We start from the raw sequence: 137,960 nt of genomic DNA, 5'->3' as shown, positions 1-137,960 counted from the left end.
GATCCATTCACTGTCATTGCACAATGTACAACTACGACAATGAAAAACACGTTTTGCGTCTTACCAGAAGTGCCAAAAAGGCAGTAAAGTGCGAGAGTACAGAATGGTATAAGTGCAGATATAAATATGAATTATGTTGTAAGATATATCAGTATTATCACTATGGACGGTTGAAGTGAATACACTAGATATTACAGTTTGTATAGCACACACAATTGCAGTGTAAATGTAATTGGTGGTGTAATTATACAGTATGGTATATATTCATATTGAACATTTTCATATGTCATATATTGTTTTCTTTTCAGCTCAATGTTATGAGTAAATATTAAGTAAAAATCCAGAAACAATGGTAATAGCTACTTAAGCACCAGTTCTTCAAAACTGTACATAAACACATACTTGAGTAAATATCCATACTGTAATTACCTAGGTATAATTAACACATTCTTGTATCTTCAGCATAACTTTTGAAGTCCCTCGTCTACATAAAAATGTATCCCGAAGTAAATTTTGCCCGCTAAAACACAGTGAACCAAATGAATGACCTTTTTGTTATTAAACAAACAGTCGGTGGTATCTTTTGTAATAAGAAATCACACATACTGTAACTGAAAGGCAGAAAGCTAACCTTAAGCACAGCATAATGCTTTAGCCGATAATCTTTTCATACGGTGGCTGTGAAGTGAGTGTTGATGTTTGTGACATTTCCAACACTGTGTCGTATGACCTTTCATATCACAGAGCCTTTGAACTGCTCCCCACAGTGAATAAAAAAGGAGGGTACAAGTGAGGAAGGAAAGTCAGGGCTTCTCTGACCAGACTCTCCTGCACGACCTGAGCAGACTCTTTGGATCGGGTAAAATACATCATTTTCCTGTGCTCCTTCTGGTGTGAAAAGGGAACTGGTTCCAGTAAGATTGGCTTTGTACTAAAGGCAATGTCAGGGAAGATGTGCAGCAGCAGCAACAGTGTTGTTCAGGCACAAAAGCTGGTGGATCAACTTCAAGTTGAGGCAGGCATGGAGAGAATCAAGGTATGTAAGATCTGAATGTGAGCTTCACATCATCATATATCTAAACGGCACAGTTCATCAGTTATTTAAGTTCGAAATATGTATAGACATGCTCTGTGTCTTCTATTCATCTTACCTCATTACAATGAAAATCCTTGTGAAATGCCACATCATCCCAGCAGATCTCCTAACAGCAGCAGACTTGGTCCGTACTGTCAGGACCACAGGCGAAGTGACCCTCTGCTCACCGGCATCGCTGCCTCGTCAATCCTTTCAAAGATAGAAGACGTGTGTGCTGCTTTGACAGTCCTCAGAAGGATGAGCAACACATGAGACATTGGACCATATGGACTTCTATGTGGGAGTGCAAACACAGTTTCTACTGTCAAAGTTGGAAAAGATAAACCTTTTAGTGTATCCATTTCTTCACTTAAAAGGCTTGAATAATATTGCTCTTGTATAACAGTATAATCGATGCATGGGGCAGTGAACAAATCCAGCCAGGCACTAGATTTCCAGGCCATTTAATATTCTTTCATGTGTTGTAACGAATGCATCAGTCAAGTATTGTGCAAACGATTTATAGTCAGATTTATCCAAACAATTAAATGGTTATACATTGTTACAAACACACACAGACGACATACAGTATCTGGACATACCTACAAAAACAGATCATACTATTAGCACTGCTGAGTGCCTTCAATAAACGGCTTTACAAATACAATCAGTTTCACTGAGCTTTTTTTTTTTGTTTTTTTAAACTAATGCTTTTGGTACAAACGTCAGTTGATGTCAGTCAATGTAAACAGTATAAACTCATTATGCACGCTGTTTAACAAAACATTAAAAAAAGGGAGATTACCTTCTTCCAATGTAGTGTCTTGAAAGCTTTGAGTACTGGCACAAAATGGCAATTAAGTGCATGGGACAAACATCGTAATCCACACTTTCATGTACTTATATATTATGTTTTTTTTTTGTTTGTTTGTTTGTTTGTCCTGACAGTAATGTAATCTAAAAGCTGCATGTCTTATTTACTTTGTAGAGTGATATTATGATAAATACATAATAAGCTGTGTAATATAATATCCATATAATATATAATATCCAAGCAGTTTGACCTCTGTATTACTTATTTATTTATTTATTGCGCTTTTTGATCCCGTTTGTCCCTTCGCTCTTTCCGTAGTACGAGCCTCCCCATGTGTTGTTTACAGAAATGCTAACATCCAATATTCGTCCTCGCTGTGTCTGCTGACATTTGATTATTAATCTAACCACCTCCATCAAACACCGTCTCTCTAAGAAACTGGTATGTTTGTTTTTTTATTATCTCTGCTGACGTTTAAACATGATTAAAGCCAGGCGACTAAACTAGCTCACAGTTAGCTTCAACACCAGACCACGCTGATCCTGCGAATCATGCTTCATATTATTATTATTATTATTTTTATTATTACTCGCCCTTACTTATCACAATATGTACTTAAACTGTGTTGTCAGGGCTTAAACGTTTGGTTTTGGATTCATCTTTATAGGTTTATACGGTGAATTAGCTGTAAAGTTGTTGTTCATGGTAGTTTTCACCTGCTGTACAAAACCAGAGACTGTTTTTGGTGATGACACATTTGCAAAATGATAAAAAAAAAAAAAAAAAACGTGTCTCCACATACAAATTAAGTACAAAAAAGTAAATATGACCTATTTTAAATGAAGCCTAACACAGAAAATAGACAGTGAAGAGGTACAAACACTTTTCTCTGTGATTTATTGGCTCCCTTCAGCCTGGATTACTGGTTAAACTGGATATTCATGGAGATAATTGTGTTTTCTAATCCCCAAAAGAAAACCAGTTCGATTAAAGCTGCAGTAGATAACTTTTTGGCATATTTGCTGGAGCTGTAACTATATCTTGACAGTAGTCATTGAGACAGATGAGGTTCTCCTGGAGCAGTGGTTAGTACTGTACCGGCTTCCTCCCACAGTCCAAAGACATGTACTTAATAGGTTACAGAGACATGCTTGTGCTTGTCCAGTGATGAACTGGCAACTTCTCGCCCTAAGTCAGCTGGGATAGGCGTCAGCCCGCCCATGACCATAGTGAGGATAAGCGGTTACAGAAAGTTTCTTGTATATGGATTTGCATATGTATATAAACCTGATTCTTCTGGTTCTGATTCTGAGGAGGTGTCTTTAATTCATTGTCAATCCTTGTTTGTGCACATGCTGTGCAGCCCTGTCCTCCCATGGGTAAGCTTTAAGACTAGGCCTAAGAGATGAGATGAGGTTTTGCAAATGTTGTCCATCTGGGCTGTGCCAATCCCCAAAGCTCCTCACCCAGTGGCCTTCTGAATATCTTTCGGGATGTTTTCTACAAACTCAGTGGCCAATATTGTTAGATCAGATCTGCTTTTTTCAGCTTTTAAAGCTTCGTCAAGTTCTCCTCTACATGACTGACTGAAAAGATTACATCCACTGTTACTTTATGAGGACTTAACTATGAGTTTTCCTTTTTTTTTTCAGATAAGATGGCAGATCAAGCCCCTTCTGTTGCAATGGAGGCTGTCCTTAAGCCCAGTTGCGATCTCCCAGAGGACATGCCAAAGATCAGAGGCTACGACTTCAACCAGGGGGTTGATCTCCAGGCAGTGCTGAAGTCCTACCTCACCACAGGTTTCCAGGCCAGCAGGTTGGGCTTGGCCATCCAGGAGATCAACCAGATGGTGAGAGGAACGGCTGACACAAAACCTGATTTTGTCATTTACTTCTGATAACCATGTTTGATATTTTAGATTCACTTGTCTCTGAGATTTGTGATTGGGTGAACCAACCCTTTTAAATGATACAGGTTCAGACTGTCGTCTAATGTCTCTGCACCCACAGATAGAGAAGCGTCTTGAGCCAGTGGAGCCAGATGAAGGAAATGAGTGTGACAAGTCTGGTGAATCCAAGTCGGGCTGCACCATCTTTCTGGGTTACACCTCCAACCTCATCAGCTCCGGAGTCAGAGAGAGCATCCGCTACCTGGCAGAGCACAAAATGGTACACATTTATACAATTTTCATAGATCAGTCACAAGTAAAATGATCAACCAGTTTGACTGTTTACTACTCTGTCTTAGGTGGATGTGATCGTAACCACAGCTGGAGGCATAGAGGAAGATCTCATCAAGTGCTTGGCTCACACGTACTTGGGAGACTTCAGCATGCCTGGCAAGGATCTCCGCCAGAGAGGCATCAACAGGTTGGCATTGACTGATGCATAATACTTCTCACAATTTATACTGAGCCTTAAAGTAGTCTGACATTATAGGATATGCATATGTTCATCCACTTTCTGGCTGAGACTTACCTGAGAAGATTTCTACCACTCTTGTGCCTGTACGGTAAATATCTAGTTAGTTATGTTAGCTTAGCACAAACATTGAAAACATGGGAACTGTCTCTGTCCAAAACAAACAATTTCCACCTACCAGAACCTCGAAAGCTCCTTAATTAACATTTATTTCTCTTCTCCTTGTCTCTGCCGGCCGGATGTAGGATAGGAAATCTGTTGGTGCCCAATGACAACTACTGTAAGTTTGAAGACTGGCTGATACCCATCCTGGACCAGATGTTGTTGGAGCAGAACACTGAGGTGGGTGTCTGGGTGGAGGATCCGCAGAGTTGGTACAGTCAGGATGGCCTTTGTAATAAAGTAACATTGTCTAATCCATGTGATTTTTTTACTTTTTTTGTTTCAGGGCACTCGTTGGACTCCCTCCAAGATGATCCACCGGCTTGGCAAGGAGATCAATAATACTGAGTCTGTGTATTACTGGGCGTACAAGGTGAGTGCTGGTTATATTGGTAAAAACGAAACCACCCAAGACACAAAGTCAAAGTGCTTGAAATGATAACGCTGATGAGTTGGAAGTTGGAAGACTAAAGTCACTTTCATTGGCAACCATAGATTCTGTACATCAGTCAGTAAATGTTGATGTTGTTTATGTTCTGTGTCAGAACAACATTCCAGTGTTCAGTCCCGCCCTGACAGACGGCTCCCTGGGCGACATGATCTACTTCCACTCTTTTAAGAACCCTGGCTTGATTTTGGACATAGTAGAAGGTAAAAGTAACAACACTGCTACAGAACAAGATCACCACAGCTGCTGTCTTCGTGTTATCCGTCGGTCATAACATGCATGTGGACTACTATTTCAGATATTCGCAAGTTGAACAGCCAGGCTGTGTTCGCCAAAAGGACAGGAATGATCATCCTGGGAGGAGGACTGGTCAAACATCATATATCCAATGCTAATCTTATGGTAAGGAACGTCATGTGGTCTTTGTTTCTTACTTTCTGTTACTTATACATGATTTCACATCAGGGTTTGTATATAATTCTCTAAAGTTTTGAGAATTTCAGTTCAGGATCAGCAGTACAATCAACATTTACTCAAAAACTGCAGCTTTAAGGTACTTTAATTAAGTGTCATGCTACTTCATACTTCTGTTCCAGCACAACTTAGGGGGAGAAATATATTGATTTAACTGCTTTAGTGGCCACTTACTTTACAGATTAAGATTTTAGGTGCTACATTATGATTAAAAAATATTGCTGTTCACAGATTTACACATGCCTCTATTTGCACAACCAATGTCAGCAAAGCAAAGCTCTTACAACAACGCCATGCGCTTTCTCTCACCGGTGTCCTTCCAGAGAAACGGAGCCGACTATGCTGTGTTTGTGAACACGGGTCAGGAGTTCGATGGTTCTGACTCTGGGGCCAGACCTGATGAAGCCGTATCCTGGGGCAAGATCAGAACAGATGCTAAACCTGTCAAGGTATCGACATTTATCCCAGCAGTATTTACCAGACAAAGACTAATGTCGACATTATGTTCCATTTATTACAAATATGTCCTTAGATTAATTATTTTGAGATATCCCTCCTGCTTCACTTAGTCATTTCACATATTTTCCAGATGCCTTTTTACAGATGCATAATGCACCACAAGTGTTTTCAGATGTGGATTTTCCTTGCTCTCTAATAATGATCGGCTGTCATCAAACACTAACTGTTGCCGTACTCAGCATTATACCAGTATTCATTCATACATCAATTTTCCATAACTGCTTATCCGTATCTTTTTTTTTTTCATCCTTTAATTTTCCACTGTTTAGGTTTATTATGAAAATATGAAATAGATCAGTGTTCACAATGAGCTGTGGTCCCCAGTTTAACCTCAAGGTGGCAGTGTCTGCAGTGTTTGTAACAGTAAGAGTGTGTAACATAAAGTGATACACTGCTCTGTTCTGTGTTCCCAGGTGTATGCAGATGCCTCTTTAGTCTTCCCTCTGATAGTGGCAGAGACCTTCGCTCTCCACACTGACAAGCTGACTGCTGGCAAGAAAACAGATTAAATATTTGCCTCCCTAAATGCTCTGTTGGAAACAACAACCAGCTTTGTTCCTCCGGCACTTCCCTTGTTTGACAAACGGCCGATACAAGTTTGATCTTCTAAACAGTTCTGTTGAAAATACACAGTTATGGCATGGCAACGTAGAGAAGCAACATTACATACAATGCTGTAATTGAAAACCGGGAGTCAGTGGTGAGAGTTTCCTGTCTTAATGGTTTCCATAATAATATTTACTTGATAAGACAAGTACAGTTATTTTCCTATCTGTTCAGATAGGATGGGTAGCATGCTATTGCATGTACCAAAGAGTTTTAGCTGTGTGTGAGTATGCGAGTGTGTATGTGTGACAGAAAGATATTGGATGCATACTTATGAGATATTATTTTATAAGAGTTTCGATTTGTTCAGCTGTGGCATGATACACAGTCTCATAACTTGAATATCAGTTTGTTTTATTGTCCATGCTTTTACCTTTACGCCGCTGTTTCCGGATGAAAGACGTGCCTGTACATCTTTCTTAATAAATCATAAGTGATTTTTTTTTTTTCCTGTTCTAAATGGGTATTTAGTGGACTATCAAAAATAGTCTTTGTGCAGTTGGTGTGTCTGAGAACGCCACAAGGGATCCACGTTGTGACACTTCACATGACTTTGTTTGTGACCTTTTGTTGTATAGATTTTTTTGCATTACTGCTATGATGGAAAATATTATTTATAATATCAAAGTTTGAAGTTCCTTAGTTACATTTGAAATATGTCTAGGAACACAAAGTGAACTACTAGTATCTATGGAAAGAGTTGTGAGCTGTGGCATGATTCATTCAGAAATACACATGGCCACTTTATTAGGTACCGCTACAATCAAAACCTTTTCCATACAAGGAGATTTACAATCCGTTTTTGGTTGCATTATATGGAATGTGTAAATTCTTAATCATGTTTATAATTTGGTTAAAGGTCGTACATTATATTAAGAGGGGATTCTTATATCCTTCTCTTATACATGTATAAAGGAAGTAACATTTGAAACACCTCCAATACAATACAACAACATCACCAACTATGAGCAACATATTTAATTAACACCTCTATGACAGCGTCAACAAACACTACAACATTACAGTGCTCATAAAAGCAAAGTTTATGGGAGAACAGTTGTACTGGATTGCATTAGACTGTACAAATAAAGTGAACACTGTGTATTTATTATATAAACGTTTAAATTTTACAGCTTGTTTTTCTTGTAATTGAGAGACTCAAACATCCTTCTGTAAACTGTGGTTCAGCTTTCAATCTCTATAGATTTACGTTCTTAATAAACAATAAGCAACAGAAAGTTTTAAGCATCTCATTCACATGTACGAGTGGTGGTGAACTCCGCTGTGTGGCGAATGCTGCGTCAGAGCTCCATTAATAATAGCCTCCAGTCACCTTGATACTGTTTGTGAGATCCGCCCCTCTTATCCCCCCCGAGGGCCTCATAAGAGCATCACAACCTATGCTTGTGTGGTTAGTGCTTGCTCAGTTGTGGGGACTTTCTGCTGCCGGCAGAATCAATCACAATCTAGTTACATGATGAAGACATTTCCCATCACGATAGATCAGTCTGCTGTTGTGGGAGTGGATATTTCCTCTGGCTAATCGCTACGCTCATATCCTTTACACATGGTCACTGTTAGATTCAGTTATATTTGGAGACTTTGCAATGGAAATGTGGGTAGATTTTGTACAAATGTGTGTATATAGTATGTTAACTGAAGCCTGATTTTTTTTTTCCGAGAGTTGTTTAAAGTGTCAGGGTGTCCTTTTTCTTTTTTTCTTTTTTTTAGTGGGAACGGTGACCTTTTCTTTTTTGGAAACGGAGATGGAGAAGTGGATTTGGAACTGGGATAAGGTCAACTTTCCCAAAACCTCAGTCCCATGTGTCACACACACACACACACACTCATACACACTCACACAAGTTGGGCGTTCCTCTTTGTACAAACTGCTTTTCCATTCAGTCCTTCTATCATTTCCTATTGGTGGTGGCACTGTGTGAGTGTGTGTTTACCCAGGGCTTGACAGTTAAAAGATTTTTTTTTTTTTAAGGTAATGGTGTATGGATTTTCAACCCTTTAGAAACTTATGTTTGTTCTGTGCTTAATGGAAAGATTACAAGGAGACTGAGCGGGGTGAAAAGAGTGAGATAGAGCCTGTGTGTGTGTCTGTGTGTGTCTTGTATGTGTGTGTGTGTGTGTGTGTGTGTGTGTGTGTGGATGAGCTGTAGTCACGCTATGATAATATTGTGTGGCGTCTGCACAGAGCAGACAGTGTTTGCCCCCTCCTCCTCTGTAGAACAATCAGTACACTGTGTGTGATGTACAGGGACGCAGTCATAATGGCAATTATGTCTTCTCCTGGACAGATTGGCAGCTTTTTTTTTTTTTTATATGGTGAGAACCAAAGAGCCAGACAGGGAGGGAGAAAAAGACAGGGAGGGAGAGGGAGAGTTGACCTGCTGCACAGCTGCAGGGTGGGGTGGATCTTTGGGGAGTGGAGGGAAAAGAAAGGAAATACACAGTGGATAGATTTGTTCCCATTTGCATATTTATATCATAATCGATTACTTTTATTGTTTCAGCTTTGTCTTTTTCACTAAAGTCTCTCTGAACTGTGTCATCAGGACGGTCAGACATCATAATCCATATAATATAAGTGTTGATATATTTGCCCTCAGTTATTTACCTTATTTTGCCTCACAGGGGTGCGTACAGTCCGCTCTACCTTGTCAGCAATGATGCAAAAATGATCATAATCAGTGAGTGTGAGTGACATATGAATTTGCTACGCACTATTCAGCGTCCTTTTTTTTTTTTTTTTTGACAGTGAATCAGTGTTGCAGTCACAGCTGAGGTTATTGGGGCTATGTGCAGCAAAAGTAATGCAAACATTGTTTTTAGGGTTCTTTCTGGTTAATATTCTCCTAAAATTATGCTTATATTCAACATTATTCAAAGTTTTAAGTAGTAGCTAGCAGCAAAAACAGAGGCATCTATCTATCTATCTATCTATCTATCTATCTATCTACACAGATAGTCATGTGTATAAATGCACTAGAACATTGTTTTTAGGGTTCTTTCTGGTTAATATTCTCCTAAAATTATGCTTATATTCAACAGTAGTCAAAGTTTTAAATATGTATATATATATATATATATATATAATATATATATATATATATATATAATATATATATATATATAATATATAATATATAATTATAGAATTTCCCTCATCTGAACCCAAACCCCCACCCTCGTGTGTGTGTGCATATGAGTACTCCTGTCCTGTTGCATCGTCCTTATCTCCACCTCTGTTTACCTGTTGTGTTGCCATGGGAACACCCACCTCGGAAGCCCATTGGCCAACCTGCAGAGGTAGCGGCAGGTGAGAGGGTAAGCGCGTGGGTGGAAGACCGAGGAGGGGCACGTGGAGATATAGAAGGAAAACAGTGGGGCAATAAATGCACAGCCGACGTTGATAAATGGACGAGAGAGGTAAAGGGGTAGGTAGCTTTCACCTCACGCTGCTTTCTCGGAAACAGGAAGTCGTCAGTTCAACCGCCGTCTCCTTTTCTGACGCACCTGGCTGAAGCTGATGACGGCCATGTGTCACGGTTGCTACAGTAACCACGCGGCAAGGACAAACATCCGGATTTCTGCTGACTGCCATTTGATGTCTTACATCAAATTTGTTATAACCACGAAGCGTGATCACCGGCTGCCATGGTGACAGGGAAAATTAAGAGGATGCATTGTGGTTTTTGGTTCTTTTACCTTTGTGACGTGCAGACACCCTGACAACCCTCTCTGATTTTTTTCACAACGCTGAATTATTAATATTTTCAGTGGTTTACAGCCATGCATAGATAAAAAAATGTTGGTATAAAACCAGCGAAGAACATGCTCATGCTTATTACTTCATGTGAACTTTAGGGAAATTCTTTTGTTGCAGCAGCATTACATGTAACCACACAGAACGGGCACACACTATATACAGGCATGAGTTAATAAACTCTTAGGAGGAAGAACATATGGTCCTACCTCTAAAGAAATATATATATACGTAAGAAAAATATACATATGGTCTCTTGTCCAATAACTTGTGCAAATGTGCATTGCATTGAAATGCGATGTTCATAAATCCACTAAAATTCACCTTGGATGTGTGTATGTTTTGCATGCTCTATAAATTTATAATACTATTGTTCATTTCTTACAATTTTCTGCTGTATTTGTGTGTAACGGTGAAAAAACGCACATAATATATTGGTAAAATGGGTAAGGACTGAAAAAACGCACATAATATATTGGTAAAATGGGTAAGGACTGTTTAAACTGTGACAAACTCAACCTGGACTCCAGGGGGTTATTACTGTTCCTGTTGCATTATGTCATGGTGAAACTAGAAGATGAAGCAAATGTAAAAGAGAGCAAGTAAAGGAACAACTGCAACTTTTTTCACATCTCTTGAAGCTCCTCTTCAAAGGAAATGATTTGTTCAGAGCTGTGTTAGCTCTTTCAATACGTGTCGTTATACAACGTTATATCTTACCGTTTCCTGACTTTACAAGAAACAGATTTCAAGAAACGTGCACGGTCTCAACATGGACACTGTATCCATTTCATTTTCAGGAGTCTATGTTAAAAAATTGTATGTAAAATATCATATATAAATAAAAAAGAGGCAAGAATTACAAAATAGAAAAGCATTAAAAACTTTGACCTTTAATAATAAATAATTATTTTGTCGATATATATTTGTATTTTTTGAATTCTCTCATTTATTGATTACTTGATTGCTGTCTCTCAGACCTTCAGCTATGCAAGGTGTGGAAAAACTGTGCAGACTGTGCAGATGTTCATAGGAGGTTAAAAGTCAATGCTGCATATCTGTACTGTGACCTAACTAAAGCAACATGCTGAGAGCTGTTTTTGTGTGTGTTTTTTTTTACAAATAGGCAACCAGGTGCCATGAGATTATGCACACTTTCCTTCCAGCCAAACACAAAAGTCAGCATATTGCACTGATGAACACAAGATGAGAGGAGATACTGGTGCTCGTCAGGGGAAAAAAGCTTGGTATAATCTTTATTTAGAATGAAAACAGGCATTTGATTTTCTGTCCCCGACTTTAACAAGAGAGAAACAAGATAGAAGTATCGGTAAATATGATTTATTCTGTAACTAATGGCACAGTTAAAAAACACAAAGACACTTTTTCATTTTAGTTTTCATATCATTTTAATTTTTAATATTGATGAAAACACACAGTATCAATCAATTTGTTTGTTTTTTTACAAACCTGCAACCAACAAACCCAATACAAAGTGATTTTAGCTTTGAATTGTCCAAAAATAAAAGCTACACATATACAAAAACACGTCAGACCTTATTAAAACGTACTTTAATACATGCAAGGTATCTATTTCAAAGTCTAATCATTTTTTTAAATTCACATTGATGTTGTATGTTTTCATGAAAACTGCTTTTAATGATCTATAAATGCAATAATAGAGCAGGCATACATCCAAGTAAAGTGTTTCATTACAGAACGTGTGGGGGGAAAAAATGCTGCTTAACACAAACATCATCTGCAATCACATTCAGTCAGTTATTTTAAAATCCATATATCTAAATTTGCGCGTACAAATCCAAAACAGGCTACAGTCATCATTAAAGTGAGATGTGTGCATGTGCGTGTGCATGTGTGTGTGTGTGTATATGTGTGTGGAAATGAGACCAGTCCCCTGTTCCTGCTGAACTGAGCCAGCCGACGTCACACACTGATTATCAGCACAGCAGGCACAGGAGACCGACCCAGCAGGGAGCGAGGGGTGGGGAGTCAGGGCAGAGACAAAACACACACACACACACACACACACACACTGGAAAGTTGCACACAAATGCACACACAGTTCAAATAAATAGACACATGCATGCTCATGCAGAAATCAACAAGTGGAAGCATAAAGAAAACGTGAATGCAAGCATAAAGTCAGACATACTTTGCCCCCTCAGAGACCCTGGTCAGCCAGCGATACAAATGACGACATAAGATGACAGATTGCTCGCCCTACAGAAACAGGAGCAGTCTCCAGCGCTAATGAGACAGCTGACATTTAGCAGACACGGACACACTGAAGCTGCACAATTTCAGCTAATTCAACAGATTACCAGTTATTACCAGACGCTTATAGACAGCGATACCTGCTCCTGGCCAAAGTGCACCACCCTTACGCTTTCACAACAGAAAAGTGAGTCATCCGTGAACCACACATGTACTCGGCCTTCAACAGCTGTCAGGGTAGAAGTGATTAGGTGTGAATCTCAAGTCTGGTGGAAAAAGACAGTCAAAGATTCAATCAGTCCAGGAAATGAGAGTCAGCATGTTTTTGCCTCTTTAATGACCACAGTTTTAAAGGAGAAGGTGTTTCTCGATACACAATTTCCAGTTAAAAACTGGCACTGAGCTACTTTGTAGTCACTGTAGCACAAATTTTAACTGGACTCCCATACAACCGTTGAAGGAAAATGCAAATTTGGATTTAGATAAACAGCTGCTGGTGCTAATACACCAAGATAAAATGATTAAATGTAAGCAATGTTTAACACTGTAATGGAAATGTAGCATTTATCAAGTTTGTTTCATGAGAACAGACTTGCTATATCTCAGGAATTTCATATTTTGGGGTCTTTGGAGGATATAAAATAGCGCTAGGTCATCCATATTAAGCACATTATTGCAGTAGATGTCGTCATGCTCATCTGAAGTCTGATGTGAGGAGCGGTGGTTTGATGGAGGTGCAGCCCCTCCCTGACCTTTACTCTTTCCCTGCAGGCTGCAGCCCTGTGGCGGCAGAACTTAACCACTGTGAACATGGCAGACACTCACTGTTCACATGTGGGTTAAGTCCTGCTGCCGCACAGCCAGGTAATAAAAGCATCTCTTCGTGTCCGAGAGCGAAATGGGTGCGTTCATGTGCCGGTATGCAAATTAGAAACAAGGGCGTGACTGTGTGTGAGTTAGCAAATTAGTGTGCATCTGCGTTCGTGAGAACGAGCTTGCTTTCTTCATGTCAGCCATTGGAAATCCCTGGCAATGTGATTCAGTCCTGTAGTCTCAAAAATCACTCTGCCAGGAATTCCCCTGGCCAACAGAGACAACTAGACAGTTTGTGGCGAGGGGAAGACATCAAAGCACACAACAAATAAATACCTTAATAGACCTCCTCCGACATTGAACCCTCTAATATTCAATAATCAAGTAGACAAATTGACCTCTGCGTCAAAGAGTGAGTTTCCACCATAATCCAGTGTGCTACGTCTTTGTCATTCACAGGTCATAGTCACGGTTCTTTCTCAGCCTTGTGTGTGCAGTATGTGCATGGTCCTCGTCAACTCCCAGACTTCCTGTGGCCTCTTATAAAAATAGCTTTTCAATGACAGAATGGAGAATTAGGTTAGAAGGAAGTGGCCAGTCAAGTGGCACTCCCTTTAAAGATGTTTGCCCTGCTCTGTTCTACTTCTGCCCCTTTATCCGTGCCCCTTGTAGAAAAGAAAAAAAAAAAAAAAAAAGCCGTGGACCACTGGACCATATTTCCTCTGCTGCTAAGCTATTGTTAATTCTTGTCAGAAATTATCATAAATTTTCATGTTGTGCAAAGAAACTGATATTGTATTCATACGCCGCCTGTCAAATGATATCTAACACATCCTCCACAAGGTAAGAACGACAAGCACATACACCCCTGGAACAGAACTTATCACTCTGAATTCCTTTTCGTTGAATTTTACTTGTCTGGACAGGGCATATAAACAATTAGAAGTCATTCCAAGCCACAGATCCACACCAAAAGCTCCTTTGCTATCCTCCTCAAGTCTCTTTATTTTCAGCAGCATGAATATATTCCACCATGTACAAGGTATGAGTCAGTGGGACACTTTTGGGGAACTCCAGACTCTAAATAAGTTTTAGCTGTCTGTCTGTTGTCACTGTGGGCCTGCCGGTGAGCTGTGCCAGGGACACAGTGAACTCACTCGAGCTGTATCATTGTTGTCACAAATCTGTTGCAGCCAGGTCTGAGCTTGAGGGTTTGGAAAGAGCTTCCCAAAATAATACTTCTTATTTCATGTATCTTCAAGATGAATATTTTGAATATTACTCAACGAAAGCAGCTCATATTCAAACAGCAAACTTAAAACCCTAACAGAATGAAAAACACCCTGTTTCATTTGCAGATGGTTTCTAGTTTCCTCCAGGCCAATGTTCTTTCTCTCAGTCTGTGGTCCAATCAACCAATAAGACCAGATTATAACCGCAAGAACACACTGTGATTTTGGTGCTACTGGGAAGAAATCGGAAAACTGTTGTTTCTTTCTCTGTCTCTGTCTGTCTGATTACGGTACGCAAAGCATTTTTGAGGCCTCAGCTGAGTTTCATTTTCGGGACAGGCTATCAGAGGTATTATTTTCACAATGGCGCAAAGTTAAAAACATAAAAGTGAACGCGGGTACGCATTATGTTTTAGATTTTAGTCGAAATTCCCCTTTGTTTAAAGAGACCTGCATTATAACCCTTGGTCAGTCTGTCTCCACGTGGTCATAATAAGGCCATCTTAAGAAAGAAGGTCGTTTAAGGTCCCAGCACCCTTCAAAGACGGCGTGCTAACTCCTCTTTAACTGCTCTCCTCCATCAACCTAAAACCCTCTATCCCGCCATCCTTTCATCTGGCAGTGGTTCATCTCGTGTGTTATTTTCTCTGCCTTTTCATCTTTTCCATCGGTTTCTCTCTTCCCCTTCTGCGTTCCCCCCGTCGAACCCGCAGCCGTTAATGTCTATGAGCTCATTCCTTCCCTTCCCCTGTAATGACGGCATTCTGGTTGACGCACGCTGTCCAACACCTCACCTCAAACGCTCACTGCGAGAATCTCTACATGCCTCACTTTTGCATTTGGCCCGTCTTGTTTTTTTGTCCTACGGTGGAGCCAGGCAATCCTGTTGTTACACTCTTCTCAAATTGGATGTTTATCATGGTTAACAATAATCATAAGGTTCTGCCATGTGGGCTGCGACTTATTGGCAGCTCATAATTGTGCCAACGTGTTGCATCCTGATGGAGGCGTAGAATAGGAAAATTAGTATCACTGAGTGACGACGGGCAGCAGATGTATCCTAGTAAAGTCAAAATGTTTTTAGAGAGTGTCTTCATGGCTTACGGCCTTGTGTGTGGGTGCTTTGATGGTTTTAGGGTGTACGCTTTATGCTATGTGTGTGTTCTACTAAGTTTCTATTCGTGCACACGACGTATGGAGGTCCAAGTGTAGACGTGGCCACTGGCTGTTTTCTCAGACCGTCTCTCCCCTTCAGCCAGAGTTCAGAATTGACATTGCCGTTTACACAAGGGCACACAGTTAAGTGGAAAAGCCTCTGTTGAGACAGCTGGATCCCAACCCCTTGTTGTTTCAACATATCTTCTCTCTCACTATGCCCTTGTTTGTGCACACACAGATGCACCAAGAACTGCATACACGTTTGCAGGCCAGACGCAATCTGCCTTTCTGCACATAATATGCCCACTATCAATAAACAAACACAGTTATGTCAGCGGGCTGCCAGGCAAACATGGCATGTGCGTTAGCCGGGTTCTCACCCCGTCCCGTAAAGCAAGAATAGTACAAATACATACTAATCTGACATCATTCACACCTCAGGCTGTGAACCGCTTCACAGAGCAAACAGTGAGCAGGGCAACCCAAAGGCTGGCTCTACACTCAAATTGTGCACTTCATTAATAATCATGTACTGAAGCATATGCCATTTTTGTATCTTTCCATTGCATCAGAGGGATTTCACAGAGCGCAGCTTGTTTCCAACCACGGCTTCATATGAAATCGATACATCTAAGTTTAATGGTTCGAGACATTATGTCAACACTGGAGCACAAGGGTTAAAATAACATCTGAGTTCCCTTCTTAAAGTGTAAATACGCCACATTTGCTTTTCATAATTGCTGTCGTATCCATTACACCTCGCCCTGATGAGTACAGAATGTGCCTCACGTGGGAAGAAAATGAGGAAAAGTAACTTTATTAGCTGGATCACCTGAGTGCAAGAAAGAAGAGATGAGGCGAGCATAGCGTTCCTTCTACAAATAATAATAATATTAATAAACTCAATCATGCAGTGGCAGAACAAGCTAACTTTCAAAGTCCTAGTCCTTTAAGATCTGGTGGATGCTTGCTAAGTCAGCTGCTGTCAGTTTCATAACCCCCAAGGATAAGATCTGCAAAACTGTCCAAAAAAATAAATAAAAAATTGTCGTTAAAAAAAGCAGAACACTTTGAACGCACACACCTTACGTAGTACCACACCCTGGCTCTCTTTCCAGCAGACAGTGTGTGTCTGGGTATGTGTGCGTATGCAAGATTTGTATTTGTTTCATGTTTCGTGTGAGGGTGTAATTATTGTTGAGCCTGTGACATTCAGTGACATTCAAACAAGGACTTGCGCTCTACTATGGGCCTTCTCTGTTGCAGTTTTCCTGAATCAAAGGGGAACGTTCATTGGCTGGCCTGGAATCACTGGAACGCACCACCACATGTGGGACATTAGTCTGAGAATAAAAAAGTATTTCCAGCTCCAGATTGAGAAAAAAAAGAAGAAAAAAAAGAGAAAAGCTCAAAGACTTTTTGGGCTGTAAAGCTAGCCTCAGCAGTGAAGAGCCCAGCCCAAGCCCGTGGTCCGCTCCCTGTAGCCCAATGCGTGTAACCCTATCCTCAGCCTGATTCTTTGCCAAACACCCTTACCACCACCAGCCCTGTACTTAGTGTACAGCCGCCCTGCTGCCACTGAACCACACATGCACAAATGGATGCAGAGACTCCACATACACACACACAGGCACAGACACACACACACACATACACTTTTATTCCACTACGCCACGGTTTCCTGAGCCTGGGCCCATTCCTACAGATTGCTGCTGGGCACACCCACCCACCCCACCAAAGCCAAGGCTTGAGTCGTGGATCCCCACCTTCTCTCCTCCTTCTGTTCCCTCTTTCCTGCATCCATTCATCCGTTTGGCTTTCCCCATTAGGTTTTCCAATATAATGACTCACTGTTAAAGGCAGAATAACAATACGGCCCACCTCCTCTCTCCTCTCTCCCATGTCTTTCAGCGCAGAGGTTATCTGAAGTCAATCGCGTAGAGAGCAACGCAACAGATCCCCCTGTTGGTCTAAATCAACTCATACTTATCTTGTCTTTCCATTATGCTTCAGCGTCATGTTAATCTCCTCCAGCTCCATTTTCGCCTTCCACTGCCCAATTTGGTCTATACCAGCACTCCCAGAAAGGGAACCAGACAGGACGGTGGACAGGGAGACAGAGACAGCCGGCTCTGGACTGCAGCTGAAACTGGGTTAGCTACAGTAGCTGCTGGATTCCCTTCCTTTCATGGAGGTTTGGGAGCTCGCAGACTTACAGGGCCTCTGAACAATGAGAGGAATGTTTGAGCGGCTCCGGCCTCGCTTCAGCACTACCATTACGTCTCTCGGGCTGCTTTTCTAGAACTTTTTATGACCTCTGTTCCCACTCTGTGCTGCCAGCAACTCCCCGCGGAGAGAGGCACAAAAGACTGATTGACATGTAGACAGACAGATGACACACATGGGTAGTTGGATGATATACACATTGTAAGCAGGCAGTTGGAAAAGGAAGGCAGATGAACAGGTAAAGAGGCAAAGACATTTTGCAGTGAGTTTTTTCGGGGTGGAGACATAATCCCTAGATCAAACACACTGTGCGGACAGACTGACAGGCAGGAAGACAGACAGAAATTAAGCCATCCCATTCAAAGGAACTATTTACGTCTGACCTTTGTAATGGAGCCGGTCCACAGTGGCAGACCTCAGATCAGGGGCAATATCACAGTGCCAATATTACAGTACATTTGAACAGCAGGAACACATTACTGTCGCTCCTGATCAACAGGTTGCAGTAGTCAGAATGAAGTGAAGTGCCTCTCTGTGGGAGACCAGTAGTTCAAGACAATAAAACAAACACACACACAAAAAAAAGTAAAAGAAAAGTACAGGTTTGCCTGGTCATAAAGTCATAAAACAGTAAACGGGACAATCAACTTCTGAGAAGTGGCAGACACGATGCTGCACCTACCTGAGACAACAGTTTTTTACTCCTTTCGTCAGTCTCAATTTCACTTTCCTTATGCTCTCCAGTGTCACACTCGAAGTTGAACTCAGCAGTTGTCGTTCCACCTCTCTCTCTCTCTCTCTCCCCCCCTCCTCTGTCTCTCTCTCTCAGTGTTTCTCAGTGTCTCCCACTCTTCGTCTCTCTCGTGGGTCTGTTTCTCCTTCGACTGTGCAGACAGCAGTGTGTCTGGGAGCCAGACAGGGTGCTAGTAAGAGAAAAATAGTGGGCGGGCCCTGCCCTGTGCAGGGGATTCCTTTATGACGATGTCAGAGGAGAGGGGCCCTCCCCTTCCCAGTCTCCTCTCTCTGCCTCCCTTCTCTCCCCTCTCCTCCCCTGTGCATGGCCGTGGCTGCTGCTGGAACACAGGAAAGGGGGCAGGGAGATAATTGGCCGCACAGCTGCTAATAAATGAGCAGAGGCTGTTTGAGTCAATAGCAGGCAGGAAGACGACCAAGCTAAATGTCCAGTGTTTCGGTGGACAAACATACCGAGCTGGTTTTATTACACTGTGCTCAAGATGTTAATATGATATGAGTTGCAAGAAGTTGCATGTTTCAATAATTCCTCCCAGGAGAGAGTGATAATTTCTGACAATAATCAGAGTGTGCACATTTCGCCTGAACACACTGTTAATTCAAACCCATATAAAAGCAGTTCATATGTCAGAACACGCTTTCAGCGCTATTTTGCAAACTTGTTTCAAGATATGACTTTTATCCCGAGAACGAACAAAGCGAGAGAAAGTGAAAAGAAAACACTTTTCATTGAACTGAATAGAGAAAATTATCACTAAAGGTACATAGAAAACATGACACCGAGCTAGGAGTCATATTAACAAGGCCAGAAATAATAATAGAGTTATAGTAACATCAAAAAGAGATTTGAAAGATTGCATATTTAGCTATAGACAAATGAAAGGTGTGGATCTTACTAACTATTTGACATGTATGATACATGCATATGTGTCTATGAGATAGTGTTAGTTGTATCCTTAATAATCGTGAGCTAATGTTGGTGTGAAGTGGTCTCGTCTCTTGTTTTGTTGAAACCTCAAGCTGCTTTTTTATGCTGAGAGAGGGACTTTAACTGGGACAGGGGTGCAGGGTTACAGTTATCTAAGCTAAAAGAAACAACAAACCATGGCTGATTTTTCCAGATCACCCAAAAGCTCGACACTATTTCAATATGGAAATCATTCTCAGCGCAAGAGATCTTTGGGAATGAGTCAACCGATGTGCTTGGAAGTGTAAATTTTTGAGTTCATAGTTCATGTGGGCTGTTGTGGTGACATAATGTCACAATAAGTCATAATAAAGAGATTCTCTTTTTCCTTGTAGTTTACTGATGAAGAATGTAACTCATCAGTAATGATTCACGCAGTGGCAATGGCGGTTTCACGACTCACAGGGAGAAAACGGCAGAAACGAATGCACGTCATGCTCTTTGACTTCTTGTGTCTGCGAGGTGTTTTGGTCCAAGCTTGGTTTGATCTGCACCTGTCAAACACAGGACCCCCCCGCCCCTTACAAACACACAAAGACACAGTAACGTGAGCTTCAGAGAGGGGCTATTAGAGGCTTTATGACTTCCCCTTCTTCCCCTGAAGCCTTTGGGTGTGTGTTAGCGGCGAAGTCCCGCACAGACAACCTCGCCCCTGTGAGAGCGGACGTCACACATTCCAAACACGCACACACACACATACACACACTTGTGCGTCTCTTAGCAACACACACACACACTCGGAGCTTAGTGAAATGACTATGCCAGTAAGACACATGACCACGACACGTCGTTTATCTTCAGATGGGACAATGTTTTGTTTATGGACCTCAGTTTCTATGTTGTCTTCACAGGGGATTTACAACTTTGCATAACAGCCGGAGTTGGAATGAAGTGTAATGAACACCCTAACTTTTGTCGTTAGTTAGCGAAAGATTATGTGTGGTATGAATGAACTTTGTTATTACAGAGTGGAGTACAGCTTCATAAATTTCTTTTTCCCCACTCTGTCCTCCTCCTCGTCTTTCTTTCTATCGCTCTTTATGCATATGTGTGTGTGTGTATCTGTCTATTCATGTCACATAAAGGCTCTCTGAGCATCTACAGTCAGATGAGCTGAAATATCTTAACGACAGTTAACTGGGTCATCTATGCGATTAAAAAAAAGAAAAGAAAAAAAAGTCCGCCTCCATTCTAAGGTCTAAACCTCAATGCGTGCCGTGCACACTCCCCACAATTAGATGACAATTAGCATAGCCACACGCAACACCCCAGTACTGTAATGACTGACAGGACAAAAGCTACTCATCCAGAGAACTTGATGAACTTTCAGTTTAAACCAATACCACATCAGCCTGGGTGAAATGTGATCCAAATAAACTCGGTGTGAAGGAGGCCATATCTCGCAACCTTCCCTCTGATGCCAATTTATTGAGAGCAGACTCTGGTTTGCAATGTTCTGCAATGATCCCTGCTGGCAGTGTGGGCAGCGGTATCTGGAAAATAGTGCTGAAAGACAGTTGTGCTTCTTCTTTTATCGAAGGCAATACTGTTCTTTATGGCTCTGTGAAACATTATCAGCTCTATATAAAGTATAGTGATATAAGCATGGTTGTAAATGTTCCCGCTGGACGTATGTACGTGTGTGTGTGTGTGTCTGTCCATTTTCAAAAGATAACAGTGATATACCAATGTGTATATTTGCACTTGTGTGAATTTTGTCTACACTATATGTGTTCATGTGTATAGTAAGTCATTCAATGACCTCTAATCTCACTAGAGCTCCAGTGGGTGAATTTGTCTTTTCATGAGTCATATAATAGTTAATTGTTCATAGACAAATATGTTCTATAGTATGGGGTCAGAGTACAGACCTGTATGGGTACAGTATGTGTCTGTCTGCATGCCTATTTCAAAACATGTTTTTTTCTTCTGTGCTGTACATTCTTAGTTTTTCATGCATTTCAATATATAATGTGAAAATGTGTGTTTATGTAACTTGCGTGTACCGCATACATGTGTAGATATGCGTACGTCAACTATTCACACGGGAAATTCGGCCGACTGACCATCTTAGAAAGTGAGTCAGACTACAGTAAACGACTGTAATCAGGGCCACAGGGTCTGAGAGTAGAAAAAAATCTACTTACGTTTGGTTGTCATGGTGAGTCAGATCCAATTATGCAACAAGCAGTGGAAAATGGGTTTTGGAGAAAGAAAGAAATGCAGGAGAACGAAAGAAACTACTATCTGTGACAGATGATCTGTGAGGTATCAACGATACCATTATTTAACCAGACGTGTTGGCTGTGAAAGCACTCTTATTAACAGTAACAGGGAAAGCCACACTAAACACACATATTCACATTTAAAAGTTTGACAGTGTTCCTCTGCTTTTGAGGCCCTGCTGATGCCCAAGGAAAACGAAAACTTCTTACAGGCAAGGAGGGCAGTACATGTTTGTGTCCGCTTCCCCTGCGCAACGCAATCTGGGCACCTTCATTACATGGAAGTCCAAATATCTTTCTGAACTTAGCCTGCTTGTAGGATGAAGATTGTAAAAAAAAATGATATTTTACATTTTATTGAGCGAGGATTCCTTTATTGAGTCTCTTTAAATCTCTGTAATGCAACTCAATGGAATAGTATGGTTTACAGACATACAAAGTCTTGACGTCACCTTCAGGCTACCCTCTGTTTTAAATGTCAAGCAAACTCTCATTCAACATTGGTTTCATTGTTTGTTTCTGGAAAAAAAAAATGTTATTAATGCATAATGGCATTCATGCAAAAGTTCAACGATTATTAACTACTACACGTCTCATTTTACTTATTCTAACTTTCTTGCTTCGATATCCACGATATCCATCAGCACACTTTTATGAAGATAATCCGTCTAAAAACTTCTACGACAATCAAAAATGGACTAACCCTTTTTTTGTGGAGTTGGGACGTTTAACCCATGATGGCGTTGGGCTTGTCTGTTAACAAACAGACAAACTGAAATATTTAATAAACGTCTACGTTAGATTGTTCTTAAAATAATAATCATCTGTATCCACAGAGTACACAACACAACACAACACGACTGTTTCAAGGTGAATGAGATTTACTTACTTCTGGATCAGAAACGTCCATAAAACAATAATTACATTTATTATATATAGATGTAAATCGTTCTGTATGATGCACTGCATTTCTGAGTTTGCTCAGTCCCAGTTTCACTCTTACTCTCTACTGTATTGTATATAAATAGGAGCTAAGTATCTTAAGTAGGGGTGTTGGCCCTGATAACAGTATTTAGGGTTGCTGGAGAGGACTCAGCCTGCAACCTTTCAGCTACATGTAGGTGGCCTCTTGAATTAACCTGTCAGTCCATCATCCCTCTCCTGCTCCTCTTCAACTCCACCCTGAATTCAGCAGCCTCGAGCAAACCCCCACCCCGTTCCCACTCTTCCCGGCCTCCATCAACCCACTGATTCAGTCCTGGGACATTTGAGGTCATAACTTTTTTACACCACCTCATCCATGCTGGACCATGTCACTGGCAACCAGTCCAGAAGAGTGGTCATAAAGTCCACCCAAAGACCAGCACATCTTAACCCGAGCTCAAAACCGGCCAGCTCGGAGGCTCCATGGATCCACTTGACTTTGACTAGTCTGCCCTTATTTTCTCTTTCCTAAGCTCTCTCTCTCTCTCTCTGTCTCTCTCTCTCTCTCCCCCCCTCCCTCTCGCTCCCTCTCTGGTATTTATGTGTTGGCAGTTGCCGTGGAGACAAGACACACAAACACTGTGGCGGTAGACAGGAAGTGCTGCGGAACCACAATGGCGTCACTGCGGCTCTGTGCTCGCTCTCCTCTCTCTCTCTCTCTCTCTCTCTCTCTCTCTCTCTCTCCGTCTGCTCCAGCCAGCATGCATGCTATTATCCTTAGCAAGCTGTATGGAGACCACACTGCTCTCTCTTTCTCTCTGTTCTCTCATTTCTCTCATTATTATTAGCATTGCTTTTTCAGCTGTGTCTCTCTTGTTACTCTCTCTCTCTCTCTTTCTCTCACTTCAACTTTATACCCACATTAGCTGCTTTAGTATTTGGAAAAATCTCTGTCTGATTTGCGGTGTCTGGAATGCCTGGTGCTGGTTGATGTGCTGAAAAGCTGTCGGGCATCGAGAGTTTTTCAATGTTCGACCTGTCTACAGGGCGTTCACTGTCAAGAAGCTACTCCCCTGTTTCAAAACTGGGTCAAGAATGTGTGTGTGTGTGTTTTGTGAGAGGCCTGTGAGGGTGAAAAAACATCATCGTGTGTTGGATTTGTTGTTTTTGTACAGCAAAACAGAAATGTATCCGATTACAAGCATACTTCATGGGTACTTTGTATATGATGATGGAGTGAGCGAGTAAAAGAGGCAGATATAGCGAGAGCGGAGAGAATAAAAGGAATGTGTGTGGTCCTATTGCAGACTCTTACATCAGACTGGCATTAGTGTACAGTACACATCCCTCCTGTTCTCCCTCTGTCTTTTTTACACACCCTAACTCTAAATATACTCCTCTGGAAAAACCCCTTGAGAAGATACCGCCCTCTCCCACTCACATGCTAAAAATATCCATCCACGACCACCTTTACAACACCCACCCCCCCCCATCCTTGCTCGCTTTTCTTTCTGTCCGCATGATTCCTGTCCGTCTAACTTGTTTACGTCTTGCACTCAACATCATTTCATTATCTCACCCCGGCAACTAAACTCTTTTATGTGATGTGACTCCTTTCCCCACTACTCCTTAACCTCCCTTTTTTTGATATCCTCCTTCCAAACCCCCAAGGCCGCTTGGCATTTCTGCTGACATAGGCAGCCAGCGAGCCAGCCAGCCAGCCAGCCAGCCATCCCTCCATCAAGGCAGCCAATCAAACATACAGCCAACCAGTCTGTTGACCAACCAGCTGACCACCCAGCTGGCCAGATGAAGAGCAGTCCAGCTATCAGGGAAACTTGGTGAACAGATGAGTTCTCAGGGCACACAAACACAGAAAAGAAAAAGAACGGGATGTTCTTAAAGCGAGTTCACAGAAAAGGAGCGAGCAAGACAAGGAACGGGAAGCAAAGATTAAAAACAAATATATATATTATAATAAAATAAGTATCCGATCATAGCATCTTGTGTCTTCAGAAGTGAACTATAGATAGATGCATTTGTGGTTTTCAATTTGAGGAACTGAGCGTAATGTACATGCAGGACTGTAATCTTCCCTGCGTGTATGTGGTGGTCAACGAGAGAGGAAGCCTATCTGAGGCCATATGGTGTTTCTGTTCCTCTGTTCAACCGTTGACATCATCTGTGACACATGGCCGGGTGACTTCCTCCGTCTCATTAATCACTTGTGTGTTAACAGGCGCACACACTCTCCTCAATTCCTTTACCCTTTACAGCTTCGCCCCACATTCCGCTCTCCCTTGTTAGCTTCCCGGCTCCGACATCAACCTCTAACGCTCTCCCCAGCTGGCCTGCCCACTTAGCAGTAACCTTTGACCCCCCCCCCCAACATAAAACCTCCACGCCATGCTTTCTCCACTTGCTGCTACTCACCTGCTGTATGTGCAGGGTGGAGGGGTGAGAGATGGAGGGATGTTTTGAAAAAAAAAAGTGAGCTTTTTTTTATTATCAAGAAAGGCATCTTGATTTTACCTGGAGGGTAGTTCAAAGTGGAGAGTGTGTGAGATGAAACACCTTGTGTTAGTTGTGAAACTCCCAAAAAAAAAAAAAAGTAGACGTGAAACAATAAACGGCCGTTGGAAGACAGGTGATTTCTAGTGCGTTATCTCTACGGAGATAAAACTGAAAAGGAGGATCATCAACAGCAGACTCTGATTGGCTGTTTTGAGGTGAAAGTCGGTCACTGGAGAGGTACAGAGAGTGATTGAAAGTAGGGGAAAGTTGCACACCAAGACAGAAAGATATACTGACTTGTTCTTTTTGAATAAATTAGGACTTTATTCTCGCTTCATTTGCGCTAAAACTTGCAGCTCATTAAATGGAACCGAATAAAAGATTAGAAGAAAAAACACAGAGGAGACACAGACGGAGAGAGAGAGTCATAAAGCCACTCAGTGGAAGTTAGTTGTCGGCTTTGTGAGGTGGAGCGGTGAGAACGTGCAGTATATCAATTTTTATGATTCTGGAAAAACACACCGATACATCTCTGCAGGAAAAAAAAAAAAAAAAAGGGGGTCTACATGGCGGTCTGCTGTCCAAGATGGAGGAGTGGGGGAATTCTCACTCACACACAAAAGAGCCACTATGTCAGGGTCAACGGTAGCCAAAACACACATTTAGGATGTGATGAGCAATGGTCTGTCACTGTATGTAAATCACTCCTTGGTGTCAATAAAGTTATCTCAACCACCTAAAGGACTCCTCCACTGAAACAAGTCTGTGGGGAAAAAAAAGCCATCAGTCAGACGGGACAGAGATGACGAATACAAGAATAATCTATGTGACTAACTCCGTAGTTAAATCAAGCCCTCTAAAAAGCTTTGATGAATTTTTTCCCCCCGGTTGGTCGCCCAAAAAAGGTCTGAAATCTGCAAAAAAAGAGAAGAAAACTCTCTTTTGCAAAACCAGGTGGCCTTCCTAAATGTGTGGGCGTCAGACAATAAATAGGTGGTTTAGCAAGTTAAGCCAAGGTGTGCACAAACTGGGTGTGTCTGTGTGTGTGTTTCCGCTACCCCCACCCATGTGAAAGGTGCTCTTGGGAGAGGGTATGCGCCTGCACTCGTGCCCTCTGGCTATTTCGGATTCCCTCCATTTTGGCGCACGAGGCCTCTCCGTCTTTACGTCTTTCATCTTTCTCTCTCTTGCAACTCTTTCCTTTTGTTTGTTTCTTTCTTGATTTCTCTCGGACTTATCCAACTCGTTCCCCTCTCTTTTCTTTTTTCCTGCCCTCTCTGTGCTTGTTGGTGTAGCTGTCCTTATTTGGCTTCCCTTTGAGTGAGTGGGAGTGTGAGTATGAATGTGACTGTGTGTGTGTGTGTGTGTGTGTGTGTGTGTGTGTGTGTTTCCTCCTGACTGTGAGTCACTGCTTGTCTGACTCACAAGCGCTAACAAAAACATACAGTTGCCATGGCGACACGCTCACCTCCCCCTCCTCTTCCCCATCTCTCTCTCACTCTCTCAGCCTCTGGTTTCTCTCTTCTTGTGGGCACCGCTGCATCCCAGGCAGCCCTGGCACTGTTGCCTAGGTGGCTTTGGTGGGATAGTGGTGGTAAGGTGGGATACTTAACAGGATCGGGAGGATTCAGAGACATAAACACAGAATAAAAGTAAGGCTGAAAAAGCACAGGTGAAAACTTAAATTAAAGTCCAGGAGCCTGCAGAAACCTAGGGTGCGAGACAAGCAATCATCTATCATCAATAGTAAGTAGAAATGCCTGCATTAGCTGAGACAGGCAAACCAGAAAGTGCCCACCTGTGGCTCTATTCTCTGCTTCTGTTCTCTTGCTTTTACTGCTCTGAAATTGCAGACTGCTTTGAACTGGGTCCCTCCTTTGAAGTGCTGGCGTCACCGCTCGGCCTTGCCATAACCTCCAGGGAGCTTGATAATGTGCACACGTGTGGCATTACATTTCGACAAAGATCAGGTAGGGCACTGGATGTACCTACAGCCTCACGCTACTGTTTGGCTTACTTCCTGGATGCTAAATGCTGATGGTACGCCACCTAGTGGACATATGCACATTTATTTATTTATTTTCTTCATAATTACTGGCCCACATGTGAACCACACTCTCTGTGATGACACTGAATGACCCCACTGGTCATAGAAATATTTCACATGTCCACGTTGTGAGCAGTTCCAACCAAAGAGATGTCTCCGTGTTGGTTTCATTAAAATAACCAAGGCCCGAAAGATGTAAAATCACTCAACATTTCACACAAATACAGCTAAAATCATAAAAGTACAAAACACAAGCACACTTTTCTTTTTCTTTGTTTTCTACCTCATCAGATTTATCAAGTCACACTTTGGAGAGGTCTTATGTTAGCAACCACTGGACTGAACTTTCAGGCTGTATATAATCTACAGTAGTTATAGTGTATACTATCTCCACCTTATGCATTTACGATAGTGAAATCCTGCGTACACATTAATGAATAATGTCATATACACTGTTGCCCCTAAAGTTGGAATAAAATATTTTTACCTCTTCTCATTCGTGACAATGTGATTTATTCTTGATAGATAAAGTCATATCTTCTCAAAACCTTATTAATCATATCACAGTGAAAATTAAACCACAATTAATCTGCTGTGTATAAATAGGAATAAAAAGAGGAATGTGTGTGAAAACAAAATTATTCCAACTTTATGGGCAACAAAAGAGCCATTTTAAACTTTTACCTTAACCTTAACTTATACATAAACTGTTTTTTGTGAATTACTTTTAATGGAGTATTATTTATATTATTATAATGTGGAGCATCTTCTTCCACCACTGTCTATCTAAGAATAAACGCACACAAACTGAGTGAAGACACAGACAGGAAAAAAAATATATAACCACATCAAAACAGAACAATGGGGATACACATAAAAGTACAGACACACGCTTGTGTCCGATGCACATGCATACACACACGCACACAAATACACGTTTGACCTTTCTTTGACCTTTGTGTGGCCTGAGAGCTCTCAGCGGCAGCTGGCTGGTGGAGAATTCTGAGAACAGCCTGAAACTGAAACTGTACACTGGCATAATCCTCAGCGAGGGACAGAGAGCGCGGGGACTGAGCGGGACAAAGAGAGGAAACCGGAGCAAATGACTGTAGTAGCATAAAGTGAAAGTAAATAAGTAACGCTTAGAGCTTGTGGAGCAAAAACAAAATACAGAGAACAGAGAACAGAATTTCATGTATACTCAGAAATAATTGCCATTGTCACACTTTATTGAAAAAATGCAACCTGCCATATATACTGTAAGCTTTTACTGTATATACATCAGCCATGGTAACATAGAGTTTTTTTTTTTGCTGCGACTGTCAGAACATACAGAGTGAGCTTGACTGCACACACACGCACACACACACACACCATCACACACACACAGTGAACAGACTGACGTTCAAAGACGAATCAAGACACTTCTGTTAGTGTGTGAATGCAAGTAATTGTGTGAATAGGTACAAAAAAAAAGAAAAAACATACACATACATTTCTCTGATTTGCAGTCCAACAACACATTGCTTGGATTGCAGCACTGTATACCTTCTCTGCACACACACACACACACACACACACATTGTGCTCCAAATGTGTGCGAGCATATGTATGACAGCTGTCCCTGTATGTGTAATAATCCTCTGTAAGCTCCATGGCTCCCACAGTCTCTTTTGCTAGATCCTCCAGAGCATCTCTGACCTCACTGTGTTCTCCTCCTGCACCTCCCTCCATTCCCGCGTCCCCTGCCACCACCCCCCACAACCTGGTAACACTCATGTCGTGGCCGATCACATCCCTTTGCCTCAAATATGTTAGCTGCACTTTGGAGCCTTCCATTCTTTCCTGGCCCTTGTCCTTGTTTAATTAATTCCTATGTCATTTGGGGAGAAATACTCTTCTGGTGGAAAGATGAGAAGATGCCACTCTCCTGAGTGTATGGTAAATGTGAAACTACTGTGACCGCTTAAAGCAGAAACAGTTTGCCCGTCTACCTATCAGCACCTCTAAAGCTTGCTAACACTTTATATCTTGTTTTAATTTGTAAAAAAAAATTACAATTAGCTGTGAGGGTTACGTCATGCTCTTAGCTGTTGTCAGGCATCCACTGAAGACTCTAAGAAGTTACTGTTCCTAAGAAATAGTCTGACACAACCCCAAATACAACGGCCTGGATAAACATGTACTCTGTTCAGTTTAAGTACCAAAACAGGCTCCATTTGTGGTGTAAGTTTGCCCTCTGCTGTACACATCAAGCTTCCTCCAATGACTAATTCATCATGCCTTTTGCCCTGAGAAATCTTCCTTTCTTCCACGCTCCACTTTCCGTTATTTACTGTATGTAATGTTAGTGGTGTTTCCCCTTTTGTTATGCACGTGTGCACCGGAGCACTTTGGGAAAAGAGGTTAGTAATGCACTTATTACGACTGAGAATAACAAGTAACATGGATTCTTTTTGAATGAAGCAGGGCTAATCTGACGATCAGTTAATTCACTCGGTGTAAAAAGTACAGATACATGTAGGATACATTACACGCAACCAGTACACACAGCCTTTCTTTCCTCCGTCTCTGGTTGTTATCAAAGCATCTGCATAGACCGGAGGTGGAGGGTCTCAACTCTTTCACAGTGATCTTCGGCCAAATTTAGGCTTCCTCTGACAGATGGGCCAAAACTCCCACAAAAGTCCACAATCATTAATGTCACAGTGTCCATAAAACTCTTTAAAATGCAGTCCATGATGATGGGATACTGTTTTTTTTTTGTTTTTGTTTTTTTAATAGTTGTTTATACTTTTTAAATATAAAAATAACTGTCTCCTGCATGTGCTTGAATCGAGTCTCTAGGAGTAGGGAGAATGGGGTGATTAAAGTGAGAGGGGGGGGGGTTTAGGCAAATGTGAAAACGTGTTTGCAACACAGTGCATGTATGTGAAGCGTTTTAATATGCTCCTCCTTCAGAACAGTGGGATTTTAGCAAGGTATACACAGTTTTTGCAGTTTGTCAGCACTTTGAAGCAGGAAAAAAAACATCTGTTAAAGAGTCTCTGAAGTGGCTTAAAAAGCAAAATCCATTGTACAACTTATTCCTTTTGTCACTTTTAATTCCATGAACAAAATATCTTCTGTTGTATGAGGATTCTTGGTTCTTTCTCTAAGAAAAAACATGATCTGTGTAGTAAGAAGGGCGCTCTCCCACAACACAAACTGGTCCACACAGAGGGGCTGCAAAGAGCTCATATCTCTGTCCTTTGGTATATGAAGTGTCCTCCGAGGGGAACGTCTCAAAAGTTGCTAAACAGCTCGTATTTCTTCATCCAGGTCATCTGCGGTGCCTTCTTCTTTTCTTTGGCATGGACCTTCATCTTTTCTTCTGCTGCTGTAGCACTCAGGCCCAACTCAGCAAACGGGTCCATCAGCCGGCCGACGTCATCATCCGCCAGCTAGACAGGAGATAACATTAAAGATGGAAAGAGAGACAGAAAGGTTGAGGGTACTGACTTTCATGTGACAGACCAAAGAAACATAGCACCCTACATGACTGCCTACACCCACCTGTGTACTGTTGCCCTGGCTGCTGAGGTCAGAGTGTGTAGACCTGATGGATTGCGAGGTGGAGCTGCCGTTGATCTGAAGGTTGGTGGAGCCGTTGGATATGGACGGACCATCGTAATCTGCACACAGAAGCCCACAGATTGCTGTATTATACTCAAGTATAGTCTTTATACATAGCTCATATCCAAAGGAATGGGATCTCATTCAACAAGTAGGTGCCTTGCAAGGTTTGTTGTAATTTATTTTATGGTCTGACAAAGTTAAGTTAATTCAGTTAAGTTAATAAGCTAAGTTAATTGAGTAATCAGTGGAGAGTTGAGAACGATCTGAGCAAAACAGTGAGACAAACAAACAAGTAGAAACACTTTAATATCCTAGTCATTTCTTAGGAAGTATTTCAGAAAGAACAATAATCTGCTACTAATTAATTAAGGGAAAATTGAGACATTGGTTACTTTCAGTTTATTGTTTGTGTGACCTTTTAAAATTTTAGTCAGCTGAACAACAACAAAAGATTACACTTATGGAAAATAAAGTTTGCATAAATAAATGAAGGAAGAATAATGTGGCTGTTTTCCAAGCAAACTGCTTCTAAACCAATTAACTAGACTGTAAAATAACTGAATTAGCAGAACTAATTTGGTTATTTTAATCACATTTTTCTAATAATTAGCTTCACATTACATCGTACTTCCTAGGAACCTTAATGGACCTCTGAAATAGGTCACCCTAGTGAAGTTATTGACAACCTCATTCAAGATTCAAGACTCATAATGGCACATGATGTTTGTTTTTTTTAACCTTCTGTTAGTGCAGTCCTACCTCTGAGATGGCTGACTGTGGGGATAACACCCCTCCGTTTGAAGTTCTCATCTGTATCCGGGTCCACCACCAACAACCAGGTCTCATCCCCGCCTTTCTTTATGAAGGCCACCACCTCTGCATGCCGCATGCTCTCGATGTTCACACCATTTACCTGGAGAGCGCAAAGACAAGAAGAGACGGGCTCTTGGTAGGACGGAAGGAGTTTTTTTTTTTGACTGTTAAAGCTCTTGACGCCCCATCAGTATTTGTGTGTATGTGTGCAAAAAAAAATACACAGGTAAAAGTTCACTAAACACGAGAAACAATCCCATTTCAACCTTTATTTTATAACCAGATAACATGAACAATGCCAAAACACGTGGGCTTGGTCAGTTCGTATTATTTCTGCATAAACAACCACATTTTCCAACAGAAATCTCTCCATGTCAGTGGATTAGTAGAGTTACATTCACGTTTGTTCTCAATGAACCTACTGCCCCCATTACTCATTGTTGACATACTGTGTATACAATGCTGAGAGCTGGAGTGTTACCTGATTCATCCAGTAGGTGGAGCAGTGGAACAACATACGATTACACACTGTTCAACCCGACCCTCAGGACGCTTGCACGACTTTACACAATGTTTCTCAAACTCTTGTGATTAATCGTGAATAATTTGTGATTATTCACAGCTGTGCATGCAGCTGTAGACGTTTTTAATTTACCACATAAAAGACTTCCTGATAAGGACTACAAGAATCAGGAAACATCAGAAACAGCTGAAAAGAGGGACACATGTGACCGACCATCTATGTGACAATGCTTCTACACCTAGCCAGCAAAACACAATAGCCTGTTATTGCTCTTATCTAGACGTGCATTTGGAGGCCTTCATTTCAACAGCTCTGTCTAGACCTTGGCTTCTCTGAGGCAGGTAGCCTCGCATCATGCCAAGTTAGTGTTGGTACACAATCAATTATTGATGTCTCTCCTGGGCTCCGGCTATAGTGTTGGTTTCAAGTGTCAGAGTCCTGAGGGGGAATTTGTTTAAAATTCACTGCTTATGACAAGATGGTGAAAAGAATGAGCTTTTTGCTCTCAAGTGTGCGTGAGGAAAACGGGATGAAAATACATGTGGAAAATAGGACTGTGGGCAATTAACTGCAATGAGGCCAAACATTCAAATGTAACAGGTGGGAAAGGAAGAGAAAACAAGAGAGTGGAAGGAAGACAACACTGTTTTAAATGAGTTGAAAGAAGAGGAATCAACAGATGGAAAGTGTGAACCTCTACTCTCTTTCATATCAGAAATCTCTAATCTAGCCTTTCTTTCCAGGACCTATGACAGGCAGACAGACAGACAGACAGACAGACAGGCTGATATGAAAAAACAGATCAGTCAGTCAGGGACACAGACAGACAGTTCGATACAGAGAGAACAAACATCTCTGTATGCGGCCAAACAACAGGTGTTGTGTCACGTTTCACATCCCTTCATTAACAGTCCATCCCACACAAGACAATACACTCTGCTCTCTGCCTGCTGGGCTAATTAATACATGCTGTAGGAACAGTACAGAGGCTTAATTCTCATGGGACTATTCCTCAGGGAACCTCTTGATAATAGTTTGTGTGTCATAGTCACGGAGGGTCCAGTCACCTGAAGATCACTGCAAGACTTGAAGATGATTTTGATGTTGACATGAACTTAAGCCAGGACAAGCTGTTATAGACAGAAGCTCGATTCAACAAAAGCACGGCCTATTTGTTGGCTCAAATTTTAGTGGATAAATTAGTGGAAATTTAATGTTCCCAAAACAGCTGCCATGTTCTTCCAGTGGAAAGAGTGAGTGGTACATTTGCAAAATCAAGATTAGAAAAGTGCCATGGCGATGTTTCAGTAAAGAACACCATTTCTTTGTTCAAAATATAGCTATAGGCACTTGCGAAAATAAATCTCTCCTCATTGTTAGTGTCCCTAAATTAAATACCTGTTGGCCTCAGCCTGACCACAGTAAGACTATGAGTCTACAGGCATGTTAGCGGCTCTGTGAGGCACAGTGGTGCTTTGACCTAAATGTTAACATGCTGACAGCGATGACAGAAAACTTGCTTGGTAGTCTTAGTTTTCTTAGTATCTTAGTTCAGTGCTTGCTGAAAACAAAATACAGCTCAGGCTGATGGGAATGTCGTGAGTTTTGCAGGCATTTCGTGATATTTTAAAGTATCAGACAAGCTGAAATTTAGACTTAATGATGGCAGAGGAATCACAAAGTGATGGCATTTCATCACGAGGGTGACATGAATGTGTATGTGCAAGATCTTACAACAAACATTGTTGGGACATTTCACTTTAAACTCATTGTAGTGGACCTAAAGGTAGCACTAGAAGAAAGGTCAGGGATCACCAAAACCATGACCAGTTGGTGATGCATAAGATCAGCAAAGTCAGTTCATCCTTTGAGGATCATCAATGACAATCCATCCCATAACTGCTGAGGTGTTTCACCCTGCACAAAACTATTGGAAAAGTGTGTTTGGTGCACTTTTATATATATATATTATTTGATGCCATCCTCAAGTGAGGTCCAGACTACGCACTGTTGACTGTCGAGACTGATGAGGCGTTCACCAGTGTCTGCCAAAACATCGGCAGAAAGCCGAGCTCTCACCATAGCCATTTATAACGTTGGCTGCTGATACACCTCCAGTGTAATGGGGCATGGTGAGAGAAAAAGACAGAGCGAGAGAATGAGAGAGAGAGGGGGAGAGGGAGAGAGAGCTGTCATGGTTGTTCACCTTCCTAACAAGCTGCTGACAGATAACACAAGCGCTGTCTTGATGCATGGTCAGAGACGGTTGCAATTATCAGCATGTACGCACACACACACACACACACAACAGCAGCCAACGAACTCAAGAGGGGCTCAGATTTTTCAGTCCGAACAAAACTAAAACACTGACAAAGTTGCATGAAATTACATATTTGGTAGAACATTTCAAGTCTATAACGTTTACCTGACAGCATCCCACAGGAAATTAAAGATAATTGCAGTATAGAAACAGTGCAAAGAGTGCTTATTTTTATTATAAATCAATCTGTCAGTTATTATCAGCAGCAAGTCTTCACATTGGAGAAGGTGCAATCAAGAAATGTTTGGGTTATGTTTAAAAATTTGATTAAAAAAATAGTTAAAGTTACTTTCCTGTCAATCGACTACATTTTAGCTCAAACCTTAGCAGATATCGTTGTATATTCATATATTTGCTTTGGCAATGAGGACACATCATGCAAATAAAACTCCTTTAACTGAACTCTGTTTGACCTGACGCTGTCTCGAGTACCTTCCAACTTCATTAACGTGTGTGCATGTAAATGTGATCCTCAATTTATGTCTCCATGGAGAGATGGAGCGACTGTTACTGTCATCGGTGACCTGCAACAGGATGTTCCCACACACTCTCACTAGCCATCTAGTGTTCCAGTGGTGCAAGAGTACATCAGCATCTTCTAATGCCAAGACTGCCGCTGAAGTGTAATCAACAACATTTAGCCTCTTTCAGACTTTGACTTTGATGAACAACAATGAACAACTGGAGCTTAGTGGTGCTGGTTACACTTACAGTAACACACTGATGCTTAACCACGTTGTGTTCCATTAATAATGTATTTACTGTCAACCATTTTGCTTGTCATTTCTGAGAGTTAGATGAGAAGATTGAGATCACTCATATCTTTATGGTACATATGTGGTAGTTGGTTAGTTTAGCACAAAGACTGCAAACAGGGTAAAAAAAAAAAACAGTTATCCTGACTCCTGGAAGTGTCTGATTGTAGGCAAGACGCACATATTTAGACACATGACCCCCCATAAAACAGCCAGTGGTTCAATCCAATTGCTTTTTGTTCAACAAATTAGATATAATATGTTAATATCCAATTGCTTTTTGTTCAACAAATTAGATATAATATGTTAATTAGTGAGTTTTTGTACACTTTGCACACAGCCAGACTAGCTGCTAACTCGGGCTACATACACCTGTCTACCTTACAAAGAATATTATTGATCAAGATCTTCACATCTAACTCTTGGTAAGAAAATACATATGTTTCCTATTTCACAAAACTGCTGTGTTAATGTTTTCTGTGTTTGATTTTCTACAAAATAACTGACCATTGACTGTACGATTGTACCATATTTAACAGGTTTTCAACAGAGTCACCATGCAACATTTAAATTCGCCTTCAGGAACAAAAACCCAACGAAAAACATAAATATTATTTTGTTGGGTCATTTCGTCATGAACATAGATGGGACCAATAGCTGCCTGGATGGTCTGAAACATGTGAAACCACCAATATGTTCCGTTACATTTTGGGGGGTCCTAAATGAACTCTGTTTAACCTTACTATCAGACCCTATTGGAATCCTGTTTGGCCTGCTCTGGACCCTGATGTACAGCCAGTGAGGACAAAGGTCATGGGAATAAGGGGTGAATGTTGTGTGTTTACACTCAGATAAAAAACTGCATATAATAAAAAATAATATTACTGTGAGCATGTATTTTCTCTCTCTCTCTGAGGAGAAAGTTGACTGGACATCCACGCTCTTTCTCGCCCATTCCCTTCCCCTTTTCAATTAATGCTGCTTATCTTCTCTTTTATCCAACACACAGTCTCCCTGCCTCCATTTCTCTCTATGCTTTATACGAAGAGACATACATAAACACACACTTCTCCTTCCCTCCTCCCTCATGTCTCTCTCCCTGTCAGCCCCTGCGATCAGACTGATTTATAACTACGTCTCCTCTCCCCTATGACCGGCCTCTTCCCTCTCTCCAGTTTGACACACAGAGAAGATTAAGTCCAGGTTTCAGGTCCTGTTATCGTTAGAAAACAGAGGCCCTGACACTAGACACGAGTGTGACTCCTGCCATTTTAATCACAGCTGTGACCAAGTATGTAGATGGGGTCACATCTGTATTCAATCAGCAGTGGGGGAAAATAAACTTAAGACCATGATAACAGCATTTAAAAAAATTACACAATTGATAAGGTATGTGCTACCTTTTTGGACCAATATAAAAATGTAAAAAATATTCCCTCTATTTGACTGTTTTGTGTTTAAATAAACACAAATATATATTACTTCCAATAGCAGCCAATAGCTACTTTCCCTAGAAAGGGGTAGGTAGTTCTGTGTGTTGGTGTGTCATGGAGTAAATGCTCAAGAGAAAGACACCTAAGCGTGCATATAGATGTACTTGGATGTAATAGATTGAATGTTTTTGTGGGCTAATGTGCAAAATAAGTGAGTGTAGGCACACAGAAACAAGCACAAACAGTACAAACACACCTACAAAGATCCATAATAACCACACAAGCTTTACAAGAGGCCTCTCGAGCGATTATCTCACGCCCGGTCAATCATACTATTCTCTGACAAGTACCAGACTAACCCAGAATCATTTATCAATAATCACCTCATTAGCATGTGTACATGTTTCACAATCTCATCATCCCTCTGCCCAGCTCCGCTGCGTCACACATTGAAACACTCACATACTATTCACTCAATGCTTGACGTTATTCAACCCAAATTCTTTCTCGCTTATCGCCACCACTACGGAGGTCCTGCTTTCACCCCATTAACTTCTTATTAAGTAAAGACATAAACCATTTAATTACTCCACCCACCCAGAAAGATTCTGTATCCATTTCTGTCTCATAAATATCTGTATTTCTATCACTGTTAAGACCTTTCTGTGTTAAATAGTTTTTCATCCTCCTACCTCAACCAGCCTGTCCTGTGGCCGGAGCCCAGCGTGGTCTGCAGGTGATCCTGGGTCTAGGGAGCGGATGTACTGTCCAGGCCGGGATCGTTCACTGTGGAGGTTGAAACCGTAGCCCATCTCGGACCGCACTAGGTGGCACAGGCGTGGAACGAGCTCGGATGGGTCAACTTGGGGTTGTGACTGGGGCTGGGCTTGGGTTTGAGCTTCAACCTGGGCAAGAGCCTCCTGGAAGAGAATGAGGAAAGAGTGTACAGTCACCAGGTGGACATCATAACCCTTTTGCTTGGTCCTCTGGATAAAGTTTAAACCAAAACTGATTTTAAGCACAAGTTTTAAGATGTTTAGATGGTGCAGGAGGTGTTATGTGCAGAGCATGTGGACACAGATCTGATCTTTTAAGCCTGTACATTTTATAAAATCTATTGTGTCACTTCAAGGCACTATTATTGTCATTTTACCAAATCATACCTGATGTATAATGCCGTGAATGAGATAAAACAGTTTGAAAAAAATGGAATTTATCTGTAAAACATTCTGTTGGCTGCAGATTTATTGTCCTTTTTATGTTTCCGTTCATATTGTGGAACAGGTGTGCCATTTCATTATAAATCGTGTTACATTCTGTCCATTTGCAGCGCATCACTGACACTTCTAACAGCCTGGACGAAGACATTTATAGAAGCTGTATAATTGCGCCTGGAGCTCACAGTGTGATCACACTGATTTACCACCTACACACCAAAAAAAAAAAGTGCACCGAGAGAGGTGATAGCATGGTGGCTTGCTCTGTAACCTCAGCTCATATTAGAGGTAGAGTGGGTGTCTAATGAGTCTAGATAAAACACACTTGCTGCATGCATAGGACAGGTCTGCAATCATATTACGCAACATGAGAAGTCTATTGTTTCCACTGTATATGTGAAGCTCCCATCATGGTCCGGCTTGTGCCTGCTAAAAATACATATGGAGTATGTGGGCAGGGTGACAGAGAGAGACAGAGGAGAGAGAGAGAGAGAGAGTGTGTGTAGAGAGGAGAAGATGGTTTATGATTTATTCTGACAGAAAGAAAGAGGACAGTCAAAAAAGCTTATTATTGCAAATACAGCTTTCAGTTCTACCCCTTGGCTGTAAAGAAATAACACAAATGTATAATTTAATTTCAGGCACTGAATTCTTTAGGGTAGCCGTGATCCTGGCAGCTTGCCCTGAGAAGGAGAATAACAACAAGTCTCATGAATCCTTCCAGATCCTGGTTGGAAAAAGGAAGCGCCTGGGTTGGGCAGCAGGCGTAGATCTTACAAGGGAGAGAGAAAAATATATAAAATCGAATGTATTAGCATCACAGGATCTGGAGAAAAATGACAGGAAGGGAGGGAGAGAGCGCGCGGGGGAGGGATAGAAAATTAGACGCAGTGACAAGGATTGAGGAAGAGAGTTCAAGAAAAGAAACAGTCAAGTTAAGAGTGTGCAGAAAAAAAAACACAACATGCAGATAAACAGTAATAAAGAGCGGTACAGAAAAATCAGGATGACAGAAGTTTCCAGTTAGCGATGGCGGGGAGGAAAAGAGTTGCAGTGGAACTCCTCTAACGTAAACAGTGAGAGTAACACAGCTGGGAGTCATTATGTGGGGGAGACGCAAGTGTCTGCCAATCTAACCTCGGACTGCCTCTTAATGCCTGTCCGCACCCCACTAATGACCCCCTGGGGCCTGTGCCATCTCTTGGAAGTCTTTTAAAGTTGGTGCACATTTTGGACACTGTAGATTTGGTCTTTTCGTGTGGTGTGTCAAAAGTGTACAAGCTTAATTGTGACGATGCGTGTGTCCTCTGCTGTTTACTCATAGTGGCTGTGATGTCTGAAAGTGTAAGGGACTCCTAAGTTTGAAAGATGTCAGTCAAAAGAGGCTCGGAGTCTCTACGCAACCTCGACAAACCGAGAAGGACATCAAGTGAAACGCGGTCACCGTGTTTGTTTGAACTGCGGGTGTTGAAAAGTTCATGGTTTTTGTGAAAAATATTTTGATGAGACAGAGAGAGAGAGAGAGAATGACATGTAATGTTTTCCCCATTTGTCAGCAAACTAGTTTGTGATCAGGAAAGTGCGCAGTTATCAGCATTGGACATTTTTTCCTCAAAAGTTCCAATGGGAGTGTTAGGAACTCCTGGGAAAACACAATGTCCATGTTTTGTTCCATGACCATGAACGTTCCTGCAGCGCCGCTCAAAACAAGTTCAATGGAAAATTCCGCAATAAATCAGGCTTTCGCTTTTCTATAAGGAAAGCAATATGGAATATTTCACACCCCCACAACAGAACATTATGGCGTTTGATGGCTGAACACAACACACACACACACTAATGCACACACACACACACACACGCATACGTCCGGACCTCAGCGTCCGCACTGTAACACACTGAGAGGATGTGCTGTCAAAGGGACGAGTGCCATCCCATGAATTCCTTTAGTTTCCTGCCACAATCAGCCTTTGTTTCTGTCAGTTTCTGTGAGTGCATGTGTGGGAGAGAGACATGTACACACAAGACAACACTGTTTGACTCTGTGGTTGGTTTTTTTTTTGTGTTTTTTTTTTTTTTTTCTTAATATAGTGCAACATGAACTGTAAAGAAATTCTCACCACATGCTTTAGTTACTGTTGCTGTCTATCATGACTTTCACACGGCACATAGGGAGTTAATGACCAGGGCAGATTTACCACTTCAAATTGTTGGTAATGTTAATTGCATTAATTAGTTTAAGTAAGCAGGAGCTTTTGAACAAAGTGACATGGTGGGACAAGAAAGACAGAGTTTAAACCTTATTGTTGGTATTTTCACACATTATGTTTCACTTTTAATGTTACAAGAGACGTTCTGGATGTAGTCAGCCAGATATACCAATGTTTATGCTTATTTTAGAGCATACAAACAATATTTAATCTATTCATAACACTTTTTTGTTGTATTTCTGGTTTCGCAAAGGTTAAAAGAAACCACAGTCCCTCTCAGGGTATCGCTCTTTCTATATGCTCATTGTTTCAACATGTGAAGAAATCCAAAGCTTGACAGACCTGCTGTACCAAGTAGCTGAGGTTGCTAAGTTATGACTGGACAATCACTGCTCAGTGGAAAGTATAAGCAAATGGTCGACTGAAAGGTTTAGTGATTAAAAATAACACTTTGAGTATTAGTCAAGTGAAAAACAAGCCTATTTTCTCTCTTCTACACTTTCTTTTACACTTTTGTGATTGGATTGATTTGGATCTTAGATTTTACCTTTAATACTGTGAGATACGAGTTATCATCAGGCAACCATTTAATGTATTAAATAGTAGTAATTAGTTCACATGTTTAATTTGCTGTGCGCACACAGACGCATGTGTGTATTTCCCTCTGCATGCGACCACTGGCAGTGGCGTTGGCAGTTGATGAAACCAGATCGCAGCTTGTTGAATAATTGAGCGGTGGCCTACTCCGATAGATGGATCGTGACCACTGTTAACCCTTTCACAGCCAAGGATAATTTGGCTCACTGCTGACCCACAATGCGATGAAGTGTGTTCGGGCATGCATGCATGTGTTTGTGTTTATGCGGGCTATTATGCATGTCTTTGACATCCAGAAACTTTAAATCCAGTCTGTGTGTGTGTGCGTGCGTGCGTGTAAGGCATTTTGTTAACAATGCTTTCACTTGCATGCTTCCAATAGGGGATTATAGTTAATTCAATATCTCCATTCTAATAAATCAGGAGGTCAAGTTTCCTTTAAGCCCTGAGACAAAAGTATGCAGTTTTTCCTGTTGAGCTTGGTTTGCTGATGCAGATGTGGATAGGTGTGACGTGACCTAGAGTGCCAACATTTTATATCTTGAAACTATATTCAGTTTAACGTGTGTGTATGCAAATACGCTCACCATTGTGGTTGCTTGACCTATTCACCAACTAAAATGACTACAATTATCGATGCAAGTGCTTGGTGAATCAAAAGATTGGATATTGGATAAATTGGGAAACTGACCAAGTCAACGAATGGACAGTAAGCCACTGTGCCAAACCATTTTGAGGAAAAATCCAATCTACAGTTAAACTAAAAGGCCATTCATCAGTTTTTGTTCCATGGCTCTGATGTATTATTTATGACTTTCCATAACTCGACCAGAGTTCTTCCATGACCTAAAAACTGTACCCCAGTTTGTTAATGTTATTTCTCAGCTTGGAAATTTTTTTTACTGGAGTTGACAGCCTGTTTTCCAGTAGAAATTATCACAAGCCCACACTGTTAAAACTTTCACTGTATGGAACAAATCAGCTAGAGTTAGCTCACGCTAACTAAAAAAAAAATCAGTTATCGACACGATGCTTCGGTTGACGTCTGAAATCAAATCAAATTGATTTGAATTACATGAATTTAGCTAAGCCCTGCCCTCTTTAGTTACTGTTAAAAGCCATAGCAACAGTAACTAAGGGTAGGCCTTAATTAACAATGGTGTGTCGGACTTTCACAGTGTCATTAGTGACTGATGTGTCAAAGAATGTTTGTTTTATTACACGTCTTGCTGATATCACATGTAACATGAACTATCAATGTTTTCAAGTTGTGAGGGTACAGTACATCAAACACTACTTTCCTTGATTTACATGCTGTAACGGTGATAAAAAGACAAGATCATTGAAGGACCCACAAAGGGACATTTCCTGGTAGCAGCAGGAAGGCCTGGAGGCTGTCGCCCTGAAGCCAGGAGTTAATCTGTGATGGCTATAAAATCGAATTACACATGGTGTGCTGAATGGAAACATTGCTGATGTTGCATGATGCCCGTGTACAAACAACAGTAACACGCGGGACCTTGCTTTCCTGACGTCATGGTTGACAACCAATTACCAAGAGGACAACAGTGGAACCAGTATAGCCAGTTCCATCGTTCAGGGAGAAGAGGTGTAGCATTTTTGAGTTTTCAAAAGAAACACATGGACTACATATCTTATCAGCAGATTTCACTGAGGTTAACTCTCTGTGTTTGTGTGACAGGATGATGCACAGACTTGCTTTTCAGAACAGTTACCAAAACCCATATGAGGATCATTTAAAATGTATTTACCGAATTAAGAAAATTGCTCTGTGTCTGATATTATGGCCACTGCGGCTCTACCCTCAAACTGTGAGTGTGTATGTGTGTGTGTGTGTGTGTGTGTGTGTGTGTGTGTGTGTATTTGCCCCACATGCAGCTGCTTAAAGTGTTGCTCAATCAGAGAGGAAAAAGAGCAGAGCTGGCCAGTTCACTGTGGGCGAGAAAGAGAGAGGAGTGGGAAGGGAAATGACAGGCAGCTGGAGGAAAGCAGAGAGGGATTTGGAGCTTATAAAAATGAAAATGAAGGAAGGGGGACACAGGAGAAAAGACAAACAGGGGTAAACAACAGAAGAGAGAAGGGCCCAGCGAGATAAGGAGAAATAGGGCAGAGAGAGGAGATGATGTACAGCATGTGGAGGAGAGGAAATAAGGCAGCGCTAGAGAGAGCAGAGAGAACATGAGAACACGAGGACTGGCCAGAGATCTCGATAACCAACAGTTGTTTTCTTTTTTTGTCATGGTGTATTGCGTAACAGCGCTGTGATACCAAGGCTAGCTGTGTGTGCTTGTGTGTCCAGCTCTGCTCTACCAGGACAAGACCTGCTGAGATCTGCTTACAATGTCCCCTGCTCTGCTGCAGTGTGTGTGTGTGTGCGTGTGTTACCTGCTGTTTAAGTGTTTCCTGAGGTCATAACTCAGGAGTAAGTGAAAGGGAGAGAGGAGGTAAAAAAAACAACAACAACAACAGTGAATTCACCTCCTGGAAAAAAGATGGAGAGATAAAAGTATGGAGCGACAAGATCAGGCTGGAAAACTGATATACCGCATTAGTCATGGAGAATGTTGTCATAGTGATGGCGACCACAGATCTGAGATGTAAAGTTGGACTCAAATTCAGTGGATTGAAACAATAGTTTGACGAGAGCTCACTGTGAAGATTGATGCCATTTTCATCTGTATAAGGCAGGGGGTTTAGAGAGTCCATGTTTACCCCCTTCGAAGGAAGTCCTAAAAACTGTAATACCTCGAGTGGCTGCTTGAGGCTGGCTGCAGAAGTGACTCAACTTCACAGCAGCACAAGAAGCAGTACATCCAACATCACATATTTTTGGCTTCAGAAACCTACGGGTGACGTCAGATTTTAATGTCATCAGTCATCAGCGCTGATGAATATGGTCAATTCATGATCAACTGGATCCCTCTTCCTTCTTCTTCTTTGTATTTTATAACACACTTTGCAACTTTGTGCTTTATTATATTTTGCAAGAATGGCCGCAGTCTTTGACAATTTGCAGTTCATGACTGTCACTTGACTTACTGATGAAAATATCCGATAAAGAAGGTCTGGATGTGAACGTTTTTTTTGTCATTTAACAGCTGTTCTAGATGCCTTGAGCTCAGCTGTCGGAGTGAATGAAAAACTGCAGCGCCGAAGCTGAAATTTGCTACAAACCTCTCGAGTGCAAACATATTGTAAAAGGTGTCATGGTTCGAGGCTAAAAGAGAGAGAGAGCACAGATGAGATCATGATGGATTTGAAGGCACTCAGCTTGATTCATTACACAATTAGCTCCAAACAATATGATGCTGATTACACTCTGCCTGCCCACAAAGTGTCATTTCATGCTGTAAGGACGGCTATATTTCAAAGCAAACAGTTCAATTCTCCCAATTTTACAACATGTGTGATTTAAAAAACATGGAGCCTCGGTGATGCCAAAAATAATATTTGACTAAACATATTTTTGTCCTTTGAGAAGCTTGACTAAAAGTCACAATGGACATTGCACTACTTATACCACACACATTAAAATGTGTCCCTTGAGGGTGTCAAAGCTTGAACTCCCTTACTGAGTGTAATATTATAAGATGTATTGTAATATTTTGTTTCAGTGACCCGAACATCCACTTGCTCTGTCATAGATCTTACACCGAAACAATGAAATGAAGGAAAACTGAAAACTTCTGGAGAGCCCTTTGATAAAAAGTGGAATCAAATGTGTAAAAACACACTGTAAGTGTGCACAGTACACTACATTTGCTCTGCAAAACAGGAGAATACATGCAACAACCACCGGTGTGACTCCTTAATGGTGCTACTGTACTGCTAACTGCATCAAATTCAATCAAATGTGTCTTGTAGTTGGCTGGTATTTCTTGGCACTGGCTGTTCTCAGGTCAGCTGTGGCTGTTAACCGGCTGTGGGTGGAACTGATGAATGAGTGTCAGTAAGGATCTGCACAACATGCTACATACAAGTGTTTGTACAGATCACATATTTCAGGAAAGAAATTCTTGTTTGTGTTTTTATTGTTTTCACTGTAGTCTTCTATCAATAGCCTCAGATGACTGCTCGAGTTTAAACCTGAAACAACCATATTTAAGACTAAATAAGAGCATCATCTAGCCGGTTTTTCATTTGTGACTCGATGCCATGACTGCTTTGGCAACACACATGGTGTTTGTGCATGTTACCCTGATACGGCCTTTCTGCAAGAGAGAGAGAGAGAGAGAGAGAGCTCTGTTTTAGTTTCCATGAGAACCTGCTCTAGGAAGTTTATTGAATTTTCCTGGACCTATTTCATGCTACAGTATCTGATGGACACCGCTATAAGGAAAAATGACTGTTCCCTTCATCGATCCATAATGAATGTGTTTTTCAGCCTGCGTGCAGTGTCACAGTGAGAGCATATCATGGGGAGGTTAGTGAAACTATGCAAAGACAGGACAGGAAGAGAGACAGAGAGGAGGGAAACCAGCAGGTGTTTCGAACCTCTTTCATACATTGTCTCCATCTGTCTCTCACGATCTTTCTACACTCCATTCTTCCCTAAGCTCCTGTTTGTTCTGTGCAGCACACGTCCACCCTCCATGTCATGGTATTTCCTGACTTCTTTCGGGTCCAAATTCTCGTTCCCTTTCTGTCCCTCTCTTATCTTTGACTCATGCATGTGGCGAATTTCTGCACATTTGCATTTAAATGTCAATTCTGTGTGGGCTGCTGGCGATGCTGATATATCCAACAGTTGTGCTGCTGTGTGTGTCAGAGACGAGGGAGTGAGCTTTTAAAGGCGAATGCAGCTATTCTCTCTCCTTCTTCTTCTTCTTCTCTTCTCTGGTTATTTAAATCTATTCATTGGAAAATGCTGACAGATGTTTTTTTTCTTTCTCCTCCCATTAATTTCTTGGCAGTTTTTCATTCTGTTTGTTTTTCATGTGTTTGTAATAGGACATCAGTTGATGTTGGTGATGTAATGCGTGTGTGCGTGTGTCCACACCCTTGTTATCAGTGTGTGACAGATATCCCTCGTCGCTTTTAAGAGTAAGCAAGAGAGGAGTGCGATCGAGACAGAAAATCTGAAGAGTATAATAAGGTGTCAGTGTTTTGTTTTTTTGTCCGTGTAAGAAATGTGTCCGTATGAAGTAATGTGTCAACCTTATACAGTTATGTAAGACGGTTCTTACATACTGATTTTCCTGTTTTTTTTGATGAATGTATTTGGGTTTTGGACTGTAAGGCTAGATCATACTAGCTCACTTTGATCTCTGGAAAACTGCATATGTGATATCATGGAGACACAAACATGCTCTGTGGGGAAGGCCTCATAGATGACATCAGGCCAGAGCGTTACATAGTTCTGTGTGTGTGAAAGAGCAGATGGACATAAATTTCTCTCTCCCCACTCTCCTAAACATAATGAATCAATTAGAGGGGATTCCTGTCTGCTGCGATGCCACGCACATCCTCTCTCATACTTCAACACACGCTTCACACATCGAAAACCTCCTCCTTTAATTGTGTTAAGTGCATCTATAGAATTCATCTATACATCAAAATCTCTCTCCCATCACATTTACTCGATTCCCACAATCAGAGAAAAGGATTAAAACTGATCCAAGATGCTGATGCGCGAGCTGGGTGAAACACAGCAGGGCCAGTGGGACATTAGAAACAAACGCCTGAGTGTTTTTTTTCTTAAAGCGCGTGTGAACACTGCGTGGATCGATGTGTGGGAACGTACCCCGGGCTCACAGCTGTGAGTGCAGCAGTGAAGTAGATGCAAACTAAACATGTGAAGTCGACTGGACACGGGTGAATTGGTCAGGAGTGAGAATAACAGGCGAGTGAAGCTGTGGACAAATCTGTGAATCAGCACAGATGTGACAGTGAGGCTGAAGCCGAATGTGCTTGCCAAATCATACACATAATAATAGAATCACGCTGGTTAAGGACAGTAACAATAACAGGGTCTAGTGATGAAGTATTTCTTGCAGCATGCCTCTCAATCTACAATGTTTGTTTCTCTTTTTTTCCCTCTCGCTGTCTCTCTGTCATATTTGTTGGCGGTGCTGTTGTGTGGGCAGCACATCGATCGATCCTCGGCCTGGCTACAGCCGACCTACGCTCCACTGATATTCCTACATCCAACAGCTGTTAAAAGATGAGCTTCAGAAAATGTAGAGAGAGAACAGACATTATTTGTTGGGATACAAAATCTATAAGTTCTAGGAAGTGACCTAATGTTATTATTTTAATGATTTTAATGATTTTAAAAAGAAGTTTTAGACGTCAGTCCCAGATGATTCAAAGATGGCAGGCCTGTTTTCTCATGTTCTGACCCAGTAAAGGCTATACAGAAGTAGTGCAATCTATAAATAATGCTGAAGATTTGGGTCAATTCCTACAATTAGGATTTATGAGGAGGTCAGTAAAGAAATCTTACAGCTTTATAATATGTATAATTATAGTTTGGGGGATAATAATATGCTTTATTTATACAAAACATTTCCATGTAAGGTTATAAAAGTGAGTTTTTAGCACTGAGACGAATTTCAACATTTTAAGCCTGAATGAGAGGACTGCTGGCAGAGTTTTATTGTAGGTCCTGATGTTGAGTTCAGGTACATATCTACACAGAAGATCATATATATATGCTGGAGCCAGACCATGGAGTGATTAGTAAAAACTTTAACATAGGCATGAATAACCACCACTCAGTCACATGACTGAACTACCCTTTTAACTCGACAATCAAACCTTGGAATCGGGAGTAGTTGTTTCAGATCTTATTGATACATAAAGTTTTGTGTCATCAACATAAGAAAAGTTCTGATTATGTATTGATCGGCCAAGTAGAAGCATGTAAATAAAAAAAATTGAGGGGGACTTGAGGAACTCCACAGGTCATAGGAGCAGTGAACTAAGAGCTAGAACATAATTATTTTAAATCTCAGAGAGCGCAGACCTTCCCCACGGAGTTGGCTTTGGTTTTGTTGTATTTGCAGTTACGGGACATTTCTGACTTCCAATGGGTTTGCACATGTGCGAACAAGTCACTCTTTGTTTTGCCTTAAATACTAGTGATACAACTGACCCATCATGCAACGCAGAAAAATAAAAAAAATAATTTGTATTTCTGCCCTTATGATTCAGATCCACTTCTAAATTGAATGGGTTCTTGCGTAGGCCATGTTATACCCTTCCAGCCAACTTCATGAGAATCAGCCAGAAGTTTTTTTGTAATACCCCTGACAGGCAAAGAAAATACAACCTCCTCGATGGAAGTAATTATGTAAGCACTGTAACCTAATCCATGACAGAGGGACAAAAACATTTCCTGTAGAAGTCAAATTATTATTTTTGTTGGTAAACTGAATCTAACGTTTAATGTCTGCAGGGAGACAGTCAGGTCAACGTATTCGGGGTTATCAGAGGCAACATTTGAATATATTAGGGCTGCAAGGAGACACACAGCTGTGTTCTCTCTCTCTCGCACACACACACACACCCACACACATACATTTAATACAATTCACTCAGTTGTTCATTTCTCTCCTACATTACCCACCTCACAAATTCAACCCTTTCTGTTTCTTAATTCCCCAGACGCACACGTCCCTCATTCCCCACTCATGACCCTCACATCCTACAGGCCATGTTTTTACTCTAGGAATTTGGTTTACTCTCTCTCCAACACACACACACACACACAGAATACGGACCCCTGCATCTTGATGTAACACAGTTGGTATTCAAAGAAGGGGGGGTGGCTTGAACACGAGCTCCAGATGTTATGAAGAGGAATTACACACTCACCAACGTGGAGTCACTTAAAGAACAAATGTATCTAAAGTCATATTACATCTGATACCTTACATGGGTTTTATCCATGTCAACTTTACCGCTCCTGTTCAGCCCTCAAAGTTTTAAACACAACAACGCACACTTTGTTTTGGCAAAGCAAGGTAAGACAAGGAACAACCGCAGATGTGTGTGTCCCTTACAGTACGTCTGGCAGGCAGGCAGAAATGAGGCACAGATGATGACACAGACTCGAAGTGCTGACCACCTCCAGACGACTCCTGTGCTGTGTGCTGTTACATTAGAGCTGACAGGCAACATCTTTTTCCTATTATCCTGGGCAAAATGAGAAACCGAGCGAGGGAACAGGACAAAGGAAAAGATGTCAGCCAGTCTGACCTGAGCCATCATCTGTTATAAACTAATGCCCAGAGATGATTGTTTAGGTAGCCGGGCCCAAAGACCACAAACCAGAAGGACATTTAAAGAATAATGTACCAAACATAAAATGAGGACAGTTTGCCTCATCTTGACATTTACTGCTGCTCCCATTTTTCTTCTGTGTATTCTCAGCAAAGACATCTCTTCTGTTGCTCTCTCTCTTTCTCACAGAGCCACGAGTGTTACTATTTGTGTTTATTCAAGCCCCGACCCCATGACCTCAAGTCCTGACCCTTAAAAACTCTGCTCTGCCCGTCCATGGTTTTCTCACGCAGATCTCTCTCACTCAGATAATTCAATTGTAAGCCTTTAACATGCACATGTTCAAGTATTTACAGAAGCTCTCTGTAGGAGGATTATGTGAAAACTGCCGGGACTCTCTTGTGTACTCCGGGCTCCATGTTTGACTTGTTTAGTCTCTGCTCGTGTTTAGAGGGAAAGACGAGTTTGTTAAGGTTTGACCACCTGTGACACACGTGTGTCCTCCTATAGCACATAAACTTGAATCTTCGTGTAAGCACACACACACACACACACCGAATGAACCATGCAATATGCTCTGAATCTTCATATGTCACACAAAACCTTATTACATTCTTGACTGTGCAAGGACACACACAGATGACCACCACCTCCACAAACACCCCCCTCTCTCTCTGACTGTTTTAACAGATGCGTGTGTGTGTGTGTGTGTGTGCTCTACAGGGAGCAGATGATCTCTAGCAAGCCTCTGCAGATCCTACACATGATGTAGTGAAGTTTATTACAACACAAAGGGCTGATCACATGTTGAGTCTGTGAGCTAGCAGCTGCGTCGATCATCTGGACTACTGAAACCGTTTCATACTGATTTGTGTCTCGACTCAGCCAAACCATCACTCTTGGAAAGAGCTCTTGGAAACATTAAAAGTCATAATGGCTATATCAAAGAGAAACTTCATGATTTGTATTCATGTTTGTGCAAAACTGCATCTCTCTTTGTATCTCTTTCCCATCCCCAGACGAGTTAAAAAAAGGTTCTGGTGGGAAAGTGACACCTGACACTTTATCTTGAGCTTAATGACACACCCACATGACACGCCTAAGTGCGCACGTGTGAGTGTATGTGTGAAAGACAAGCTTTAAGACGCGCTGGTGCACTGACACCTCAGGTGTGTGTTGATGTAAGTCAATACATCTCAAAATGAAGTCATAATGTTCTTGTCCTTGAAATGTCTCTTTCTTTCTTTCCTTCCTTTGTTCCTGGAACAGACACTGGCAGACTGCAGCATCACTCGACGCAGTCATTGTGGCTATGAGCAAATGATTGAGCAAGAAAGTTGCAGAAGAAAATAGTTTGAGAGAGAAAAAAGTGACTTGATTGAGCTCATGTCTCAATTTAGAGAGATGGGCTAAGAGCAATATGATATTTCTTGATATGATATGTGTTTTTTTTACACTCTGGGACCTGGTTCAGGTCTTTATTTTTTCAACTTGTCTTTCAGATTTTATATACCATTAACACTATAAACTCTAAAGTGATAGTACATTATACGCACAGTTGTTTTCAAGGGGAAAGTGTACTGATATGCATGCTTATATTAGGGCAACATTTCAAAATAAAAGTTGATTGATGGATAATAACTTTGGTTAAAAGAGGACAGTAGCCAAGGCAATATTTGATGTAACTTTAAACCAAAGGTTTTGGTGAGCAGCACGGAAGGCGAGTCGAAGAGTTGGTCCAGAGTAGCTAAAAAATGAGTGATATGGTCAGTGGTATTTCTCTTCAATGTCAGCCACCGAGTCTCGAGGCCAAACTACAACAACAAAAGAGCTTTTGGCTACGCACAAGCCCCTACACTTACCACACTTATATAAGGTTGTTTTGATCATGGTCAACAGTTATGGCCTATTAAGACCTGAACATTGTATTTTTAACAGCCCAACATGACTCTGCTGTAATTGTCTTGTGTCGGAGACCTTGTTGAAGAAAAGAGAAAAATAAAGAAATGGCTTTTGTTCATGTTTTTTTCAGGTTGTGATACTGAGATTTAAATGCAAGAATGGACAATGGAGAGGGTAAAAACGCAAGATCCATACACACTGCATATTGACTCAAGACATTCTTGTAGACACAAGAATGTTAACACAGATTCAGAGGCCAACAACAACAAAAACCCAGGATGAGTGGCCATAAAACGGGAAAAATACAAGCAGTGTCGTGTAACCTGGGGAACACACACACACACACACACAAACACACAAAACCTGGTCGAATGTGCAAGCGATTAGTGAGCTGCAGAGACGGTTCATGTCCATCAATGTCTCTGCTATGAGCATGAATATGTCTGTGAATGTGTGTGCGGAGAGGCTACAGTGCAAAAATTCCTTTTGCTTTGACAGAGAAGAGAGGATTGAAAAAAAAAACAGAACAAACCGTAAAACATTCTCAAGTTTTGCTGACACAATTTGGCAATCGAGTCTACTGCCACATTTCTAATATTGACTCGCAACAAATGAATGCATTTTACAATTTTGGCAATTACCGCCATTAAAAGTGTTCTAAACGAGTTAATCGCAGTACCTGTTTGCAATGTACCCGTGGATGGACAAGGCAACTAACACTGGATTACTTTGATATAAAAGAAAACATTATGATTCTCAGGCAAGTTCTGGAGTAGTGGTGCCTTCTTTTGGAAGTGCAAGGCACACTTAATATGAAAATATTCATATCATGTCTGTGTGCTCAGATTCAACTGAGCTACAACTCAGAGAAGGAGTGCAAATTTTGGTGGATGTTAAGAGTTTTAAAGTCCTGTGTGCGTGTCACGGTGGCTGCTGCAGCCCCAACTTGTGACCGTGTTGACAAGTGGGCCAAACTATAACTAACTCACTGTCACCTTCACTTCAGGGACTTTTATTGTCCCTGTTTCTCCACTAACTCTCTTGTACTTTTCCTCTACAGTAACATTCGGCCTTCAAATCTGCTCAAAGTGAAATGGAAACAAAACAGTGTTGTACGGCCTCGTTAATGCTGTTCCCTGTCAATCTGCGTTCAGATGTGTACATGCTATTTCACAATCCTCTGCAGAAGGCAATGTGCTGAAAACATATAGTTCACCCAGACATGGCTAAATGTGCAAATACACATATCATAAACCAACATACTACCCCCATACTGTGACTCCACTGGCCTTGCAAACTTTTGCTTTCCCTACTCCCCTGCCCCGCTGAGGGGGGCCCACTTCCTGAACCCCCTTCCAACAAATCTTCATGGTTGTTACTGGCTGCTCTCATTCTTGGGTTTCCTTCAGTCCAAATGCCGTCTGCTCTCTGTCTCTCCATCTCTCCCTCATTCCTGTTCTCCTGCCTTTTCTTAAAAAATAAAAAGAGATGAAGAAGAAATCTGCTGCTGTCAGCAGTCTCGCTCCCTCCTACTGATCTGAACGAGCAAAAACGTAACATGTCGCAGAAAAACGAGTCAACTTTTCCAGCTGTGAAAGATGAACAGATGCCAAGGTAAAGCATCAGAAGACGCAATGAACCTAGATTCTATTTAACCACGATTGTTCACTTGGTGATTAATACTTTCATCGCTGATCAGTCTGTTTTCTCCTCTGCTTTTGTTGTCGTAACTACACCGCATTGATTGCCAAAGCTCCTTGCCAGCCGAATGACTACTATACACTAGAAATAATATGCTGTATCAGTGTCAGTACTGAGTCTGCATATCTGTGCGGGAACAGCTTCCTTTGAGATAGGACAGGAAATAGAGGCTTCCAACTCTTTGCAGACTATTAAGGTATCAATCAAGTGAGATAATAACTCTCACTTAATAATAAGAGGTAGCTTATGGTCAAATCAGTGGTCTACCAGCAGCTACATTCATCCCGCTAAACCTTCTTTCCACTCTTTCATTCTTTAAAATCTGAGAAAAATAGAAAAATGAGAGACCATTAAGCATTTCCCTAAGCTTGAACTGGGAGAATCCGACCCCACCAAGGTCTGGGATTTCTCCCCACAGGTTGCAAAGAGCTAGAGCTGAACAAAGACACACACATTTAAGATTTTAACTGATTGGCCCTGTCACTGCTCTTGTAGAAATAGTGCCTAAGTGCCGTTCACATATTGGCAGGGCAAACCTAAGTGAAAACACATGTTGTGTAAATGCAGAAAGCAGAAGTTGAGCCTGCCTTGTCTCGCTGCTAGGGACTACGTGAAACCAAAGCTGATCAGAACTTCGAGTTCCAGGAGAGACAGAGTGGCCGGAAACACATCCTGTTTTCCATGTCAACGTGGAGCAATCAAACAGTGAATTGAAAAAATGAAAAACCAAAATGTATCAAGTGACTATTGAACATCGGCAACCAACTGTGACAAAAAGCATCTGTAAATAAACAGGGAAGATGAGATGAGGATGGCCTGTAGAAAAAAACATTCCTCTGCAATATCATTTCAAAATAATAGAAAGGCATTTCGGAAAATCTCCCGGCCAGCCGTCTTTATGCAGATCTGCAGAGTCACCGCGTTATAATGCCAGATTCCTAACTTCTGACAAGTGCCACCCTCTGACCTCTCATGTTCTCTTTGACCTCCCAGCACAACATCTGGAACGCTTTCAGCTAGCCATGTTCTTCCCACAGGACACACACACACACACACACACACACATACAAACACTCAGACAGACATACTGTACATGCTGGGAAGGATGTACAGAATGGAAACTTGCATGACATCCACTGATCTAATCTGAATCTGGCAAATCAACCAAAAAACAAGTGTGAAATTTTGTCTCAGCTAAGGAGAAGAATCTGTTTCAAGAGCTGACTCACTACCTGCAATCTGTTTGCTGATGCTTTTAGTATTTTTAACTCTCTGAGGACGCTTTGTGAATATGCATAAAATGTGAATATTTACTGATTCCCTTTGTCTTGTTTGATGTTAAATTGTATCTTGAGGTTTTGGACTGTTGGGACTGTTGACTGGACAAAACAAGTCAACTTAGGCTATTTCTAGTTACTTTATGTTTTGCCAGGTAATCATGATGATAACCAACAAAAAATAATTGTTAGTTGCAGCCCCCCAAAAAACTTAAATATAAGAATGCTAGTCTGACAGATTTACATTTGAGGTTTGTAAGCCTGAAAGCCTACCTCAGTTTAACTTTAACACCAGACAGGTGGTTGGGAGCTCACAGAATAAAGAGATACATTTCAGCAGGAGATAGAAATCACTAAGTTGAACCAACAAAAGCATTACAGAGAACCAAATCTGCAATGTGCAAGAGTGCACATTACATACTTTTACACTCTGTAAGTCGAGAAAGATGATGGTGATGATGATAACAATGATTTTGCTATTACTCTTAATCACACATGTCCTGCCATGGTGGAAGCCCAACTTACCTTCTTTGCAGCTTTAGATGGTGACCTCCTGGTGGGCTTCTGCACCTGGCCGCTCAGCACGACCGGCTGCTTGGACACCGAGCCGTTTTCCCGCTTCTTTCTGGGGGTGGATGGGACCGAGGATGGTGAACGGGAGGGAGAAGCTGGAGGAACGAAAGAAGAAGCAGGTCCGATCCCAGGGACGGCCATGTCCTCTGTGACTGTGAGGCGCAGGTTGCGCAGTCTCTCATACGCTTCAAGGTCCACCACGAGCAACCTGGTCTCATTGTCCACAGCTTTGATCCGCTGTACCACCTAGGAGATGGAGCAGGATGGTATTAAACTTGGTTGTTGTTGTAGTGTCAATGCACAGTAACTCCACATTTTTACTGCAGAAAAACATCACAGAGTGCATCTATAAAACAAACAGTCCAATCACATTAAAAAGAACATTAATTGGTTAATTAGTCTCTTGAGCATCCAGTCAATGATGTGCCTATCAGAGTGGTGATTTATTGCTGAAGTAGTTTGTCAAACATAAATACCAAACATTTGATGGCTCCAGCCTCTAAGATGTGGTAAACCGTTGCCTGAAAATACTAGAAAAATGAATATTTTGGTTCTGACTGTGGGACAAAACAAAACATTTGATGAAAAACGGGTGCTAGAAAACTGTTCCGCTCTCATATCACTGATTTATATGCAATTTATTTTGTAGAACCATCTCTCAACATACTCGACAGGGAAGAGGTGGTCTCTAACAACTAAGATGTAGGCAAACATCATTATCTGACAAACAAAAGCCGCTGATGGGAAAATGATGCCCCATCATCCTTTGTGGTAACCAAAATTAAAAACACGAGGGCAGCAGAATTGTTCTGTAAGCTTCAAACACAATAATCAGCAGGTTTGTTTTTTATCTCCCCTGCAACAAGGTTACAGAGAAACCTAATATACACAGAGGTCATTTGTGCTGATGTTCCTTTGTGTCTGTAATCTTGGGAAAATGACTGTCTGAGCCTGCTGTCTCTACCTGAGTGAATCGAGACCACATGCAAACAACAGTTTATCTGCAGTGACTGAAACATTTAGAAAGTTCTAGGCATTTACAGGACTTGACATGTAAGCATTCACCCGGTCTTCTCATTCTGTCATCTGTCAGCAGTGCAAACCTTCTTTCCAAACAAAGGGACTGTGCAGGTTAGTCACATGAAATAAATCATGTGATTAGAAAAAGCAACTGTGCCAAAGGCAGGCTTATGATAAAAGCAACACTTGGTTTCATGTGGACAGTCTGAAAGGGATAAGAAGTTAAAAATAAAAGTTTCCATATTCTGGAATAACTCATAAGGTGGCGTGGGTGCCTGGATGGCTTGATTACTGGCACGCTGAGTCAGGATGCATGTACCAGCCGGTGTGACCTGTTGATCTACCACTGCCAGGGCAACTAAAGCACGTCCTGTGACATAATTCAGAACTGCAAATATGAATGCACTTGCCTCGTGGTGTGTCTCTTTCTCCACGTTAACCCCATTCACTGCAACCACACGGTCCCCAGCGCGCAATCCAGACGCTTCTGCAGGGGAGCCGGGCTCCACTTTGCGGATGAATTGTCCGCTCTTTCCTTTCTCGCCATGCAAGTGAAATCCATACCCGTTCTCCCCTTTTGTCATGAGACAAATACGTGGTTTCCGATCGCTGGACATTTCCCACTGTCGTTCAAACCTCTTGCAGTTTACAAGAATAATAATTCAAATGGAAAGATGAGAGTTTAGGAGAGCGGACGCAGAGCTAAACTTCCCCAGAGCGAAAACATATCTACCCGATACGCACGCTTTCCCCCATGTTAGAGAAACCCCAAATTCCCCAATGTAAACAACTCCAAGTGCAGTTCAAAAGAAGAAATCCAACTGTGAAAAATGCATGCTAATAGGCAGCAGTCTTTAAAAAACAACAACAACAGCAACGATGCGATCAGTCCTCCAAATCGTGGGTCTTGCGTCAAGCTGAAGCGCACTGCTGGCGACTCCACAACTGATCCGTCGCAGCGCGCAGACTTCAAAGACTTCAGACTTCAAAAGAGCATCATTGGAAATACTGTAGACGTGTTAAAGTCGAAAAGGTCGCCCGGCGCTCAACTCTCTCCTGGACATTTAACAATAACAACTGGTCGGAGAATACGCATGCAGTTATACTGCAGTTTGCGCTGGGTTAGCGCCTTGTGCGCAATAGCACCACCTCCCTCTAGCCTGGATACCTGTTTGTGTCTGTGAGGAAACTGAAATACTTAGGGCAGAGAGACAGAGAGAGAGAGAGAGAGAGAGAGAGGGTTCAACATGACACAATACTGCCACTGAGTGGTTGAAAAGGGTTTGTGTACAAAGTGATGACACACAAAGTTATACTAGAGGAATACAGCGCTCTACACTGAAGTGAGTTTATACCAAGATAACTCATGAAAGAAATGCATGCCATGGCACATTGTGATCACATCTCATTTTTGATCACTGGGAGTCTCTCAATAGTAATTAATTGAAATCTATTAAAGAGTAACTTCGGTGTTGCTTAACCTGGACCTCATTTCCCCGTGTGACTTTAAATTTGGATCACTGATGAGCAGGTTGGAAAAGAGTGAAGTTACTGTTCATGAAACGCACACCCGTGGCCATGGACTGAACCAACTCTAATTGAAATATTAATTGAATCTTTAACTAAGATTAAGGCTTGCTTCTAGTCCGGAGACCAGTCCTTGTTATTTTGGATGCATCATTTACGTCTTTAACAGGTCAGGAAACTGAAACATCTTTATAATTACAAAGTACTAATACTACTGGTGATGATACTGTGGTGGTTGGTCATAACCACATCAATAATCACTTGTATGTACATAATATATAATATATTGACACTAATAGCCAATAATTGAACACAATGTTGCAGTTCCCAACTGTGACCACTGGAGAGCAGTCTATGTACACTTAAACATTTGTGTTATAAGAATATGAGTGTATATAATTAATGAATATATACGGTATATATATATATATATAATATATATATATTATATATTATATATATATATATATATATATATATCAACATATATATGATCGGAGTCTGGCTTGTGGTCCACCTGGATGGGCGACCAGTTTGCCCAAGAGCTCTCCTACATGTCTTGGCACGTGTGGCACATGGACCAACACATTCGGGAAGAGATAGAGTGATAAATTATGTTATTCGTTCACAATGCAAATAGACTTTGTACATATGCCAAGTTGTCAAGGCTACAAATATTTGTTAGTTGTGACAGATCGATTCTCAAAATGGGTTGAGGCTTTCGCGACAAGGAAAGAAGACGCTCGAATAGTTGTTAAGTGTCTGCTAAAAGAGGTGATCCCCAGGTTTGGAGTGCCACAGGGAATAGATAGTGACAGAGGTCCCGCTTTTCTATCGAGAGAATGAGAGAGAATGAATGCAACTATCAAAGATCGGTTGACCAAAACAGTGCTGACAACAGGCCTAAAATGGCCTGATGCACTGCCTATTGTGTTGTATTCCATCCGAAGCGCACCAAGCGCAACAACAGGACTAAGTCCTCATGAGGTGTTAATGGGGAAACCAATGTCCACAGGGATAAGTACCCCTTTGACACCACACAAAAATGAGTTTATGATTAAATATGTAAAAAGACTAACTGAAATTTTGAGAAAATATCATTTTCAGGTAGCTGACAGACTCCCAAAGCCCTCTGAGGAACCAGTTCATCCTTTTAAGGAAGGAGATTTTATATTAATCAAATGTCTGGAAAAAGTGTCTTTGTCTCCCAGGTGGAAAGGTCCCTACCAGGTGTTGCTGACAACTAGGACTGCCCTAAAAGTCGAGGGCAGAGCAGAATGGGTTCACGCCACAAGGTGCAGGTTGGCTCCACCAACCGCTGGCGAAAGACTGCTGAACCCTGGCGAGTAACCGGGAGGTTACTTTTCGTCTTCCTCCTACTGTCCAGGCTTGGACAAGGAGCTGATCGGGGCTTTCTGGATCGTGGAGAGCGGGATGGCTCTCCGACTCCGCAAAGCAAAGAGCAGGGAGGCTCTCCTGCTGAGGACACAGTCGGTGTCATTGACCCCTCACCCCAAAAGGAGGGGCGTTCTTTGCTGAGTGTTCTTGAAAAGGCCAACACTAAGCTCGACTCTGAACGCGAGAACAGTTTGACAGGTTCCTGTCGAAGCTGCAGCAACTTGAGTCTTGACATAACAAAAACACAAGTTGATGATGTTGCTACAAGAGAACCTAAAGGAAAAGTGCTTGAAAAGACTGATACATTTGTATTTCCCGCTCTCTTACGAACTAAACAACCTGTTAATCCTATTGTGTTTGAATGTCCAATTGACAGATGTGATGAGAATGATTGTTATGTTGCTCACCCCTTGATTTTCTCCCAAGGTAAGTGGTCGTGGAAAACGCATGATAAAGCTCTGATTAAGACGGAGTTGAGTGCGTCCAGGTTAATGAAGGATAACATTCACACCTACAATATCTATGATTAAACCTCTGGAGCTGTGGTGTTTCACCAAACTGCAATTGGACCCAGATTGTAAATTGTAGCGCACAGCTGTAAAACCTCTGATGAGGAAAAAACAGATGAAGGTGATAGGTTTCTCTATGCTGGTCATTTTTCTTCCATAAATACACTTGAGGCAGCCAAACCTAAAACAACAAGGCGTGATAGAGGTACAGGTGAAGTTTCTCAAACTCTAGTGCAAAAAACAAATTCGGCCCTCAGTCTAATGTTTGATTATGCTCGCGATCGTAATCTCAGTAACTGTTGGCTATGTCAAAATATGCCTTCGTCCATACACTCACCAATGTCTCATCCAATTCTATTCACTAGAGCGGATTATGAAATGTTCAATTGGAATGATTTGGCCACGAGATTTGAAGATGAAGCAGATGAGTGCTATACTCCTGCCTACCCTGTAGATTCTGCAAAGTATTTACGTAATGCTGAAATTGCCTAATACGTTGCTAAAACAGTTAATGAACAGTACCTACCGAGCGGTTTCAATTATACTACACTTTTTCGCATTATTCATATACAGATGTATGTGAAATTAGGTTTTGAATATAGAGTTTAAATAGTTTTGGCCCAAACAAACTGTTCAAAACCTCTTGGAGATCAGGTGTGTGTTCCCCAACCATATATTGCATTTTTAATGGTAGAGGCCCTAGTTTCTGTGCAGCCGTGGTCCGGTGTTAGGTCCATAGAGTCAGTTCAGATACAGAAACGTAACTGCTCAGTGCCACAACAGACGGAGCGAACTCCACAACGTGATTGCTCAACGTATGTTCCTCCGGTGTTCACCCATGAACTGCAAAATGTTTCTTTGTGTTTTCAGGGAGTAGGAGACGGACCTGATAATTTAGGACAAAGCAGCTGTAATACAGTAGTAAATGTCATTCTGAAATACCCTTTGAGTTGTTTCTGGCGTCTGCTATTTAGCATACATAATTCCCTTGATCAGGGAAGTGAAATCCGCTGAGATTGCTTCGTTATACCCGCCTCCACATAAATATAAAAGAGAAATCTCAACTTCTCAAAAGATAGCCAGCTTCCTCTTGCCTTGGTATGGTATGTATATAACTCAACAGGAGCTTGAATCTCTGTGTAAAGTCCTGGAGAATCATCTCAATGCCTCCAGTAGAGCCAGCTATTATTCCTACTGTGATGCTGGCATGAATAACTCAGGACAGGATAGGTTGTCAATATTCATCTCAATATTAACACAATTATTTCAGATACATTTGTAGTTAATTCATCATAAGTAGTAAATATGCAGGTTTTAAATATGTAAACCTACACCCTTCATCCTTAATGGGCTATAAACATCAGTTCACATCTAATTTAAGGTCATAGCTTTAATGCAATAAAAAACAAACACTCACTCTCAGTTTATTATGCTACAGATCTTCCCGTCCACAGTGATGGCCAGAGAATCATTTCCCCTATGAGCTTCTCTGGGGAACACACACAAATAAATCAGTGTTTTTCTCCTCTGGAGTACTGGCTTGCTCACTATTTATTTTCTCCGTATGCCCACTCGCTGTGTGATGATATAATCTTGATGACTGTTCCATTTATTGCATCAGTTTCCAGCCAATCAGGCGATGAAGGGTAATCCTTCTGGGGACTTCAGTGAATTCAATTTCAGCAGAGATAGCAACAGTGTTATATGTTGATACTGTTCCCGCTTGGAGGTTTAGTTACTTTCTAGATATCCAGAGGAACAAACAAATATATCCTGGTTTGTGATATCTGTTTCCAGCTTTGCGGATGTGAATATTTGATGGTTTTCTGGGTTTCTGTTTTCCTGAGTTTTGGACTTTTGGTTGCGTCACTTTGGGTTCTGTGAAACTGGAAACAGACTTTTATGTACTATTTTGGCATTTTATAGACCAATCTATTATTAAAGAAAGTGGCAGAGTCAAAAAGTCAATTGGCATGGTGCATGTTTCAAGATGCACATCATATTAAATCTGCATGTGGATGCAGTGCATTCCAGCACACATGATTCATAGAGAGAGACAATAACAGCAGATGTTGTGATGTTTCTCTCTGCAGATGTGTTGCCTTCCTTTCTTATTACACATTCTTATTCTGTACTTTGCAAAAGCATTTTCCTGTTTCACAGTGTCTTCCTGCCAAGTTTTGGAACGGCCCAATTCTGACAGATGTTTTTCAGCCACAATGGTATGTGTGTATCGGCTCTAGCCCTACTGTGAACCTGATGATCCTCCCTTCCGACCTTCCCATAAATTGTTGATTAATTATTTGGATGAAATCAGGATCAGTATATTCAAAATTTCCATCGACCCACGCCAGCAGACCAAACAGCAGAAGCCGAAAACTTCTTTGATGCGTCTGTGCCTGAGGCCCCACTTCCTGAAAAGGAAAATAGTCCAGCAAGCATCTACACAGTCTCTTCTATGGTCCATATCCCAGCTCCTCTACATCATCAGAAAGAGAGAAAAGGCAATTCAAGGACAGTCCATTGTCGTCACTGCAGTTGTCCTCCGACGACCACTCAAGCCTTCCCTGCACCACATGTTAGCTAGTCGCTTGCTCTAACCCAGGTTAAATGGTTTGGTGTGAAAAACTAAGAACAAAGCTTTCAAATGATTTATAATTTAGTTTAGCTTTAGGATTTATAGCAAGCATATTCTTTATAACCAGCCAGGTTTCAGTTAGATGAAACAAATCAATATTATAATCTGATATTATTTCATTTACTAATACAACTTTAGAGGACAGAGATCTGTTGTTCAAGAGATTGCATTTAATTCTATTATTTTGCATTATCGCAGTAGTCGGTTTCATTTTGTCAAGCTTCACTCAAAACTTTTAGTCTGAATTGAAGCTATCAGCAGAGTTTTCTGGAGCAAGACCAAACCTCAACCATACCACTTCCGACATCCCTATAAATACCCTACTAACCTTCTGCTCCTCTTTAGTTCTTGTATTCTGCACGCCTCCTGCCAACCCCATATCTTTTTCCAATTATTCCTGTTGTTTCTACTCTCCATAGGGCCTTGGGTGCTACAGTGGATTCCCCACCAAAGCTTCCCCACAACGGACAAAGAAGTAAAGAGTTCAAGCTTCACAATCCTTTCAGCTGTGCAGCTAACCAAACTGAGTCCTGGGATGCCAAGAACCAAACCTGGCAAGAAAGCCCTGTCAAACTAGCAACCGCTGGTTTTGAAGGTTGTGTTCGGTCCCTGGACTGGCCGTGTTGACTAGAAGGTAGATGCTGATTATAGCTCGAACTGCAATGCATAGTAGTGAGGCTGTGATGCAGACTTATTAGCTACTGCAAACTCCAATCAATATCCATGATAAGTTCCTCCCTATCTACCTGTTTTTACAGGAAACATGTAAACCTTTAGAAACAAATAGCACTCTGCTTTTTATTTCATGGTTTGACATTTGGAACACAAGCTTTATGTCAATTACCAGGGTTAAACACACACACACACACACACTGCATATGCATATCAATGAAAAGATTAAACATCAATTATAGCAAGCATCACATTAATCATGTTGAGGGTTTATTATGTTGAGCTCTCAATTTCCTGTTGCACTCCATATCTGTCTATGTTTGTCTCTCTGTACACAGTGTGACAGATATACATAATCAGATATTGGGAAAAGCTTGCCTTCCAGGCTTTGTGCCAGAAAGGCTTTCTGGTTTGTGGAGGGAGCTGGGGTTCATTGATTGACACCTCCTGGATCTGAGCATGGGGTAGGTGGGTGGTAGGGAGGAGCTGTGGTGATACTGTGACCTTTTTTGTTATAGGTAATAAATGGTTTTGTCAGTTAATGTCAACATCTTCTTTCCTTACACACACACACACACACACACACACACACACACACACACTGTTTGTGCGGATATCCTTCCCAGGACGTTCTAGTCACTTCATTGTGGTTAGCCATAACCCAAACCCTGATACTGGTTTTCATTCGGAAAGGGGACCACCTTTCTGACCATCACCTGTGGGGACCACACTTTTGTGAAGTATGAAGAAAATCAACACTGCCATTGCCTAGTTAGCTTATACATGCTTATGCTTATACAAAACATCCCAAGAAATGAATGCCAGTGATTTGGACTTTCTTGTTAACTCTTGCCAACCATTTTTACAGCATATACTCTCTCCTCACGTTCTTGGAAATAATCCTTCTGAAATGTCTGCGCACACAAACACACAGGGTCTTGTTTACAACACCGGGTAGGTATTTGGCTCAGTTGCCCTGTATTTATATGAAGAAGACAGCATCTGCCATCAGGGAAGAATCCCTTCAGGGAAAGTCCAAGTTTAGTTTAGCCTTTGTCAGAGCTTCACCTAAACGGCTCCATGTCAAGCACACAAAACAAAACAAACACACAGGACACACACAGCATCCACAGCAGTCTAAATTATGTATAAGCTCCAGGTTTTTCAGGCATGCAGCACAACAAATGTGTGCTCATTGTAGTTGTTTCCTGATACAGACTAAAATTACAGTTTATTAATTTATCCAGACAGTTGTCTGGCTTTATATATGTGCATCATTTGGTAAAAGTGTGGCAAAGACACAAACATGCTCTCTGCCACATGCTTTTAACAATGTTTAATTGCTACTGACATACCATTGCGTTTCATCCTGTGGCTTTGCTCCCACTGTGGTACATTCAGTTTAACGGAGTCACCAAAATGGGCATTGCTGAGAAGGACACCTGTGTGACGAAAAGGATGCTTTGTCTCCTCAAAACTCCAGCATGTATCATGTTTGATGTCGATTGATGCTATGTGAACAAATATAGACAATGACAGTTTCTAGTCCTAAAACCATCGTTATCATCATCATCATTGGATTACATTAGTAGTCACTGTCCAAAGTCTTTACATCGCTGTGACAGTAAATATTCCTGCTATTATATTAAGCTTGAAGCACTGCATGCAATTTGCTGGTGCAACTGGTGAAACTATCTCTTATACATTATTGAAATAGACAGAGGCAGAGGGAGGAGAAAACACTGTGGGGTGGTGAAGGGCACAGCTCTCAGTTTTAATTAGCCACAAATTGCAACCCCACTCCAACTTTTTTCTTATTTGTACTGATCTCCTCAATGCTTCTCACTCCTCTACATGCAGACATCTGCAGATAAACACACTGCACTGAGCCTTGAAAACTATACACAGTTTCAGAGATTTGATTGGTTTGCTGTATTGCCGCAATGCAACACAGACAAAAAATAAAGGTAATCATTGTAGCCCCTAGCAAGCAAGTAGAAGTATTGCTGAAATGGGTTAAACAAAGTAAAAATATGACATTTCAAAAGCATTGCTTTACTTGTGGTGTCTATTTATAATGGCCAGTCTTCAATCAGGTGCAGCAAAACTTAAAATATACTGCATTTCAGTGAGATAGATGCACATGAGAAACTAAATAGTACCAACTAAATATTGTTTAAATCAGTGATTCTCAACTGGTGGGTCGCGACCCACTTTTGGGTCGCGGACCCGTTCTCAGTGGGTTGCGGGCCTTTGCCTGGGAAAAAAATGTTAAGAACAAAATCCTGTGCTTTTATTTTGAAGTGGATTTTTTATGCCGCGGAGTGCCGTCTATTCACAATCGCCACAGTAGGTAGCGATAAAGCCTTGTAATGTTAATAGACACCCACCAAACTGCACCATCTTTTCATTAAATAAATTTGAGAAGTTGAAAATTTTCCTCAATTTGGGTCACGGCTTGTCCTTTAGGGGTGATGGTGGGTCCCGAAGCCAGACCAGTTGAGAACCACTGGTTTAAATGCCACAGCCTACCTAAGTATTATTACTGACCATGTCCATCCCTTTATGACCACAGTGTACCTATTCTTTCATAGCTACTTCTAGCAGAATAGGGTGCCAAAACCCAACCAAACCCATGGTAGTATATGGGCAGTGATTTGTACACTATAATCCCCAAACTGAGTTTTCTTACATACTTCTTTCAAAAAGACTTTTTTGCTAAATGTACCATAGCGCTTTTCAGTTGTCAGCTGCTTATAGCAACTCTTTTACCCCTACCAAAATAAATACTTAAATTCTTTTCTTCATTGTCACTACACAGTTTGACATATAGTTTATTTAGTGAGACAAAATACTCACACTTCACTATGTCAGCAAACACATCTTGTGTGTTCATAAAGCCAGGTGAGGTCAGATGTCTGATTTATGTCTTCCCAGCAGCACTAGAGCAAAGCAAATAGGATGCATCCCACACTTCTGCCTCTGATCTTGAAAATGAATCAGATTAATTTCCTGGAAGTGAAGATACTGAGCCCAGAGCACAAACATGGAAGTGCATGAACATCAACACCTTGTAAAAGCTGCCCAAAATAATTAAATCAGCATTCACCAATGTAAAATAACTAAAGTGAAGAGAATATTTTACAAAGCCTCTTCGACTGCTCGGTTTGTTTGCACTCTTTGAAGATAATGCGTGTGATAGTTTCAGATCTGATAAAAGTCCCTTACTCATAAAAACATTTGTACAATTTATAGCTGCATCAACTACCAACGCTATCTTTCATTTGTGTGTGTGTGTGCTGACTGGTCAGACATTCAACAAGGCAAGTAAAAAGGTAAAACTGCTGGTCGGGAAGTGCATGATGGAAACCAGATGTGGTTTGTGCAGTAATTAACTTGCAAAATTCAATTTGCTTCACAGAGTTAATTATGGGTACATTATGGGTTGATATTAACTCCATTACAGCAAATGGGGAAGAAATTTTAGAAGTGAGGTCACACAATACATTGGATGACTGTGCAGTAGCAAATATGTCTGTGATTCTCAGGACTGAAGACACTGTTGAAAACTGAATTTCTGGGATTGGGGTTATTAATTTATGTGTTTAGAAATAGATAAAAATGTCATCTATAGTCCATGGCATGGTTACAGGCCAAAATGCCCATTTATTTTTGGTTTCTTTAAATCATGTTTGATATCATGTTACACGGCATCATAATGTTTGTACCAGGACCACCCCAAAAGAGAACTCTGATGAGCTGTGGTTGAGGGTGTCTCTTAGCACCTTGCTCTCTCATTCTTAGTGTGGAGGAGAAACTATGGTGGCCACGAAGAAATGCCTTTCTAGAGCCGTAAATCTTACACACTGGAAGGTTTTTACATAACTTTTTGCATTGTTCAAAGCAAATGTTATCAAAACTGTGTTGCAAGGTTACTGTTTGCCTTCAAGGCAAGGCTACCAAAAGCTGACTTAGCAATACTCAAAAGTCTCACTCAGAGCCAACCTGCATGTGTTGTGGCTAGAAAAAACTGGGGTTACTCACTCTTTTGGGATTATGTGTTGTCTCTGGACTGCTGAGTTTCACATTGTCTTGAACCCGTCAAAAACCACCCAGGGATTTAGCTTTAGCACACAGGACATATTGCATATTTGCATTGCAGTGGAACTGAATGCACTCTCTGCCTATATATATAATAACTAAGGTTTATTAGTTTAATTTCTTACTAAGTCACAATGTGAGTCAACAAGGAAAATGTAACACAAGTGGGTGTATGTGTCTATGCCAACTACTGTACATTAATTATTTATTCAGTTACAAAACAATTCATATTTTCCTTTTCTTGGAAGGATGAAAGCTTTTCATGGCAGATTATTTTTCTCAGAATGACCTGAGAATTAAAAAACAATTCTAGTGTAATGTGCACTTTTCTCTGTTTGATAATAACACTGGTTATTTTGCTTGACATTGAGGTTGATGGAACAAAAGCAGCGTGACCATAAACACCAAGGTAACCAGAAGCCGCAGTAGGCACAGAGTTTGTTTCTACCTCTACACCCAGCCACAAAAACAGGTTGTCAGTAAACAGACATGCTATAAGGGCCAAGAAAGAAATTACAGTATATAGAGACTGTAAATACTGTAAAGACGAGTTTATGGAGCAACAGGAAGAGAGAACATGTTCACAGGCAGAAGGTGATGGATGTAACTAAAGACACATGTGGTACGTGTGTATACCAGGTTATATTTAGTTTAATTTCATGGACTGTATTATATATTCATATATATATATATATCCTTTATATGTTATATAGCGATATAGTACTGTCTGCGCTCTTAGCAACTAAACCCCATTTGAGGAAAGAATTGCTCAGTATATCTCAAAAATGCATAAATGGCCCAAGGCATGGAGCAAATTTGCTGCTGATGCCTGCTTACTTGCTGAAATACATGCAAAAAAAATGTCAACACGTCTGCGTTTTACCCCTTCTAGTGAAGCTGGTAGGTGAAAAGAAGCAGGAGGTGTCATGGTGTATTGTATCTTCCCCAGGCTGTTTTATCAACTGTTGTTGTTTTCTCCGGCCGACCAGTTTAAAGTTTGACACTTTCTCAAAACAAACTGTGTGTGCTAAACAGCTCATTTGCATTATGTATTCATTTATTTAAAGCAGCTATATATCAGATCAAGAACTTAATACTTACTAATACTTCAATTCCACATGTACATTGAAAGAGTTGCACAACCAGTATGGAGATAAAGATCACAAGGACCAATAACCAATAACTCAATGTGCACATGTGAATTTATATAAAAACGGACTTGAAAGAAATCTAACTCCATCCTTAAAATAATGTGCACTCCACACTGTGTTTTTATCAAGGTTGCATTTATTAAAGTATCAGTGAAAGGGTTGCTAGATCATTAATCTGGGGGGAAAACAAACAATTAAACAAAGAAAGTCCCACCACCAATAACAGCAAATTTCAGCTTTGTAGATTTTTTATGTAAATGTTTTGTTTTTTGTGGCAAGCCATGTCTAAAATTATAACACATGATAGATCCAAATCTCTTCCAATGACCTGCCCTGAATAAAAAAAAAGTTATTATTGGTTTTGTTGCCAATGCTGTTGCAATAAAACGACTTCAACTTCATTTACAAAAATATGAAGCCAAATTGGTTTATGCAGAGAGACATTAAAATTTAAGTGTAAAGCTGCCACTGTTCTGTTTCGAATGGAACTAAATGAATTAAAGTGCATCAATCTGAAACATAAACCTCATATCATAATATTGCTCACAATGACAACAAACATCAGTTCTGTTAATGGAATAGATGTACACACAACAGCTTTGTTTCATGCAGGCACATGACAGCAGCCCTACATTGTACTGTGCAGAATGAATGCAGGGTGAACATGCAAAGCAGACTTGATTGTTTATTAATATTTATGATGTCTTCTTCAACAGAATCAGCAAGTTAGCATTTTTCCTATATATGTGGGAATGCCAATGAACTCAAGACTGATATATTTACTGACTTAATGACTTATTATTTCATAATTCACAGTGTTTCTAATACAAATAAATCCCTTGTGTCCTGTAAGGTATCCTTGTTTCCACAGGTCCATCTTACTGGGTAGTTTTAAAAAAGCTCAAACTCACCACAAACATTATTGATTTGGTTTTGCTATGCTTTGGAGATGCTACAGTTGTCCAGCAACTTCCAAATAATGTCAGCAACAAATGTCAAAGCTCATAGTCCAGCAGCTACACGGCGAGTCAGGATATGATGGGTATGTAGCGGAGGTTCATAAAATGATATGCTCCTTTACATCATCATAGCGTCCACTCCAGCAGATGTTTCTTGTCACGTGCGGGAACGTGAGACAGAGGAGATAAATCCACGAGAGGACAATACCTGGCTGCGCTATTTCAAGGCATCTTTCACAGCTTTGTAACATCAGAGTCAAAATGTCACAAGAAGCCTATCAACACTAACAAGCCAAAAGAAAAATAAATGTCATGACCATCAAAAATATTTCAACCAGCTTTACAGTGACCTACAGCTCACTGTGGTTGTAGCAATACAAATTAAATACAGTATATTTTCAAATTAAGGAAAGAAACATAGCTTCACTTAGCAGTTTCAAATAATGGTTGGGGTTATAAATGGCTTGAATATAAGCTTAACGGCCAATATGGTGTAAAAAAAAAAAGAAATTGAGCAGGGTGAAATTACCTGTACTATAATGGCTCACATGGTAAATTCAGCCGACTGCACACTGTTGGCAGTACATACAGGAGTTACTTACGTTTGTGGAGCCTGGCATCCGAAGCCTACAACTGGCCTTACACTTACACTAAACCAGGCTCGCTAATTCTCCCTGTTTCTCATCTTTATGCTAAGATAAGCTATTGCTGTAGCCTTGCAGCCTATTTAATGGACAGAAATTACAGTGGTATCAATCTCCTCATGTAATTCAATACCAGACTGCTAATGAGTAGATTTCAAATGTCAAACTACTGCTGTAACAGATCTTACATCATTACATGAAAGCAAGCTTTGTATAAGGCAGCCAACAGTACAAACTTTTAAAGAATAAACAAAAATGCAGAGGTCTCTGCTATGTGTAGTCTTCTCTCACTACTTTACCCCTCTGGTCTTCTCCACAAATGTCCCAGTCGGAGATGGGGGATCATCAATGGCAATGGCAGGAAACAGATTAATACGAGGTCCAATAAAAGTATCATGTGGTAGCACACTGGTGCATACTGGATTAAAAGACTCATAGCGATGGCTGGCCGTTCACCACTGCTTTTGAAGGCTCATTGTCAAGGTCCCCAATAACTTCCCCCTGGACAGACTGCTGAAACAATACCATAGACAAAGAGATTAGGAATAAGACGTAATTTAACAGTGATTAGATTAACAAAAGAAGACATTGTTTTTATTGTTGTGGTATATAACCTCAGGCTTCATTCTTTCCGGTCTGACATAAAGTGGCCTTCATCTCTGGAGGATACATTTTCACACTAGGGACACAACATTAAAATACTGCCTTCTGGCTTTGGGACCAGCTTGGGTCAGAAACTAGACCTTAATAACTTGGTCTGTGTAGGGCATCAAAAGCTGAAAGCTGCGTTGAAATGTGATAATAAACAATGCGCGTGTCTTTATTAAGAAATTTCATTAATCACATGAATCCTGTTTGTGCCATACCTGAATGCCCTGCATATTTCCATTCGGTGTGTGATTTTTGGGTGTGAAAATGGACTTGTGGTTCTCCTTGGGTGCCTTCTTTCTTCCTCCCATCTGCTCTGCAGTGGCAACACCATTTGGTTTATTGACACAGAGCACCTTCTGGAAGCTCTGCTTGAAGTTATCAGAGAGGAATCCATAGAGAATTGGGTTGGCACAGGAGTTGACATAGGTGAGAATGACCAGGGAGAAGTAGAGTCTGTTAGTAGTTCTGTTCTCGGGGATGACGTGAATCAGGTTGACAATGTTGGTAGTGAAGAAGGGCAGCCAACAAAGTACAAACACCAACACGATGATCACCACCATGCGTGTCACCTTGCGCTCCGATTTACGGCGCTTAGTGCGACCTGCACGCACACCAGCTGACCTCACCTGAAAATGAGATGGCCGATTGAAAAGCATAATTTAAAAAAGGAATTACACACCAATAAAAGCGAGACGACAAATGTATCTGTCTAATTACCTTGATGACGATGAGCAGGTAGCAGAGGCAAATGACAACCAGAGGACCAAAGAAGCCCAGGATGGATGTGTAAAGGATGAAGGCGATGGACCACAATTCATGTGGCTCAGGCCAGGTTATGTTACAGGTGTTGAACTCCTCCTGTACATGTGTGTAGATCATGACTGGCAGCACAATCAGAAAAGATACAACCCACATCATGGTATTGAAAATCTTGGCTACTTGTGGTTTCCGCCATTTGGCACTTCGAATAGGATGGACCACAGCCAGGAAGCGATCGATGCTCATCACCGTCAGGCAAAAGGTGGAGGCGAACTGGCTCATGGTATCAGCAGTCATGTACACTTTGCAGAAGAAATTTCCATATGGCCAGTAGGAAAGCACACTATTAGTGCCCAGAAAGGGAATTCCCAGGATGTAGAGTTCATCCGCCAAGGCTAAGTTGAGGATGTACATGTTGGTTACTGTCTTCATCTTGGCGTAGCGAACCACTACATAGATAACCAGTGTATTACCTAGAAGACCCACAATGAAGACAACGGTGTAGACGACTGCGGTAACCACATCGAAGGGCATTGGCCCGGGCATGTCTGAGATATTTTTGGGAGTGCCATTGCTGGGGTAACTGGAGCTGTCATTGTCAGATATCCACGTCCCATTGTAGTCTTCCATGTTGAAGCAGGGAGTGTTGGTGTCTGTTTGGAGTTGGAAATAGCTTACTAGAGAAAAAAACAGACACACATTTACAATTATTATAAAGCATATTCAACAACAACTCAAGAAAATCATGTTATGTCTATTTTTCACACCATACACACTCACAACAACTCATTGGTGATGTCTGGGCATGATGCCCATATCTACCAGGAGAGAAGAGAGACTTTCCATTGAAGTGTCTGGGCAAGTGGCCAACAAGCCATTTCTCTTAATGGGAAGTTGCACTTTAGAAGAAGACGACATTAGTTAATCAGGTTTTAAAAACTGTCACTGCTGTTGGATTAGATGTCCATAATAAGGGAACAGAAACAGAAATAAAAACCTGCAGCCAAGTGGCACGTAGTCCACACTCTTAAGAGCTGGAGTGATAAATATATATATATATGATATTAACATTTTTACTGTTGAAGTGGGTTTTTGGGCCAAACGTATAGAGCTAAAAGTTACAGATTTTTTGAAATAGTACCCTAGTTTTGTGAATCCCTCCAAGTGTATGCAGATTAACTGCAAGGTTTAACCATACTATATAGCTCTTTAATTCATCACACAAAGATGTGATGATATGAAAGATGAATTAAAAATGTAGTCACATACTGTAGGTTACTAAAGGTTCAGCGGGAGGTACACATAGGGTGACTTTATTGAGTAGTAAGGACATTTGCTGTGACTTTGCTCTTCTGCATTTATGCTCTCAAATTTTTGCTGATATCAGAAAAAATGTTCAAACCTAGTCCACAAAATGCCCCTGGATCCTACAGCCGGTCAAATCTTTTGGTGCATTCAAATAAATGGTCACTTTCCCCTGTACTATAATGCAACAAGCCAGCCAGCATTCACATTTCATTCACATTTGCTTTGTGTTTGGGGAACGTTGGGCATATTTGAGGTGTTTGTCCTTGATGATTGTTAACTAAACTTTTTTTTTAAGGTAGACAATGAATTGTTTATTGATTGAAGAGATATTTGCATACTGCAATCCAATCTATAATAAAAAAATAAAATAATAAATGTATGCACAAAACTGATCCACCACGTACCATGAATATGAAGGAATTCAATAGGCATAAATGTAATATACAATGCATTCTTATATAGCCTGGAATAAGAGCTATCACATCCTTATAATTAAATAATTTATGCTACAGTTGTGACTATTGACAAATACTTTTATTTGTACGTTATTTGTAAGTACTTTTATTTCACTTGAGTATTTCCATTTAATGCTTTATACTTCATTACATCTCAGGGACAAATATTGTACTTTGACAGCTTCAGTTACTAGTTACTTTTCAGATGTCCTAAAAACCATCCATCTCAAAAAGTAGTGTTTTTTTTAAAGTGGATGTTTCTGGTAAACAGAAGGAGTAAGTGTTCATTTATGGGTTGAGAAAACACATTTAGAAACCTACAAACATATTTTAACCTGATATGACGCATTAAACTACCCAACAGTATATAAGGTAAAGGTAGCTCAACCTTAAAATGCAACAATCAGTATATAAGGTAAAGGTAGCTCAACCTTAAAATGCAACAATGTATCACTAAAATTAATCCCAAACATTGCATTTTAATACTATATTTTGCTGATAATACTTATACAATACTTAAACATATTTTAAGCATATTAAGGTTTTGAATTGATACCTTATTGCTTATGTCCTCACCTGTGCCTTGTGGCTGTCCTGAAATAATAATGATACTAATCTCATAACTGTCAGTTGCAACCCGAGGCTGTGAAAATGTGTTGCACAAATAAATGGTTTGACGTGAGGATTCACTGAACCGCGCTTCAAAACACGGGAGTGACGCGCAGCCCACAGCATGTTGTTGAAAACACAAACATTTGAAGCCCCTGTCCCCTTCAGCCTGCATGGGGCTTGACATTTCTGTCCAGCAGACTATCAGCTATAGCCCACAGTCATGAGAGCCATTTGAAGCGTTCAACACGCACGGCTCGTTAAATCTGAGTTGAATAAATAAAACGTTAAGCATCCTACCATTCCACATATAACAACTCTGCTCCACATCCTTTGTTGAGAAATACATGACTAGAATAAGAGATGATAAAAATATATATATATGTCACGGCTATGTCTTTCTCAAAAGAATTTATATTTAATTGCATTTCATAAGCAGGTTATTTTTCTGATAAATGCCGTCACATTAGTAGATGGGATTCATCCTACCTGTGCGCTCCCGTGCGCTTTATCCTCTCCACTATCCCGTGGCGTGATGCGCGTCTCCCGGTGTATTCATGCGGTTTTGGAAGCGTGTACTTTGTCTGAGGTCAGAACCAACTCTGTCGCTCTGTTTCCTCGTCGCTTGAAGGAAAGACCACCTTACACTTGACTTTTCATCCTGAGGCATTTTCTTTATGTCAGCTCGTTCAGATTCCCATGATCAGTGACGCAAAATGAGTTAGTATTATCTTTGATTTTCCAGAAATGTCCAGCCCATAAAGGAAATTCTGCGAATTGAGATAAGGGCTCCAATGATGAGGAGTCACTCATAATGTCGACAACATCGACGCACTGCCAGTATTTATGGGGAAAACGTCACCCCGCCTCTGTATGTTAAAGTCCCACCCATGGGTGCTTGTAATCATCTCACAGCCAAGACCATTTGTTGGTGCAAAAGCTGACATTATTTTCTTTTTTTTCCTGAAGCATTTATAGCTAGAACTTACTGTTTTCCATCCTAAAGTGATACTAACTTTCTTCCAACTGTGTGTGTGAGACAAAGAAGGACACAGAGAGGGATGGGGTAATGCTCAAATCTAGACTGGGGAATAAATCACCTTGATGGTGGCCAGGGGCATCTGAGACCGAGGGAGAGAAATTTGGCTGAAATGGAAAAGGATGGTAGGATGAGAGTGCGCATTGGGGGAGAGATTTGATGGTAATTGTCTGGGAAAGCTGCCTACTTTAAAGCCAGTAACTTCATGTTGTTGTCAACCAGGTCAATGCGGCATTAACAACAGGCTGCGGCACATAGACACACTCACAACAGAGTTTTGGACCTATAGGGAACAGGTACAGTGCAGATGTGTGTCTGTGTGTAATCCATGCACCAACACATAGGTGTAGGTTTACAGCATGTCCCCCATTCCTGCGTTTTCCCATCAGACTACAGCATCAGAGGTCAGGAAAGGACAATGAGAAGTTGTTGACGTTTTATTGCTTACAGTATGAATCCTGTTTGACCGGTCCTTGCGATTTGTGACATTACACTGTAAGTATACACTGCTGCACAGCTTGCCCTGAAGTGACGGTAGTGTGTAGTAGTGTGGCATGGATGGAGGATGAATGCCAGGATAATAATATAGCTTATTTGCACTGTGTTTTCTCCGGTGTGGGCAGTTTTCAAGGTTACACTCGCTATTTCAACAACAAAACAACCAGACACAGTATTAGAAACATGTACTTTCATAGGGCTATTATATTACTCGGTATTAAACTGTACTAAACGATCTGATTAAGTAATCACAGGCTGACAGGGATATTTGATGATTCATGGACCAGCCACAGTGTAGTGAAGATGGTAATCATTTTTTCAAGCCCTCTAAAATGTTTAATGGAAACTAATCCAAAGAACAAACTGTCACAAGTCATCAGTGATTTGAAAACATCAAATATCGCTGTAGATGGGATTATAATAACTTCATGAGACATACTCTGTACACACAAACACACATGCAGCTAATGCAATGCAGAACCAAAAGGAGGTTGCAGGAAATTTGTGTTTGTTTTAAAAGAGCTGCAGTTTTATCTGTAAACCAAGAAAAAGTCACTGTACCTGAAAATCTTTCTTAAATCGTTCAAATCTGGAAGGAATTCTGATACTTCACAGAAGATCAAGCCGGTGTCAGAATTTACAGGACTGAAAGTAAGAGATGAAATCAGCATGGTGCTTTGTTATAGCCCTCCGTCTTTTTCAGATGAGTCACTCTGACTTTGAGCAGTCTGCATGCTCCTCCGGGTCTCCTATATCAAGCTTCCTTCAGATCACAGAGAATGGTGTCTCAGATTTTGCTGGGCTGAAGATGTCAGAAAGCCGTCAGGAATCGATCGGAGAACTCTCTCAAAGTAAAAGGAGTGTGACTGATGTGTGTGGTGTTTGTGGCCCGCAGGAGCTCTCCACCAAGCTGAATCAATACTCCACCTCTGATCCACCGAGAGGAGACAGAAAGGTGTGTGTGGAGGGCAGCGTTGAAAAAAAAAAAGCTGAAACAAATAATGGGAGATGATGTCCAAAGTGGCGACTCTGTGGCTGATGCTGTGTGTCGAGGTCAGAAAGTGAAACAATCATCTCTGTGTGCAGTCACGTGTGCATGTCACTTCTGTCTAACTGATTCTTTTCTGCTTCAAGTCACCTTTGAAAGTCTCATAGTAATTTCATGTAATATCCTTTAATGTAATTATTTCTAATTGGACTATAGGGAAATAACTGTCTTAATGGAGCAAACCACCAGAGCTACTTATATACTTTTTCTAAATATGTTTACTACCTGCTTCAGTCATTAATTGAATTGTGCCAAGGACAGTTGTGTCACTAAAGTTCACTTTTGTTAGAAATGTGCCTGGGGCAGTAATGTAGCTGTTTATGTGCACAGAGACTCCAGGTGGAGCTGTTGACTGCGGTGCACTTGACAAGCATGCTGTAAAATAACAGAGCCTGTGTGTTCCTGTTTGGATGTGTTAGTTTTGTCTACAGTTACAAGATGTTATACTGGAATCAAAGTTTGACCCGCTACTTCTTGATGTAGCTTGCTGTTCCAGTAATTCTGGGGTTTACGGAGTTTTCCAGGTTTCCATATGAACAGATGTTCCAGGATCTTTTTCAGCTATTCAAAGGAGAGTAAATGTTTCCCATCAAACGGGTCTTTCATGAACATTATTTCTGCTCTCACCCAATTTTCTCGCATAGTTACTTTAGAAATGATACAGTGCTCAGCTTTATATGAAATGTTGCTGCAAAAAAGGGAGTTGTCAGTTTATGACCTTTCTTGCAATGACTGCAAAGTAAACACCGAATAAACGTTCAAAGATTTGACCTAACACTGACCTGTGTTTTGTTCCAGCTATTTTAAAACTTTAAGACAATATGAATTAAAAAATTCGCCTGGAAACATGTCCCCTAATTCGGAGACTTTTAAAAGTTGTTGTTCTACTGGCTCTGAAGTCATCTGTGTTCACATTCATGTTTCTTATTTGTTATGCTAATGATTTTTAGTACTTCATATTCCTGCTAACAAAGCCCCTTTGTACTTTGCCCCGAGGTGCAAATGAAAGGAGTTAAATAGGAAAGACCAAAAGGCTATTATTATTTTATTATTAAAGTAAACTGATTTGACACCTGATTCACAACTTGTCAGGACACTATTTTTTAAATAGTTCCAGGGTGGATGAGAGAATGATTTTCTCAAAAAAGATGTTATGTTATTAGCATTTAGGCAACATTTGGTGTTGTGTTGTGACAGCGTCGGCCTGTGTTTGGAGAAAGCAGGCTCAAAATAACCTCTTCAGGAGCCAGGTGAGTGTAAATGAGAGAAAATCTGTTGTAAAAGTGAACATAATGACACATTATACTTATCCCCAAAGGTGAGTAACCATCTTTAAGATATAAATATTGTCTGTCGTCAAATGTACTATTGTTGTTTTATTCTAATAAAATTAAGGATATTATATCTTTGTGAAACTCTTACCACAACTGTTAAATCAGCTCATCTTAGTAATTGGTAATCTGACACTGCCCAGCTGATAATTTATATTATCATACATATGAATATAAATGAACCAAGGTTAGAGTTCTGACAAAGTCATTATCAGTATCATTCCAGACAAGTAGTTGCATTATAAATATGTTTTTGAGTTTCAACACTTAATATGACGTGTTGTTTAAAGGCAGTTGGCTCCAAGCATTAACACTATTTCAAGCAAAGTCAGAGCTGAAGATGCTTTATTTGAAATGATTGGCCACCATTCCATTTATGCCACATCTGATTTGTGACATGATCTTTACAGCGATCATAGAGCGATCATAACAACATATTTCAAAAACAAGTAGCACAACATGTTGTCATAAATTCATTTCTGTTTTATTTTTATTGAGACTATTATCAGCATAATTTGATGCACCAGCTGGACTGTGGTCCTTGCATATGGATAACTGGGTTAACTTGATTTAATTGTCGGTGGTATGACATGACATCTGTTCCTCTAAACTGGCTTAACACCGTGGGTCTGCTGTCAGAGACAGAAAATCCTTCAACGATGGGGTTGAAGGATTTTCTGTCTCTGACAGCATAGTAAGTCAACAGTCCCGTCTTCTATGTATTCAAATATAAAGTGTATTGATCTTTTTTTCCTCCTGACACTGTTGAATTATTGAGAATCAGAATCACTTTTTTTGGTCACACATTGAGGAAGGTTACACCTTGCTCTCAATGTACATACAGATATAGACGAAAATGCATTTTTAAAAAACAAGGAACTTGTGTAATAGTATAATAAAAGATAATGGCCACAAAAAAGGAAGCAGAGCAGGTGTGAGTCCAAGTGACTCATACGATGTTATCACAACTACGGTTATTTCACCTCAGTGGATCACAGCGTGTGGCAAGAATGTTGAAAGCCTGCTCAGATTTCAGGGCCATGGTGTTGCTTCTATGTCAGTGTATAATATTATGCACAGAAAGATTGCCCACACACTCATATGTAATTAGTGTACAGTATTTAAAATATGCCGAGAAAGAATACATCTCTTATTCCCAGTCTGGTTTCAGCTTGCATACTCAGTAAACCCTAAAACTATACTTGTATACAATGTTTCAGACACAACCAACAACTAACAAAATTCTATTTGCATTCATGATAAATTTTTTCACTGTGCTCGGGTGTTTAAAAACTGATAAGTTGCTTTAAATGAGGGTCACACACTTTATAACTTTAAAAGACCATAATGACTACACCACCAGCATAGCGCCAGAACTTGAGGGGTGATGCATCTTGTCAGCTTAGTGATTGTCCCAAAGGGCATCCGCATTATTTTTAGAGGATGAGGATGAAATGCTCTTTTTTTTTTGGAAACAGAAACCTGAGGTGACTTTTAAAATGAGTCATAGGCTGTTTAGTGATAAGGAGCATTAAGATAAAAGACAACCTCATGTTAAGCAGTGTGTCATTTATTAACTGGTATAAATAAAATAATAAAAGTTACTTTTGATTGCCACTGCTTGAGAAATAGCTGGATCATAGGTCCCTGCTGTCCTTAGTTTTCAGATCAGTGAGCACACTGCATTACTTTGGCAGTAAAACAATGTGAATTTTGAGAATCAAGAACAGAGATCAAACATATTTAATTACATTATATTCTAAACCATTTATATACATGTTTATATATCGCTTATAAATGCTAAATAAGGACTGAAAGAGAAGTGTTACCGTTAAAATGTCTGTCACGACTGCTTCATTGGCAGAACCAAATGATTTATTTCTCTCCTGATACCAATTAATAATTGTCCTTGTGTACCAGTCTTCTCATTAGTTTTGCATGAGTCTTTCTTTAGATAACAGAGTGATGGGAAAGTTGGAGGAAGGTCACTGATTTGATTAGAACTTAGACACAATAAAACATAAACAATGTTTACAATGGTTTATGAAAGTCACAGACACTATACAAGGATATAATGGTTGATATAATTATGTGTGTATAATGTATGGCTTGCAAAACTAAAACAACAATAACTTTTCCAACTGCTCTTTAGCTGCAAATCTTGAAATCATAATCTGTGAATTATGCAGTTTAGTTTTATTTAGAATTGTTCACCTGAAGTGGATGAGACAATGTGCAGTACATCTACTGTTTTGCATTTTGTCTCTCATGTAATCAAAGTCAAAGCAGACCCCGCTGTCTGCAGTGTGCTGCTATGTCTGACATGCACCCTTTAGACTAATGACTTAAACGCGGTCCGTCTTTCTGACAGAATGACATGAGAAGAAAAGCAAAATTTCCACGCTTCAGCTGCTCCATTTGATCCGAGTTCACTCACGCAGATTGGTGTGTCAGGTAGCACAATGGCAGGAGGATTACAGGTTAGATTTGGTTGACAATTCCAATTGGTTAAAAAAAGGAAATAATCAATTGACGTCATACTTCCTAGCTTTCAACCCCTGCCCACCACATCGCTGAGGAAGAAAAGAGGCTAAATTAAAGAAAAAAAGAAAGAAAACACCTCGCAACAACTCCATATGCTGCAGCTGCCTGCTGATTAAAGGATTTTCTTCTTCACTTTTCCCACACATCCTTCCAAAGTCTGGAAATATCTTGCTGTCCCTGTCTGTCTCCACCTCTATCTCATCAATCTCTGTCCTTTTACTGGTCTTTTTCTATCTCACCTCTCATTGGCTGCTCTGTTCGCATCATCAGTGTTCATGTCCTCTTTTATTTGTGATACATTTATCACAAAAAGCATGATTTAAATATATGAATACTCCTATTTTCTTCATGTCAAAGTTAGATGAGAAGCTCAATACCACTCTTGAAACTGCACAATAAAATATTGGGAGTGTAGATTAGATTAGATTCAACTTTATTGTCATTGCACAAAGTACAAGTACTGAGACAATGAAATGTAGTTTAGCATCTAACAAGAAGAATAATCTAGTACAGGGATATATAAATAACAGTGGGAAATTGTCAGGGAGTCGAGGGGGACCTAAATTATTTATTATGCATGATGAAAAAAAGAGGTCTGTACGATAAATGTGAAGCTACCTCTGCGAAACAGCTATTTCTTGGCCAGGTGAAGTAACTTTCTGACATATTTACCATAAGATAGTGGTATCAATTTACTCTCTACAAGACATTGAAGCATATTACCCAAAATGGAAACTGCTTCCTTGGATCAACAAGCTGCAGCATCTATAAATGACGAGATGAGCAAGTCATAATTTGACTATAACCCAGTGTAATAAACTAGAATAAGAGCTCAGTATTATTACCTGGACTGTTTGATCACTCTTTGTGTATCAGGATCCAAAGTTCCATCAGGCCATTCCTTATTTTTTATGACAGTGATATTACAGTTTTAATCATTAACTAACTTTACATCCTTTCTAACGAGTCTTAAAGTTTACAGTACGACTCTGGAACAGTTCTATACAAATCCTTTCATATCACTTCAAACCTAGATACATTTTGCTCTCAGTTAGTTTTGATAAGGCAGTGCCTTCACTGGTCACGGACACAGAACACAAGACGTATAGAGTAGGCACTGTCCAGGGTGTAAACAATCCAGTTGAAGATCGTCATAAAGGTGACCACCACCAGTTTTTCCTGGGGACAGGGGACAGCGCCACAGCTGCTATTGTCACGAAAACTATACAGTGGCCATATCACCACAGCTGTTGTATACATCACTGCTGCCAAAATGTTATAGACAATCACTACCTTGTCGAAGGGTAATGGAAAAAAAGAGGCCAGCTGTCCAAGGGAGAGCAGGATTATGAAGATGGCAAAAATGAAGCACAAACAATACACGGCCACGCACCACCTCAGCCCTGGGGTGTGGAACTGTCTGGGCTCCAGGGATGTGTAGATGAGACAGGCGATGAATGTCTCCAGCATCTTCATTATACCAGGCAAAGTGGAGAGGAACCCAATGGTCTCCCCTCTTGGACGAAGGCGAGTTAAAACCACTTCGCCTGCATACACCCCGAAACAGACCCAGGACACCACAGAGGCACCAATCGCGCGATGGCAGTTGTTGCAGGTGAAAAAGGTCGGGTAGATGATGGAAGTTGTAAGGCACATGAGTGTCGCCAGCATAGCGAAGGCAGTGGTGAAATCTTCCCAGGCAAAAGGTAATTTTGCACTGACAGTGCTGAACTCCAGGATGAGGATGAGAAAGGTGAAGAAGAAGCAGAAACACCAGGTGAACATGCACCATGACCAGTAGGAAGATCGAACATATCCCACTGTTGCCACCAGGCTAAAACACATACAAGTTAGGATGGATGACATTATTCGCAAAATGCCCACTGGCTTGGTGAGTGACCGAAAATCCACACTAACCATGGCTGAACAGGATATGTCTGTTTGACCTAAAAATGTTGTTTTGTTTCCAATCAGTCGGTTCCTCTCAGTGTTTGCTCCAGTACAGCAAAGATCCTGACGAACATGTCCATGTAGGCGAGGGCCTGAGGTAGGTGTGTCCTTCGAAAATAAAATTCAAAGTGTGGGTGATGTGTGTTCAAACAGGGCATCCTGAGCTTATCTGTGTAGTTTATGGCCCCTGTTTTACTCCACGGATTGGATACTGGTTGGGTGTTATCATGGTCACCTCACAACGCACACACTGGACTCTGGTCCTCGGCACAGGCCTTGTTTTTAGAAGCTAATCTCCAGCATAATGATGGGGTGTAGGTCACATCCTAAGGAGGATCTTACTCTGTCATTGAGTTCACTTCATTCATCCGTGGTAAGTTAAGTAAGAGTTTGAAGCAATTTTTTTTATGAATTTTATGAAATCACAGCCCCCATGAATCTGCAGAATCTGCCTTAAGACAAAACAGAAGCATGACGTCATTTATTCTGAATTGGATGTTTTATCGTTACTTACTTTCTATCCTGTTCTGTCTTTTCTTTTTACTCTCAAGATTTATTGGTCAGAATTAAAGCCTGGTCTGCTTATCTTAGTGATATCAGCAACAACCGTGAGAAATCTTGTTGCTGATATTATTAAGATAAGCAGACCAGGCTTTAATCCTGACCAATTACTCGCTTGCTTTCATTATATTATTAAATGAAGTATAAACATACAACCTCTACTCATTTTTCTTGCCATTATTAAATGTATCCACACATTTTGTAACAATACGAAGTTTGTTTAAAGAATATTATAGCTATTGTTACTTGCTAGGTCCATACATAATGATAGTTTTTTATTAAGGAATAATCCAAATCAATCCAAACCTCAAAGATATTCTAATTAAAGTGATTAAAAATGTAGAAAAGCAGCAGATTTGCACATTTTTCACTGCTTTTGCTTGAAAAATTACTGAAACCATTAACTGATCATCACTATGTGATTAATGACTCTACATCTACTTATATATCATGCACACAAGTTAACATGTGAGAGTGCGGTCACTTTTGAACATGGGAGTGGAGCTGTGAAACACGTGTGAAAATCGCCTCTGCGTGTTTCACTTTGACACACCTTTGCAAACATTCCTTAAGGAGGACAAGGTGGTTCCCACTGCACCTCTTTAACCATTAAACATATTTTATGATTCATTCATTAAAGTTAATTTGTTAAAAATGTTAAGAAAAACAAATAATACACCCATAAGCATGTACAATAACCTCACATTTTTGTTACATTTTATTCATATTCATGTCATATACATGCTGTATTAAAATAAGGATCAGATGAAAATCATGGAAGATGAAAAAGTGAAAGAGGAGAGACTGGAATTACACTTCTCTGTAGTTTGAATGTAGACAAAGCCATTGTTGCTTCATGTCATTATCATGGCACATAAAAGTTACATTCATTCAGATCAAATCTGCAACAAACAAGAGTGGTGACCGTGAAAACAACAGAGAAATAAAATATGTAGTTACAAATGGGATCTTTGAGTTCCAGACTCATTCCCAACCTATGTTCTGCTGACAAAGAAGACCAGCCTAAAGGAATAAACAGTATCCACAATATAAGCAACAAGGTTGAAACAAGTCATGAAGGAGATCACCACTAAGTGATTCCATTTACACAAAATCCCACCCAGGCCGTAACTCGGGCAGACACTCGGCTTTGGGTTGTTCTGGAAGCTGTACAATGGCCAGATAACCACAGCTGTGATGTACATCAAAACTGCCAACACGTTGCAGCCCGTCAGGACTTTGTCAAATGGTGCAGGGAAGAGAGACAGAAGGCGGCAGATGGTAAAAATAATAACAGTGACGGCAAAAATGAAGCAAATGGAGTAGACAGCGACACACCACTGGAGCCCTGGAAACTTTGTGTACCGGTTCCCGTCCAAGCAGATGAAGATGATGCAGGCTACAAAGGCCTCCAGAACCTTGAGGAGACCTGGAACCGTGGACAGAAATCCACTAATCTCACCAGGTTTAGCACGGATCAGCCCAACTTCAACGGCGTACAGAATGAAGGCCAGACAGGAAGTAACACTGGCACCGATCTGTTTGCCGCAGTTAGAACAAGCGAAGAAGGTAGGATAGATGATGGAAGCTGCGAGCACCTGAGAGAGAAATTAGTGTGAAGTAAGTGTGAAGTTGTGGTCTCAAACATTTTTTTTAAACTGTATTGTATTAATGATTTAACACCAGTAAATGAGCTCAGAGTCAGTATCTGATTATTATCCCCCACATACATGATTAAAGTTCCAATATGAGGCTATTTAAGATGATTAGATGCAGATATAAAATGCTGTTGGTTATCAAAGCTTGTATCCTGTATCAAATGTAGATTTGAATATTCCCAGCGATAGTAATGTTCAGTAGCAGCTATTCACTAATGTACCTCACCAACAATCTGCAACCATGTTTATATGAAAGTATCTGCGGGAAAAGACAAATAACTGCAGAATGAAAATAGCACCCACCATTAGAGTAGCCAGCATGGCAAAAGCACAGGTGAAGTCATCCCAGGAAATGGGCAACTTCGCACTGAGGCTGGTGAATTCCAAGATGAGTATGAGTAAGGTGACGCAGAAGCAGAAGCACCATGTGAACATGCACCACGTCCAGAAGGACAGACTACTGTTCCCCACTGATGCCACCAGGCTGAAAGTGATACAGGTGAAGATCACCTCTAGTATCCTCACAATGCCCACAGGCACTGTCAGTGTCCTGACGTCCAGTGTAACCATGGTGATTGTAATCCTGCGTAGGTTCTGGATAGATAGCCTTTTCACCAGTTGTCTCCTCTATCCTTGATTGTTGTATTTTCAGGCGGAGCCACTCGTGCGGTTAGTGCAGCCTGAATGTCTATGATGGACAGAGGAAGTCCGGTGCATGTAGATCCTCTGGCCACTCCTTTGTAGTTATATGGAGTGATTGGTAGGGGGGGAAGTTGTCCGTTGTTCACCTCCATTTGCTTATCAGTTATGTGGCATAAGGCTTGGTCAATAAGAGCTCTGATTATGACAGCAGTTATGTGTCACAGGAACAGCACATTATGACACAGGCATCCGACCTCTAATTCATTACACATGCATTATGTTTGCTAACTTAGTGGCGTGTCCACCCATCAATATTTCAAGTCTGTAAATGTTTTACTGGCAGCTTTAGAGGTAGGCCTTAGTACTACAGTAGAAAATGTTTGTCTTTTACTAGAGAATGTAGGTGTGGGATACTGCAAAGGAAACACAAGATCTTCAAGGTCTTCAAGGTCTTGGCCATTAACGCGCTGACTCACCTCATAAAGGTGATACATTACTGTTAATAATCAAAACCAGTCTACTGCCAAATCTTACAGACTATTAACAACTAACACACACATTAAGTGAGTCAGGATGTTATCTTAGATAAAACAATTGGTTTGTGTTGTGCAGGTATACAATGGAGACATGTAGATTAGCCTGATAAACAGACCTGGAGGAAGGAGAGCATTATTTAACTTTGTAAACTTGTCTGCATGTGTGCCAGTTCTTACCGGAGTATGGCTATTCAATACTTCCTCCATTCTGGAAAAAAAACTTTGCCACATGAAATCCTTTAGGCAAAACTACCATCCATGACCAAGACTTTACTTTATATGACTTCAGTGTTGAGATGAGTCAACTATGACGCACTTAACTTTCATGCCAAGTGATGAGGGCAGGGTTCATGGATGCCTTCCAAAAGCAAAACTAATTTCAAAACTACTTCTAGATTTTATTGAGTTTTGCCAGTAGAGTACTTGCTGTTTCGGTATATTATCTTGTAAAAACATATTACTTTTGTTACTAAATGACTGCAAACAAACCACAGCTTATACAGCTAGCCAATATTTGCCTAGTTTGTTAAAATGAAAAGAATAGCAAACGCCATATTTGAGATACTACTGATACTAGAGGCTTTCTAGGCATGGCACTGCAACCACAAAGGGAATGATAAGTTGCTTCCATTGACATTAAGCAATTGCCGCATTGCTTGCACATTACACAAACACACGCACTCATCCACACACACCTCCTGTTTTCTGAAGTAAAAGATCAAAGACTTCTATTCACCACAAAACGTTTATTTCTATTAAACTTTGCTCTCAAATGTTTTGAGATTCCAGCACTTCTCTTTGCCAAGATAATCCATCCATGCGCATGACAGGTGTGGTATATCAAGATGCTGATTAAAACAGCATAACTATGACACAGTTGTACTAACCCTGGACACAAATATCTAAAATGTACACTTTCTTCTTGAAATGCATTAGGTACTGAATTATGGCTACTTCACATAGGCAGATTATAGCATTTTTCTCCCTAGAAGGGCAAAGTCAGGACCCACCCTAATCTGCCTCTGACTTGCTTAACCTTTGGAAGCAATTCTTCATTTGCAAAGGCCACAGAAGTGACAGATACAGATAATTAATTATTTTACATACACATAAATCTCTGGTCTCAGGCCTTAAAAATTGATAAAGACATAGGAGGTCAGAGTATAACTGCACAATATACACTGGCTTGGTCACCAGAGGGCAGCAGAGGTAAGTTTCTTTTTACAGGTTGTATTTATATGCTTAAACCAGTTGGTGGTGTTGGTGTACAGCTTTGCAGCAATCTAAGTACACTCCCAATAAAGGTTGAACGCAGCAGTTGTGAAATTGTGTACTGGACAACAAGTTCACTGATAGAAAATATAGTGTATATAGTGATTTCATAACAGGACAAATTGTATTACACAATTTAATTTGTAGAGTAAGAAGGAAACTTCACAATAGCCTACTATCTAAATGTCACGTCACATTTGCAAAACTCTCTGAGTGATGAAGAACCATTTCTCAACAGGAAGTGACACTACATTAACACCAATACCAACAAGTTCACAGAGTTAATGCAAACACCTCTATCTGTGAGCTATGTCGGTTTTTGTGGTCTCTTTGTGGCTCTGCAGCAAAAATGTTGTGATATTTCATTGGAAAAAGTCATCTCTCTCTCTCTCTCTCTCTCTCTCTCTCTCTCTTTCACACCCACACACACAAATGCACTGAAACATGTACATGCATGCTATGATCCTGGTTTAACTGTGTTCTTGGTCATGATGTATTGGCTTGTTTACAAATGGTTTGGCTCTCCACACAATTCACTGAACATGTTGTGTTTTTAATGAGCTGGGTACGACAGCAATGATGTTAAGTATGCAGTGGACTCATCTTGATGTTTCTGTAAAAGCAGAGCAGGGGTTAAACAGTGATGGATTCATCAGATATCCAAATCAGAGTTAAGAACAGGTAGCATAGGTTGGGATGTTAAAAAGGCTTGCAGAGCACTTTTTTTGGCAGATTATGCTGGTCTGTGCATGGCACAGTCTCTACTCCCCTTTGGCAGTGTGGAGGTTGATGTTAAAATGTCAAGCTGTTGCTCTGTTGACAGATTAATTAGATTTAATAGAATTAATTGTGAAATCAACATCATTTAAAGTGTTGAAACACAGTGAAAACATGTTGAAACCACAGAATAAAACACCTTAACAAATTACACAATTCGCTTTTTGTTGTTGTTGAATGATTTCTCACTGAAAAGACAAAGAAGTTTGGCGTGTGACTGTCTTTAAAGACATATCCCACATAAAAACAACAGTTACAGATAGTCAGTGAAGGATAAAGGCATGTAGGGCTTATAAGTTTTTTAGTGCTTATTTACTGCAGTGTTGTATGTTGTACTTCAGGTTCGATGAGGGATTCTTCATTTTATTCACAAAGTGCATAGTGGTGTTTAAGTTGACTTTGTAACATGAGTTCTGCTTTCTTAAGCAGCCTAACAGTTGTGTGTGCTTATGTTTATACTATACTCTAAAAATAACCATGCCTACAGCTGCCAGTTGATCCATGATAGCTTATGCTGGAAGGGGACATAGGCGAATGCAATCCATTTAATTCCTCCACTCCTCCCCCGTCCACTTTCCCTCTGCTCTCCCAGTGGCCTCCGTGTGAGATAGGCTGTTACATAACACTAAGGAATGACGGGAAATGTACGAAGGGAAGTGGAACCACTGATTAAACACACCCAGGTCTGAGAACAATGGAGTAATGCACACTCAAATACAACTTAAGCAGTTAATCAAGAGTTAAAAAAAAAAAAAGAAAGCAGAAAAAACATCTGCATCATCAACACTTCACTTCAATGATCCAGATGAAAATATGTCTGCATGTCTGGATTCTTTGCTAAAGATGGCATACGCCTCTGTATGTGTGTTCTGGTGTTTCTCTTGCTGAAGTGTCCTTAAACTGACCCCACCTACTTTTCCTACGAAGGCAGGAGAGAAAACCACATGGCAAGGTGCAATGTAGATTCCCCATTGGCAATGTTCTTGTGACAGTCCTGTGACCGCCAGAAGGCCTTTATGTGTCAAAGTCATGTGTTAAGAGGTGGATATGCATGATGGTACAGATGTTGAGAAATATTTAGTATTGTGAAAGAGTAGGCTATACTTCCTTGAAACAGACCAGAAAGCAAGGAGAGAGAGGATCCAATCCTGGAAATCATAACAGAGAGATAATGAGTTCCAGGAATTTCCTGTGCTGGTCGAACAGAATCAGATAATCACATATTGTTCTCAACTGCAAAAAAATAATAATTATTATTCAATTGTTGTTTATCTGAATGTTTCTTTATTTCAAAATTCTGGACTTCCTTTTTCCCTCTACTTCAGCTTAATAGGAGTTTCTTTACATGTGTCATACTGTTTCCAGGACAACGCAGTGGAAAGTGAAGTGATTCCATGAACCGTATAATAATGGGCAACTGTGTACTTTTACATTATTTTGTAATTTGCGGAACAAGCAATGCGACTTCTGCAATGAAACACTGCAACATCATGGCCCTGGATTATAGGCTACTGCATGAAACTGGAAACTCCACTCCAACCTTCTCTCTCTCTATCGCTATCTCCCTCCCTTCATCACCATCACAACCACCAGCTGTAAACACACATCTCTAAATGTCTTCCCCTGGAGTTTCTGTGCTCTCTCGCCCAGCAGGTTCTCATGGATAATGGCTGCTGCTGTGATCCTGCACGACTGCATTGTTTCTGTTCCATGGCTTGTCTCCCCGGTAATATACCCCCCCACAAGAAGCAGAGACAATACTATTAATGCATCATTCAGTTCAATTCAATTCAATTTTATTTATATAGTGTCATATCATAACAGAAGTTATCTCATGACACTTTTCATTCAGTGCAGGTCTGGAGTAGACCGTACGCTTTATAATATTATTTACAGAGACCCAACAGTTCCACCATGAGCCAGCACTTGGCAAACTTCCTATTAACAGGGAGAAACCTTGAGCAGACCCAAGCTCATTGGTACTCAGTCATCCACCACAACCGTTAAAGACAGAGAGGGGGCGACTCGTGAGTGTGAAATGTAGAGGAATCTCCTCCATCAGCCTCCACAACAAGAATGAGTTCAGTTGTGGTTTTATTTTTTTTTTCTTGAACGCTTGGAGGGAAGTTTCCCTCTCCACATGCATCTCGTTAAATGACTCATACAGAGAAAATGCTGGCCGACAGAAGGAAAAAACAAGCTGTTACAATGATAGGCTGGTTTAACAGAAAAGGAGAGTACAAACTGATATTTTGTTCTGTTTGTCTGAAGTAACCATTTGCTCCCTAGACCTTATGTGGTGTTCATTAATATTAAAGAGTGTTTGATGAATGATATATGATATATATGTTTGGTCAAAAAAAAATCTAAACACATCTCTCCCTCTCTTTTGAGTTCTGTATTTGTGAATCGTATTACCTTGTTAATTATTATTTGAACACATACTGTAATAGTATTCTGTTTACTTTACTTCGCACAAAAAAAACACACACACACCCAGTTACATAAAAAATGGGAGGAGATACTGGGGGAGGGGACACCAGCTCTCCAGTCTTTTCGCACTAAAGGAAGCACAGAACAATCTTTTTCTGTGCAATCTTTTTTAGAAGTTGTTTTTCTTTTGTGTGCAGTACTGTTCGTCATCATCTTTCTTCCGTCAGTGCTCTTTGGTTTTATTGTGTTGCTTTCATTCTCACTCAGGATCAGGCAGCTCCAGGAAAGAGGGTGCTTAACTCTCTCTTTTTTTGGATGGAAAATCACAAGTAGGTACATCTTATCATACCCGTTTGTAGTTATACAGTTATAGGCTGCTGTTGTCATCATGTTAAAGTTTTCCATGTGCGGTGTGAATGTTGATATATATATATATATATATATATATTAATATATATATATATATTATATATATATTATATATATATATATATATATAATTATATATATTATATATATATAGTAAATAATTATTGTGTTATAAGCCTTATCCAGCCATGCTGTCCAGACAAAACAGGGCGAGGCACAAGAACAATTCTCTGTAAGTGCCTCATCAGTGTAAGAGGCTCATGTTTCTCTAATTGATTTAGGACTGATTTATGATGAGGCACAGGAACTGACTGGGGCTATTCACTATGAGCAACAGACTGGCCAGCATAAATTGTGACACAACATTCTTCTATATTATATAAATACAGCACTAATCTACTGATGCCGATTTAATGCATGTAAAAACTCGACGTATCTTCAGTCGCATCACTAAAAGATGATCTGGATGGCAATTGGGCCATACATAAGTTAAACCAAAGAGCATTTACTCCACGCCTCTCACACTAAACAAATGACTATTACCGTAAAGTCCTGCTCACTGCATCCGGCTTCTGGATAAAGAGCTACTGTGGTAATACAGCTTGACATTTTATTTAAAGTTACACTCACTTTTCCCCCGGTGGTGATAGTAAGTACACTTCAGTGCATTTCAGTGTTTCAGTGGCAAATAAATTGTAAATTGTATTTACTGTGTTTTATGAGACTACTAATAACAGTAAACATAAGTTACAATTAGCATCTTTCCAACCTACAACAGACAACAAATGTTTAGGAGTTAACGACACACAACCTTAACAGAGCTCAATAATTCATTCTGACACCTAATTTTTATTTATTTTTTTGTCAGTATTATTCTCTAACAATGTTTGTCAGGTGCTACTGTTACTGTTTCTAGAGTCCATTCTGCCTACACCAATTTCCCCCTGGGATTATTAAAGTATTTCTGATTCTGATTCTGATTCTGATCTACATTTGATAAGATTTATTTTCCTCTCAGGTAATGAAACCTATGAAACTATGCATCAACAAGCATGCATTTTCACTAGCATTTCTGCATAGCTTTTCACTATGTAACAAAATAGCAGAAGCGTTCACTGGCTGCCTGTATGTGTTATGGAAATACTGAATGGCATTTAAGTGAATGCACTGTGAGATAAAGACACTTTGGCTTATCCTTATCAGAGTTGTGGGGGAGTGGAAGCCTATCCCAGCGAACAGTTCATTTACCATTTACAACACAAGACTTAGTAGCCTGCTAATATTACTTACTAGTCCAACAGCAAGAAGAACAGCTTTGTGTCTGTCTTTCAGTCTTTTATTTCATGAAACCTGAAAACCTCCTCTTCCAAACCACCTGTGGTACAAACACTTACACTCCCCCTGCTCTGACAGTCTAGGCAGCCTGGCTATCACACTGAGCTATCATTAGCTTACAGCAGCTATAGGTGTAATTGCAAGTCAGTGTCGCTCCAAATCATTTTAAATCTGTGATTTAAGGGTAGAAAAGTTACACATTGTTGCTAAAAAATGATTAATACATTTTTTCCCTCATATTTAGTAACGATTTCTGAAGATGGATAAAGGATACCCACCACAGGAATCAGCTCCACCTTACCCTGGGCCACCTATGAACTATGGGGGTGCAGCATCTCAGCCAGGGATGTACCCTCCTCAGCCGGGGATGTACCCTCAGCCAGGGATGTACCCTCAGCCAGGGATGAACCCTCAGCCGGGGATGAACCCTCAGCCAGGGATGAACCCTCAGCCAGGGATGTACCCTCAGCAAGGTATCTCCCCTGCAGCACCTCCACCTGTTGGATACCATGGAGGCGATGCCTCTGACACGAGACAATGCTGTTTCATGGAAAGCACAATAGAGATACATGCATCATTGTGACATTTCTCAGACCATACATTTACACAGCACACACACATTTGTGAACAGATGTTAATGTGATTCTGATCCAGTTCTGTTCTGCCTCTGCAGTGTCAAAAAGTCAGTGGGTGAGGTCTTTGGTCTCTTACCAATGGGATGTAAAAGAATAGCCCATTTGTAGCCTCTGCGTATAACAAAAAGCTATTGTTCACTGGTCTAATGGTATACAGACACATTTTGAGTTTTGTTTGTTACAGGATATCTATCTAAGGTGTATTAGAAAATACACATCACACAGATACAGCTCATGTGAATTCTAGGCTTCTCACAAAATCCATACTTTTGGATGCATTGGCATCTTAAATTTCAGGACATCATCAATAGAAAGACAGAAACAGAGGACTATCTCCTTAAGAAAAATAATTTGTGGTACGACTGCATCCTCTGCTGGTCTTGATGAGTCAGTGAATTGATATCCTCAAATCTGATAATGGCAGCACAAATTAGAGTCTATTAAGTCTATTAAAACAGAGATGTCTGGCCACAAATCTAGCTGGCCACAACAGTTACACATATTTCTTAAACGATGTGTAAAAAATGTGTGAAAAATTGCCAATGTTACAACGTACTACTGTTGGTGTCTCATCTATATTTGTATCACATTAGTTACTGGTAAATACTAACAAGGATTAAACAAGGATCTGTAATTATCAGTTAAGCTTGTACAAGTGAATATGGAGACAAATCCTTTGTTTTTTGTATTGTACATTTCATATTCTCAGTGACTCACGTGGTGGTAACACCTGCACTACATGACGTCCCAGGACAAACTGTGTGTCCCCATTGCCAGCAGTCAGTGATCACCAAGACAGAGCACACACCAGGCCTGATGACTTGGGCAATCTGTGGTGGTCTTGCCATCTTCGGGTAAAAACAATCTTTTAAGCAGAAATTTGTTGCGCTTTGTAGCTTCTACATGAAAAAAAAAAGTTCTTATAGAAGATCTCGCAACTACAGAGGAAAAAGTACAATAAGAACCATAATTATAAGTTAGAATTCACTTTGTTTCCTCCTACAGGTGTTTTCTTTGCTGCTGCATCCCATTCTGCGTTGATTCCTGTCAAGATGTGGAGCATCGCTGTCCATCCTGCCGCAAAGTCATCTACATATACAAGAGACTATGAAACTATCATGTCTGTGCTTGGTGGAGAAGAACTTAATGCTTATCTGTAACCTATTAATAGCCTTATTTGCTCAATACATTGTTTTGATAAGGATCAAATTATACAAACTGCACTTATTCCAATATATAAATATATATATATATGTAAACAAACACGCCAATAAAAAAGCAACCTTTTTTCAGTTGCCTCACATTTTCTTCTTGTCTTTTTTCAGTGTCATTTTTATTGCTTGACTGAGTTTATGTTTCTCTGGAATGAGCCTTATTTATCTACAGAGGGAGCGGGTCGTTTTTCATGGAGTCCACCATTTTGAACCATTTTGTTTCTACAGCAGCCCAGAAGGGACAAACCGAACACTGGCTTTACATAGGTATTGCGGCTTTCCAAATTCTTTAAAGTCGCTAGAGAGGCTGAGGTTAGGTCCTGTATGTTTGGTATAACGCGCTGATGTTCAGAGAAGTACGATGAGTCCAGGTACGTTTCAAAGTATTGAATAAGATGAGATAATGTGATTTACCGTACACTGTTGGCATGTATTACAATGCATTCAAGCTAAACGAAAAGCAGTCAACAAAAAATTACGGCTACCTAACCTGCCTCTCTCCTCCCCTAGTGCAGGTGATTCAGCCCCTAATATAACCTATGTCGATCATCTGCTGGCACCCATGTGACCCAAACCACACACATCACCGTGGCAACCAGACCAAATAAATCAAACCAAGAATACTGAAAAACAAAACAATATATGGCTCCTACAATAGGATTTTAGTGAAACTGGCTAGTCTGTCGTGCCAGAACCAGAGCTAGGCAAATGGGCAATGTAATTTGACCCAGTAACCCTATGCAATGGCATAGCCGAAAAGACTCAAAAGGACATTGACGGAAAAACTAAGAAAACAAAAAGAGATAGAGACTGAGCAAAAAGCCAAGCCAAAAAAAAAGCCAAAAGCCAAGAGAAAATCTGGGACTAACTATGAGTTGTTGGTGAGAGCTTCATGAAATAAAGACAGACATAAAGCTGGTTTTCTTGCAGTTGTACTAGTAAGTAATATTAGCTGGCTGCTACAGTATGTCTTGTATTGTTGCACTTGCCTGATGTTTGGCTGTTAGCAACGTTGTGGACTCTAACCCTAACAGATCTGATGCACCTAAATCATGTCATTCTTGCAAATAAGTGTATTTCTAAAAAAACGTTCCTTTCAGAAGTTCTGCTTTTTGTGGCGTTACAGTTGTTAGTAAAAAGCTAATAGGTGAGCAAGCCATGTTTCTCTATTCAGGTTCCCTTAGCCGAGTAAAATTAAACCATTGTAGATATTTGTGCCTGTCAGGCACATAATTTGACTGTCTGCAGGACAGTTTACAGTTCACAGCAGAGAAAAACAGTGAGTGCATGGGAGGACATCAAACTGGTCCTGAAAGAATCCTTCAAACTCTGATATATTTTTTAAAGGGGCCATGTGAAGTTTTCATGTAAATAAACAATCATTGTGTGCATTCTTGATGTTTACAAAAGAAAATGAAAGCATTTCCTTCATTCAGGTTGGATCCTGCATTGTTAACATCGGTGTTAAGTAGTGCAGTAAGCAGTGCAGCATTACTGGTGAACTACTGCCACCTATAGATCAGCTGAATAGTATGAAACCACTGGCAGGAAAGCATTGTGTGATTCAAGACAAACAGAACAGGGACAGGGACCCATTCACCAGGTTCTATGAGAGCAAGTACCTCAAGCAAGAGGTACGTTTCTACTGGTGATTATTAAGCATAATTAGATTTGTATTACCAATCCAATGAAATACTTTTACTTTAAAGCTACGGTTGACAATTTTTTTTGCTGAGCATTCCAATAAAATGCATCTTTCTTGTGAAGGCGTACCATTCAGAAATCAACATATATATTGGCATTAATGTGCTGATACTGAACAGCCAAATCAGATTATACATACAATAAATATATTGTGCCTGCATGTTGTCCACCAGAGGTCAGCATGTATGTCTGTGGCCGCATGTGGTGTGAAATGTCTCCAAGGTTGATTCTCCATCTTTAAACAGATCCTTGGGAATTCATAAGCTGCAGGAAAAAACAACAACAAAAAAAACAGTCGTTAATAGGAAGGTAAAAGGGTTAAAAAAAAATTGCGATGTTGGTCGACTTGTAACTACTGAAAAGCAGTTGAACTCTCAGTTATAGGATGCAAAAATAAAACCAGTGAACTCAAAAAGCCACTATCAATAACTAGCAGAACTAGAGCAAGACCACAACCTTGTGCTATAATAGTGTTTGATATCTCCACAGGTTCAACTGGACCCGTGGGTGGCCAAGAACTGCTGAACTTCTGGGTTGGGGCTGGGCAATCTGGAAGAACTTTCTAGATGTTTTTTAAAATCTAACATCTGTTAGAGTAAGGATGCATTCGAACAAGCTGAATGTGATTCTGTCTGAATGCACCCAGTTGGATAACAAGATGTTTGAGTTAAATTTGTGACATACCCGACCTTTCCTTGAGCTAACACAGAGACGGAAACAACTACGAGTGGAAACTTTGCTAGTGTCCTAAAATGTCTGCTCCTGAAAGTGAAAAGTATCAGACAATGGAGGAACATACCATGGGGGTGAATGATGTGTTTTTTCTTCAACGATTTTAACTATTATGCAATATGGTATATGATTTATTGTGTTTAATACCACAGGTGTTTGAGACACTGTGGCACTGTTGTCATCTTTCTGTTTTACAGTTCAGAACTTACAAAATCCAGAAAGGAAGACCACGAACATTTTACCCTTTCACCTCCACTGACATCATGGGCATTGAGAAAGATACTAACTGAGGAGCTTGTGTGGAAGACATCAAACTGACCATGAGTGGACACACAAAAGATGGTTACAATTTAAGTACAATTACTAAGTTCATCTTTTAATTCTGTTATGACCCGGCTCCGTTTTCGGAGAGCAGTAACATAAGATAAGGATAGGAAATGAAGTGGGAAGTAACAACTGGTTCAGGTTCAGTTATAACTCGCAGTACTGAATGTCACCCAACAGCTCTATCAAGAAATTCTGCAATTAATTGTGTAGCAGTTACCATGTGCAATGTGGGCATCACGCCAGTTACAACCACACCCTCCTAAATATTCTTCATAACTATTCGCACGCATCATACCAAACAGACATTCACAGAGACAGCTACTACTGGAGACTTTCAGGTATAGTAATCATGTCTTTATGATTCAATAGTTTAGCAGGGTCAAATTGTTATTAACTGTTTCAATTTGTCCACAAGTAAGTGTGTTTTAGTCACATCATTTGTCATAGTGGTAAAAAAATGACCTAGTAAAAAGCTTAATTTCTCATTTTAAATCATTACTGGAGGTTAATCATCAACACCTTTTCTGACAGGCACAAATTTTATTTTCATGATTTGAACAGCGAAAAGTGTTAGTGTAACTGTGTTAGTTTGAAAGCAGCAGATTTAATAATGTTTGGACTGGCTAAAGTATGGGGTGCCGTTTGTAAAGTGGCTCACGCTGAAAATAACAGCAACATTTTGTCACATTTAGCTTCAAACAGTGTTTAAAAAACTGGTGTGAATTTTTGAGAGTCACTTTTTTTTGTGCATATTTACAACAATATTGGTCAACTTAGAGATATTTTAAATATTTAAATCCAAATGTTAAATGTTACACCTAATTGTTAAATGTTAAATCTAAATCTAAATGTTAGATCTAAATGTTAAATCTAAATCTAAGTCTAAATCTAAAAGGCTAAAATACAGTGTTTTCTTGTTTTTGCAATATTTTCCTTATAATGATACTTGACTTGACGTATGAATTTCAATACTTTACCATGAAACGAAATCTTGATTACAATCTTTAATTACAAATGTCTACACACTGGGAACTAGGGACAGGCTGAAATAAACACACACAGAAATTTGTTAGACAGGAACTGTTAAAACAGTTACACCCAACACATAGGTAAGGAAACCACTGACTTATGGCAATATGACAACTAATTTGTGTAATCATTTGGTTCAGCAGGCTTAATTAGAGTGTAAGAATGCATTTATGTTAATTAGATTAGTGTAGTAATAGTAATGCAATCAGGAAATATTGATTTGACTCTTAAAATGTCTTTTTTGTGCAATTTTCACTCTGACCAGCCAGCACAGATATAGAAGATGTCAGAAATCAAAGTTGGGCCGATGCGTGTCCTTGTGACTGGTGGATCTGGACTGGTGGGTAAAGCCATTGAGCATGTGGTGCAGCAGGAAGGTGGGAAACTGGATGGAGAGGAATGGATCTTCCTCTCTTCTAAGGAAGCTGATCTTGTGTAAGTAGCTTTAATTGCATTCCTCTACCTAAGTGTGCCTGCAAACAAATTTGTCTATAAAAAGAAAAGAACACCAGAATTAGATAGTTGAATTTCATTTTTTTTTAAATCAATAACAATGCAAATATTGATTAAATAGCACTTGCTGTATGACTTATGTGTCCTCTTGCTTTGCATCTTCTTATATTATATTATGGCTATATAGGGTGTTTTTTTGTCCTTCTATGCTTTATATCTGCTGGAGAAAGTGGCATTAAATAGTTGTAACTATTATGGTAAAGACAAACCAATACGGACAACACCTCTCACCCCCTACGTGACACTTTGGGGTCTCTGAGCAGCTCCTTCAGCAGCAGACTGTTACACCCACGGTGTAAGAAGGAGAACAGGTTTGGCAGGTCCTTCATCCCTGCTGCTGTGAGACTTTACAACACCTGCACCTGATCATGTTGTAGTCTCCTGTTCATGTCCCATTCCTATTTTTGTTTTTTTTCCCGTTTATGTTCTACCTTAGTACTTGTTTTGTAAATCTGCACATTCTACTTTAGTATTTTTTCAAAATATGTACACTTCTGTTTCCCTCCTTGATTCTATTTTTCGCTGCTGTTAACAAGTGAATTTCCCCATTGTGGGATAAATAAAGTATTATCTAATCTAATCTAATCTACATTCAATATATTGTAAAAAAGGAAAAAAGAATCTGAGCATGTATGTCCTTATTCACCTTGTTAATGTACTCATATAGAGGATATACGTTATTGGCTTTTTTACATTTAAAATGGCCAAAATTATTCCGTTATTGGCAGGTATTACATTATTGGACGTTACTACATTATTGGTTGCTACACATCTTAAGATTACAAGGTATCTTTTCAAACCTGTATAACTTATATTTTTCCAATCTCTGTCCAAATGTGGTGTTAAAACACAAACAGAGATATTGGGCAGACCAGGGCGGTGTTCGAGAAGTATCATCCCACTCATGTCATCCACCTAGCTGCAAAAGTTGGAGGAATCTATCAACACATGAAGGAGAACCTGCAGTTCTTGGTGAGAAAATGTTGCCTAAAAGTACATTAATGAGCTTAAGCCTACAAGGTGGTGTATATCAGAAATGTGTATATTATCTTTTAACTGCAATGCCCAAACACTGACAGTCTCACACCTTCACAGAGGGACAACATCAAAATCAATGACAATGTACTAGATACAGCCCACAAGATGGGTGTCACCAAGGTTGTGTCTTGCCTGTCCAGTTGTATCTTCCCTGACAAAACCAGTTACCCCATTGATGAGACCATGGTAAGTTTTTTTTTCTTATGTCTGGTGATGTCCTGTATGTTTAGCAACACCCTCCCTACTGTTTCAAGCTTTATTTCAGTCATCTATGAAAATATATGAAAATTTTATGAAAATGTAGCATAGTGTCTACATTGTGTGATATTAGGAACATTAGGAACAACCCACTAAACCTGCAGCCACTGCAACCCAATCCTGAGTAAGCAGAGGAAATGGATGGAGTGGATGGATGGTTATTGTAAATAAAAAAAAAACAATGAAGGTGGAAGAAAATGATCTGTTAGTGACCGGCTCAGATTTCTAAGACAGTCAATGCAATACCATTTTTCAGTTCTTGTTGCTCTCTGTGACACCAAACCCTGGCACTAACTATTAGGGTACAATGTTGCTACAGAGTCTTGAAATGAAGTATAAAGAGCACTGATTTAACTTATCTTTATTCTCATAGATACACAATGGACCACCTCATGACTCCAACTTTGGATACTCGTATGCTAAAAGGATGATTGATGTTCAGAACAGGTAAGCAGCTGTGCATGGCAAACAAGGGTCACATTCACGTAAGACATAGTTCCTAATCTGCCATTTGTAGCTTTTATTTAAACTGTGGCTGCACCTTTATGTCAGCCTATACTCCCCTGCTTTGTGACTTTCAAAAGAAGCCTTACTTCAAAAACACACTTTGAATTTGGACAGAAGGTTCAGTGAGAAAACATAAATACCCTTTAACTTACATCTTAAATGTGTACTTAAATGCCAAACTTCAGTAAAATTACATGGACAAATTAAAAGCACATGCTTAACCACACATTACAGTAGCTATATTCACAGTGAAATTTGAAGCAACAGTTTTTAAAAGCCCTCTTCTTGGATCACTTTTGACTTTAGTGTCCAGACTGCCTGCAGAAAAATATTTTAAAATCATGTCTGATCATCGATCTGTATGTGTGTTTCTGTGTTGACAGGGCATACTTCCAGCAGTATGGTCATCGCTACACAGCAGTCATCCCGACCAATGTCTTTGGTCCCTATGACAACTTCAACATAGAGAAGGGGCATGTGCTGTCAGCACTCATTAACAAGACGTACAAAGCCAAAAGTGATTAACACACTAACACCCACAGACTATGAATAATACATCGAAACACAGACAATGAAGAGGTAATCTTTATTGTCTGTCTATTTTCACCTGTGTCTTTCATAGACGATGGAACACCTCTGAACGTATGTGGCTCTGGAGCTCCTAGAAGACAGTTCATCTATTCTCTGGTATGGTATGGATGTACTGTATATGCATTATATTGTAATAAATATAATAGATTGCCCTTAGATTTTTGTGGATGGTTATGGCTCAAATATTGTATATCTCTGACTCTATTAAGATTAAATAAGTATGTAAGACAATATTCTTACATGTCAACTAAGAAAGTCTCATAATTTGTGTTTATTCTCAGGACTTGGGCCGTCTAATCATTTGGGTCCTGAGAAAATATGAAGAAACTGACCCCATTATCCTTTCTGGTGAGAACAGTGGTGTGCTTACCTTTGACACACATCATTATGCATTTCTGGGAATCTTTGTGATTGTGTGAAATACTAAACAAAACAGGAAAGGCTATTGCTTCAGTACATTAGACGTGTGGTACACAGTCACGATATGTGCATGTAATTCATTCATTGTTGGTTTCTTTTCAGTGAGTGAAGAGGATGAAGTCTCTATCAAAGAGGCTGTAGACATGATAACAAAGGCTCTGGACTTTAAAGGCGAAGTCCATGTATCCATTCAATGTTCCCAAACAACAATATGCTGTATGTAGTCTGTTCAACTCAGCCCACAGTTAAATAATTAAAATCTGGTCTTCCCTTGACCACTAACATCAGTTTGACACCAGCCTCTCTGATGGCCAGATGAAGAAGACAGCCAGCAATGCCAAGCTCAGACACTACCTCCCTGACTTCACCTTTACGCCGCTTGAAGAAGGTCAGAGTTCACTGTATTTCAATCAAAATATTTACTTCATGGTAGAAAAATCGTCTATAAGATACTTCTATGTTATCAAACAGTGCTGTGTACGTGATATCAGTGAGGCAGCGCAGCAAATCCTTAATCTGAGTAACATAAACACACGTTCTACTTATGACAATATATGCAACATGTGCCCAGAAAGGATCGGCTTTTTTGAATATCCAAGACTCGTACAACATACAAATGAGAGATTTGCATGCCCTCTTCGCCTGCTGAAGGTGACTTGTTTCTGTTTTTTTTAATTCTCCTAGCCATAAAAATGACCTGCGACTGGTTTGTGACCAACAATGACATTGCCCGATCTTGAAGTGATCAAACACTGAGCTGAAATTCACACTATGCTTTAGTTCTGGTGTCAAGCAAGTTGGTGTCACATCGCAATATTTATTCAGTGCCACATTAACCGATCATAGACATATTCTTCAGTACATTGAAGCCTTCTTTTAATCTCTGGAATTTCACATCAGGGTTATCACTTACACCTTTCTTATCTAATGTAATGATTTATGAATAATGTAATTCTATCCCAATAAAACTGAATGATTTAGAATGAGATTGAGAAATAAATGATTTTCTATACTTTTATCTAATGCTATTAACATTGCACTATTCCACACACTAGTGTCTCCATAATAAATTCACATTTAAACCACTTCTTGTGGGTGTTGTCTTTTATATGAAATGGGGAAATGGGGAAGGTTCTCAGCTCACTCATTAACACTGTTCCTGTTATTTACAGAGATATTTCAGACTATGAAAAACAAATTCAAGATACATAACAAAATACTTTTTGATAAATGCCTCCCATGAAGTGGCTTTTAATCCTTGACACTGTGGCATGTCACAACATTAAACACAAAACCTCTCCTTCAGGGGTAAAATGCAGTTTTCATTTTCAGCCTCTCCTTCTCTTCTCAATCCTCTTCACCGCCCACCCAGCCACCCGTTGCATCCCTCCCTTCCATCGGTTATTCAGTGAGGTAGAAGTGCATTTTGTCATTGACATTTTTGCGCTCTGGGTTTAGGCGCTTCAGGATCTGTGCCAGCACATTGACAGTCTGCTCACTGCTTAAACCTGTGCGCTTGGTCTGGAACTTCTTCAGCAGGTCTTTGGTGGTCATCGGTTTACGGATCAGGTACCGCCGGACTGCTTCCTCTGTTAGTTGCACATCACTGTGGAGTAGAAGAATAGAAATTATTTTTACCCCGTTCACAAACAACCATTTTGTTTTTAGGCTTAAATTAACTTGAATTGTGATGTAATTTATGATAACTTAATACTGCTTAAAAAGCACCAGCTACCTTGAGCTAGGAGATTTGCCTGATGGGGGTTGTTATGACCAGATATCGGGGTATGAAAGAAGTAACATAAAACCAGATTTTAAGGTTAATAAACAAAAGGTATTTTATTAAAAGAAAGTTTGAATCGTTTTAACAAAAGGAGGTGAGGCAAAAAGGAACTAAGGGCGAGCGAGTGCTGCTTAAAAGAACAAACAAATATAACAAAAAGAGAACTCTAACCAGAGCCTATAATATTCTAAGGTGAAAAGGTAAGTCTAACACTAAATAACAAAATACACATCAAAACAGCACCCCTGAACTAATGAGACCAACAGAAATATACTCTCGTGTAATCAGTGCAACTATAATTAAACTAATCCCTGCCCAGTCCCAATAATTCAATACACAAACCTCCACAGTTCTCAAATACGAACAAAACGAGTATCATCAGACGAGGCGAGCTCACAGTACACAATACAAAACAAGCCGCCACGATGCTTGGGCGGCTGCAGTTTAAATGCCCGCGCCAGGGCAATTGTGCCCAGCGGATTGGTCGGCCAGGAGAGGATGCAGGGGAATGTCATGCCAATCCCAGCCCTCTTGGCTTCCAGGCTCCGGTGTCATCGGGACCATACCTTCTCAGCTGAGACCCAATATTTCACTGGCAACCGCACACCTGGACTTACATAGGGGAAACACTACACACAAGAGACCTGCTGGGGCGAAGCGGCGGCGGCCGTAACAGGGGTTGAGGCGTACTCTTCCCAGAAGGAACAGGGCAAAGACGAGGCAGATCAGATTTGCTGCCAATGACATGGGTCGAGCTGCAGCGGATGCAATCTCTCAGGAGAGCTTCACCAAAAAGGTAACACTTGGTTTTAACCAAGGTCATGTATTTTCATTTCAGTCTTTGTTTAACAGCTCACTTTGTATTTTAATTGATGTTTTTTATGTGCAATGATCACTGCAGTGCTGAGCAACTATGATGAAACTAGTGAGAAATAGGCTTTACAGTCACTTTAATACATGGCACTTATTATTAAGTCAGGTTCAGACTCAAAATGCAGGACTTGGACAGGGAATTATTTAAGATTAAGTGTATCTTTGATGAAAGAGTGATGGCTGGGGTTGGAGATTTAAGAATATAAGAACAATTGTGTGGGTAGTTGTAAGAGGTAGATGAGAGTGTCTGACTCTCTGACAGAAAACAAACAGGAGCCAGGGAAGACAAGGATTATTAATGATGAAAACATGAAGCTGCAAAATCACACAGAGCTAAAGTATTGTGTTTGCCAAGGTTTTGCTATCACTAGAATTGAAGCAAGACTCAAGTGATTACACAGCAGGTTGATGACATAAAGAGAGGCAGGTGAGCAGACAGGGAGGCATGATGCGCTCACAGACAAAAATAAAGACAAAAATCACAGGAGGGAAGAGAAAAACACAAAGTTACACTAGAAAAAAACTAAAACTACTGTATTGCCATAATAACTGCACCTTTTTGTTTTACAGTTCAGAGCTTACAAAATCCACAAAGAAAGACCAGGGACATTTTACCCTTTTGCCTTCCCTGACATCATGGGCATTGAAAAGGATACTAACAAAGGAGCTCGTGTGGAAGACATCAAACTGGCCATGAGTGGACACATACAAGATGGTTACAATGTACAGTTATTAAATTGATTCAGATTTGTTGATTTCAGTAATACAATCCAGCTCTGTGATCCGTTACGTATAAACAAATCTACTCACGTAAAAATACACACAATATTTACATACAGTAAAAAAAAATTACTATTCTATTCACATGACAAAAACATAAATTAAATTGATTCCTTTTTTTTCTCTTTTCAGTTCAATCCGGTCTCTAAAATTTCTGAGGATGATCACAAATACAACAAAATCCCAACTCTGAATGACCAAGTTCACGTTCTGGTTTGTGTCGTCTCTGCCACCACATCAAATATACTGAGTGCTGAAACTGTGACAAAGATGAGGCAGGTCAGACTGGCAGCCAGGGACATGGGTAAGAGTTAGAGTTAATTAAAATGTTGAATCAATAACCTGACAAATATGATCTTGACTGACTTAGATTCTGCTTTGTGTTGGCAGGGATTCCACAACTGGCTATTCTCACCAAAATTGATGAAGCTTGTCCAGAAGTCAGCGCAGACATAAAGAACGTCTACAGGAGCAAGTACCTGAAGGAAAAGGTCATTTTATATTGATGATTTTATTAGTCTTTCGAGTTGCCATTCAAGTTAGAGTATCATGTTGATTTACATTTTAATGTTCAAACACAAACATCTCCTTTGATCAACACTTTTTCATTTCTACAATTGTTCAAATTTAGATGGAGGACTTGAATATGGCACTGGGCATCCCACTGAACTGCATCTTTCCTGTGAAGAGCTACCACTCTGAGATCGACACGGATGATGACATTGATACTCTGATACTGAGTGCACTGAGACAGATTATTCACTTTGGAGAAGACTTTGTCAACAATCTGTAGACTTATATACAGGAAAGGAAGTTTTTACTTAATTACACCATGACAAAAAAATACAAAAAAGAAATGGACATGGTAAAGAACACTATACAAATGTCACTATTTGATTCATTTTCAAGTATGTAATGTGTATAATATCTAGTATATGTTATCTTACTGTAATAAGCTGTATTGCTCTCTCTCTGGTCATTTCTGTTGTAGTTTTACACCAATCATAAATTTGGTGATTACCAGGTCATAAGACATCTAAATTTCTGCATTAAACTGGACTAAATGTGGTAGAAAACTTTCATTATATTCTGATTACTGCACATATAGTATACCTTCTAACATTTTCTATTTCAATGTTTGGACCTGTTACATATTGAACCATTATACTACAGTACTGCTGTTTAGGTAAAAACACAATATAATAATAATTTAATATAATAATAATAATAATAATAATAATAAAATTAGTTTCCCATAATTTAATTCGATTTTTAATACAACAAAATATTGTAGGGGCAGGTTCATGACACCAAGCATCAAAAGCTTCATCCCTATCATTGTTGTATAATGGACACCAGCCTATTGTCTGCTAATTGCCATAATATATATAAATAAGACATGGAGGTGAATTAGTTTACAAAGGAAAACAAGGAAAGAAAATAATTACTAAACTATATTAAATAGAGGAAATAAAATGTATATATAATAATAATTCCAATAATTGGAAATAGTGAGGAGTGTTTTATTAATATTTGGATTGGGTTATGCATATACAGTACTAAATTGTTCTCCATGAACATATTCACCAGAGTTCAGAATTTATCTGGCATTTACATGTGTGACACACCCGACTGCACCTTTAGCTCTCACCTGGATTGGAAATTCTTTGAAATCACGTGACACAAGAAACTGAAACTATGGTATTATAAAAACAGGTATGCAGCCTCAATACACATCAGTGCTGAAACACCAAACAGACAACAGCTACACTCTCAGGTATAGTAACCACGTCTTTGCAATTTAATGGCTTAGCAGGGTCAAATCATGTAATCAAATGCCTTAAGTTGTCCACAAGTAATTGTGTTTAAGTCTATAGTCACATAAATTGTCAAAATGATAAAAAGGAACTAGGCATAAACGGCTTCATTTCTCAATTCAAGAATCAAGGTTGATTCTCATCATTGCTTCTTTCCACAGGCACAACTGTTGAGGTGAGATTTTTTTTCTATCTTTATGGGTTGAACAGAGGAAACTATTTAGTGGATAGTTGACAGTGTTGTTGACTGAGTTGTGTACATACTACACACAGCAGGTATTAAAGTGTGTATTAAAGATACACATCACTGCCAGCCATCTACATATACAAGTGAAAATGAAACTTGTTGTTGAATGAGTTGTATATGTATTGTGCCCTTATCTTGTGCACATGAAATGCTCAAATTAGATTAGGCTCACAGAAACACTTTTTTCACTTTTTAAAACTTATTTTTACAGACTTGCTTTTATGTAATGTGATCATAGTATTCTTTTTATTTTGTTTTATTTATTCACTTATTTAATTTATTGCTTGCATGGTCTTTATTGCATTTGAATTTTGTATTAATATATATTTTCATTTTTCTTAATGACATATTTTATATGAAAAAAAAAGTTTCTTGTTGACAAGTTACCTTAAAATCTTATTGTAGCTATGTTTGGAGGATGGTTCAAACCCAAACCCCGCCCACCCTCTCCTGAGCGTAAGATACTCATTACATTAACATTTAAACATTAACATTCATCTTTTAAACTTGTATAAATAAAATAAATACTGTATTTTTGTGTATGTATGTACATATATGTATATGGCATATATATTACATCAACATGCACTTCACTTGTCAGCTTTTACTGAAGAATGGAGGAAGATACCATGGGGGTGAGTGTTGTGTTGTGTGATGTGTTAAGTCTTTGGAGACTGCTATTTAATGTTTTTTCTTCGACTAATTATTTTTAAAACTATTTTAAACAAGTAACACGTTGCCTCTTTATTTAACAGTAACAAAGGCAGAGACCTGCAGTTTGTGAGGGATTATCAGCCTCATAATGACGAGCTCAAACAGCAAAGAATTCTGCTTTATGGACCAACTGGTTCTGGAAAGTCCAGTTTCATCAACACTGTGGACAGTGTTTTACAAGGCAGAGTGACTGGTCGAGCTTCGGCAGATGCAATCTTTCTGGAAAGCTTCACCAAAAAGGTATGAATCACTTTGAGTGTGTTTTGGTCATGTATTTTATGTACTGTAAAACAGCTGTGTATTTTAATTAGTTTTTTTGATACTGAAACTAGAGAAATAAGCTTTACAGTCACTGCTTAATATATGGCAAGTCTGGTATAGACTTAAAATACAGGTCTTGGGGTAGGGAATGACAAGAATTAGTTATGATGAAAACATGAAGCTGCAAAATCACACAGAGCTAACGTATTAGAAATGTTTGGCCAAAGTAAAGATATCACCGACGTTGAAACAAGAACACATGTTGAACACATGACATAACTAGAAAATTTCTACAGAAATTTTGACTGTGCCTGACTCTGGTCGGGCCCATACATTATTATTGACACTGCAGTAGCACAGAGACAATGTTTAGTCAAAGGCAGGCTTGAGGTTGCCAAGCAACCAGGGTTAGCTGCAGTGAGTGAGTGACTCCTGAGAGACACAAAATCTCAAAATGAACCCTCTCGAACTAGTGGGACTAGCCTGGGATACATAAGAATAATTAGTATGGGGAATAGTAAGTAGTGTGCCACACTCAATAAAAGGCAGGTGAGTAGACTGGCAGGGATGATGCACTCATGAGAGTAAAGAGGGGATGTCCATGCCTAAACTAACATGCTTACAGACAAAAATAAACTCACAGGAGGGAAGAGAAAAACACAAAGTGACACTAGAAAACAACTAAAACCACTGTATTGCCATAATAACTGCACCTTTTTGTTTTACAGTTCAGAACTTACAAAATCCAGAAAGGAGGCCCAGGGGAATTTTACCCTTTTACCTTCACTGACATCATGGGCATTGAGGATACTAACAAAGGAGCTTGTGTGGAAGACATCAAACTGGCCATGAGGGGACACATAAAAGATGGTTACAATGTACAATTAATAAATTAATTCAGATTTGTAGATTTGTGATCTGTTATGTATACACAAATGTATTCACGTAAAAATACATTGAGTAAGAAACTATTCACATCCCAGAATTAATTATTGAAACTGATTCCTTGTTTTTCAGTTCAATCCGGCCTCTAAAATTTCTGAGGATGATCACAACTACAACAAAACCCCAACTCTGAATGACCAAGTTCACGTTCTGGTTTGCGTCGTCTCTGCCACCACATCAAATATACTGAGTGCTGAAACTGTGACAAAGATGAGGCAGGTCAGAATTGCTGCCAATGACATGGGTAAGAGTTAGAGTTAGTTCAAATTGTTGAATCAATAACTTGACAAATATGATCTTGACTGACTTGGATTCTGCTTTGTGTTGGCAGGGATTCCACAACTGGCTATTCTCACCAAAATTGATGAAGCTTGTCCAGAAGTCAACGCAGACATAAAGAACGTCTACAGGAGCAAGTACCTGAAGGAAAAGGTCATTTTATATTGATGATTTTATGAGTTTTTCGAGTTGCCATTCAAGTTAGAGTATCATGTTGATTTACATTTTAATGTTCAAACACAAACATCTCCTTTGATCAACACTTTTTCATTTCTACAATTGTTCAAATTTAGATGGTGGACTTGAATGTGGCACTCGGTATTCCACTGAACTGCATCTTTCCTGTGAAGAACTACCACTCTGAGATCGACACGGATGATGACATTGATACTCTGATAGTGAGCGCACTGAGACAGATTATTCACTTTGGAGAAGACTTTGTCAACAATCTGTAGACTTATATACAGGAGAGGCAAATTTGGGGCGTGGTAAAAAAAGAGAAGACAGTATCACTATTTGATTTTCATTTTCAAGTATGCAATGCATATAATAGCTAATATAAGTTATCTTACTGTGCAACCTGTTCTGTATTTTTAATTCAGGTGGTACCCTCTGGTGTTGTAGTCTCCCCGTTATCATGAATCTGGTGACTATAGGGTCGCCAGACACTTAAATGTCTATGTTTCAACTTGGCTCAATGTGGCTGAAAGGTACTTCTGGTTACATATACTATACCTCTAACAGCATGTTCTGTTGCAATGTTTGGACCTTTTGCAGTATTTGGAACTGTTACATATTGTTACTGTTACATATTTTGTTAAAATTTCAATAAAAACCAAACAAAAATAATACAAATTTGTTATTAATTTACCTTTATTTATTTCCTTGTTGTCCAGAAGACTTCTTTAAGGCAGTCCTTTGGAAGTGATTCAGACAGATCTTCTCCTTCACATTTCTATATTTTTCAAAGAATATTATATGACAGTAAGAGAGTAACAGTTTTCAAGAAGACCAACAAACTACACTAAGACAGAAGAAGCCTAAAAAAAAAGAAGCAACATTGTCTGTAGAGGTCAGGTGGGCAGTGTGGTGCCATCATACTGCAACAGGTACAAACGCCACCCCATATATACTGTCAGGCAATTCTTTGAAATCACATGACACAAAAGAAACTGAAAGTATTATAGTAATTATGAAAAAAAGATATGTGGCCTCAATACATATCCGTGTTGAGAACACCAGTCAGATACCAACAGCTACAGTCTCAGGTATAGTCTTTTGCGATTCAGTAGTGTAAGAAAGTCAAATTGTGTAATCAGCTGCTTTCATTTGTTGACAAGTAACTGCGTTTAAGTTACATAGTGACATTATTTGTCAAAGTGATAAAAAATAACTTGTAGTAGAGTATAAAAAGCATAATTTCTCAATTTAAGAATCATTACTTGATATTAATCATCAACAACTTCTTTCTGCACAGGCACAACTGTTGAGGTGAGGTTTTATCTTTATGGTTTTTAAGGAGCAAACTTTTTAGGGTGATGCTGTAGCTAACAGTGTTGTTGACCGTTGTTAAAGCCATCACTGCCAGCCTTTCACAAGGTGTGTCGAACAGCAGACAATACAAGGAAGTCTTTTCTGTACATATGTAGAGCGAGCACTGCTGCCTGTTCTGCCACAAAGTCATCTACATATACAAGTCAAAGTTATTAAGTTATTAAATTGTCTTGTTGTTGACTGAGTTGTATGTGTATTGTGCACTTGTGCACATGAAATAAATAAAATTAGATTGGGCTCACAGAATCAGTGACCTTTTTCACTAAAACCAATTTTTGTAGACTTAATGTCATCATTTTATTCTTTTTATTTTGTTTTATTTATTAATGTATTTATTTTATTTCCTTGATGCCCTTTGTCTTTTGTTTTTGTATTGATATAAATTTTCATTTTTTAAATTCTATATTTATATATTTATATGAAAAATTTTGTAGCTATGCAACGAAGATTGCGAAGCTTGTTCATATCTCAACCCCGACCACCCCAGAGTAAGATACACTAAATATAAAATTAACACTGTTTAAACTCATTTAAATAAAAAATACTGTATTTTTTATATGAGGCATATATGTTACATTAACATGCACTTTTACTTGCCAGATTTAACTGAAGAATGGAGGAAGATACCATGGGGGTGAGTGATATGTTAAGCCATTGGCGACTCTGCTATTTAGTGGTCTTTCTTCAATAAACTAGTTTTAAAACCAAAATTACATGGCTGCAAACCCCTTTTTAGACTGATATATGTATATTATTGAGTGTGCCTGCAAGACTTTTTTACTATTCCCCATACTTTTAGAATCTCAGCGTACTACTCCTCCCACAGTTTTGGTCGCACATACACAAAAAAAAGTATCAAAACGACCGGCTCGGCTGAGAATGGTGTGCCATGACTTTTCTAAGTGTTTTGCCAAAAATCGCCAAAAAACACGCCAAAATTTACAATGGGTGTGTATTGGTAGAATGTTCGAGAGCTAGAGTGGGTGAGAGCATCACTAGAGTGGAGAGGGAGAGAAACATTTGTCAAAAAAATACATTAGCAAACAGCTCTCGTGGCTAATGTCACTCTACAGAAATAAAATATACAGTACATAGAAACGTAGGAAAATTTGTTGGCTACGCATCTTTTAACTTTAGCTACTGAAATCGTCATTCACGTGGTCGACAAGATGAGGACACTCACGGTCAATTTGGCTCTTTGATACATCTTATGGTTTGGCATTAGTGGTCACTAGTTCGAGGGGGTTCATTTTGAGATTTTCTGTGTCTCTCAGCAGTTGCTCGCACACAGACAGAGCACAGCTGCAGTTAACTGGTCTGCAGCTGTCCCTGGTTGCTTGGCAACTCCCAAGCCTGCCTTTGACTAACTTTACTGAAGACTCTGTGCTACTCCAGTGTTAATAATAATGTAGCTCCGACCAGAGTCAGGCACACTCAAAATTTCTTCAGAAATGTTCTAGGTTCTAGTTTGCTGTCAGTCTCAAAATTGATTAAAACAAGAACACTTACTATTAACACTATTAAACACTTTACCTCTTTATTTAACAGTAACAAAGACAGAGACCTGCTGTTTGTGAGCGGTTATCAGCCTCATAATGACGAGCTCAATCAGCAAAGAATTCTGCTTTATGGACCAACTGGTTCTGGAAAGTCCAGTTTCATCAACTCTGTGGACAGTGTTTTACAAGGCAGAGTGACTGTTCGAGCTGCAGCGGATGCAATCTCTCAGGAGAGCTTCACCAAAAAGGTATGAATCATTTTGAGTGTGGTTTAACCGATGTCATGCATTTTGTGCTCATAAAACTTAGTTTAACACTCTTTAACACTCTCATTGTTTACTGACCAATGATCATTGCAGAGCTGAGAAACTAGTCTTGATGAAACTAGTGATAAAGAAGCTTTAGAGTCACATTTCATTATATGACACTAGGTTTGTCGCAAAATGCAGCACTTGCGACAGGGAACAAAGATAAAGTCTTTATTGGAAGAAGGAGTGGCCGTCTCTCTCTGGTAGAAGACAAAAAGAAGGAAGGGAAGACTAGGTTAGTTGCGAAAGTATCAGAAATGTTTGGCCGATGTAAAGCTATCACTTAGGTTGGAACAAGAATCGGCAAGAAGATGAAGACCCAGAGTAGATATACTGCAGGTTGATGAGAGGCAGGTGAGTAGACTGGGAGGGATGATGAGCTCATTATCACTACGCGTGTAGCTGTTGCTGAGTTGGGAGACAGGAAAGTAAAGAAGTGAAGTCCATGCTGAAACTAACATGTTAAATGTTCAAAATAAACTCACAGGAGGGAAGAGAAAAACACTAAAGCAACGTCACAGCTGGAACAGCACTACTGTATTGTCATAATAACTGCACCTTTTTGTTTTACAGTTCAGAACTTACAAAATCCAGAAAGGAGGACCAGGGACATTTTACCCTTTTGCCTTCACTGACATCATGGGCATTGAGAAGGATACTAACAAAGGAGCTCGTGTTGAAGACATCAAACTGGCCATGAGTGGACACATAAAAGATGGTTACAATGTAAATTATTACATTTCTTAAGATTTGTTGATTTCAGTAACATAATCCAGCTTTGTGATCTATTACGTATAAGCAAATCTACTCAGGTAAACACACTCTATTTACACAGCATAAAAATCTATTAACATGCCCAAATTATAAATTAAATTGATTTCTTGTTTTTCAGTTCAATCCAGTCTCTAAAATTTCTGAGGATGATCACAAATACAACAAAATCCCAACTCTAAATGACCATGTTCACGTTCTGGTTTGTGTCGTCTCTGCCACCACATCAAATATACTGAGTGCTGAATCTGTAGCAAAGATGAGGGAGGTCAGACTGGCAGCCAGGGACATGGGTAAGGGTTAGAGTTAATTAAAATGTTGAATCAATAACCTGACAAATATGATCTTGACTGACTTGGATTCTGCTTTGTGTTGGCAGGGATTCCACAATTGGCTATTCTCACCAAAATTGATGAAGCTTGTCCAGAAGTCAACGCAGACATAAAGAACGTCTACAGGAGCAAGTACCTGAAGAAAAGGGTAATATTATATTGATGATTTTATGAGTTTTTCGAGTTGCCATTCAAGTTAGAGTATCATGTAGATTTACATTTTAATATTCAAACACAAACATCTCCTTTGATCAACACTTTGTTGTCATTCCTTCAATTGTTCAAATTTAGATGGAGGAATTGAATGTGGCACTCGGCATCCCACTGAACTGCATCTTTCCTGTGAAAAACTACCACTTTGAGATCGACACGGATGATGACATTGATACTCTGATACTGAGTGCACTGAGACAGATTATTTACTCTGGAGAAGACTTTGTCAACAATCTGTAGACGTATATACAGGACATGCAAATTTGAGGCGTGGTAAAAAAAAAGAAGACAGTATTATTATTTGTTTTTCATTTTCAAGTAATGCATATAATAAGTAATATAAGTTATCTTACTGTGCAACCTGTTTTGTGTTTTTAATTCATGTGGTACCCTCTGGTGTTGTAGTCTCCCTGTTATCATGAATCGGGTTATTATAAGGTTGTAGGACATTTAAATTTCTATGTTTAAACTTGGCTGAAAAGTACTTCTTGTTACATATACTATACCTCTAACAGCATTTTCCGTTGCAATGTTTGGACCTGTTACATATTTTTTTAAAACCTCAATAAAAAGAAACAAAAATACATTTTGTTATTAGTTTACCTTTATTTAATTCCTTGTTGTCCAGAAGACTTCTGTAAGGCAGTCCTTTGGAAGTGATTCAGGCAGATCTTCTCCTGCACATCTCTATATTTAAAAAAAAAAAAAAAGAAGATCAACAAACTACACTGAGACAGAAATAGCCCTTTACAGTGACAGATAGTAAACCATTGCAGGAGTAATTTCTTTTGTGTCCATCAGAGAGTGCAGTAGAGTGCAATGATGGTGGTTATCAATGAAAGGGACATTTATAATAATAAAAATATATCAGTGTCCACATGGCTCTTGGATGGTAAAATGAATTACTTATGAAATCAAAGTACTTTCACTACCCATATGTAAAAAAAAAAAAAAAAAAGTTTCATGCTCTCTGAATTTTTTTTCATTTCATGGCAGTAATTCTTTCGGGAAATCATTGAATTATTTCTTTCTTCTTCTTGTAAACATGCACTGAAATTATTCGGCGAGCACAATTCAGTGTGCAAATAAGCTCACGTTGTTACCGTGACGTGACGTCATCACGTGATCTGGTCAACAACTCAGCTGTTGTGATGGTGCCTTCATGTACCATCGGAAACATTGGAATTATAAAGCCTCTTGTACGACAAACAAAAAAACACATCCACAATAAGCTTTCGATCTTGTAGCAATCCGAAGAATTAATGCACTCCTAAATATGATAAATTGCATTAATGTGTTGCTGCTGTCGACGGTTTAACACTTTAGCAAATACGCACAAAATGTTGTCTTATTTATTTTATTTCAATTTAATATCCTTTACTTGTGGCAATTAAATATGTATATAATATCACTCTAAGCTTAAAAAATATATATATATATATAACAATCGGGACTTGGTGTCTTCGTTTGTTTTCGGTCATTCAGCGTAAATGGAAATGAGCAGCTTTGGAAGAGTCCGTGAAGGCAGCATGGGACAAGTGAGGGAAAGAGGAAGAAATCCACGTCGCCTTTCTTGCATCGTAATAGTCCGGTGGTGTGATGTTTCCAATGTGTACGTTCATTTAAAGAAACGCTGCCTTCAGTTAAGCGGATAACGGTGTTCATAGTGGCGGGGTGACGCGGACTAACCCACAATTGGTCCTGTTTGCTGAAAGGGAAAGGACTTTAAAAAAAAAAAAAAGATGGAGCTGGAAGACGGAGTTGTGTACCAGGACGACCCGGGGACATCAGCGATGATGTCTGAGCGGGTATCGGGCCTGGCCAACTCCATCTACCGCGAGTTCGAGCGGCTCATCGGCAAGTACGACGAGGACGTGGTGAAGGAGCTGATGCCGCTGGTCGTGGCCGTGCTGGAGAACCTGGACTCGGTGTTCGCCGAGAACCAGGAGCACGAAGTGGAGCTGGAGCTGCTGAAGGAGGACAACGAGCAGCTCATGACCCAGTACGAGCGGGAGAAAGCGCTGAGGAAACAGGCAGAGGAGGTGAGTTGGTGGTGGAAGAAAAACAACATCAACAGCATCCTTTTTTTTTTTTTTTTTTTTTTTGCTTCAGGTGTTTTTGCCCTCCCAGCATCACCTGTGTGGGGAATGAACCCATCCACGTGGCCTGGGCAGCATCCCACCCCGTGCTGCTGCTGTGGTGCTGAAGTGGGGATGTAAACAACGTCAGGCTGATGAATGGCCCTGTCTTTGTATGAGCTATGTGTCTAAGTCAGTGACACAACACCGTGTCTCTAAGACCAGGATGAGAGTTTGTGACACAAAATATGACACACACCTTTTTTGAATCTACTATTGCATCAGTCACGTCTGAGACCCTGACTGAAGAGAGAGCAGGTGAAGTGACTCAGCGTTTTGGGACATCACTGTAACATAAGTGAAGAAAGAAAAGAGAAAGAAGCATGACAGATTTGGTTGTAATGGCTCATGTAGGAGAGTCATGCATGCTGTGATCATATGACTTTAAAAAGCCTTCACAACCTGTGCAAAGCACGTCAGCCACAACAACATCACCCACTTCATCACTCACTCCATTGGATATGTATCCTGGTCCCCGGTCTTGGAGACTGAACTCCCTGAAACTCTCACATCGCTTTGTCAGCCTTTTTTTTTTCCACCACAGACAATAGTTTGAAGTCAGTATGTCTCACTTACTCCAGCCGGTGTACTTCTATGAAACTGTGAGACTTGCAAAAGACAGATAAAAAGTTAAATATTATTAATAATATTCAAAGCAGCAGAGGCTGAGATATCTTGATTTTTTTTTTTTGTCTATATGCTGCAAAAACATTTCTTATTACACTCTCCATGCCTGAAAAATGCCCCCAATCTTTTAAAGTTTATAACACCGTAGCAAACAAACGGCTCTCACTCATTACTCGATCTGACATTGCCATCAAAAGTCAACCCCTGGTGTGTCAGGGGTTTTATGTTTTGGTTGGGTTAATCCTTAACATGTGTTAATCTGCTGCTTCCTCGCCTTGAGCTTTTTGTTTGAAGGGCAGTGTGATGCGATGTGACTCAGACCTCCTGTCCAAGCTTGCTTCTTGCCCTGACTCAGCTGGGACAGCAGCTCAGTATGATGTGCACGTGTAGACCCCCTCCGTACATGCAGTGACGCGGAACCAGTGTGACAACCAGGCACACGCATGCACACTGACAATATTAGTGTATCCTTCGTTATTAAACATAAATGCACATGCTCACCAGTGCTCACGGGATGGTCCTGAGAAAGACTCTTTGTTCACACCCACGAGGAGGAGATGGCAGAGGTACACTGAGCCTGTTGGAGAAGCAAGGCATTACTTCCAGGTCATGTGATCCTTTGTCAGAAAAAGAAAGGCAACGTCCCCCGAGCTTGCATTTTTGCATTTTTTTCTCAGTTCCTCTCTTTTGGGTTTAAGTATCAAATTCTAGTGGCACAGACTGACCCCGCTTTTCACCACCAGCTTCCCAGAGTGGTGAAGGGTGTCACATGTCTTTTTTTTAGGAAAGCCGCTTTCCACATGAGATGAACAGCTGACGCTTTCACGTGTATTGACTTTTGTTTTCAGACCTTTTTACCGGCTGGATTGACCACTCATCGCTTTTTATCGCATGATAGATTGAAACATGAAACGGATAGTAACGTCATCCTGCCTGCTCCGTCAATATTACAACCGTCTTTCTTTTAATCTCAAGTGTAAGCGTTGAGACATAGAATTAAAATGATTTACAGATTACATATTATGTTGACGACCGTGTTCATTTTTTATTGTTTGTCGCTGAGTCTGAACCGATTATATATTCTTATTTTTCAGTCATAAAGAGCAAAATAATAGAAATCATCATCAGAGTACAGTAAGACTCGTGCGTCCAAAGGAATAAGGGCAGCCACATTAGGGCTTTGGCTTGCTCAGCTGGACAGGATGTGGGTGCTGACACACACACACACACACACACACTCCCACTCAGTCCGACTACAGGGAAACTGGGAGGAACCGGAATTCCTGGATGAACCAATAAGCCAAGATCCTGTCCATAAAGTCCCAGTTTATTATTATCCATCTCCACAAGCGTTTTGTTATTGTATATTACAGTTTGTGTGCGTGCGTGTGTAGAGGACCGCAAATAGCATTTATTATTTTCATTATTATTAATCTGAAGATCATTTTTAATCCATTAATTGTTTGTATGAAATGTCAAAAAGTAGTGCAGAAATATTAATGCTCCTTATGTGTTGCATTCAAGTGCGGAAATGTTTTTATTACCGTGGTAACATCAATAACACACTCACGTTCCAATAGAGTATCTTAGTAACTATGCTGAAACATTGGTTACGTAAGATTTTATTTTTTATTATTATTTTTCTCAGGAAATGTGGAAAAAAAAACTATTTTAAACAGTATCAGACTATTATTGACTCTTAACTCTGTATGTGTGTGTGTGTGTGTTGCTGAGTAGAAGTTCATTGAGTTTGAGGACACTCATGAACAGGACAAGAAGGACCTGCAGAACAATGTGGACCGAATGGAGTCCCACTCCCGCCAACTGGAACTCAAGCTTAAGAACTACGCAGACCAGAGTAAGTACACACACACACACACACACACACACACACACACACACACACCACACTGTATATTACACCTTGTAATCCTTCTCACAGTCACTGTTCTCCACTGTGTTATAGAAAAGCATCCATTCATTGAAATGAAAATTCAAATATATCCCAGTATAATTTTTATCTATCAGTCTGTTTCCATCATGAACATGACCATTTATTTTTGCTCTCTTCACATAATCTTCCTCACTTGTTTGATGCCTCGCTTACACAACCGTACACACTCACGCACTCCTTCTCCCTCTTTGTGGGGGTAACTGTAATGGGATTAGAGGATTTCTGTTATTCCCATCCTCCTAATGCGGCAGTGCATTACCACCCATCTTATTGCTGGATTAAGGAAAGGAAAGCGATTGGCTCTTGCGTTCTCTCTCAGTGGAAAGAATGGATTCACACTAGTATCTCCAACACAGCTGGTTAAAGTGAATCATCCATTGACACAAAGCTGTGAGAGGACGAAAACACCAACGTGAATTTCTTCCATGTCTCTGTCTTAGCAGAAGTGTTACGAAAGCAAACATAAGTATGAGTCAAGTTTGAGAAATTTAAAATGCTATTTTCTTCTGTTACCACTCAAATAACTATTTCACCTATTTTGGGAAATGGTGTCCTAGAGTGTACATGCTACTAGTCGTAGTGGGTTCAGTCAAGGCTCTGCCACTCCCAGTGAATAGTAAATCATTCATTCATTACTGCAGCAGTGCCTGAGCTGGATGTATCCTGAGGCACCTAGGACAGAGTCCACTGTTGGTAGGTTACAGTTGGTAGCAGATGATGGACAATGACAATATAGCTCATATTTCTAAAACCGTCCCTCTGCTCTCGTCTTAGTTTTATTATCACTTGCCCAGCACTGAAGTTAATCATATAACAGTTTTTGTTTTTGTAGTTTTATATGGCTGTATATCTATTCATTCACCATCAGACTGACATCTAAGAAGATTTTTACAAGTGATTCTGAGATGTGGGACACTCCTCTTAAAGAGATATCTAATGTCAGTGAGCTCCTTTCCTGGTTAAATAAAGTTATGTATTATTGGATTATATTTGCATAGTGCCACAGCATGTTATGCTGCATTGGTCGAGCGAAATTAAACGTATCCAACAATTTGATTAATAAGATTTATATGATATGCATAAATCTCACCCTCTAGGCTTCCCAGCAGGTTTATGACATATTTAATAGACCTTTAATAGGTGATTACGCAGCTTCCGCACAGATATGGGCAATGACAGTATTTATAGTGGATATTACAGAAAGAAATCTATTATATATATCTGTTATATCAGTCAGTAGCGTCACCTTAAATGTTCAGCCGCATTTTCAGTTTCTCCACTCTCTACTATTAAACTTGCACATCACTAATACGAATACACAGGAGGGATTACTTCAGACTGAACCGTGTCCCTTGTGTAAATCCTTTTCCGTTTCACTTCGTTACACGTCCGCATGAAACGTCACAATAGCCAAATAAAATCCTTCGGTAGAGACAAAACACACGCATAGGCATCATCATACAACACGTAGACACTTTAGCTGCTGTAATTGATAGTGTTCAGGGTTTTCACTGTATATCTGTCAGTAGCTCTCTGTGTGGCTTACGCTAGACCTGACGCACTAATAGCGGATTAGGTGTTTTTTTCACTTCATAAATCGTCCCGACATTGAAACCCATTTAACTGAGGTTACCCACCCGCTGTGTCCAAGTGCCTGCTTGGTAGAGCAAAATTAGGCAAGTGGGATTTGTGCACTCTTCCATATAAAGGGTTATACTTCAACTTGATATGATGACGGTCTTAAAGCTGTTAAGACATTGTTTACAATTTAATCAGCATTTAATTTGACTTAAGGGACTCCAATGAACAGGGCTTGTGGCAGTTACACACTTCTGGGTAAAGAAGTAAAGAAATCAGTGTGGATGCTCGTCATAAGAGGGAACGCTACACTGCTATTTTCAAAGCATTTAACAACAGCTGCACATTGCATCATTGCAAAACCAGGGGACTGTTCAAAACAAACCTGTGTGTGGCCGAAAGTGCAAGATTTCAAAAAAGAGGAAAATAGTCAGAGATGTCAATAACAAAATTCCTAAAATACAAGATGAGTGTCACTGAACTAGGGCTGCCACGATTAGTCGATTAGTCACGATTACGTCGACGAACAAAATCGTCGACAACTAATTTAGTAGTCGACGCATCGTTTTTTTTTTTTTAGTTTGCTTTTCTCTCGAAACTGAGGCTGCAGCTTCCACTGCCGCGTCTGCCTTCGTGTCACATACACACACACACACACACACACACACACACACACACACCCCTACGCACATGCGCAGTAGTGGTAATCGGCGTCAGGCCTGACTTTAACCAATCACCGCAATTTTTCCGCAACTTCCGCGCAGTCTGCCCGGGGGATTAAACTCGGTGGGTCAGGGACGGCCGCACGGTGCGGGAGGATTCCCTCATGGGACCTCTCCCCAGCGCTGGCTGGCCTCTGGGGCGAAGGTGGATCTGATTAGTCGACTAATCGAAGAAAAAAAATCGGTGATTAGTCGACTATCAAAATAATCGTTTGTGGCAGCCCTACACTGAACTGGCTTCTTTTGGACCTCTGGGCTTCGAGACCATTATCCCTCAGAGAGTAGTTCTCAGTCCTATTATCTTTGGTGGGAGCTCAATGTTAATGCTTGAAAACCATGCAGTTTTGATGAACTGTAACAATTTGGCATGGAAGAACGGACGAAGACCTCTCAAAAATCATATGCCAATCTAGTTAGGATCTACCAGAGTTTATGAACATTTGTATATTAGAAAGCTGACACTATTGACTATTAATTGTCTTTTTCTTTTGGAAGCAATTAAACCAAACATATTTAGTTACAGTAACTCCATGGAGAAGTTAAAGGTTGAGTTTAGTTTCATAAATGGGGCGATTACTAATTTTACCTTTCTAAATTGTTATTTTCTTTTCATTATTTCACAGACAAAAGTATGACCCTTGTTATTGTGCCTTGTATATAGACTACCTGAAACTGAGCAGTATTCTGTTTCAGTCAGCAGGTTGGAAGAACGTGAATTGGAGCTCAAGAAAGAATACAACTCCCTCCATCAGCGACACACAGAGGTAAGGACAGGGAGGAAGGATGGGGGAAGAATTTGTAATCATTAACAGCGCTCATGACTAGTTTTCTCTTGTTCTTTGGTTTTGACTTTTGCAGATGATCCATAATTATATGGAGCATGTAGAGAGGATCAAAATGCAGCAGATTAGTGAGATTTCAGAGTCAAGCACAGTTGGCCGAGTCAGGTAAGACTTTTTTTTATTTTTATTAATGCTATGTTCATGTCATGTGGGGATTGATCGCAGACATGAGGAATATTCCCATGTTAATGACTTAGCGAGACACGTGCCTTGGAAGAAAACATGTTGAACACACATTTCTCCTTGTTTCCTCAGGAGAGAGCGGCCTCTTTCTTTGGGGATCTTCCCACCATCTGGTGGGGTGTCTATGCTAACCCCAGATCCCCAGACCAGGGTAGAGACACTGGGCACAGAGGGCTGGAGGTTCACCGACCCAACACAGCCACGGTCCAACACTAGCCTCAAGGTAAGTGTGTGTGTAGATGACACTTCCATGTCATATTTTATCACAGGTGGTGGAAAATAAACTTGTGTCTGATTCAGACTAAATGATGTCAGCCTGATAACTGATGTAGGTAGTTTGGACTGATCCTGACATGCAGTGTTACACAGTGAAAGACTAAAATATGAAGAATGAGAAGATCGCCTTTAATCTCATTTCCTGGCTGCGTTTTCAGCCATCCCGTCGGTGCTGGAAGATAGAGGATTTTTTTGGCTTTGGGTCCATTTAAAAATAGAGAGCCTTTGATAAGGCTCGGGCGTGTAGGCAAATTTTAGTAGGCATCTGACAAGGCCATCTCTGTTTTCAGACATCCTCCTCTTTAGCCATTGATGAATATGCAAACGTGTCTGTTCCTTGGTGCAGCCGTCAGAGGAGATCATTAAATGTATCACATGAATATTAATAATAGCAACAACTTTCTATTTGATGCAGGCAGTTATAATTTGAACATTGAGCTTTATTATTGTTGTTCTCTAAATACTACTTGGCTAACACAAGTCCTTCCACTAACACAGACCTTATAATGGTTCTCTCAGCTAAAATGAGGCTGTTTATTATGCAAATCAGTGACTCATCAGTATGTTTTTGGTGTGTGTTTTATGTTTTTATCTGTGACAGTTTGGACCTGGAGGGTGACAGTGTTAATTCATCCCACTGCTGTGTTTTTTTTTTTTTTTTTTTTGTTAAAACTGGGACATCAGCTCTGTGGCGCAGTGCATGATGGGAGTGATGCCGCTGTATGGCTCGCAGCCAGTCACTCAGGGAGAAAAAGGCGAGCCGGAATGTGATTGGTTCTTATATAATCAGTGCTACAGGATGGTTATTGTTGAGCCATGGCCTTTTGAACACGAGCGGCTTTCATATGCAGACGGGCTCCTCGAGTTAAATGGAGGCGTCATATTTATTTATGGGAGTGGGAGGTGTTGTAGGTGAAGGGTGACGGCAGGTTAATGCCTATATATGCCTGCATGCCAGCCGTGATCTAATCTCCATCCACAGCCACATAAGCAAGACCATCCCATTGCCTTTAAAACTGGCATAATTATATTTTAAATCATTGCTTATTGTTTCATTAAAGGACAACTCCACCAATTTTACACATCAAATGAGTCTGCATGTAATCATATTAAGCTTTTGGTGAGCTGCACAAAACTAAAAAAAACCTAAGCTGGGGAATTTAGGAAATATTCAAAATTGGAAACTTTCCATGGGCATTATGGAAATGTATGGGAATTAACAGGAATTTATGGTAAATAACTGGAAATTGGGGGTAATTTAGCCCCATGATAAGATAAATAATATATTTTTTAGCATCTAACTTATCAGCTCTCTGCTGTATGAAAACATCTTCATGTGCTGTTTGCAAGTTAAACATTAATACCATATTTAAAATATATGTACCCCATAATATAATAAAACTTACTTCACTTTTTGTAGTCCGCAGGCTCAAATGTCTGGCTTCAATAGTCGTTTGCTCTGGGCTCCAGGGTTGGTGTAGAAATCATCACGTGATGGAGCAATGCACAGCGCATGTGATTGAGGAATAACATAAATATTTAAGTGCACTTGCATGAAATCTGGTTGTTTTAAACAAAATTATGCTAAAATATATTTTTCCCTGTTAAGGGCCAACCATCAATTTTGTAAATTCCAGATTTATTCCTGTTTATTCACATAAATTCCTGTTAATTCCCATGGAAAGTTTCCAACTTTTTAAATTCCTGGAATTGTTACTAGCATAACAAATGTGAATCTCCGGCTGACTGTATCTCTGCTGCGTCAATTTTGACTGCAAATGCTTGACTGGTGGAGTTCTCTTTTAAACAAATCAAAGTAGATGTATAATTATTACAGTACTGTACATGGTGATAATATTTCAATGAAAGTATATCACTTGTGAGCTTTTTAGGTAGAATTTCTTCAGTTCACATCAATCCAAGCACAACTTTATTCTGTCTGTAGCAACTAATGATTACTGTCAGAAAATTCCTCTTCAGTATCGTGGCTGTCATTGTTGTCTGACTGAAACTCGATTAACAGCTGAGTCTACACTGAGTTCAATTTGTTTGCACACACACATACACATATAGGCTTACCTGTATCTACACACACACAATAGCACCTTTCCATTCACTTCACAGACATGCACACTTTGGGGTGTATGCATTTCTGCCGAACTCCACATGTGAGCTTCATTCTTACTCTCCCTCCAAAGCAGTTGGACTTTGTCGACCCCCCAAAGGAAAGGGAGGGTAAGGGTGCGCTGGACTCTTCTTGGGGGAATTCACTGGCAGACGACTGCAAGGTAGTTGGATGAGTGGCAGCTGGCGGAAGTGCCAGCGGCAGCCGCACGCCTGCATTGGCTGTAGACAGCACCAGCGTTTGTGTTTGCGCGTGTGTGTGTGTGTGTAGGCTTCAATAGTCTCCACAAAGCTGTTTCGTCTTTTTTTTTTTTCCAAAGGCGTCGCCTCGCACTTTGTTCATTTATAGACCCTCACTTCACCAGACCACCTGTGCTAGACTGTGCTACATGCAACCATGTCCTGTGTGGTGGCTACATTTGGCTCTGACAAAATCTGAGTGCACACATCAGTGTCACAGAATTGGATGTCATTCATTTAAAATCATTAACAGCGTGGTTGCATCTGGCTCCTGATTTGTTTCGTTAAAATGCATGAGGTTTATGTTTCACATGGATTTTTCATTTGTAGTTTTGTAGATCATTCATACAGATCTTCAACATAACAATGACATTTCTGCTCATTCATTGTACAATAACATACATTTAATATTGCTGTCTAATGCTCTAGCTGTATAACATTAGATGTTTCAGTCTCTGTTCAGTTTCTTCTAAACAGTTTTTTGAATTGTGTGTGGGATTGTGTCGTGTCGTGTACTTGACGTAGAAAGGCAGCTTTCATTGTGGCAATGCTTAATTTCAGTTGATGTTTGAAGCCCCCCCCTCCTCCTCCTGCAATCCGCGTAGCTGTCGACTTTCTCGTCTGTGTTTGTGTGCTAGCTCCGTGGCTCATATTCTTTATTTTTGGTGTTATTTATAATATTTCTTTTAGATTCTCTGATGTTTCCATGAGTTCCAATTTCACAAAAAACAGTAGTTTAGTATTTCAAATTACTGTGTTTAAGGGATTTAGAGGTAGAGTTTCCCTTTTGAGATAATGATTGTGCTCTTGTTGTGTCCTCTGTTATACTGCATGTGTAGTGTACTGTGTACTCTCTAGTTTGTGAATCTGTCCGACCATCTTAACCTGTTAGTTTGTGATGTTGTGCTGTTGTTTTCTTCGTGTTCTGTATTTTTTTCATTTTTGGTACCAGCTTATTTAAAGGCCATCTGTAAATGTCGCTGTAAGTAAGCCACTTTTCATTCCAGGATGAGCTGTCGGACTTCACCGGCTCCAAGTCGGCCACACCAATGTCCACCACAGCCTCTGACATGGAAAGGGAAGATGGAAACTGTAAGAGCACGGAGGTGCAGGCTGCACCAGGGACCAGATCCGTATCAGTGGGTAGGGTCAAACATCATGAAACTGGCAGTAGTTACAGCATCACATCCATTAGTCTTGACTTTTCTTTCCCCAATTATACATTATGTGACACAAGAGTCTGTGAAACAGTATTTATGCTGTAGAGGAGTCCTAGAAGAAACTTCTTCAATCCAAAAATGTCCTAGTCTGATTTGATGAAGTACAAGTCTTTTTGGTATTCATGTGCCGTGTTTTATGCAGGTCTGCCTGAAAATGAGGACAGCTCAGATGTGCAGGATATCATTGAGTCCACCCCTGAGCTGGACATGGATCTCATTGGATACAAGCCCTGCAGGTAGTCCAAAAATCACGGCCAGTCAGGCCAGTTTTAAACAACCATTCACCCGGTGGCATTACTTTCCCCTTACTGTTGTTATCACTCTTCTAGTACCCCTACTAAAGGCATTGAGAACATGGCATTTGACCGCAATACAGACTCTCTGTTCGAAGAGCTGTCGTCTGCAGGCACTGGGCTCATAGGTGATGTGGATGAAGGGGCTGACCTGCTGGGTGAGTAAAAGTCCCCTGATCCCCTGAATACATTTGATCTGTGCTGGAATACTCTGTATGAATCGACTCGATGATTGTTTAAGTGATACTGACACAGGTCTATGCTACTTATATATCCATACCACATGAGTTATATGAAGTGTGTGCATGTTATGTGAAGATTAAACCACCATAGCAATGGAAAATAGTCATGCAACTCATGGACATGAACAATATCGACTTTCCTCAGTTGCTGTTATCGTAAGCTTCCTACGGGATTTCTTGTCACTATCAATTAGAGATACCTCCAGAAGTGGCCATAGTATAATAAGAATAATAATCATTATAATCATGATCATAATACACTTAATGAGTCACTTTGAGGTGTTGATTTTCTGACTGTTTCTTGTTGTATCAGTGAGTTTTCTTTTTCCATAGTCGCAGCTTTTCTAGTTTTTTTTCTTTTCTTAAATGCATAAGCTGAAGCTCTACTCTTAGTGCTAGTTTTAAAGCCATGGTAACTCCTGCTGTCCTGTTGCCGCAGCACTTACACCGCTGTCTTTGGTCCAGCTGTTTTACGCAGTGTTAGCCATCTACCCATGTTAACATCACCTCTCTCTCTCCCGTATTTCATCCTCTGGCTTTTGTCCCTAATCCCCAGTGGAGTACTCTGGTGTGTATGACCTCAGACCTTTCCTTAGCTAAACATCCTTCTGTAGTGTCTCTTTTTAAACTCTACTCATTAGTCACTTTCTGCCATACCCGCCATCTTTCACAGCTTCTCCTTCATTGAGTTTCATAACAAATGACTTTTGACAAAGTTTGCATGAATGATGCGAGTTCAGTGCCTCCTTTGTTGGCCTAACTGTTCTTTTTACAGCTTAAATTATTATTTTTGTTGCCCTTGTGTTTTTCCCCTCTCTGTACTGCTGCAATTGTCTGAACTAACTAGCTTTAGAGACTCAACATCTTTTGCTTGTGGAGCCTGCAGCTACACGTTTAGCTCTGGCTCCATCATCATTTTGGTCATTTCACCGTCTCAAACTATATCCGCATTTCTTTCTCTCTCTCTCTCTCTCTCTCTTTCTTCCTTGTTCTTTCCGCCTGACTTGGATTGCATGGTTTTCTCAGACCTTAGTTTGATTGGTAAGACCCCACCCACTCTATCCATCCTTCCTCTGTCAGTCATGTGATGTGACATGTGCTGTGGGTGTGTGTGTGTGTTGTGGTAGTTTCTCGTACTGTGACACCGACAGTAACAAATGTTTCACCTCCTGCGTAGTGTCTTGTTGTTATTACCTTTATTAGAATAATCTACAATGATGCATTTTAATCTGCAGTGTGCATGTATTCACTGATGCTTGTTGTCGGATTGTTTTTTATGGAATAAAATTTCAATCATCAATTTTGTTCAGGTATGGGCCGGGAAGTTGAAAATCTCATTCAGGAGAATTCACAGCTGCTTGAGACAAAGTAAGTGATAACTTAGTGTTTCTTTCTGATACGACTGATATTTGATTTCTAACGCTTTTTAATCGTCTGTCCCAATTAAAATGTGCCAGTACAGTATCTTAAAAGTATCCTAACGTGTCCTTGCTCCCGTTTTTTCCAGGAACGCTCTGAACGTGGTGAATAAAGACTTAATATTGAAGGTGGACGAGTTGACCTGTGAGAAGGAGATGGTGCAGGGGGAGCTGGATGCTTTGCTGCAGGCCAAGACCAAGATGGAGGAAAAGAACAAAGAGCTGGAGGAGGAACTCAAAAAGTAAGTCAACAGTAAAAGCAGGTAGCACTTTTCAGTTTCTTAGCGCTGTTCTTGTAGATTGACGATAAATGTTTTTTTCCAGAGTGCGACTTGAGATGGAGGAAGTGAAGCACAAAACTAAAGACGAAGAAGATGTGAGTCTTTTGCACCACAATGTCTGAGACTGCAGATGTATATACTTTATAAGACATGTTTGTAATAATAAATAAATGTATTTCTGTGTCCTGTGACAGAGTGATGTACCTACAGCTCAGAGGAAGCGCTTCACCCGAGTGGAAATGGCCAGAGTGCTGATGGAAAGGAACCAGTACAAAGAGAGACTGATGGAGCTCCAGGAAGCTGTTCGGTGGACAGAGATGATCAGGTACAGAACATTAGGCTTCAGATTTACAACATTTTGTTTATGAGATTATCTTATCTCTTATCGTCTTCAAAACTGACAACAGGTAACATGATCTTGTCCCCTTCTTTAGAGCCTCGAGAGAAAATCCAACCCTCAACGAAAAAAAGAAATCCAGCATCTGGCAGTTGTAAGTCCTCCTTATTTTTTCTTTTTTTTAAAAGTACAGTTGTTAGGCCTTTTAGTTTTGACAACCTGTTCAGGTAATATCATATTCCAAATGAACTCTTGTGACATTTTCTCTTAATTATAAAAAAACAAACACTTTTTTTTTCATCTTTTCTGGGCGTTGGCAGCATTAGGTAACAGTGGTTTAAAAGCATTCTCCCAGCCAAACCTTTCTCTTTCCCTCTGATGACACAGCACCGCTCCTCCGTTACAAACTCAGATGTGTCTTTATCCATGATATTTTCTCTCTGTGCAGTGCATCAGTTGTTGTTATCACAAACTTCTCAGACATGACTCTCCTTGTGCCCCCGGGCTTTCCTGTCTCCTGCCTGCTGTGTGCCTTTTTGATGTTTTCCTACTCATGTCTACTCATAGGGAGCTAAACAGGGATGGAGCCTGAATACGTGTAAATGTTCTGTCTTACGTCAGGTTGTAGCTGCAGATCAGTTTGCTTTATGTTCTGTCTTACGTCAGGTTGTAGCTGCAGATCAGTTTGCTTTTGTAAAACATGTTAACCTATTTCAAACTTTAACACCACGTAACCATTATGTAAAAACACAGCACTGCAAGCCGACCCTACATATCCAGATTATAATTAAGATTATTTATCGCTGAGTGTTGTTGAATCCCGGTTCAAGAACTAGAGTTACTTTTAGTGTAAAAGGCATACTCTTAATCTGCAGCTCTCTTCCTAATATGTGTTTTTGAACCCTTCATTTTTTATTTTTTTTTTTACCTCCGCTTACCATCTTGTCATCACATTTTAGCGTGTAACTAATCATGGATGTATGCACGCGCTATACATGCATGAACGTGTCTACGTAGCAGGAAGATATTGGAGCAAAATATTACCGGAAATGCAAAAAATCTTCAATCTCAACATTTATTTTCATTTAAAAAAATGTGCAGTATTTTAATAATATTTTAATATTATATATATAAATATTTTTCCTCCACATACCACTAGAGGGAGGTCACATAGCATCAGTGGTACAGATGTCATATTTTGAGGACCGGTGTTTATTGAAGGTTCTCTTATGTGGCTGATACAAAGTATAAACTGTACAGGACAACAAAGAAATTTGCTTTTCTTGATCTGTGATGTTTTTCTTATGTTTATTCTACTTGTGCTAAATGATATAACTATGCACAGGTGACACAGGGATATATGTCACTTGTCAGAGAGACTTAGCCTGTTATTATTGTGTTACAGGTGCAAATGACACCTTTATTCTCCTTTCTCAAGGCCAAGACTACCTTGTGAAAATGTAAAACTATCTAACTTGAAACTAAATATGCTGTTGGCACAGTTTTGATAGTACTAATAAAATTGATGTTTAGTCCTTGTTAACTGTGATAGGAAGTACTCAGGTATTCCTCGACTCCCAGCATGCTTTACGTCACTCTACAGTAAATGTTGGTGGTTCCTTGGTTGTCTGGTTGGTTGGTGACCCCACACCTTGCTTCTTCCCTGCACTCCTGTCTGCTCTGTTCCCCTCTTGGCTCTCTGTAACTTCGTCACCTGCAGCTTCAGCAGACTGTTTAGCTCCTCCTCCAGTGTCCCTGCTATAAAGAAGGTGGAGTCCCAGTCCAACGTGAAATACAACGCCCCGGGCAGCCTGGTGAAGAGGAGTAGCACGTTCTCCCAATTTCCCACGGAGAAATCCAAGACGTTCGACTTCCTAAATGAAGAGTGAGTAACAGAGTCAAGTCACTGTGTAGTGTATGTACTGTGTAGAGTAATATATTTACCTAGTCATCACCTCTCTTTACTCTTCTCGTAGTAAGGACCAGTGCAGTTCACCATCGCGCAAAGAGGCGAAGAGAGCCCAGTACAGACAGGTCAAGGCCCACATGCAGAAGGAGGATGGCCGAGTCACTGCACACGGCTGGAGCCTGCCCAGCAAATACAAGGTAGTAAATGAAGGTTTAAATAGGAATAAAGCGTCAGGACATGTGGATCTGCCACGCTCTTTTGAAGAAAACATTCATTTAAATTGTCCACCAGATGGGGCTCAGCCTCATTAGACATGAATGTAAAGGTACCAGTGATTACTGTAGGCGCAGATTACAAAGTCTGCCACTGTTTTAGAGCTACAGTTCACACAATTCTTTTTGGGGTTGCACATGAGCCCTGTATTTATTTACATTCTGGTAGATTAGCATTATCTGTTTGCAAGATACCCATCGATGTACAGACAACAGCTCTGATACTGAAGAAAATCAGAATTTGTTCTCTGATCTTTCAGCAAACTCCAGGAATTATTAGAAATTCTCACTCAAATTACTGATTCAAATTGATGTCCGCCTCACAACAAGTCCAACACGTCTGTTTTCTGTACAGCCTGACTTTCTTTTACTGAATTTGGGTGAAAAATCAGACTTTTTTTTCTGTTTACAACCCGACAGGTGGTAAATGGTGGACAGCTGGAGAACAAAATGAACTTACCTGTACCGGTATACTTGAGACCACTGGATCAGAAAGATGCTTCCATGAAGGTACGTAACATAGAACATATATACATGACATACATTTCTTTAAATCCTAAAGAAATTCAGATATTTATGACCTGTTCTCTCTTCCAGCTGGGGTGTGCTGCAGGAGTCAACCTGTCTGGGGGAAGGACAGCGCCCACATCAGAGCTCGCTAAGCAGATAAAGGGTTCTCAGAGTAGCCTGGACCAGTTAGAGCATGAGAGTAAGGTAAGGGTAAGTAATGTAAAGCAGAGGCTCTGGTTATCCCATTGTGTTTTTTAGTGAGTTTACAAAGTTCTTTAAACTTTGGTTTAAATTCTGCCGACTCTTGGCTGATTTCCTGAAGGAACAAGAGAAAGGGGAGCAGGAGAAGGAGCTGGTCCTTCAGGACGAGATATCCAGCAGGGTGTGGGTGTGCACAAGCACCCACTCCTCCACCAAGGTGATGGTGCTGGATGCCAGTCAACCCTCTGACTTACTTGACAGCTTCTACGCCTGCAATACCCACGTGGTCTGCATTGCCAGTGTGCCAGGTAGGCTGAGTGGTCACATGGTTTCTTTGTGCGGGTTGTCTTTTTCAACCACGACTGCATAATTCATTTTTTTTTATTCTATCAGAACTAAATTTGTGTAAAAACTGTACGGTTCGTTTTAATTTTTTTCCCCAGGTGTGTTAGAGACAGATTATCCGGCAGGTGAGGAGGTGCCACAAGACCTGGAAGCTACCCAAGGTGATGGGGTGTCACTGGCCGGCAGTGTGGCCAGTTTGGGCTCCACGGGAAGTGATGGTACCATGGCCACAGAGGGGACCACCGCCGTCCCCCAGACGGCCAATTCAGGTTCTACTGACAAGCTGGCTGAGCACAGCGGCATTTCAGGCTCAGGTATTTATCTGCTGAGTATGTCCTAATTTCTCTACAGCCTTACTAAGAGCAAAAGAGCAAATGTTTCACCTGATCTTAGCTGAATTGGAAAAAGTTAAAAACCAACTTTGTTAGGAGCCAGGTCATTTACCCTCTGAATAACTCTGTGATGTCCACAGTTGAGCTCTCTAGAGAGACCAGTCCAGCAGAAGATGGCATTCCTACAGCAGAAGAGGCAACAGAAGCGACGGAGGCCAACGCTGGTGTAGGCGAAGAAGGAGAGGAAGACCAGGGAGCAGACCAGAACCAGCCGGGAATCTACACGGAGCATGTGTTCACCGACCCACTGGGGGTCGGACCCACTGACTCCTCTCCCACTGACTCACAAAGGTAAGCAGCAATGTTTCTGAAATGGTTTTAAATAAATATGCATTTGAACAAAAAAAAAAAACAAAAACTGATGAATCTTCTGCCTCCTGTGATCCAGGGGCTGCAGGCAGGATGGTGTGACATCCCTGCCAGAAGAGTTGGATCTGTCAGAGGGGGAGACTTTGAGGATGAGCAGCGCCCTCCCAACCATGTGGCTCGGGGCTCAGAATGGATGGTGAGCAGGACAGCCACCACTGGATGGTGCTGTTAGTGCAGCAGCGAATATATCAGCGGTGACGCTTCCACAACCCAAAACCCATTCTTCATAAGCCACTGTCACCCTCTGATTTGCCTGTTTTCCTCTCTCCCTCTCAAGTCTGTATGTTCACTCGTCTGTGGCTCGATGGAGGAAGTGTCTCCATGCCATCAAGCTGAAAGACTCCATCCTCAGCATAGTGTGAGTAAAACATGTTATTTTCACATTTTGATGCACGTAAAAGAAAATTTGAAACCAAACTACTGCAAAAATCCAGAAACATGAATAGAAAAATGTACAATAGTGTCTCCTCTCATTAAAGGCATGTTAAAGGGAGAGTCCTTGTAGCTTTGGCTGATGGGACATTAGCGATTTTCCACAGAGGCATCGGTAAGTCTGTCACTTATGTAACATTTGTAGTATTTACAGTCGTGGATGTATTTTTGTCAGACAGATCATCAGTTCTCTCATCTCTCTCAAGCAGATGGCCAGTGGGATTTAACCAATTACCACCTGTTGGATCTGGGACGGCCCCACCATTCGATTCGCTGTATGACAGTGGTCCATGACAAGGTGTGGTGTGGCTACAGGAACAAGATCTACGTCATCCAGCCTAAGGCCATGAGGATAGAGGTACAACTGTCACTATTTAACAAATGTTACTTTTTCATTCAACCACACCCCTATTAAACTTTACTGTAATATTGTATCTTTCCTATATTTAACATTTCCACGATATTCTAACGTCACATCATGTCATATCTGTCGTGTCTGAGCAGAAGTCATTTGATGCTCATCCTCGTAAAGAGAGTCAAGTGCGGCAGCTAGCCTGGGTTGGAGACGGCATCTGGGTGTCTATCCGACTGGATTCAACTCTACGCTTGTTTCACGCCCACACCTACCAGCACCTCCAGGATGTGGACATTGAACCCTACGTCAGCAAGATGTTGGGTATGCATGCTTTTTTAAAAATCAATCAAGCCGACATGTATACAGCTTCTGTACACAGGTGCATGAAAGTTTGAGAGCAGCATCAATATATTTTAGGTATATACTATACTGAACCAAACGAGTTGTGTGTTCTGTGTGTGTGTGTTGCAGGTACGGGTAAACTGGGCTTCTCGTTTGTGAGAATCACAGCTCTAATGGTGTCCTGCAGCCGACTGTGGGTGGGGACAGGAAACGGTGTCATCATCTCCATCCCGCTGTCTGAAGGTATTACACACCCAAAACTCTACAGTCACTGACTGTGTGAATTCTGATGGTGGTCTCTTAATATTTACCGTACAGTCCACTCACTCTCTGCCTTTTAACCTCTTTAAATCCTGGCTGTCACACACCCTGTCTGCATCTTTCTCACTGTATCTGCGTCCTAGATTTAAGGCACATTCAGACACTGCAGTGCTTCTCGCTTTTAAATATTTAAACTTTTGAGTGCATGTTAAATAGTTTCTAAACTGGGATCTTTGTCTCTCCTCTACATATTCTTCCCTTTCCTTTTTCCCCCTTCTTCTGCGAGATTCACTCTGATTCTTTTCCGCCTTGAACTGCAAAGTCTTGGAAAGTGTTTAAGAGCTGCACTTGGTGGTCAGAAGGAAAGAGTTCCTTTCATCTGCTCTTTTATTGATCATTTGGCTCATAAGACCTGTTTTGAAGTGCCTGTCTTCCCAGCACAGCACGGCAAAAAGACAAACGAAACGAGACACCAAAATGAAGTGCACAGTGTGACGCCAAAAGCTTTTTATTCGTTTCTGTCCATTTCATTCTGCAGCCAACATGTCAACAGGAACAGTGCCAAATCGGCCCGGCAGTGCTGTCCGGGTTTACAGTGATGACAGTTCGGACTGTGCTATGTCGGGCAGCTCCGTGCCGTACTGCTCCATGGCTCACGCCCAGCTGTGTTTCCATGGACATCGAGAAGCTGTCAAGTTTTTTGCCACCGTGCCAGGTAAGTGGCAGGCATGGTGACAAGAATTTATATGGCATTTATATGAATGACATTTATGTAGAAGCAAAGTCCTTTGACTCGTTTGACTTTTTGTCACAGGTCAGGCGATGCCCCCCCCAGGCACCGCAGACTCAGGCTCTGATGACCCTCCATCTGAATCCTCTGACACAGCGACCTCTGAGCCCAAAACATTCCTGGTCATGAGTGGGGGTGAAGGCTACATTGACTTCAGAATGGGTGAGTTTCACCCCTGATGAAGCACACAAGTGGTGTAAAATGTATTCACTTAGGTGGCGCCAACAAGCCTGATTATAAAACTGTGTGTGTGACTCATCATCTTCCTCCTCAGGTGACGAAGGCGGCGAGTTGGACGGCTTATCAGAGCCAACAGCCAGCCAACAGTCAGCACCTACTAAGTCCGAGCAGAGCCACCTCATCGTCTGGCAGGTCACAACCTCTCATGATTGAAAAAACAAAACAAACTGTTGTCGATGCCAGGGCCGCCCACCAACCCCTGCATGTCCTTCTCGAAGTTTTTAATTTGATATTACTGATTGTTCTTAATGCCTGAGTAGTTGACTACTTTGTAAAAGGAAAAAAAAATATTTTTAGTCCATGTTTTGTACAGTTTATTCTTTATGAATTTGAAATAGGTATGGTGAGGTTTTGTTAACCTGAAGAATACGTCCAAGTGCGGAAAAGCTGGTGCACACGGGAAAAAGTCGGAGTGACTAGAGGTTGATCGGGTAATGTACAGACGCTGTTTGTCTCCCAGTTGTTAAAAAAAAAAAAGGGAAGTGGATGTGAAAGATAAAAGGGAAAAAGCATAAAAAAGGAGCAGGAAGTTTTGAGTTGAACTGAAGTATATTTTATATTCTACACATAAGACTTTTACATTTGTAAACCACATGTCTGTACGTATGTGAGCATCAGGTGTGTGTAGGCATTCACTGAAGTCTATCCTGTGTTGAGCATTTTTATCATCTTTACCATTAGGGGCCCGGTCAGGTGTCAAAAATACGACACGTACAAGTCAAAGTGTGTACAAAAATTTCAAAAGGTTAAATTCTTTGAATGTTTTTCCGAGGCTGATTCCTCCACTGTATTGTCTGATTATTAGAGAAGCAGCTTGCACGTACACCAGTGGTAAATTAAATGTGCTTTTACTCAGCAAAAAGCTGTAGGGCGAAACATTGCTTGAGATGGTTTGTGTTATTATTGAATGACGCCGAGCCCTATTTACCACAGGTTTATGTTTTGTGATATGAATAACGTGTAAGCAGTTTGGGTACTCAAAGGTTTGACTAGAAGAACCAGCTTACTGTACTGTAGGTTAGCATTAGCCTGCATGGGGGAAATCCTGTATCCTTGTCCAAGTGTGTGTGTGTGTGTGTGTGTGTGTGTGTGTGTGTGTGTGTTTGCACCTGCTTGGACGTTTTTGAACGTCTGAACATCTGTCGTGTGAGGAAGATCTTCCTGTACCACCAGCGTGGTGCTTCCTGTTTGCTTCAGCTCATTGGCACTTTAAAATGTTACATGTTAGTCGCTTGAGGTTTGGAAGAACACCCGTGGAAATGTCAAACTACACTACTATGTGCTAACTGTGCGAAGGGAACAAAACGTGGAAACATTTCTAGCGAGGTGTCACCCCCCAGTAACCAAAGGAACGAAAGAAGAAGCACCGTGAAACTATTTCATTACTTTCCAACTTTGAAACGTGTCATGAGTCTGATAATTTAAAAGTATACATGTGTGTTTTCAGGGTGTTGATGGGGGAAATAAGCTTGAATAAGGGAATCTGACTAAAAATAACAATTTTGGTGTGGCACCTTCTAATGGAAATGCACACAGCACTAAAGATCGCTTCATCATTCCTTGTTTTGTTGTTACAAATACATTTTGGAGTCAATTATTGTCCTTTTTTTTGTTGCATCATGTGTATTTTGTATTCTTGTGAGACACTTTTATTATTAAGTAATGAGTATTTTGATGATAACTGTAACACTATAGCAGGATACCAATATTAAGCAGGTGTTTTGATTTGTTTTTATATCAGAAAAGTCGGACCAAGATTGGTCTTCAGTCCATTTCAGAATAGTAACTTTATATTGTGTTTTTGCCATTCCAGTATTTATTTCCTTTATGGAGCCTATCTTGGTTCAGAATGTAGCTTTCTACACGAGCAAAATATAATAGGAGGCTATTATAGTCCAATGAGTTTACGTGATTGTTAATAATGGTTAAATAAAAGAAATTAATGTAATCATGTTGGACATTTTTGACAAACCATGAGATCAAAGTGTGCAAACAATAACTTGGGTTTTTCGAACAACACATTCATGTACTAAGCTATGCATGTTTTTTTTTTTAAGAGAACACTGCTATGTTTTCAGCTAAATCTGTTTATTGCCACCGTTTTGGGTGGGGTGGATGTCTATATGTGTGTTTGTGTGTACAGTACATGTGTACATGTAGGAGTTTGAACGCAAGACACATTTGTCAATGTGTGTTTGATTTTGTTTTGTTTTCTTGCAAATGTGCGGTGTATGTCTGCCCACTGTATGTCCATCTGTCAAAATGTCAGATGTCCATCTGTAGATTGGTCCCATTTACCTGTTGTTGTTGTACCGGGTATATCTGGACGCCATAACGATGGTTCCTCCTGGTCAGCGTTTGCTAAAACAGCATCATAGCCTTATTTTTAACAATCTATTAAACTCAGTTTCATGGAGAAGTTTTTTGTCTTCATGTGTCTCATTTTAACTTCTCACTGAAAGGTGTGGCCAGGTACATTAAAGGTGGTGAAAACATTTATTTATTTATTTTTTATTTTTTGCTTACTATGAGTAATGGGGTACTGCGAGTTAACATTACAGATCTTAATATTCCTTTTTTTCTGTGCTATTCTCTCTGGTTTCAAGTTGACGCGGCTCTATTGGAGAAGGGGATGTCACATACTTCTGTGCACCCATCAGCTTTATTTAAATGTATCCTCTGTGTAGCCGGTCCCTGCAGTCCGATTAGCAACTTGATATGCAAGAAAGTTGCTTTTCTGCCAATCTCTATGAACAGATATGTGCAGATGATAATAAGGCAGATAATAGAAAGCTAAATCGCCATCAGATGACATCTGATGAATTCACAAAGACTGTTTCGGTCAATGAATTATTCCTTATTTGCTCTCCATACAGACTTTTGCAGCCACTTATTCTTCTGGTATGAAAATCTTGCCTACAGAATTTACATTCCTATGCAGATATGTGTTTAAAAAGATTATGAATGCAATCCACACACACACAGTCCTGATGAAGCAAATTAGTTGTTTTTTCTGAGCATTTAACTCTTAATCAATAATACTTTAAAATGGTTTTGAATATTAAATATTATAAATAAATATTTGAGGTTTTCTCAGCCTTTAAGTAGAAAAACAAAACGTGAAATGTTTTCTTCACCTCTGTAACTGTAAATACATGTCCCGTGTGCTTGTCTGCATGAATCTATATATATTTCAGTAAATTCAAATGTATCCCACTACACAGCAATAACAGCATCAAATGACAAACATTGTGTTTAGAATTGAAGATATTCACGTTTATTAATGAGCAATGAGTGACACTTTAATGGCTACAACACATCCTTTAAAATAACTTTCCTATATTACCATCAGATGGCGCTACATGCTCATTGAAAATGGGCTCCACAGCGGTCATATTCAAATATGATTTTCATCTCTGGTAATAAAAAAAACAATCTTTTATTAATCTGTACTTGATTCCATCATCCTGCTTACAGCTCTTTATGAACTCTGCTTTTGTTTTCTAGAACAACCAGAGAATTAATACAATAACTCTGAATCCACATCATCCAATCCTCATCTGTGCTGTGAGTTCATGTGGTCTTTTTCCTCAGCCAGTAGGAGGCTTCACTGTGCAGTGTTTCTGTAGGATGCAGCATCACCTCACAGAACAATTTTCCTGAAATTACATCACAGTGTAAAGCCCACCTCCCACCTCCGTCTCTTTCTTTGTCCCTCCATCTCACTTCATCCACTCCTCCTCCACTTAAGCCATGTGGGGGCTAACAGCGAGGCCTGCACACACACACACACATACAAAGAGCTTTCTGACGTCACAAGTGTGTTGTTCTCAGACAGGGGATTCTGGAGACTGTAACACGCCGGGCTTGTGCTGCATTACAGCTGGGATCGTGTCACAGTGTGTCCATTCCCTCCGTATTTATAACAGAAAAATGCGTCAGGGTCCTTGCTCGTACAGGCACAGGTCTGTGGTTTGAAACAGCTTTGTAGCGACTTGGTTGTGTCTGGTGGGTAGAATCAGACATTTCATTAATAGTCATTACACTAATTTTACTTTCCAGGGCTTTCAACCTGCTTTCTCAGTGCTATAACATTACTGTTTGACTCTGTTTTCTTGGGTTTCTTTCCCTGCGGATTATGTGTATGGCCTGCAGCGGGTGCGGATTGTGACCCTCAGCCAGCTGAGCCTTAAGTTCTAGTATCTGAGCTTGCAAGTCATTCTCAGTGGATGAGTCAAGCTCTTTTCCTCTCTCAATAAAGAGCACTAACGTGTACATACATACAACTATATATGTGTGTGTGTGTGTGTGCTCTTTATTCAGAAAACCCTCATGTCACATCTACATTTCAGGATGTGGTTATTATAGACACAGATTAAATGTTAAATATAAATATTTCAATATTTATCATCACAGTAACAGTGTTACACACATTAGTAGCTGTAAACACTCAGCATTAGAAAAATACATACGTTGGTTTGGTGCTTACATAAGGAGTAAACATTTATAATCATCACTTTAAAAGTTACATACGTTGTTTTTGGTGCCTGTTTGTTTCCCAGATATATTAGTGGTTGTGTGAATGGGTGTATAAGCATGTATGTATTGGCATGTAAAATAGTTTAAACTCATATTTCAACCACTGGGCTACAATTATATATATATCCTCACTGAAGCAGCATCAGCTCTGTTAGTGGAAACACAATTATCTAATCGGCACTTTTCATCTCCAACTAAAGAACTGACAAAC

General features: G+C 40.3%; 11 protein-coding genes and 1 long non-coding RNA gene across 25 annotated transcripts in view; 7 read left to right on the top strand and 5 right to left on the bottom strand.

The window, feature by feature from the left end:
* The first annotated feature begins 2,195 nt into the window (after window positions 1-2,195).
* dhps (deoxyhypusine synthase) lies at window positions 2,196-7,755 on the top strand. Its single transcript, XM_027285224.1, has 10 exons — window positions 2,196-2,330; window positions 3,542-3,741; window positions 3,902-4,060; window positions 4,140-4,261; window positions 4,558-4,654; window positions 4,761-4,847; window positions 5,020-5,125; window positions 5,221-5,324; window positions 5,720-5,845; window positions 6,329-7,755. The coding sequence occupies exons 2-10, from the start codon at window positions 3,547-3,549 to the stop codon at window positions 6,422-6,424; spliced, it is 1,092 nt and encodes a 363-aa protein (XP_027141025.1). The 5' UTR covers window positions 2,196-2,330; window positions 3,542-3,546; the 3' UTR covers window positions 6,425-7,755.
* Window positions 7,756-28,604: 20,849 nt separating this feature from the next.
* On the bottom strand, window positions 28,605-56,764 carry LOC104934337 (Na(+)/H(+) exchange regulatory cofactor NHE-RF2). Its single transcript, XM_010749974.3, has 6 exons — window positions 56,010-56,764; window positions 54,532-54,825; window positions 37,548-37,775; window positions 31,771-31,924; window positions 30,949-31,067; window positions 28,605-30,836 (listed from the first exon to the last, which is right to left on the bottom strand). The coding sequence occupies exons 1-6, from the start codon at window positions 56,214-56,216 to the stop codon at window positions 30,678-30,680; spliced, it is 1,161 nt and encodes a 386-aa protein (XP_010748276.2). The 5' UTR covers window positions 56,217-56,764; the 3' UTR covers window positions 28,605-30,677.
* Window positions 56,765-67,713: 10,949 nt separating this feature from the next.
* LOC104934331 (somatostatin receptor type 5) lies at window positions 67,714-73,776 on the bottom strand. Of its 2 annotated transcripts, none has more exons than XM_010749969.3 (4): window positions 73,470-73,776; window positions 70,567-71,285; window positions 70,065-70,475; window positions 67,714-69,711 (listed from the first exon to the last, which is right to left on the bottom strand). In XM_010749969.3, exons 2-4 carry the CDS (start codon window positions 71,236-71,238, stop codon window positions 69,631-69,633), a joined length of 1,164 nt encoding a protein of 387 aa, XP_010748271.1. In that variant the 5' UTR covers window positions 71,239-71,285; window positions 73,470-73,776; the 3' UTR covers window positions 67,714-69,630. The 2 variants fall into 2 exon arrangements, with proteins under 2 accessions (XP_010748271.1, XP_019120566.1); XM_019265021.2 differs by having other exon boundaries at window positions 67,714-69,708.
* A 6,270-nt stretch (window positions 73,777-80,046) lies between these two features.
* Window positions 80,047-81,471, bottom strand: LOC104934330 (myeloid-associated differentiation marker-like). The gene has a single exon (XM_010749968.3). It carries the CDS (start codon window positions 81,358-81,360, stop codon window positions 80,515-80,517), a length of 846 nt encoding a protein of 281 aa, XP_010748270.3. The 5' UTR covers window positions 81,361-81,471; the 3' UTR covers window positions 80,047-80,514.
* A 1,183-nt stretch (window positions 81,472-82,654) lies between these two features.
* Window positions 82,655-84,391, bottom strand: LOC104934329 (myeloid-associated differentiation marker homolog). The gene is made up of 2 exons (XM_010749967.3): window positions 83,913-84,391; window positions 82,655-83,549 (listed from the first exon to the last, which is right to left on the bottom strand). Exons 1-2 carry the CDS (start codon window positions 84,177-84,179, stop codon window positions 82,947-82,949), a joined length of 870 nt encoding a protein of 289 aa, XP_010748269.2. The 5' UTR covers window positions 84,180-84,391; the 3' UTR covers window positions 82,655-82,946.
* A 5,002-nt stretch (window positions 84,392-89,393) lies between these two features.
* Window positions 89,394-92,914, top strand: LOC104934328 (cell death-inducing p53-target protein 1 homolog). The gene is made up of 4 exons (XM_010749965.3): window positions 89,394-89,598; window positions 91,218-91,446; window positions 92,318-92,462; window positions 92,614-92,914. Exons 2-4 carry the CDS (start codon window positions 91,233-91,235, stop codon window positions 92,717-92,719), a joined length of 465 nt encoding a protein of 154 aa, XP_010748267.3. The 5' UTR covers window positions 89,394-89,598; window positions 91,218-91,232; the 3' UTR covers window positions 92,720-92,914.
* Window positions 92,915-95,878: 2,964 nt separating this feature from the next.
* Window positions 95,879-137,960, top strand: part of LOC104924492 (GDP-L-fucose synthase) — a 54,565-nt gene continuing 12,483 nt past the window's right edge. Inside the window, exons 1-11 of the mRNA XM_027284781.1 lie at window positions 95,879-95,923; window positions 96,880-97,049; window positions 97,985-98,099; window positions 98,223-98,351; window positions 98,797-98,870; window positions 99,314-99,447; window positions 99,553-99,617; window positions 99,803-99,869; window positions 100,044-100,123; window positions 100,230-100,329; window positions 100,626-101,072. Of these exons, the coding sequence (XP_027140582.1) occupies window positions 96,898-97,049; window positions 97,985-98,099; window positions 98,223-98,351; window positions 98,797-98,870; window positions 99,314-99,447; window positions 99,553-99,617; window positions 99,803-99,869; window positions 100,044-100,123; window positions 100,230-100,329; window positions 100,626-100,681 (972 nt within the window). The 5' untranslated portion in view covers window positions 95,879-95,923; window positions 96,880-96,897 and the 3' untranslated portion in view covers window positions 100,682-101,072. The remainder of the gene's footprint in view (window positions 95,924-96,879; window positions 97,050-97,984; window positions 98,100-98,222; window positions 98,352-98,796; window positions 98,871-99,313; window positions 99,448-99,552; window positions 99,618-99,802; window positions 99,870-100,043; window positions 100,124-100,229; window positions 100,330-100,625; window positions 101,073-137,960) is intronic.
* LOC113747006 (uncharacterized) lies at window positions 100,774-101,817 on the bottom strand. Its single transcript, XR_003463281.1, has 2 exons — window positions 101,677-101,817; window positions 100,774-101,547 (listed from the first exon to the last, which is right to left on the bottom strand). It is a non-coding gene; the product is annotated as an uncharacterized LOC113747006 (long non-coding RNA).
* LOC104939780 (interferon-induced protein 44) lies at window positions 101,980-104,170 on the top strand. Its single transcript, XM_019269745.2, has 5 exons — window positions 101,980-102,520; window positions 103,168-103,320; window positions 103,510-103,681; window positions 103,768-103,868; window positions 104,009-104,170. Exons 1-5 carry the CDS (start codon window positions 102,470-102,472, stop codon window positions 104,168-104,170), a joined length of 639 nt encoding a protein of 212 aa, XP_019125290.2. The 5' UTR covers window positions 101,980-102,469.
* LOC109140980 (interferon-induced protein 44) lies at window positions 105,111-108,137 on the top strand. The gene is made up of 9 exons (XM_019269744.2): window positions 105,111-105,154; window positions 105,356-105,369; window positions 105,847-105,897; window positions 106,043-106,076; window positions 106,197-106,395; window positions 107,145-107,294; window positions 107,434-107,605; window positions 107,693-107,793; window positions 107,934-108,137. The coding sequence occupies exons 3-9, from the start codon at window positions 105,849-105,851 to the stop codon at window positions 108,093-108,095; spliced, it is 867 nt and encodes a 288-aa protein (XP_019125289.1). The 5' UTR covers window positions 105,111-105,154; window positions 105,356-105,369; window positions 105,847-105,848; the 3' UTR covers window positions 108,096-108,137.
* LOC104939779 (interferon-induced protein 44) lies at window positions 108,816-112,901 on the top strand. Of its 2 annotated transcripts, XM_027284782.1 has the most exons (9): window positions 108,816-108,908; window positions 109,118-109,131; window positions 109,629-109,682; window positions 109,795-109,828; window positions 110,743-110,941; window positions 111,575-111,727; window positions 111,894-112,065; window positions 112,152-112,252; window positions 112,396-112,901. In XM_027284782.1, exons 3-9 carry the CDS (start codon window positions 109,631-109,633, stop codon window positions 112,555-112,557), a joined length of 873 nt encoding a protein of 290 aa, XP_027140583.1. In that variant the 5' UTR covers window positions 108,816-108,908; window positions 109,118-109,131; window positions 109,629-109,630; the 3' UTR covers window positions 112,558-112,901. The 2 variants fall into 2 exon arrangements, with proteins under 2 accessions (XP_027140583.1, XP_027140584.1); XM_027284783.1 differs by having other exon boundaries at window positions 108,856-109,131.
* On the top strand, window positions 113,764-135,624 carry spag9a (sperm associated antigen 9a). Of its 12 annotated transcripts, XM_027284779.1 has the most exons (33): window positions 113,764-114,359; window positions 116,820-116,940; window positions 120,030-120,100; window positions 120,195-120,283; window positions 120,434-120,584; window positions 122,836-122,925; window positions 124,009-124,144; window positions 124,364-124,457; window positions 124,551-124,672; window positions 125,313-125,324; window positions 125,783-125,797; window positions 126,067-126,124; window positions 126,264-126,416; window positions 126,499-126,550; window positions 126,650-126,780; window positions 126,890-126,946; window positions 128,513-128,677; window positions 128,769-128,898; window positions 129,394-129,483; window positions 129,571-129,693; window positions 129,806-129,992; window positions 130,128-130,343; window positions 130,502-130,712; window positions 130,810-130,926; window positions 131,068-131,148; window positions 131,270-131,337; window positions 131,429-131,580; window positions 131,727-131,898; window positions 132,049-132,162; window positions 132,719-132,895; window positions 132,995-133,132; window positions 133,245-133,342; window positions 133,549-135,624. In XM_027284779.1, the coding sequence occupies exons 1-33, from the start codon at window positions 114,060-114,062 to the stop codon at window positions 133,555-133,557; spliced, it is 3,900 nt and encodes a 1,299-aa protein (XP_027140580.1). In that variant the 5' UTR covers window positions 113,764-114,059; the 3' UTR covers window positions 133,558-135,624. The 12 variants fall into 12 exon arrangements, with proteins under 12 accessions (XP_027140580.1, XP_019125351.2, XP_019125349.2 ...); XM_019269806.2 differs by having other exon boundaries at window positions 113,765-114,359; window positions 122,839-122,925; window positions 133,245-135,624; XM_019269804.2 differs by having other exon boundaries at window positions 113,765-114,359; window positions 133,245-135,624.

This window comes from Larimichthys crocea, chromosome XII (genome assembly GCF_000972845.2).
Source record: "Larimichthys crocea isolate SSNF chromosome XII, L_crocea_2.0, whole genome shotgun sequence".
NCBI classification, from domain to species: Eukaryota; Metazoa; Chordata; class Actinopteri; family Sciaenidae; genus Larimichthys; species Larimichthys crocea.
Note: the sequence above shows the minus strand (reverse complement) of the source record. Positions and strands in the feature narration are given on the sequence as shown.

Coding starts and splice junctions, on each gene's coding strand:
- LOC104934330 (XM_010749968.3), bottom strand. CDS start 81,360: ATGGTTAGTGTGGATTTTCGGTCACTCACCAAGCCAGTGGGCATTTTG.
- LOC104934328 (XM_010749965.3), top strand. CDS start 91,233: ATGGATAAAGGATACCCACCACAGGAATCAGCTCCACCTTACCCTGGG. Junction 91,447..92,317: donor AGGGATGTACCCTCAGCAAG/GTATCTCCCCTG, acceptor TCATATTCTCAG/TGACTCACGTGGTGGTAACA. Junction 92,463..92,613: donor GGTGGTCTTGCCATCTTCGG/GTAAAAACAATC, acceptor TTCCTCCTACAG/GTGTTTTCTTTGCTGCTGCA.
- LOC104934331 (XM_010749969.3), bottom strand. CDS start 71,238: ATGGAAGACTACAATGGGACGTGGATATCTGACAATGACAGCTCCAGT. Junction 70,476..70,566: donor ACCTGCTCATCGTCATCAAG/GTAATTAGACAG, acceptor TCTCATTTTCAG/GTGAGGTCAGCTGGTGTGCG. Junction 69,712..70,064: donor GAAATATGCAGGGCATTCAG/GTATGGCACAAA, acceptor GTATTGTTTCAG/CAGTCTGTCCAGGGGGAAGT.
- LOC104934329 (XM_010749967.3), bottom strand. CDS start 84,179: ATGGTTACACTGGACGTCAGGACACTGACAGTGCCTGTGGGCATTGTG. Junction 83,550..83,912: donor CCATGCTGGCTACTCTAATG/GTGGGTGCTATT, acceptor TTTCTCTCTCAG/GTGCTCGCAGCTTCCATCAT.
- spag9a (XM_019269804.2), top strand. CDS start 114,060: ATGGAGCTGGAAGACGGAGTTGTGTACCAGGACGACCCGGGGACATCA. Junction 126,125..126,263: donor TCACAGCTGCTTGAGACAAA/GTAAGTGATAAC, acceptor CGTTTTTTCCAG/GAACGCTCTGAACGTGGTGA. Junction 128,678..128,768: donor TTCGACTTCCTAAATGAAGA/GTGAGTAACAGA, acceptor CTCTTCTCGTAG/TAAGGACCAGTGCAGTTCAC.
- LOC104934337 (XM_010749974.3), bottom strand. CDS start 56,216: ATGTCCAGCGATCGGAAACCACGTATTTGTCTCATGACAAAAGGGGAG. Junction 54,826..56,009: donor AGAAAGAGACACACCACGAG/GCAAGTGCATTC, acceptor TCCATCTCCTAG/GTGGTACAGCGGATCAAAGC. Junction 31,068..31,770: donor CACAGTCAGCCATCTCAGAG/GTAGGACTGCAC, acceptor TTCTGTGTGCAG/ATTACGATGGTCCGTCCATA.
- LOC104939780 (XM_019269745.2), top strand. CDS start 102,470: ATGGGTCGAGCTGCAGCGGATGCAATCTCTCAGGAGAGCTTCACCAAA. Junction 103,321..103,509: donor ACATACAAGATGGTTACAAT/GTACAGTTATTA, acceptor TTCTCTTTTCAG/TTCAATCCGGTCTCTAAAAT. Junction 103,869..104,008: donor GCAAGTACCTGAAGGAAAAG/GTCATTTTATAT, acceptor GTTCAAATTTAG/ATGGAGGACTTGAATATGGC.
- dhps (XM_027285224.1), top strand. CDS start 3,547: ATGGCAGATCAAGCCCCTTCTGTTGCAATGGAGGCTGTCCTTAAGCCC. Junction 4,655..4,760: donor TGTTGGAGCAGAACACTGAG/GTGGGTGTCTGG, acceptor TTTTTGTTTCAG/GGCACTCGTTGGACTCCCTC. Junction 4,848..5,019: donor TGTATTACTGGGCGTACAAG/GTGAGTGCTGGT, acceptor GTTCTGTGTCAG/AACAACATTCCAGTGTTCAG.
- LOC109140980 (XM_019269744.2), top strand. CDS start 105,849: ATGTTTGGAGGATGGTTCAAACCCAAACCCCGCCCACCCTCTCCTGAG. Junction 106,396..107,144: donor TGGAAAGCTTCACCAAAAAG/GTATGAATCACT, acceptor TTTGTTTTACAG/TTCAGAACTTACAAAATCCA. Junction 107,794..107,933: donor GCAAGTACCTGAAGGAAAAG/GTCATTTTATAT, acceptor GTTCAAATTTAG/ATGGTGGACTTGAATGTGGC.
- LOC104939779 (XM_027284782.1), top strand. CDS start 109,631: ATGCAACGAAGATTGCGAAGCTTGTTCATATCTCAACCCCGACCACCC. Junction 109,683..109,794: donor TCAACCCCGACCACCCCAGA/GTAAGATACACT, acceptor TTTACTTGCCAG/ATTTAACTGAAGAATGGAGG. Junction 109,829..110,742: donor TGGAGGAAGATACCATGGGG/GTGAGTGATATG, acceptor TTTATTTAACAG/TAACAAAGACAGAGACCTGC.